The sequence below is a fragment of the Periplaneta americana genome, chromosome 8 (genome assembly GCF_040183065.1).
Source record: "Periplaneta americana isolate PAMFEO1 chromosome 8, P.americana_PAMFEO1_priV1, whole genome shotgun sequence".
NCBI classification, from domain to species: Eukaryota; Metazoa; Arthropoda; class Insecta; order Blattodea; family Blattidae; genus Periplaneta; species Periplaneta americana.
In genome coordinates, this window is record NC_091124.1 from 20919329 (window position 1) to 21039989 (window position 120661).

The 120661-nt window shown below is 35.9% G+C and overlaps 5 protein-coding genes across 9 annotated transcripts; 2 read left to right on the forward strand and 3 right to left on the reverse strand.

The window, feature by feature from the left end:
* The first annotated feature begins 2211 nt into the window (after positions 1 to 2211).
* On the forward strand, positions 2212 to 24452 carry LOC138704553 (1,5-anhydro-D-fructose reductase-like). The gene is made up of 7 exons (XM_069832579.1): positions 2212 to 2568; positions 5380 to 5547; positions 7579 to 7779; positions 10392 to 10654; positions 14269 to 14428; positions 19946 to 20034; positions 24276 to 24452. Exons 1-7 carry the CDS (start codon positions 2494 to 2496, stop codon positions 24310 to 24312), a joined length of 993 nt encoding a protein of 330 aa, XP_069688680.1. The 5' UTR covers positions 2212 to 2493; the 3' UTR covers positions 24313 to 24452.
* Positions 24453 to 27548: 3096 nt separating this feature from the next.
* LOC138704554 (1,5-anhydro-D-fructose reductase-like) lies at positions 27549 to 38926 on the forward strand. 3 transcript variants are annotated; one of them, XM_069832580.1, is made up of 8 exons: positions 27549 to 27900; positions 29365 to 29532; positions 30655 to 30855; positions 32290 to 32549; positions 34395 to 34551; positions 36131 to 36228; positions 37662 to 37876; positions 38367 to 38926. In XM_069832580.1, exons 1-7 carry the CDS (start codon positions 27826 to 27828, stop codon positions 37702 to 37704), a joined length of 1002 nt encoding a protein of 333 aa, XP_069688681.1. In that variant the 5' UTR covers positions 27549 to 27825; the 3' UTR covers positions 37705 to 37876; positions 38367 to 38926. The 3 variants fall into 3 exon arrangements, with proteins under 3 accessions (XP_069688681.1, XP_069688683.1, XP_069688682.1); XM_069832582.1 differs by lacking the exon at positions 27549 to 27900 and adding an exon at positions 28250 to 28267; XM_069832581.1 differs by lacking the exon at positions 27549 to 27900 and adding an exon at positions 28721 to 28951.
* Positions 38927 to 41166: 2240 nt separating this feature from the next.
* LOC138704555 (1,5-anhydro-D-fructose reductase-like) lies at positions 41167 to 55332 on the reverse strand. The gene is made up of 7 exons (XM_069832583.1): positions 55167 to 55332; positions 52693 to 52860; positions 52251 to 52451; positions 50415 to 50668; positions 46687 to 46843; positions 42739 to 42836; positions 41167 to 41681 (listed from the first exon to the last, which is right to left on the reverse strand). The coding sequence occupies exons 1-7, from the start codon at positions 55239 to 55241 to the stop codon at positions 41639 to 41641; spliced, it is 996 nt and encodes a 331-aa protein (XP_069688684.1). The 5' UTR covers positions 55242 to 55332; the 3' UTR covers positions 41167 to 41638.
* Positions 55333 to 63693: 8361 nt separating this feature from the next.
* On the reverse strand, positions 63694 to 86496 carry LOC138704556 (aldo-keto reductase family 1 member A1-like). 2 transcript variants are annotated; one of them, XM_069832584.1, is made up of 8 exons: positions 86384 to 86450; positions 82690 to 82869; positions 78450 to 78617; positions 78051 to 78251; positions 76178 to 76431; positions 70806 to 70962; positions 68237 to 68334; positions 63694 to 64826 (listed from the first exon to the last, which is right to left on the reverse strand). In XM_069832584.1, the coding sequence occupies exons 2-8, from the start codon at positions 82762 to 82764 to the stop codon at positions 64784 to 64786; spliced, it is 996 nt and encodes a 331-aa protein (XP_069688685.1). In that variant the 5' UTR covers positions 82765 to 82869; positions 86384 to 86450; the 3' UTR covers positions 63694 to 64783. The 2 variants fall into 2 exon arrangements, with proteins under 2 accessions (XP_069688685.1, XP_069688686.1); XM_069832585.1 differs by lacking the exon at positions 82690 to 82869 and having other exon boundaries at positions 86384 to 86496.
* An 8580-nt stretch (positions 86497 to 95076) lies between these two features.
* On the reverse strand, positions 95077 to 113829 carry LOC138704558 (1,5-anhydro-D-fructose reductase-like). Of its 2 annotated transcripts, none has more exons than XM_069832587.1 (8): positions 113802 to 113829; positions 108197 to 108360; positions 105133 to 105300; positions 104698 to 104898; positions 102677 to 102930; positions 100582 to 100738; positions 97287 to 97384; positions 95077 to 95609 (listed from the first exon to the last, which is right to left on the reverse strand). In XM_069832587.1, exons 2-8 carry the CDS (start codon positions 108266 to 108268, stop codon positions 95567 to 95569), a joined length of 993 nt encoding a protein of 330 aa, XP_069688688.1. In that variant the 5' UTR covers positions 108269 to 108360; positions 113802 to 113829; the 3' UTR covers positions 95077 to 95566. The 2 variants fall into 2 exon arrangements, with proteins under 2 accessions (XP_069688688.1, XP_069688687.1); XM_069832586.1 differs by lacking the exon at positions 113802 to 113829 and adding an exon at positions 113730 to 113799.
* Between the last annotated feature and the right edge of the window lie 6832 nt (positions 113830 to 120661).

The following is a 120661-nucleotide window of genomic DNA, read 5'->3' on the forward strand; positions in this document are numbered from 1 at the left end:
TCGGATAATCCGACAATCGGTTAATAGGATAACGGATAATCAGGGTTCTACTGTACTTGTATTTTTCGACTGGAGTCAAGAACCGGTACAGTGTGGAGGATCGCAAAACGAAGTCTTTTCTGAAGGAGGGCCACTAGAGGATAATATAGCTATATTATTTTTTGCTGAAAGTTCGAAAGCTGTAATAGATGGGCCTTAGCAAGTAAAGCACTTTGTAATATACTTAATGTATACCTACTATATATAATACAATGTATAAATAGACTAATAAGCCTATTAAGTCACTAACATACACAGATGGACTTCAGTTATGAAAACTCAAAATGTCCAATAAAAAGATTGCATTTAAAGAAAGATAAGAGTATTGGCTAGTGATATAGTACCTGTAGTATTCATTATCTTATAAATTAAAGATACTGTCAATTGTGATGATAAAGCAAATAGTACCGCACTATTAACAGTATGTACAAGATTGCACAATAAGTAGAAATAATAAAAGCATAGAGGATATTTTACTGTTACAGATTTTTAGTTTCTTAATATTATTGTGATATTCCTAACGACTTAAGAATACTAATACCGTGGTAACTATGCACTGTTACTCATGATATTGTTTAAAACTCTTGATTACAAGATTTTATGAACCTATGGTTAGAATACTGACGGAGAATGAGACAAGCTAAGGCGAACTTAGGCCATACGTGTTTCCTCCAGAATTGAATTCTAACAAGTAATGGCCAGTAAATTTTGCCTCTAGTCCTCTCTTTTAGGGACACGTAAGTCGCATGTTTTTGAATTATCATCATTCTCCTGTTCCTTCTTTTTCTCACCAGTAGAGAACGTAATGCTCAGCACATTCTTGCACTGGATTTTCTTCTAGTTGATGGACAGTATACTCATCTTTTTTTATTTTGTAGGTCCTACTGTATAGAAACGAGGTTAAATGGGGATTTTTCAGATCATTTTGGTTCACAATAAAATACTAATTTTGTCCACCACTGTGGAGTAATGGTCACAGCATCTTACAGTGAAATGAGCGGGCCCGGGTTCGAATCCTGGTTGGTACAAGTTACCTGGTTGGGGTTTTTTTTCTGGGGTTTTCCCTCAACCAATTGAAGCAGAATTGCTGGGTAACTTTCGGTGTTGGACCTCGGACTCATTTCGTCGTAATTAATTCCCATATCATCATCATCATCATCATCATCATCATCATCATCATCATCCATATCATAGGATGATGGGTTCAGTTCATGGTGCGGTGTGTTGTACTTGTACAAGAGCACAGCCATTCGGCTACCCAATCATTCACACAATAGGAGTGATAAAATAAGTGTTAGGCTGCAGCGTAAGCCTTTGGGTCCCGCCTCCATACAACAGAGGGGAGGGAAATTGACTCCATTTATATTGTATTTTTTGGTCCAAAATATTCGTATTTTATTCACAGATTTATAGTACAATTTTTTTGTTGAGGGAAAATACTTGTCTTTTGGCGACATAGACATATTAGCTGTGTAGTGTGTAGATAAACGGCATCAGCCAGTCAGTGACAGTGTTTTTCAGTCTCTTTGATGCAAGGTCCCCTTTTTTCCTCGCATAACTTAAGTGCGGCCCCATGGCCTAAGGTGTAGAATATAATAGTACTGTACCGGTAATGTGAAATCTGGTTTATTTTAAAAATATTACAACCATCCAGCTAGACAACAATCGAACATTCAGGGAGAGATCGGATGTGTGTAGGCCTATGTTTATGTTACTGTACTGAGCCCGGTAGCAGTTCTTTGATCCCAACAGTGAACTAAAAGCAGGCAAATTAATAAATCCTCTCATTCTGTTCTAACGAAAACAACATGTTGTTTTTGTTACGCAAAGGGAGAAGAGAAACTTCGTAGATAATTTCAATTTAAAAAGAACAAAATGTACTCTAATTATAAGCTCTTTACATATAACACAAAGTTGTCGGATATTTAAATTTTCATAGAACAACTTTTAAAAATTATGGTCTGAAGAATTGACACACACACACACACACACAGCGAGGGAGAGGGGGAGGGGAGGGGAGGATAGGGTAGGGAAGGGAAGGGAAGGGAAGGGAAGAGAGAGAGAGAGAGAGAGAGAGAGAGAGAGAGAGAGTGTGTGTGTGTGTGTGTGTGTGTGTGTGTGTGTGTCCCGAAGCTTGAGTTTTGAGGTGCTAGAAACAATACACTGTGACGGTTCTATTTTGCATTGCCTGTAATGAGGCGATATTAGCGATCCTAGTGGTGAGCAACTACCTAATGTTTGCATATTTACTACGTATTGAGCTTCGCGACTGTATATACTAAACTGTGATAACATTAATAACAACCTTGAGTTAACGGTATCAACGAATATAAAGTACGTACGGTATCTTATCTACAGAGTACAGTACCACATGGCAACAGTTGCTTCTTGCCTATAAATACATCTGCGGCTATAATATGTAACGTCAGTTCTAAGCAGTTCTGAATCTTCACAATGTCGAAACTTCTTAAGGAGGTTATCTTTCACAATGGGCTGAAGATGCCCATTGTGGGACTCGGGACATGGCAGGTAAGTTAATTGTACTGTATATCTTAGCCCTAGGGTACCGGTTTCATTATGAAGCAGGTTATGTAACACTATGCGGAGAAGTACTCCTTTGATAAAATTCTGTTTGTGTACCGGTACCTATATACCAAAGTAGTGTCCTATATTTCCAGTAAAATATCACCGTGAAGTGAACTAGACACTCCGCCAGAGTGAAGACAGTAGGGCTATTTTTACGCTCTCCTAATTTCCGAAGTGATGATTTTTTCATTTTAGGCATTTCAGAAATATTCCAGATAATATATCTTTAGAAAATTTGAATTTTGATAGGAAAAGTGGGTCTCTTTGAGTATTATACCGGTACTTCTGTAGGCATACTTAAAATAGAATGTAAAGTCTGTAATATCGGTACCATATGTAACGATTAGAATATAATAATTACAACGTAGAATTTTGAATCTATACTCATAGTAACCGATATATTGAGAAAATAACGAAACAATAAGATGTGTTGTAGGCAGGCCTGCTAAGAATGAGTATAAACCGGCCTAGATCATATCTAGGATACCGGTATACATACCACTGCCCTCGAACATACCTTCTTATACTGTGGCCCTCGTCTAATCGAGAAGGCAAGGTACGTTGCACTAAAATGACAGATGATTTAAAATAGTACCGGTATATTATGTGGTGTTTTTACTTGAATCTTTAATTATTTTAAGTCAACCTTTATTTTTCCTCTTGCCATTTCCAACGGACTCCTAATGAATATTCACACGTTTATCACAGGGATTGTGGCACTGGAAATGAATTTTGGCGAATCTTCGATCCTTACACGCACAACACATGCAAGGAAAAAATGTACTTAAATCATTGAAAATAACCTCAAAATTGTAGCACACCACTCTAAAGACAAGATGTGCCCACTGCGAAAGTTATAAACCCACCAAATCCGCCCCAAATACCTTTGTTTCTTATATACCAGTACCCTCCCGATGATTTTCTCAGACACTTTCACATGAAATCATGACATAACCCAGTGATAGCACCATTACCATTATGTATCACTATGTGGGGAAGTACTCCTTTCTTCGGTCCAGAATAAATCTATTTGCGTACCTATAGGCTATACCAAAAAGCAAGGCATGCCAAAAGCCTGAACAAACCAAACCTAACGTGTCGCCTATTCTTGACCTTAAGAAAACTCGCTTATTTATTTTTCCAGATAACATTTGTAAGGTAGGCTGCTGAGTTAACTCTGTGGTAGCGCGTCTGTCTCCAGACTAACCGGCCCAGGTTCGATTCCTGGCGGAGTTAGAAATTTTCTACCTTTGGACTCGGAGAGATGGCAGTGCACAATTTCTAATCACTAAACTGTGCACCAATATGCCTGGGTGAAATCCCAAATCTCTCTGCAATGCATGTGAAGAGAAGACATACTGGTATGTCACTGTTGATAGTGACTTGAGAGAGAGGGGGATATATATATATATATATATATATATATATATATATATATATGTGTGTGAGTGCCATTTCAGAGCATATACTAGCACATGAAAGCACAATGTAAGGAAAAAATTAATCTTGCACTATTGAAGCTGTTACATTACTATTAGTTCAACTCTATTAAAACAAAGAAGGAACATTAATGATACAGATTGGGAAGGGGTATTTGAAAAGGTTCTCTTATACAAATTAGTAAATCATGTTCCAGTTTTCTAAATGCAACACGTCTTTGTTTCGTGCATATTAGAAACATTTTTTTAAAAACATTTGTCTCGTCTTCACACGTAATACAATTCAACAACAATATTACTGTACCAATAATCATGCACAGGTATTACTTGGGAATAAAATTACTTTTAACTAAACAAAAGAAAAGAACCAAAGGAGAAAGATTCGATCCGGTGTGGTGGATAGAACTTCGGCATAGCTCACTGGTTAGGGCACCCAATACGTAGAACTGGGGATTCCAAATTCGATCCTCGGCGCTGGAGCGAATTTTTCTCCATTAATAACAAATGATAACCATTACAGATAATTCTGTAGTTCCAAAAATTAATCTTTACATAAACAAAAGAAGCTAGAAGTTGAAATTTTGCTTCGTTGTCACATTTATAAAGATGTTGATATTAATAAAAAAAAGGAACTGTTTCTATCATAATTTTACAACATTATATCGCTACAAGCAGAGGAAAAGAATAAAATAAAATAAAAAAACTGTTGGCGTCTATGACATAATGTCCATAAATACGGGATTTATACTGTTCCACATGGATTTCATATGGGACAAGTTATTCATACCTCAAATATGAGACATCAGGGGACATTCTGTACAATACGGGGCACCTGGTAACCCTATGGCCCATGCTTGACTTGGTTCTGGTCCCTACTGTATGCCAGCAATGGAGCTTAGAGAACCATTGTAATATGTTTCCTTAAGACCTAACAGTTTACTCTAAACTGCTAATTCATATAAGTAGTTATATATTGTTGCGTAACTTCTTCAACTCTAATAATAAGCATGGTAATAGCACAGTCTAGTATATACAGTCACGAAGCTTGAGTTTATGAGGGTACTAGGAACAATAGACTGTGCAAGTACTATTTCGCATTGTCTGTAATGAGGCGATAGTGGCGATCCTAGTGGTTAGCAACTATCTATGGATGCATATTTACTACGTATTGAGCTTCGTGACTGTATATACTAGATAGTGGTAATAGTGAGAATACCCTGGAGGACAGTACAGTGTAAGGGAGGTTATATTGTAGCCTATACAATTTCTTTAAAGTAATGACAATATTGCAAAATTGTGTATTTTTTTTGTGTAGTCACCACCAGAACAAGTAATTGCTGCAGTAGACACCGCCCTGGAAATGGGATACAGGCACATAGACACGGCCTTCCTGTATCGGAATGAGGCAGAAATTGGAAAAACTTTGAAGAAATGGTTTGACTCTGGAAAACTCAAGAGAGAAGATGTTTTCATTGTGACGAAAGTAAATAATGTACTTTTTTATTAATTTTTCGTAACTTGTGTAAGAAATATACATGTAACATTTTAGTGGTTAAAGTTTTGAGTTCCATATGAATTGAATATTATGCATATAACTAATATATTATGAGAATTATGCATGCAATATAAATTTTATTAACACTTATTAAGACTAGTACAAAGACTAACCAATACCAGTACAAATATCTACATTCTTAAAAAATGAATCTTAAAGAATTAGCAAATTCTTTGTAGTAATATGATTTGCAAAATAATTGTGACATAGGACAGACATAAACAATATTAAGTACATGCTGAGAGATGTGATTTGAGATATCAATGCAAATCTTGTATGTTCAAACACTTCGCAGTCAAACAAAAGTTTGTAATGTTTCTTCACATACACACTGATGTCTTTGCTCTGTTACAATATGAAACCTTTGAAAATAGCTTCCGAACATCCCATGCCCCAATAAAACTGTGTTATTATGAAATCTTTTCGAGTACAACATGGATTCATTGTGTTGAAATTTGTGTTCTTATTATGAACAAACAAATAGCATGACATACTAAATGAAAATTGTATTAAGGAGAATCCTACAACTTTCTATATCATTGCTCAAAATGCTAAGGACTAATTACACTCTAATTTCAGGTAGTCATAAATAATTGTAGCATATAATTTTTATTCACTATGTGTTATAAACCTTACTAATTAACAAAACTCAACAACATTAATATAGAACGTTATTTAAACAATAAGTTACATAAACAACAACAAAATGAGCATATACAAGGTGAAACAATACAATATTCAGATTTACAGAAGTATTTAATAAATTTTAAAGAAGGAAAAGTTCGTCTAAAGGGCTGGATTCGGGAAGAGTACCTAAATCGCTCATTTCATTTCTGCGTTGAATAGCTATACTTAAGTGTTGACGCAAATAATTAGTGCATTGGAGATCACCGGTAATGGAGATCAAAATTCGGCCGATTTGAGATACCAAATCTTTAGCATCATGACTCCAAGGACCAAAGGTCTCCACAGCAAAGGGGATAAAAATATGTGTCTGAAGTTAATTATTTTGGGAATATAATTCTGAAGATGGTTCCCAAGCTGAAACTGTGAACTAGTTAGTTATAAACTTAGTTCACTATTAACACGTGAAAGTAATCACCATATATTATATTCCTAAGTGATATACAGACGTGGACAAATTATTAACAAAATTGACGATTTTTATGATAATTCTGTTTACAAAATTTGACTTTTCAATTTAGACTACAGTTGACAATTTTGCATATTTCTATCATTACAATAGATAGAAATATGCAAAAATGTCGACTGTAGTTTAAATTGAAGAGTCAAATTTTGTAAACATTTATAATAAAAATCTTCATATTTTGCTAATAATTTGTAAATATGCAAAAGTGTCAACTGCAGTTTAAATTGAAGAGTCAAATTTTGTAAAAAATATAAATTAAAAATCTTCAGTTTTGCTAATAATTTGGAAATATCCAAAATGTAAACTGTATTCCAAATTGAAGAGTCAAATTTTGTAAAAATATATAATAAAAATCTTCAGTTTTGCTAATAATTTGTAAATATGCAAAAATATCAAATGTAGTCCAAATTGAAGAGTCAAATTTTGTAAAAAAATATACAATACAAATCTTCAATTTTGCTAATAATTTCGAAATACGCAAAAATGTCAACTGTAGTCTAAGCTGAAGAATCATATTTTGTAAAAATATGTAATGAAAATCTTCACTTTTGCTAATAATTTGTCCACGTCTGTAGTGTTAAAAGTTGTGTAATCAAAATGTATTTTAATTAACGTGAATAAACAGGTATGTTAATCGTACTCAAATTACAGTTAGAAGTTTTTTATTTCTAATTTAATTACATATAATTTTAAATTCGTTTTTGATACGGTACAGATATTTCTATTACTGCTTCCTACTTAGTGATTAATATTATTCTTAAATATTGAGGGCACTTGTTACAAATAATTCTATTTTGTTTGTTATTTAGCTTCCACACAAAGGAAATCGTGCAGAAAGTGTTGAGAAGTATTTGAAGAAGTCCCTAGAAGCTCTGCAGTTGAGTTATGTCGATCTATATTTAATCCACAATCCTGTTGGGGTACAAGACAGTGATACCGAACTATTTCCAAAAGATGAATCTGGAAACTTCTTGTTGGACTTAAACACTGATCACGTCAGCTTGTGGAAGGTACTGTACATTCTCAGTTAACGTATAAACATACTGTAACTAACGTAACTGTCTGGACCTGAAGACAAAAGGAAAGATCTCTGAATAGATGTAAGAGATTTTTATAAATTAAAGAGAAATAACTGAAAGGAATTTAATCTTTTAATATGAAACGTTTGTACATTGAAATTCGAGAAATCTGGTCACATTTTCTGTTAATACAGTGACGTTATTAATTGCAGCAGACTTTGAAAAGGCGGAGAAAAAATGAATGTGACATTCTAACGAATTCATTATTGTTCGTATACAAATGAAGGTCGTTAATAAATGCGGGGAGTATAAAAACAAAAATAGTTTATATAAACATAGTCTAATTCTAAAGGACTTAACCTTAAATTCCCAAATAAATCCAATTCTCTGTAATGGCATTATTCATTATAATTTCATACAATTGAAGACATTATTACAAAAACAGCCCTAGTCATTTTTAATGAAATTGAGTTAAGGACACATTTGCTACTATTTCAAATGTTTATAGACTCCAAAAATGACACATGTCAGGTGCAATAACCACAAGGATAAACACCAGTTATATGGAAACAGCTGACATGTGTTGTTCTATTTATTTTTATTGTTCTCCTGTAAAATAGCAATTTTGAAAAGGGTTGTTTTTGTAATAATGTCTTCAATTCATTCACATGGTTATATTGGTGTCTGAATTGTTTCGACTGTCAATTGCATTGTTGTCTCAAGACTAGACCTCATGGAATGAGGAAACAATTGAAACCTTCTCTGGAACAAGAACTTAACTACAAAATCTTTAATAAATTTGAGATTAGAGGATCGAACATGATAGATCTAGAATAATTCTTCTTAGGTTTTCAGCCAGGTCTCCTACATTTTAGATCTGATATAACAGCATTGCTTAGAACGACATTCAAATGTTTCTAGAGGATGCTGTGTGTTATAGGGAAATAATAGGAGGGAGATGTGTTATGATACGTGCTGAATACAGAAAGACGACATAACTACTGGTACATTAAGTTGTTGTTCCAGGGAACACCTCAATTATTAAGCAATTAGGTCTACTTGTTAAATTTAAATATGGTGTGTATAAGGACAAATGAAAAGAGATAGGCCTATCAAAATTTTATTTTAAATCCAAACAACCTTACAATTAGAGTTACCAACTCTCCCATATTTTGCTGGATCCCCTGTAATTGGCCCTAATGTTAAGTCTCCCGGCTCTCGTATTTTTCTTCTCTTCAAGCATTTTTCTCCCCTATTTTTGCATAATGTAAAAATTTTCATTCGAAACATTTGATTTTACCGTGAATGATGATGATTTATATGATGAATTTTGAGATGCACTAAAATGTGCAGTCTTTGTAGAACGTAATGCTTGCCAGAAATGAATTTTAGTGCTCACTCGTTTAAAATCAAATCATTTTAATGTTATAAATTTGGAAAAACTGGCAAGTTTTATTCTAAACATACTAAGTAGTTAGTAATGCTCATACAAAGAGAGTATTTCATCTCATGAACAATAATTGGACAGATGTTCGATACAGGAACATGATGCATCTAATCAAATCAGAACTGCAAACTGCAGTCAGCTTAAACTATTACGCAAGAAAAAATCTGTCTCAAAACTCTGAGTAGGCTCTGAAGATGGTGTGAAGAAGCACCGAAACAGCTGTAAGCTGCACATGCTTACACAATTAACACGAGTAAGATCGGCATTTAATCAGTTATTTATATTCAAGTGTTAAAAGTAGTGTACGAAAGATTCAACATGGAAAACTCTTAATTTAAGTCTAGCTGCCAACGTGTAGAATAAAGTTGTTTTTTTTTAGTAAAATCTGTCCATTTTCTATCTAAAATTTTTGTCGATTCCTTAATCTCCCATATTTTCTTCAAAAAATGGTGGCAACCCTACTTACAATCCCAGCACTGCTGACAATAAAAATCACTAACAGCATAAATGTTTCACGCAATTATAGGGATGAATTCCTTGTCACTTTTATTTGTAATTGTAAATAACTAACTCCACGGTGCTACAACCCACATATTACATGCACAGTACCCAAAATTTATTCTTCTTCCATGTGTTAGAAAAAAAATAGAACCAATCAGTAAATAATTTCCTATTAAGTAAATTGGCTGAATATTTTGTAATAGGAATATAACTGCCAATGTGGTGTAGCACTGAGTACATTAGGAGGATCGTCCTCTCTGATCTAGTCCTTACCATGCTAGCTATTGGATTCGAGATGTGTGGGTTCGAACTTGGCAGACGGTAATGAATTTTTAAAGCCATTAAAATTCTTAGCATTGCTTCCCGAAGAAGGAAGTAAATTAGTGGGTCTCATATACGATAGTTATAAGGCACAAGAAAAGAAGTTGGCCTTGTCCCTGATAGAGAGTTCCAGGCAAAATTTGTTGCCCATTTCTTGCCACACTGATTAATTTCTTCAGTTCGAGTATAGAAGTTTCATGCACTCATTGGAATTTCCTTAAATCCCCTGTAATTTTTAAAGTTATATCCGTTATTATTAAGACATATATTTTGTACCGTAAGTCTTTTTAAAAAACTAATTTACCTTATACCATGTTAATAAATTAATTTTTAGGCTATGGAGAAGCAAGTGGATCTGGGAAGAACACGCTCTATTGGTCTGTCGAACTTCAATTCACGTCAGATTGCGCGCATTGTGAAAGCAGCACGCATCAAACCAGCAAATTTGCAGGTTGAACTTCACGTATATTTCCAACAGAGGGAATTGGTTGCATTCTGTAAAGCTCTGGACATCACGGTATGTGCGTACGGTCCTTTAGGATCTCCAGGACTGGCAGATTTTATCAAGAACTCTGGAAATGGAGCTGGTATGGGAGAGTAAGTATCACATTTGCATTACAAAGAAACATAAGCACAACTTTGTTTTTGGATTACTTATCATAAAATTATATTTTTAATATACTATACAGGGTGTCCACAGAAAACCTCTGTGATTATAAACGGGTATAGCATTGCAGTTGGTGGTTGTATGTACAGATACAGAATTAAAATTTGGAGTGAGTCTTGATGGGAGTCCACCTGGCAACAATTTCACACGACTGTCCACAAGTAGGATATATACGGGGGGGCTCTTGTTTACTGCACATGCGAAGTGTGTTGTAAGCGAAACTTAACAATAAGGGAGTTCCAAATTTTATTTCCGTATGTGTACGTGAAAATGATGACACAAGAAAGAGCATATCAAAAATGTTATAGCGCATCCTCCCAGACACTCAATGTGTGCCCCGTATGCCACACAGCAGTCATCAAGGCCATATTCCCATTCACGTCATAGGTGCTCTAACATATCTACTAGAATGGACTCATTGACATTGGAGATACGATGTCACAGCTCCTGCAGTTTCTAAGGCAGTGAAGGTACAAAGATGAGTCTTTTACATAACTTCATAAGAAGGTATAGACATTTAAGTCGGGGGACTTTGGTGGCCATTGCAAGAAACGTGCACAGAATCCACCTTCCTACCAGAGGCTTGTTTTACAAAAGTACAAGTTAAAAGTTATAGGTGAATATATCGATGATTTGTAAAACTTGTAATTTACAGGTGTATTACGAAACTACACTTATGTACTTGTAAGTGAAAGAGAGAAAGTAGAGATTACAGGTGAATTTCATATATAGGCTTATTTGTCGGTGGTCACCAATGTTTTTTTTACAGTTGTGCTACCAGTGTAGTGAAAATATTGTACAAGTCCTGGCCATATCTGTTAAGGTAAGCGTTCACTACATCGTATCGGACGAATCGCATGCAACGGATATTTTAAGTGCAGTACGTTCACTGTAACGGCTCCACCTCGTCGCCTCATCGGATTCCCCTATCAGCTGATTAAACATGACATCGTACGATATTGACATTGCTGAAAACAGAGGAGTTGAGGTTAGGTCTATTAATTACGTCTGTTAGCGAATAAGAATTTGTAATTGCTTCATGCGTCTTAATTGAAGAGGAGGAAACGAAAGAAATATTGGTTACATAATATATTTGCAAGAAACGACTTGATTACTGTAATGGGAAGCCTCAAATTATATAATTCTTCGCAATTTTCTACACACGAAATAAGTTTTCCGTCTGCCATTTTGGCGCGACACTGAACATGGCACAACATAATAGTAACAGTTGACCAATTAAAATTGATTGATTAAAGAAGGCCATGATCGCACGGATCGGAAAAGTTGCCCATCCGAGAAACGTGGACGGATTTGCTGAGAGGCGATGCGTCCGATACGATGTAGTGAACGCGGTTACATAACAATTACAGCAAAGATAGTCTTTTTCCGATCTGTGCGATTCATCCGATGTGTACAATACAATGTAGTGAACGCTTATCTTTAGTGAGTGGAATACACTTTGTAGTAATTAATTTGCCTTGTTTTGTAAGCTTTTCAGAGAAAGCCTCAAACAAAATATTAATTTTCTTCAGAATTTTCTTTACGATAACCAATTTCGAATCCATTTCTATGTTACAATTTACAACAGCAATTGTTCATAATAATAATAATAATAATAATAATAATAATAATAATAATAGTAATAATAATAATAGTAATAATAATAATAATAATAATAATAATAATAATTACCACTGCGCAGTTAAGATAACCCAGAAGGTGGTGGTGGTGTGAAAAAAGAAACATCTCCATGACCTACATTGTAGAAGCCATAACTTTCTTAAATAACTTCTTTTCCTTTAAAGTAAAAAATGTTGTGTACTAAATTAAGGAACGCCTGTAGCTTATAACTTGCACTTACCAGTGCAGTTTCCTGTACACTTGCAGACCTTTAACCTGTATTTTTGTAAAAACAGGCCCCAGTTCATTAAAATGATTACGAACATTTGCTACAATGCAACAGTGCAAAAATAACTAAAGATTGCAAACCCGAACGAAACCAATATCAACAGCTTCTATTCACTTCTGCTGTCATCTGTTATTTTCGCCAGCAATTAGACATACAGCAATATAATGCTTTATGTAGCGCCTGCTTGGGGATCTGCAGCAAAGACATATCTTCAAAGACTACAAGTTCTTCAAAAGTTGGCAGAATAATTTCCGGAGCAGAGTACGACATTCGCATTTTTCAATTACACGAAATTCTTGGTTTTAAGTATATCACACAAGAGATTCAACAGACAGCCAGCACTTTCTACCTTCAAACTAGTGAAAACATCAATCCAATTATCTCAAAGTTAGGACACTATGATCCTCGAAATTTCAAGTACAAAATGGCTAAACAAATTTTAATAACTCGTGAATAAAGAAAAACTTCTGGTACCATGATCACTTCATCGGATTACGATGAAATGTTATCATCCTGTGATCATAATCATCTGATGTGTTCTTGCGTCTCATTTTCAAAATTTATCCACCCATTATAACCTAGACACACGATCACAGCTCGAAACTGTTCTACCATCATTGAAGAGAGTGACTGACTCAAAACAGCAGGAATGCTTACAGCTGTTCTTTCTTATGGTGCTAGTATAAAGTTACACAGTTACGAAATTGTACCTGTTTATAATATTGGAGGGTTTCTGTGGACATGCTGTATAAAAACCATCCCTCGAAATGTTGTCCCGGCTCCGTCTAGAAGATCGTAGAATCCACTGTCTTTCCCTTCTCTTTCACATATTGCATTTCTCCACTCCTGTCTATCTTGCGTCTCATTTTCAAAATTTATCCACCCATTATAACCTAGACACACGATCACAGCACTCCTCAATATTATCCATTCCCTCCCACCGAACATCCTCATATTCATCTTCTTTCACTGTGGCTGTTCCTCGGCTTTGGAATTCCCTACCGAGTAATGTCAGGGACTGTCAGACATCAAACCAATTTAGGAATAGACTAACGAAATATTTTTCTAACAATTCTTGTTAACAATAATAGCTGTTTCAGGTTTCTCAATGTTTAATGGTTATATATATATATATATATATATATATATATATATATATATCACAGAATAAATATTTAAATTATCTCATTATTATTATTATTATTATTATTATTATTATTATTATTATTATTATTATTATTATTATTATTATTATAACTATTGCTTACCAATGTTTATTATTGTCACACTAACATTACTTATCCAACTTTCATTATTTACTTTCATGTTGTTTTATGGTCTAGATATTAATGTAATAACTATGTAACCAATTGTATTCTATTAGAATTAGAGTCTGGCTGGGCGGACGAGAAGGCCTACTGGCCTTAGCTCTGCCAGATTAAGTAAATAAATAAATAAATAATAATAATAATAATAATAATAATAATAATTATTATTATTATTATTATTATTATTATTGTTATTATTTTATTATCATACTTGCAGAGAAGTAGGTACAAGTACATTCTGTGAAAGATGAATGACGAAAGAATAGTACTGGTTGATCTGAGTTATTGAAATTGTTTATTTCCTTAGTTTTCCATCTGAAGATCCATTGAAAGATCCTGTAGTGAATCGTATTGCCGAAAAGCACAACAAAACTGCAGCACAAGTACTGTTACGACATATCATGCAGAGGGAGATAGTTGTGATACCCAAGAGCGTCACTCCATCTCGAATCAAGGAGAACTTCCAGGTAACAAAAGCATGTTGAATGTTTGGTGCATCTGTAACCACCACCACTACTGCACCACTCAATCACCATCACTGCCACCACTCACCACTATGATCATTACTCAGCTGTATCACAGTGACCATCGTCATCCCTCATCACTATCATTAGGCCTATCTTCATCTTCATCTTCACAGTTTTTGTTTCTTGATCTGTGTTATACATATACCAGTTTCCATTATTGTACAAGATACAGTAATGGAGGAATAAAATATTGAATATTTCCAAATATTTTACTGCTGTAAGCTGTACCTAACCCCTTAATGCACACCATACACCGACCTTAGGATCATGTAATGAATAAGGAGCGGATTCTTATGTAAGTAAATATTCTTTTTGCATGTGATAAAACACAATTAACAAACTTAAAAAATTCCGAACATGAAGTTTCAAGTTTAAAACCCGAATTTTATTTCACATAAAAACACGTATTTTCACAAAAAAATTATGTAAATACATATTTTCAGGAAATCTGTTATAAACACATAAATCTTGGAGTTTTTTACTTAAATAATTTTTTTACAAGAACTTTTAAATATTTTAAAACTAAATCAATTATGTCACTCAGAAGTACGTTATCTTTTTAAGAATTCTTGGTTGCTTCGTGTTTCTAAGCGCTGTGTGGTGTATCCGTCATCCATTTTTGTAATAGTATCGCCTCAAGTTCTGAGAACTGCTAGGCAGCATATCAGTGTTATTATTAGAGAATAAATTAACATGGACAAGGAGGAGAGATCTTGCAACACATAATTAGAAATGTTTATTGTTGCTGAAGGTATTTTCATTCCACTCTTTGTTTGTGAAACACAACAGATAAGAGCTCGGGTATGAACATTATTTAATTTAAACAAATCTCTCGCCTCTCGCTCATGTCTATCAAGTAAGGCAATATATTTTGTTGTGATTCCCTGTTATCGGGTTTCGTTAATTGGTATCCTTCAAGATATACTGAAAGATGGTTGTTTAAAAAACGATTTGGCTTTCCTATTAGCAAATCTAAGCTTTTTGTGTGACACCATAAAAAACTCGAAACATCCAAAAACCTGTTGTCTGAAACAGGGAGATGCGTGCCGTGGAAATTAAACTAGACTCTCTACCAGGTTCAGAAGTACAAGTACTAAGGGACAAATTCCAGAATGTGTTTGGGAAAAACATTGGATATAAAAAAATGTGTAAAGTTGCTCAAGTATTGGAGGGTGTGCCTGTAGGTGAAATTGACGGTGTTTGTGTTTGTGACATTCCTCTCTTTAAATATGCACGTCTGACGTCCTGTGATTTGGAAGGCTCTTTTCACAGTATAAGTCGTTATTCAGAGATAATTGGCATGTATTTGTGATGGATAATTTAGAGATGACCTTTGTTGTTCACTGCAATTCTCGGCCAAATACTAGCACTCAAGTGTTGCTGGTGAGTACCTAGTAACATTTTTTTTCAAGCTAAGTAAGGTGTTTTTGTCATAAAAGAAATATATATTTTTTTTTATTTGTAGCAAATATTTTCGTACTTTTTAGCACATAAAAAATAAATATATTTAAATTTTTTAGCACATAAAAATCCACTCCCTAGTAATGAACTTTCATGAATAAGTCGTGGACCAGTACTGATTATTTTGAGTGTTAACTCGTCCATGCAAGTAAAACAACGCCTTCTCACTAAAAATCACAAATTGTGAGTTTAAATGACCGTCATGTACAGATTGAATAAACCAGTTACAAAAATTGATTCGCATATGTGGGTCCTCATGCTCTAGAGTGTGCACTTCTGTAACTTTGTATGGGTGAAATTTGAGTAATTTTATGGTTTTATATGCTGTTGTACAGCTGATCCCAGCTAGTCGTGTTGACTTCGTGAGGGATTTTTGCTCTATCCGACACTGAACAGGTGATTCATATTTTTAAAAGTTACAACAAATGAAAATTCCGCTAAACTGGAGAATTCCCACAGTATCTTTGAACCGTGCCGTTATGTTTAGCACCAAATTTAAGTAAATACACAATCTCGCCAACATAACACGACGTTGGTGTGTGGCGTCATTGAAAGGAAAAATTTGTTTCTTTTGTCTCTCTGCCTCCTTCATTCTGAACATTACTGAGAGATAGCACCACTGTTAGCTACAAGGTATATTTGCGCAAATATATTGAAGTAGATTACGTGACCTATTACGTGACTTAGATGAGAGTCTCGAGACAAAACAGTTTTGTTATATTTCTTTTTTTTATTAAATGTTAAGCACAGGAACGCCATTTCGTAATTTTATTTAAGAAACAAGCCAAACAAATTATCTTTGCATCAAAAACGGATGCTCCCTGGACCAAATTACCGTATTTTATAATTGTTTGAATGCAACAGAAGCCAGAAGTCTTGCACTTGACTAATGCAGTGAATTATTTAAGAATATAGTCGCGAATTTTACTACTACCTTTTCGATTGTGTTTTGTTTGGCACGGCTCGGTACGGCCTGGTGACTAGTGGCCAGCGAGTAACGTCGACTATCGACATTGCTCTGCTGTGGGTATTATCCAGTTGTTCCGAAAATTCTTTGTTCTGTATTAAGGGTCGTATTCATAGACGATACTTTGGACCAAAGTTGACTTTGGAAAGTGCAAAGTCTCCATTTTCCTATTCACAGTCGACACTTTGACGAAAGTAAACTTCGATCGTGACTTTACTTCGAAGTCGCCAAAAATCTAGACTTTGACTTTGACTTTCGTTCGTGGACATAAGAAAAATGGCTGATATTTGGGAAATTGTTATATTTGCCGAGAAGTTATTGAAGCTCCTCATGTTTCTCGGCGTATTATTAGACATGTGCAAAACTCTATTGAATTTTATAGAGATAATGAATTCAAATCAAGATACAGATTTGAAAAATGGACTGTATTAAATAATATTGGAGTGTAGGCTTTCACGGCCGGTGTCAATAGTAGAAAAGTTTTCCGGGCTATGAGGCCGTGGTCTGTTGGTTGTGAGACGAAACGTTTCGTTCACTGCTGCGGTGAACATCTTCAGTGGTGTCTATTGCTGGTGCGGCTGGTTCTACTGCGTGTGCCGATTACAGTCTGCGCTGGCTGCATCGTTGTATATATAGTGCGGGAGGGGGGGGGACTTGCTGTTGTCGCCTCGGTCCGCGCTCGAATGTGCTTCGCGGGCGGGTTTGCTGTTTTCCACGCGCTCCGCGTTAGAGGTTGTGTTGTTTAATTGTGCTACGCGGGCGGGTTTCACGTTGGTTTTCCTTAATGCCGGATACCAGGCCTTGTTAACCTTGAGGCCTTCTTCTTTTCGATTGAAATTGTTCTTATGTTTATATATTTCAATCGCCTCTCGGTGTAGCCTCGCGTAGAAATGTGGTGTGTCGCTGAGTGTATTGGTGTCTTCGAACCTAATTTTATGTTCGCCTTCCAGATAAGCATGCTCAGCTACAGCCGACTTATCTACGTAGCCAAGGCGGCAGTTTCTTCTATGTTCGGAGATCCGAGTCTTGAAGCTCCGCTGCGTCGTCCCTATGTAAACTGCTCCACATGAACACGGGATCCTGTAGACCCCCGTAGAAGACAATCTGTCGCGTTTGTCCTTGGCTGAGCGTAGGCTGTTGCATATCTGCTTGATGGGCAGGAAAATAGTGTCCACCTTGTGCCGGTTGAGGATCATCCCCGGCAGAAGCGTGCAATGATTAAAACCCTCTTCGACCGAGCCATACAGGTTTCTGACCCCCAACATATAGACCAAGAAATCGACCACCTACAATCAGCCCTAACTGCTAATGGCTACGCCAGGACAGAGTTAAAAAGGGCCTTGAAACCAAGGAAGAAGACGACACCGGAGTCAGGTCAAGACCATACGAAGAGAGGCACGGTGTTCTTGCCCTATTACAAGCAAGTTACGGACCGGATAAGCAAGATCCTCAACCGGCACAAGGTGGACACTATTTTCCTGCCCACCAAGCAGATACGCAACAGCCTACGCTCAGCCAAGGACAAACGCGACAGATTGTCTTCTACGGGGGTCTACAGATTCCCGTGTTCATGTGGAGCAGTTTACATAGGGACGACGCAGCGGAGCTTCAAGACTCGGATCTCCGAACATAGAAGAAACTGCCGCCTTGGCTACGTAGATAAGTCGGCTGTAGCTGAACATGCTTATTTGGAAGGCGAACATAAAATTAGGTTCGAAGACACCGATACACTCAGCGACACACCACATTTCTACGCGAGGCTACACCGAGAGGCGATTGAAATATATAAACATAAGAACAATTTCAATCGAAAAGAAGAAGGCCTCAAGGTTAACAAGGCCTGGTATCCGGCATTAAGGAAAACCAACATGAAACCCGCCCGCGTAGCACAATTAAACAACACAACCTCTGACGCAGAGCGCGTGGAAAACAGCAAACCCGCCCGCGAAGCACATTCGAGCGTGGACCGAGGCGACAACAGCAAGTCCCCCCCCCCTCCCGCACTATATATACAACGATGCAGCCAGCGCAGACTGTAATCGGCACACGCAGTAGAACCAGCCGCACCAGCAATAGACACCACTGAAGATGTTCACCGCAGCAGTGAACGAAACGTTTGGTCTCACAACCAACAGACCACGGCCTCATTGCCCGGAAAACTTTTCTACCGTATTAAATAATATCCACGATTCAACATGGACCGATGAATAATAGAATAATAAAAAAGGATTACCTCTTCTGTTAAGAATATTCTTATTCCACTTCGATATTGCTCTATGAGTATAAGGATTAATGGTTTACTATTGATTTTGTATATTTAATTGTATTCTTTATACGTCTTCACCAGTTCTAGTAGCATGTCTCTTTCATAATCTGTCATTGGTAGCATCTTATCTTTCACGTCTTCACAATTTTATTATTTTACATTGAAATAATATTATATAATGCTGCAACAATCGCTTAACGTATGCCGATGTTCAATTGTTTCACTGATTTGAAACTCAAAAGATGGCTTTTATTGTGGCAATGCCTACTCTACTTCAGGTATTCATTAATTTAATTCGTTTAGAAGGCTATGATTGTGATTGCCAACATTAGAACAAGATCGTCAAATCTCGACTTACCAAAGTGAAAGTCAAATTCTCAGAAGTAGTGTCTATGAATAGGACTTTTAACAAAGTTAAACTTTACTACGAAAGTCGATTTTGGGAAGTCTTCAGCCAAAGTCTCGTTTATGAATACGACCCTTAGTCTCTGAACCATGACTCAAACAACAGACACAAACAGAGAAATGAAAGTCAACTCTGCACACAACACATTTACTGCACTGAAACTCAACTCAGTACTGCACACAATAACAAGACAACCGTCTATCAGCGGTTATGTGTGTACTTGAACGGTGCATGTGGTACTAGGCATTGCTGTGATATAGGTCCCATAAGCGAGTGAAAAAAGATAAAATATATGCATTGTAAAGTGACATTTACTTTTTAATGTGCAAATATGCAGCAATTCTCTTAATTTTACAGGTATTTGATTTCGAGTTGACTAAGGAAGAAATGGAGGAGTTGGATTCCTTGGATAGAAGAAACAAAGGTCGAAAATTTAACCGACAATTGTAAGTTTCTAAATACTGTATCTATTAAATTATTTAAAACCAAATAGAGCTAGTCATTTTTTTATATAGAGGTACATTCGTATCGAGAAATAAGTGATAATTTCAAGTGTACATAATAGTATCTTAACCGATGGCTGTTGATTGGTTTAGATATCAATGCCAATAAATCCCTAATATTATTTTTCTCGCGGTATATGGCATTCAAATCATTCTAACCTATCTGATGATATTTTTTTTCCCTCTTTCTTAACTGTAAATGAGCACAAACGCTACTTAGATGTAAATTTTTCTGACATTTTGTATATTTGATTCCCTAACAGTTTCAAATGTATATCATTTTACCTTTTAGGTGTGTTTCCAAATTATATGTAATACGCTTGGTCAAATCTGGCAACCTTTTCATAAGGGAAGCTAAATTTATATTTATATAACAGAACTTTTTACATAACTTGATGTAAAAACTCTCCGAGTTTCGGAGAATGATCAATGCAACTCGATATGTGTGCCTCGAGTACCCTGCAGATATCTAAATGCTACTCAACATCCTGCCGAGTGTTCTGTAACATTTGTGGATTGACTAGCTCAGCTGAATTTGTAATGCGTTGTTTCAATTCTTCCAAAGTGTCAACTCTACCACGTTGGTACACAACACCCTTCACAAAGTCCCAGAAAAAAAAAGTCAAAGGAGGGTCAGATCGGGTGAACTAGGTAGCCAGGCAAGGGGTCCTCCTCTTCCGATCAACCTATCAGGAAAGTTTGCATCCAAGAAGTCATGCACTGCTCCATAGCAATGGGGTGGAGCCACATGTTGCTGAAAAACCGATCCTGGTGGGAATGGTCAACAACGAAAGTTCTGCAAAATGTCCAGATACATTGTGTCAGCCGCCCTGATGAAGAAGAATGATGCGTTCAGGTGTGGGTTCGATTCCCCTGTGGGCTGATTATCGGTTGGGTTTTTCCGAAGCTTTCCCCAAATGTAAAGCGAATATCAGGTAATTATGTCGAATCCTCGGCCTCATCTCGCCATCACAAATCCCATTAACGCTAAATGACCGAACAGTTGATATAGCGGTATTAAATAACCAATTAAAAAATGAATGACGGAATGCTCTACTGAATGGCACCAGGCTTGTTTCCGTGTTAAACATTGGTGCGCATGCATGGACACTTTTGCATCTTGTCAGATGTAAATCACAACAATATCTTCATCTGAGGGAGTGGTGTACAGACAGTTATAGGAAGCTACCACATTTATCTTTCCCAAGGAAAACTACAAAAATAATTGGTTGGGTCACTGGCTGAGAAAAAACTGTCTACTGAAGGATTCACTGGAAGGAATGATGAATGGGTGAAGAGTTAGGGGTAGATATCAGATGATAGACGACATTAAGATATATAGATCATATATGGAGACAAAGAGAAAGGCAGAAAATAGGAAAGGTTGGAGAATGAAAGTAACCAAAATTTTATTTTAAATCCGAAATAGCCATAACATTTCAACGATGCTCACAGTAACAATCATGATTAGCACAAACGTTTTATGCAATTGTAGGAATTCGATGATTTCTCTGCCACTTATTTATACGAAGATATGCAATTATTTTGTAAGTACAACACTCATAATTGTATCTGAAATGCAAAAGGCAGCTGTGTGCATGACTTGTTAGATGTGTTTCCTAAGTTGTGCAGCCAATAATAGTAATGTTGTGGGCTGGAATCTCACACCACACATAGTGTTTTAATGCACACATATTTTTACTGTGGAAACCACAGTATACGTGGTACAGTCATTAAGTTCTGACACTGACGCCTGAAGGGTAGGCACCCACAAGAATCTGGATGTCTCAGAAGATGCCGCGTGATACGGCGTACACTTAAACAGATCGACATCCTCCCTCAATATAGTCGCTGTTGGCCGCTATGCACGTCTGCCAACATTAGTGTAGCTGATGGAAGCACCGCTGAAAGATGTTGGCAGGAAGATGCCGTACGGCTTCTCTTGTGACAGTCATGACCTTTTCGGCCGCATAAAAATTACGCCCTCGTAGGATTGATTTCATGAGGGGAAAGAGAAAAAAAATCGCATGGTGCGAGATCAGGTGAGTACGGAGGGTGTGGCAAAACAGCGACCTGTTGCCTTGCAAGTTCCTCTTGGACAAGGATGGAGCGATGTGCAGGGGCGTTGTCGTGTAGCAACAGCCAATTCTTCCTATGCCAAAGCTCAGGACGCTTACGACGAATTGAATTGCTTAAACGGCCAAGAATCTCTTTGTAGAGGATCTTGTCTACAGTTGCACCTTGTGGGATGAATTCTATGTGAACAATTCCATTTGAATAAAAAAAAAAAAAAATTTAAAGCATCACTTTGCCTTTTGACCTGTCTTGTTGCGGATTTTTCTGTCGTGGAAATAATGGCGTTTTCCAGGTGGCGGATTGTCGCTTCAGTTGCGGATCGTAAAGGAAACACCATGTTTCGTCTCCAGTTATGATCGGTTATAGCAGTTTCGCCTAATTTCTGACAGAACGTGACGTTTGCCCGTTGCTCAAACTGCAACATACTCGAGTTCCGACGCGCGCATTCAAATCACCGTCACAACAAAGACCGTAGTTCTGCTTATAGTGCATGCACTCAACTGTCTCTTGTTGGGTCGAGAGACTAACTGACAAGGTATCATACCATGGCGCCACCTATGCGCTATAGTGCACCACAACGCCACTATGCGCTCATTATTAGAACTTAATGACTGTACCACTTATTACTGTACAATAGTGGAAAAAAAAAAAACTGGACCGACTCTTGTAGCTGATTTCAGAGCCTTGTTCACTCCAGAGCGTTGGTGCATATTCCTTGGACATATAAATATAGATAGCTATGCTAATAACGATTTTTGGTGTGCAACAGTATTGTTATTAAAACATCAGGGAGTTTTGATTATGCCAGCATAAATTATCCTCACTAGTGGGATTACAAATGATTTTAATACAGTGTATTGGAAAGAGATAACATGCAGCCTTTAGTATAACAAACCAGCTGCGAGGCTGTTGTTCAACTGCACAGGTGGTTTCGGGTCCAAGAAATATGCACCGACGCTCTGGAGTGAACAAGGCTCTGAAATCAGCTACTAGGGTTGGTCCAGTTTTTTTTTGCCACTATTGTACACAAATGTTATTATTGTGTAGTGTTCTAGAAACTTAAGATCTCCAATGTATATCAGTGTTGATTGGAATAGGATTTATTAAGTTGAAACAGCAGACTTTACTCATAAACGAAAGATACGCGAACTTGAACTTGATTTGTGAGGAGACGTGATGAAATGCAAGTGAGGTATGGAGAAGGATCACAATGAAATTCCAGAAAGGATAACCTCGTCATTGAATATGTTTAGACATATTGTGCACCATCTTGCAACACTATCACCTTAAATACTTATAAGTTCTTTTTATTTGGTTATTTTACGACGCTTTATCAACTACTATAGTTATCTAGTGTGTGAGTAAGATGAAGGTGGTAATGCTAGTGGAGTCCATCGCCGAAAGTTACCCAGTATTTGCTCTTAATGCGTTGAGAGAAAACCTCAACTAGGTAACTTGTCCCAACCAGGATTTGAGCCTGGGCCCGCTAGTTCCATGGCCAGACGTGCTAACTGTTACTTCAAAGGAGTGGACTAAATACTGAGAAATAAATAAACATAATATTCATTACAATATATCAGTATAATCTCATCTATTGTAGGTGCTTCTTTTATTAGAATCTTCTAAAACAAAGAAGAAAGCAATCTCTATTTACTGGTGCTAATGTCTCTTGGTCACCCAATTAAATGTAATTTTCTATTTTCTCTGTATAGAATTTCATTCATAACTTTGCGTTGAATTTTAAGGACATGCTACAAAATACAGAGTTGTATAAAACTGAAAAGGGCCAAGTGAATTACTTTGTATGCTTAATTTCAAGTGTGGTGCTGAATGTTTCTAGAACAGCTAGTAGTGTCTTTATCTCATGATATCACGCTCACTTGACATTCTTTCTTGAGTTTCACTCCTGTCTGGTGGACAGTATTCAGTAAGTGGGTTGATTATAATAAAGATATGTAAGATATAATGATTGGAAAGGTGATGCAGAGTTTTCAATGCATAACATTGAAAATCCATTATATTTTCAGTTTAATTGGGTTTCTAAAAACACAGAACAAAATCATGTAACATATTACTTGATTACTCTAATTTCGTTTATTTCTTTACAGAAACCATCCAGAGTATCCATTTGCTGAACCATACTAGATTCTACTGTTAACTAAAATGTGGATCATTTTAAGCGGAGTATGTCCTTTATTTTATTGAAATGTAAATTTTGACTATAGCTTTGTACAATTAAACTTTAATATATTTTTAAAGAGAAAATAATAATAATTTATAAGCTATATCATCTTATCAGTTTATTCTTCCTTTCCTTTTTCCCAGTCTGTGTTTGAGTTTAATTCTGTTTCGTGCTGGTCTGTGATCAGCATTGAATCAGACATTTCTCTACAGGGGAAAAACATAATCCCCTGAAACAACATACTATGGCTCATAAAATAAAATGACTCGTGAAAAATAAAGTAGTTAACTCAAAAGAACAATACTTCTATTGTCGATTGTGAGAACTAACTTCGACCCCAGTTCCATCTCCCTCTTTTTCTTTAACCACCACATCGTATCTTCAGGCAAGTCTAACACTCCTACTCAGGCACTCCCGGTAACCCTGTCTCTCTCTCACAAATTCTACCTCACTATCGTAACTCTTCCCACATCAATGTCTCAGGACGAATTTCTAAATTACCAATTTCTATCGTGACTCCTTGTTTCTCCTGCCCTAGAACTAGGGAAAAACATGTAATATGTATTTTTTTTGTTATTTTCAATAAACAAATATTGTTAAAACAGTCTTCCTTTTCTTCACCATAATATCACATCGTCACCCCTTAAGCTTCAGCCATTTTGTCCCATCACTCCCATTTCTCCTCTCCTCCATCTTGATGACACACTAGAAGGACACAGCGGAGACTGGAGCACGACAAACTTAAGGGGATCCTGAAGAAAACTGGTGAGATTGGAGAGAGAGAGAAGGCTAGTATGATACAGTGAGTTAAGGTAGGCACACACTTACTGGAACGGATTTGTATGGAGTATTCGGATTTTTATTCTTTGCATTATTTTATGGATTTCTGTATGGTCCAAGATCAAAATAGAGAATGTCATGGCAATTATATCAATTGCAAGTCTTCCAGTCTCGGTAATATTGAAGGTGTAATGAAATGGATGATGTGAAGCTTATTATTGTAAATTTATTTCAACAATAATAGGATTTTTATTCTTCCAACAATAATTCCTTTCTACAATTCACCTTAAACGCTCTTGTCAACAATAGGATTTTCACTCAGCACAGTATTCGGTATAGCACTCTACTGACGGCAATGACAATTTACTTGGACTATTACGAACAACAATGAACTGTTAATCTTAACTAATATTTACAAAGCGCTATTTACAAATCAGAACTGTCAGTTCTCAGTTCACAGTTCTTCTAGCTCAGTCACTCGAGTTCACAGTATCTCGAACCACAGACCTTCAGAGACAGTTCACTGTACTCGAACTCAGGTCCCTCCAACTGCGGTCTACTGCACTCGAACTCAGGCCTTCGGGTGCTGAAACAGTTGCGGACGCACACTCGAGCCAAACTCCGGTACACAAGACTGGCTTGCTTGCTCTGGCTTACTCACTGACTGAATAAATTGAAAACTGCTCGCGTTCACTTGCGCGCGTAATTTATACTCGCACCACAGTTTCTGGAAAGTACGACTTCTCGAATTATCTGGCTATCTCCACTTCGGACGGACTTCTCTAGAAGATTCGGGAAGGTCCGTCCCCCTTTACTCCGTAAGTAGCAGCTGTGCGCGCACTCTCCCCTCGTCGCGTTGACGTAATACACCCCCCTCTCTTTTCTCCGCCGCGCTCCGTCCCTCAGTGCTCCGCGCGATCTGCTCTCTTGCGGGACGCTGGTCGTGAGTTCGAATCTCACGTCGCTGTCACATTATTATTAAGTCCAAAAGTATGAAGAGTTTTAAAATTAATGAAATTAGGTTTATAGCAATGTAATATGGAGAAAAAACATATGGGATGAGATTGGGAAAATACCAACTTAACAGGGTATGTCCTTCATAGTTTAAGTTACAGAGCTATTCCTTTTATTTCCAGATTTGGTTCAGAACACTACAATGAAATAATGCGCTCTAGCGGTAAATTACAACACTATTTTGATGATTAATTCGGAAATGCGGACAAGTGAACAATACTCTAATAAAAATCTGAATGCAATGAACGAATTTTTTCCGATGAGTGCTCACTTTTAGAGTTGGGATAGGAGAAGAAATGTCAGAGAGAAGTTGAAGAGGGAGATAAGTACGACAAGGATTCCCTTTATCACCTACCCTGTTCAACATCTATTTGGAGGATTTAGTGAAGAACTGTTTCCAGAACATGTGAGGAGTGATAGTAGAAGGAAGAAGAATAAAGTGCATAAGATTTGCTGATGATATAGTGTGGGAATGTTATTAAGGGATATGCTACTAGAGCTAAATGACAGCTGCGAGCAATATGGGATGAGGATAAATGCAAACAAGAAGAAGAAGGAAGGAAAATAAAGGTAAACATGCGAATTCGAAATGAGTCAGTAGAGCAAGTGAACAGTTACAAATTCTTGGGGTATACTGTGAGCAGTAATTTGAACTGCTGCCAGGAAGTGAAAGGGAAGGTAGCAATGATAAAGGAAGCTTTTAATAGAAAAAGGAGCGTCTTCTGTGGACTTCTGGAAAAATAACAAAGGAAGAGACTAGCGAAGTGCTTTGTGTGAAGTGTGAAAAAAATTGTAAATTATGTTTTATTTAATGACTCTCGCAACTGCCTAGGTTATATCAGCATCGCCGGTGTGCCGGATGTATGATATATTAATATTATCTGATGAAGGAAATCGTCATTACTCATTAAGAAGATAAGATCCAGTAGAGTCGACTTTTTTCAATCTCAAATAGTAATTGTGATCACATAATATCTAGAAGATTGGTCATCCCCATGTTAAAAACTGTAACATATGGAAGAGGACAACCATCAGGATCGCCACCATCGATTGGGAACTGCTGCTAGGTGGAAGTACAGTTGCTCCATGCAATTCAAATGAGAGTATAACGTGACTTCTTATGCAGTAGCTAGATGGCAGAATAGTGAAATTGATAAACGTTGTTGCCGTTAAAGTCTATAAGGCTGAGCAATCTGTTATATGTGATCTGGGTTAATAGTAATCTTATCTGATAAAGGAAATACGTTATTAGGAAGATAAAATGCGGAATAGGTATATTAAAAACTTATGGATGAAAGTTAGCTTGAAATAGAGCAGAAAAACTTATTCAGGGCTCCCATATAGCGGATTATTTGAATATGGACTTGGCAACACTGCTAGAGAGTAGATTCGTCATTCGCAGTGGCAGAGCTTGCCGGACAGCTGTTCGATGTATGTAGTTAACCCTGCTGTCTTGGCTGAACTAGCTGAACCGAACAGAAGGGAACTGGCCACTGGGAGTGGGAAGCCAAGCCAGCGCTGGAGGAAACCGACGAATTCTTGTTATAAGCGGATGTGGTTGCAAAGAAACGTATATAAGCGGCGTGTTGTAACTTCGCGTAAGCTTTTATATATACGAAAAGAAGAATTCGTACGGTATATAAGTTTTCCTAAAAAAGTCCGTGTTAATAAGAGTAAAGATAATGTTGACTGAGAAGTCATGTGTCTCATTTTTCAATGGACAGATGATGCCGATTTTGGGGTTAGGGACATGGCAAGTAAGTTACAATATAATTTGTTCATGGAATTTTGTTTAGAATTAAATCACGATTGGGTCATTTGCTAGGAGACGTCGTTACATATACCCTACAGTAGATCACTCTTACATTAACTCTGTTGTAGTTAAGCAATAAATTAATTATTAATCAGTCTCGCATATGCCTACTTCTTGAATTGAAGAAGATCTATAATTTAGAGTTTAGACCTAACACCAAATTGAGGACCTCTCAGCGAGAAGAGGGCAGCTTCATTTTCGTTTCGAATTCCAGTTATATGCCGTACCGGTATGTATTGAATTAAAAAAAGAAAGAAGGCATTTGTGCAACAAAAAGGCAGATCCGAGAACAAGTGGGAAAGTTATAACAGGTAATTGCGCTTGCCCCCACCAACTCCAAAATTGTAATGGGTCTACTCACCCATCATTTAGGTGGATAACGTTACTAAAGGGACTCCCCCTCCAGCAAAGATACTACGGGATTGCATGAGGAGATAGGAGTTTGGGTAGGATAGTAACATTTTTAGACAATTGCGAGTATATGCAAGACATACCAGAAGCCGAAACTAAGCTAACCTAAACTAAACTATCACTGATTCGACCTTACGAATATTCGCCTTTCTGTGTGACAGTAAGGAAACATGGAAATGAGATGTGCTGCCCCTCCCTCCCACCTACTCCTTCCACCTCGACAGCGATCCCGCCTGCCTACACCTCTCCACCGATCTCCACTTTTACAGTAACTCTCCACCCTTATTTCTGTGCGAAATTGATGTAGCAGTCACTTTTTCTTTTGTTTTCGGGAAATTTCTGTACAGTTGCATTACCACGTTAAGGTATAAATGTATTTATGTACGAGTCATATGTATTGTATACAAAAGGAAAATCGAGTGGCGACGCTAATTTCATAGCAAAAATAAGAATGGGAAGTAGCTGTGAAAGTGGTCACCGGCAGAAAGGTGCGAGTGGGGAGGATAACACTGTCGATGTGGAAGGGGTAGCTGCAGGACATAAGTCTCATGTCCATGTGTTTCCTTAATAATCACAGAGAAAAGGCGAGTTATCATAATGTTGACTTGGTGGCAGGTTAGGTTAAGTTAGGTTAGACTTTTGGTATGTCTTGCATATTCTCACAATGTCTGTCACTACCCCATTCAAACTCCTCTCTATCATGTTATCCTGTAGTGTCTTTAATGGGAGAGTCCTTGCTAGCCACTTCTTTTAGTAACGCTTGTAAAGATTTATACTGTTTACAGTGCATATGACTCGACTGGAAGTCGTAAATACATTTGTACCTTAACATAGTACATAACGCAATTGTAAAGAAATATCTTCAAGTCAATAATTATCAGTTAACTGAATGACTACTATAGGCTATCATATTATTTTCATATTTTAGTGTACTTAAATTTACACATGTGCTCATTGTAATTGAGAAATATAATAATTACTTTTCTAACTCAAATAGGCATCAGCTGATGAGGTAACAGTTGCTGTGGATGCAGCATTGGAGGTTGGATACAGACATATAGACACGGCCTTCATGTATCAGAATGAGGAAGCCATTGGAAAAACTCTGAAGAAGTGGTTTGACTCTGGCAGGATCAAGAGAGAAGATGTCTTTATTGTGACAAAGGTATAGTTATTCAAGGTTAGAAATAGAATAGAAATAGAATTTAAATTATTTCAAAAGAAAGGTAGATTTATCTTCACCTAACCCAACCCAACCCAACCGAACCGAACCCCACCTAACCTAACCTAATCTAACCTAACCTAACCTAACCTAACGTAACCTAATCTAATCTAATCTAATCTAATCTAATCTAATCTAACCTAATCTAATCTCCCTTCACCCCTGCCCGAGAATGATATCCATGCCCATGTCAATATCGGAGTTACTCTCTGATCACGTGTTCTGTAGCAAACGAAAGCAAAGACAGTATTGCACATGTGCAGTTCACTGTGCCAGACTCCACAAAAACAGTTCCTGGCTGTGCCCTGAAGAACGAAATAAAATCTGAAAGATTTATTCAAATTCGAATTTAAAAAAAGTTCATGCATCTTTTGAAATCATTTGTATTTTGCTGAAAATACAATTTATCGCGGTAATATCCATTTGTAGGCTAATATTAATTCGTAATGATGAAATTGGCCTCAAAATGTTGGAGTTATAAAATGTAAAGGAAACCGGGGGGGAAAAAAAGAGAGAAAAAACATGCTTCTTATCTTCATCATATTTATGATAATTACGTTATTTTTGTGCCTATAGTTATAAACTATAAAAAAATTACTGACCATGTATGCCCACATGTTGGTGGGAAGTTAAGGTTCCCACCTGTATAGACAGTGGGCATTAATTGCAGTTGGAATGTCAGTCCTACATACCTGCTGCCTTTACTCCCAAGGAAATACATTTGGTACTTATTTCTGTTAGAGTTAATCCCATATTTAATAGGCACATATAAACTCTTTCTTTTAGGTTAAACTTTCAAGGAAATTGTGTACTGCATGAAATATCATCCCTGCCTGATTTGATCCTGAAAATTGTGAAGTTTTGTGAATCTCTGGACTATAATCCCAAGAATATAGCAGTTCTCTATAGAACTGCATTTTAATGCCCATTTGTTTTCATTTGCATCAAAGTAATTGTTATACCTAGATTATTAGATTTGTAGCAAATTAACATGTTATAACAGCTTATTTTTCTTTGTTTTACTCGTAGATATTGTCAGGTTTTATGAAAATGGTTTTCTTTCAGCTTCCACCGAAGGGAAACCGTGCAGCATCTGTAGAGAAGTACTTGACGAAGTCTCTGGAAGCTTTGCAGCTGTCTTACGTTGACTTGTACCTTGTCCATGCTCCAGTCGGACTTCAGGAGGAAGGAGAGGAATTGTGGCCTGTTGATGAAACTGGAACACTTCGTATCGACCCTGAGACAGATCTCATTAGTTTGTGGAAGGTAAGATAATCAATACCCTGTTAGAAATAAATATAAAGTAATTACATAATTAAAATAGGACGTTTGATCCAGGGAACAACTTTTATAACAGCGCAAGATAATCTGCATCGCTCATTACCCAATTTTTTTTGCATTGCATTTATTGCATATATATTTTATGTATTTTAACACGATTCAATTGGGCATAGTTAAAATTTGAATTATAAAATAATGGATTGCTAAGCTAATGTACTATTACTGCATACTAAATCAATACACTCTCGTTGTTCGTTAATTCTCTGAGATTAAAATGAGTGTACATAAATATTATTTTAAGAAATACAGAAAACGAATGTACAAAATAGCCTATCAAATTTTCTGTGCATAAGAAGCTATTTTAATCTTACCTGTCCTCGATTTACTCAGATGTTACTGTAATAACATTATAGCATTATGTCTATCTAGAGAAACTACACTTTCCAATGGTGAAATAATAATTAATTATACAAATCGATTAATTTAGCTTCTGATATTACTTCATATAAACACAGAAACATTCTCTGTAGGCTATGTTTAATAGTTCGATTGTTGATGTCCAAGGCCCTTATAGACGAAGTCATTTGTTCTTAATTCATTGCACCGTCTTAGATGGCGTTATTTTAATTTTAAAACTCATTTATCTCATTAAATATCAGTCCTATCAAAATTTTGTAAAGAATAAAACTTATCGGAAATCATTTTTAAAGAAACTTTTGTTATGTAACATTTTTCACAAAAGTCAATAATAAGCGAGTTATTTCGATTTATTTAATTCAGGCCCTCTTATAACCTCCCTTTTAAATAAAGTATTTTGAATGCCATATAGCCTAAAATCTAAGTTACAACGAACTTAATTTATATTCCAATTTTCATCGAAATCCGTTCAGCCATTATCGCGTGAAAAGGTAACAAACATCCAGACAGACAGACAGACAGACAAACAAAAATTTCAAAAAAGCGGTTTTCGGTTTCAGGATGGTTAATTATACATGTTAACACCAATTATTTTTGGAAAATCAAAAATTACCAGAAAAATTTTGGCTACAGATTTATTATTAGTATAGATTTATTTATTCATTTATTTATTCATTCATTCATTCATGTATTTATTTATTCATTTATTTATTTATTCATTTATTTTATATTTATATATATATTTATTTTTATTTTATTATTATTTTTTTTATTTAACTTATTAATTTTTTTATTTATTAATTTTTTTATTTATTTAATCTGGCGGAGTTAAGGCCATCAGTCCTTCTCTACTACACCATCAAAGTACAAATAGGCATATACAAAAAAAAGAAATGCAGATAGAAGAAGTAAATAATAAATGTGTATACATTGTACAATAAGAAAGTAACAAGATCATGAAGTTGGCGTAGATGTCTGAATACTCCATCTGGTTTCTGGCAGGGGATGGAGGCTCAGGTAGACGCAGGAAGAACTCGAGCTATAGGCCTCTCCAACTTCAATGCCAGTCAGATTTCCCGCATTGTGAAATCTGCTCGAATTCATCCAGCAAATCTGCAAGTAGAGCTGAATGTGTTCTTCCAGCAAAGAGAGTTGGTAGCATTTTGTAAGGCTCTGAACATTACTGTGTGTGCTTATGCCCCTATGGGTTCCCCTGGCCTGATCAATACATTGAAAGCAAGAGGTCTGGATGTACCAGAATGGTAAGCAACTATTTCTTTTTAATACAGAGTCTGGGTATTTCATTCACCATCATTTATAGTATATGCCTAATGACCTTTTGTCGCATTCAGTGGTCCAGTGATTACATTACTTGTCAGAAATGTGGTTTTGCAGTTCAAATCTGGCCAAGGGCTATGTATTTTAAGGTTGTTACAAATTTTTAACATGATTTTCTTCAGTAAGGAAGTGAAGTTTGAGAGGTCTTATTTTTAAGATATGATCAATCAATCAATCTTAATGTATCCAGCTGTTTGCTGACAACATAAAGTCCACTATAGTTTACTGCAGTCTATTCATTTGTTGTTTTTCACGAGAAATGAGGGGTATTTTGATCGGTGTTCGTTATAGATGCCTGTTGCTAGTAGCCAGAGTTGGGGTGTAGTCAATATATACTGCAGGGCTGTGTCTTCTGCAACTTTTAAGATATGATGTACAAAATAAATGTCCCTGAGTGAGAGGAATACAGAAAATAAAATGCTATTTGACGAATTTGGAAGCAAGAATATACTTTATAAGACTGGTTTGAAGTCCTGGAACTAACAAGAAACAAAATTGAGAACAGTGTTAAAAATTCAGAATTATTAAAAAAAATTGTGTTTTCATTCATAGTTTCTGTCCAATGGCAGGTATTTCCCTGCAAACCCAGCAATCTTTCCTCTTTTCCTCCTTACTTTTTGTCTCTGCATATGATCCATATATCTTAATGTCGTCTATCATCTGATATCTTCTTCTCCCATTCGCCATTCCTTCCAGTCCATCCTTCAGTAGGCAGTTTCTTCTCAGCCAGTGACCCAACCAATTCCTTTTTCTCTTCCTGATCAGTTTCAGCATCATTCTTTCTTCACTCATTCTTTCCAACACAGCTTCATTTCTTATTCTGTCTGTCCACTTCACATGTTCCATTCTTCTCCACATCTTCATTTCTATTCGCTTCTCTTCACTTAGTCGTAATGTTCATGTTTCTGTCCCATACAATGCCACAATCCATACAAAGCACTCCACTAGTCTCTTCCTTAGTTCTTTTTCCAGATGTCCGCAGAAGAAGCTTCCTTGGTCATTGCTATCCTTTTGACTTTCTGGCAGCAACTCATGTTACTGCTTGTAGTAGACACCAAGTACTTGAAGCTGTCCACTTGCTCTACTGCCTCATTTAGAATTCGCAAGTTAATATTCTTTATTTTTCTTCCTATGACCATGGTCTTCGTCTTCATCCGATACTGCTCACAGCTGTCATTTAGCTCCAGTAGCATATCCCTTAGTATCGTCACTTTTTCTGCTAACTATACTATATCATCAACAAATCTTATGCACTTTATTTCTCACATGTTCTGAAAACAGTTCTTCACTAAATCCTCCAAGTAGATAGTGAATAGAGTAGGTGATAAAGGAGATCCTTGTTGTACTCCTCTCCCCATTCCTCCTCTGTGATATTTATGTATATTGTATATGATACTTTAAAACCTTTTATATCCAGTAATAATCTAATTGTAAATCTAACCTATCTCTTTAATAAATCAGTAACCTTCGGGTAAAGTTATCTATATTACAGGCTATGGAGGCCCACAAAACCATTAAAACATGCATTTAAACTGAATATAATGTATTATATGCATTATTAAGCTAAAAATCGCTTAAATGTGCATTATGCATGTTTTTATTCTCAAAAAGACAAAAACATGCAAATATTCACAGAAAAAGTACACATATTTGGAACCGGAAAGTAATGAAATGGATAAGTACTAAGTTTGAGCTGTGTCCTGTGTCCCTATAAAAACATGCATTTGCATGGAGTTCTCGTCTCTATTAATGACCTTTTTTGTTTTCAGTGTCAGATGTGAACCGTTGAAAGATCCTGTAGTATGTCGAATAGCTGAAAGTCATCACAAGACTGCAGCGCAGGTTTTACTTCGTCATTGTATGCAGAGAGGCATTATTGTCATTCCAAAGAGTGTAAATCCTGATCGCATTAAGGAGAACTTTCAGGTAATGTGAGAAGTATTGTCATGCAGAATAAGAACCAACTCCTCAGAGATATTGTTCTGTTGTCACAGTCAGTTCTTAAGTGATATGTGACACAAATCATCCCAACTTTTTTCAAAGTGTTTTCTGCAGAATTCCAGTTCTATGGGTCCGAAATAGTTATTAACCTGGCAGAACTCGCACATATTTTTCTGGCATATATGCTTGTTCTGGGTCTGTCAGATCCAATTTAGGTACTTAAAAAAAATTACTTACTTACAAATGGCTTTTAAGGAACCCGAAGGTTCATTGCCGCCCTCACATAAGCCCGCCATCGATCCCTATCCTGTGCAAGATTAATCCAGTCTCTATCATCATACCCCACCTCCCTCAAATCCATTTTAATATTATCCTCCCATCTACGTCTCGGCCTCCCTAAAGGTCTTTTTCCCTCCGGTCTCCCAACTAACACTCTATATGCATTTCTGGATTCGCCCATACGTGCTACATGCCCTGCCCATCTCAAACGTCTGGATTTTAAGTTCCTAATTATGTCAGGTGAAGAATACAATGCGTGCAGTTCTGTGTTGTGTAACTTTCTCCATTCTCCTGTAACTTCATCCCGCTTAGCCCCAAATATTTTCCTAAGCACCTTATTCTCAAACACCCTTAACCTATGTTCGTCTCTCAGAGTGAGAATGATCTTAAAGTTATTATACAGCTTTTTTTTTTTTTTTTTTTTTTTTTTTTTTGTAAATGAGAGTTCAACTATTGTTTTTACATAGTAATGTAGAACTTGTAAGCTATTTGCTCTGGGCCTCACCAGAGACCCAGCGCAAGCTCAGCTGGGTTAAATAATTTATTTGATGCTTAAGAGTTCTTGGTACCATATTCCTGTACTAATTGGTGTGAAGATTTCCTCGGACTGGTTTCAATCCTTGCTTGAATATCTGGAAGCATCTCCTTTGTTAGCACCCTCTTCTGTTGTTCTCTCTTTTTGTTTAAAACAGACCCTGTTTCTCGCCATTTTCTGAATAACTTGGTTATGTATTGTCTCGAAGGTATTGCAGCATCATGACATAGAAACTTGCAAACGGTACTATCATACAATTTCTTCTTTAGGAAAAATGTCTCGACTAGAAATATTTGTTGTGCAATACTATATGTTACCATACTGATAGTGAACACAAATAACACAAATAATGTTCAATAACAAGTGTAGTAATGCAACACTACGTAATAACTCAGTATGTTTACTGCTGTCCACGCACTCCATCCCCACCACTTGGGAATTTTAGGCCTACCATAATGAAACTGAACGCCCACTCATGCTGCTGCAGCTTACCGGTGAGTCGAGCAATGGTTTGCGGGCAGTCTTCCCAAACATCCCCTGCATAGTGCGGTAACTTTTCACTGCCTCTCTCTGTATATATTAGTATATATTGTGCAATAATTTTATTGACATTGGTTTACTAAGTATTTTGATGTTATTCAGTTGTAATGTGCGTGAGTTGTGCAGTCTAACCTCTTTGATATGATTTGGACATCCAGATGTGACTAATTTTTATCATTTCATAAAATTAAAATTTTACTTCTAATACAGGTTTTTGATTTTGAATTGAGTAAGGACGATGTTGAAGCCCTTGATGCTCTGGATAAACGATCAAAGGGGCGCAGATTTACAATGGGCGCTTTTAAAGGGTGAGTTGTAAGAATTTAAAACTTAAGTACAATAGTTTGTTGTTGATTGGGACTACTGATGTTTCATTGAATTTTTATGTATGGAGTGACATTTCGCAACATTGTGATAAAATACTATTTCAGTTTATCTTGAAATTATTTATATAAATTGCCACTTATATAACACATTAAAGCAGAGACTTTTTTTTTTTGTTATCTTCATTGAGTGATAAATCATTTACTTATCTGCGGAATTTGATATTGTTTTGTTTTCACGAAGATAATAATGCAGGCATACCTTTGATTGAGGTTCTGGCTGTTATGTATATCTGTTATCAGGCAGTTGACGATGTGTGGCAGAGGAAGAACTTTTGTTTGTATACATATAAAATCTGATTAGTGTAATATGTATCTAGTCAGCGATGTATGCAATGGAGGAGAAAAGGAACTGGCCATCCTACCTTATTATCTCCTAGCTTAGTTGCCTCATGAGTGATGTCTTATTGGTTTGACTTGTGAGGTTGAAACCTGTTTTCAGAGAGTTGACTAAACAAAAACAATTGACAGAGTTAAATTTCAGTTCTAATATGAACATGCACTACGTATTTATTAATATACCTATATTTTTAAGTTGATTTTATGGCCTTTTATTCAGAGGGAAAACTTTATGGCAAACACACTAAACTAACCAATGGCAACTCTTCTTCTAAGAACCCTGATCTCCCTTTCTCACCACTGTATAATTATACTCTAGTTGTGTTTACTTGGTGTCCACTTCTAGAAAATAGCTCTTGGTAACTGATACAACAGGCAGGTTTTCCTGTTCCCCCTTTCCTTTCTTTCTTTCTTTCTTTCTTTCTTTCTTTCTTTCTTTCTTTCTTTTCCTTTCGTTCTTTCTTTCATTCTTTCTTTTCATTCTTTCCTTTTAATTCTTTCTTTTCTTTCTTACCTTTTCATTCTTTCTTTTCTTTATTTCTTTTTCATTCTTTCTGTCTTTTTCATTCCTTCATCCTTTCTTTGTTTCTTTTTCATTCATTCTTTCTTTCTTTCTTTCTCATTCTTTCTTTTTCATTATTTCTTTCATTCTTTCTTTTTCTTTCTTTCTTTCTTTCTCATTCTTTCTTTTTCATTATTTCTTTCATTCTTTCATTTTTCTTTCATTCTCTCTTTTTCTTTCTTTCTTTTTTTCCCTATCTCTCTCTTTCTTTCTTTTTCATTCTTTCTCTCTTTAGGAGCTGAGATGTAGCCCCAAAACTTTGTATCTCTCTAGAGCTAGAACACTGTGCAAATATCCAAAATCCTCGCACCATATTTGTTGTAGCATTTCACAGACAATGTGAAGAATATGACTTGAGGTTAAATCGTCTGTATTGTCCAATGTGTTATGTTAATATTGTAAAATTGTCATTTATAACTTGAAAATGAAATACTGTGCGTCTTCATTTTTTTTTCAGCTTTGACAAGCACCATGAGTATCCATATGCCGACCCTTACTAGGAGCCAGTTGAGATCGGCTTAGTTCACGTTCAGAGATGTGGACACTGGTGCTACATTACACATCTGTGCTTCTCTAAAATAAAATTTCAATGGCTGTGTAAATATTAAGTTTTGTACGTATTCTATTAATACGAAAAAATATATAAAGAAGTATATTTACTGTATATTTTTGGTAAGTATACAACGTAAAAATGCATATTATAGTAAACTCTCGATTATCCGCAGACAGATAAAGTATGTAATGACAGGGGTAATGACCTTGAACCTGCCTACCGCTTGCGGATCTCATCTGTGGATAGATTTTATATTCCAGTTGAGTTTTGTACACATTAGACCTATGTACAGTATTTTTTTTTGACATCTAATGAGTAGTGCAGCATTCATCGTATAAATTAAAATAATTTTTAAGTCCATAGTAATGAATTTTAATGCTTTTATTGTTCAAATATTTTCTTGAACATCCATATCACCTTAGTTGTGATTATCCACAGTTTTCGATTATCTGCAGGTTTTGTACCCCCAATTACCGTGGATAATTGAGAGTCTACTGTACTTGAAAGAAGTAGGCCTAACCCATTGTTCTGTCATGTAATAATTGTATGATTTGAGTCATAAAATTTAACATATTGTGTAATGTCTAACTTCATCTGTTTGCTTTTCAGCATATTGTAAATAAGTAAGCTGAAAAAACTCAATGGAAGTGATTCAAGATGGAAGTAAAAAGAGATGGAATTCAGAGTTTAATCAATATTCAAACTCTGCGTTAGAACTTCCAAAGAATGCAGAATTCGGTTTGTTACGCTATTGGTACTTGTTTATATGGTATTTAATACATTATGTAACTTCATTAAAGTTATTTGTAATTGGCCTTTTTTAGGATTTTTATGTCATTTTTTTCTTCAGAGATGTTGACGTAATCAGTTAATATCTGCGCCATTTCTCGTGTGCAGAATTTGAAGTGATAATAGATGATTAAATGTCATGTTCTCTAAAATGAGTGTAAATAAAGCTACAACATCGCTGTATCTACTCATATACAAGCAAATAATTATGACATTTACAGGGATTTAAATGATACTTTAGAATATGTGCTAAATTTGTGTAATAAAAATTGTTTGTACTTCTGATGGCATTGACTGCTTGACACAGGAATATGTACTACATAAACTGTACCTCATCATGAAACGTAATAGAAGAAATACAGATTTTTTATGAGCATGTACAGCTGTATTTTCATTTGTTTACATATCACCATATCTTCCTTGTTATCCTGAATTGTCGGGTTATTACCATGTTTGCTATTAAGTCAGAGATTCTTGGCTTTTGCTTTATTAGTAGCATTCAGATTTTTAGAAACTTTGAAAAATCCGTGGTATAGTTTTCTTCACGAAAGAAATAAAGTTGGGAGAATCGTGTCATGTAGTTACCTCAAAAGAGCCCTATCCCTGAATGAGTTGGCTATAGGCAACTGGCCATTTCTTGCACATGTCAGAATTCATTGCTGCTAGTTATAAATTATTGCCATTCTCGTCTGTTATGCCACCATTCAAGGTAATTAATTCGTCTTACATTTGTCCCTTCTTTAGAAATGATATTCTTCATATTCTTATAAATTCAGGTAGATTTTTGCTGAACACATGTTTTTGTATTAGCAGCCAACTAACTTAGTGTTCTCAATATATTTGTAAAATTGCATCTTCGTTATTAAAGAAGTTCCCTTGAAGATTGTTGGATAGAAAATGAAAAAGGTGGAGGAAATACCAGGACGCAAGATATGGAGGCTATGAAGTCATCTCCCAACCAAGCTGCTGTAGTCATGTTAGCAGAATGCAGACACCCATTATCGTGTTGCAGCAGCACTTGATGCAATCTTCCTGGTCGTTTTTCTTCAATTGTTGACAATAAATGTCGGCAGTTATAGTTACATTCCAGGGAAGCAATTCATAGAACATGTACATGATACTTTCTTTATCTCACTAGACACATCATCTTCTGTGGATGAACACTAACTTTTGTATGGGGTGTTGTGTGTTGAAACGACAGAACCAATTTCTTGCAGTGCTTTCTCCTATGGCATTCTCCCCATGAATTGCACAAATGTTTCGAGCCGCTTCTGCTGCCTTTGCACCTCTATTAAACTCAAAGAGAAGAATATGTCGAAAGTTCATTTTTTACACTTGACGTTTCATAATCTTTAACCCACAAATAACACAAATTTTCTTGAAATGCGCAAAATTCAAGGCGGATTTACAAGCACAACACTCCTCCAAATAACAAATGACAAACGATAAACAATCTCCTAACAACAAACAAAAATGCAATGAACTTAAGCTACGGTTTGGCTACGACGATCTTCGTTGAATGAACATCGCTGACGATTCAAATCGCCAGCAGTCATCGTCAGAGAGTAGTTTCTTTACCGGCGAACTTCGTAGGTGGATAGTAAATTGTTTTATATAGTTGACCATGTCTGATCAGCTGATAACTGGATGACAATATAACGTTATAATATAAGTTTTACCTTGGAAAAACAAGTACGGATCTTTAAAGTAGTTAATGTCATGTTTAGAAATAGATATACAGAGGGGTCTTTTAATTCATTGATATTAAGACATCTTGAAAATTGAACCCACCAATTTTAAGGAATATTTCAGACTTTCTCCCGAACAATTTCATTTTGTTTCAAGTTCAATTGAAAATGGTATTGTAAAATTACCCACAAAATTTATTCACAAACCAATAAACCCAGCTGAAAGATAAGCATAACTTTAAGGTAAAAACCAATAATATAAACACTTTATTTTTACTTTTTACAATGTTATTTTTTTTTTATTTAGGAGTATTCATTTAGGAAATAATGTTACAAATAAAATAATAATGTGAGAAGGAGGTTGTTGTGCTTCTCTCCTTTGCTCGGAATTCCACTTCACTTACTATTTCACACTGAAATTTTTACTTCAGTAGCCAAATCTGCAGCATCGTGTGTGCCCTTCAATTATGAATCACTTTACTCAATTGTATTAACAGTTCTGTTGTTGCAAAATATCGATTTGTTATTGTTTATGTTGGTTCTTCTTTTGGCTCATGTTGAACAGAGATTTGTGTTTAATCGATTAATATCTCGTCTTTATTAGTGGAGAAATTGCAGAAAGATTTCTATTTTACTGCCGTTATGGTATGTATGATGTATAAATCACATGTTATTAAATGATTTAATTCATGACCTACTGTAATTTTACAATTGGTTTCTCGATGATGATCGCCAGGTTTTTGCCTCCAAGACAAATGCTGACGATGTTCATCAAGCCCAGCGATGTTCGTTGACGTTCATCGCCATAAAGAAACCATGCATATTCAAATCAACGGGACAGAATCCCAGTGATGATCATCGGCGAAGATCGCTGTAGCCAAACCGTAGCTTTATGCACCAACGTAGATGTAACATGATGAAAAAGAGAAAGATCTGGTAAATACTGTTTATTTAACAGCTTCGTATTATAATGTCTGTGAAGAACAAGCATAAGGTATTTCTTGCTAAGTAACTGTACATATCAGTCTTTCACATAAGATTGGTATACATATGGTATGTATAATTATTATTAAAATAAACTACAAAATACGTAAAAACATTTTTTTCTAGAACACAGGAACTGAAATGGAACATTTTACACTAAAATATAATATAATACAGTATTTTCATTATTTTATAAGTGATAAGAATTTTAATTTATTTCCTAACAAAATATGGTAAAATAAAATAATGGCATTCAATTAATTTTCAGTGGCAAAGTGTGTTATAAGTAGATAAAGTATAATAATTTATTAAACAGAATAAATTATAGTTCTGAAATTTCAAGATACGGAATTCGAGTTTATTTTATGTAGCAATAAACAGATACAGTATAAATGATACCACAATTTTCATTTATATTATTTAGTAAGGTTCGTTGAAAGGAAATTCTGGATGAGAATAGTACCTGTAAAAGAAAACAAAAGAACAGGTTAGATGAAATCTTTATTATGATTTCCTTACGAAAGTAATGTCAAATTAAAATACATGTAATTGACATTGATGATAAATTTATTTTAAATGCTCAATCAATATGATTTATCTATTTGCAATTTTTATTATTTGCTATTACATCTTAAATAGATATGAACGTTTTCGCCTGTACGGCATCATCAGATATTTGAAAATTGACGAAATCTAAACTTTATCCATTAAATTGTACAAAGTAATATGCATAACAAAGTTGATTGATTTTATCATTAGTTTTATGTAGTAGAAAGCTTACTGGTAGAAATGTTCAGTTTTGAATTTGTGTAATTTGTTTTGCCGAAAAATAAAGTACATTCTACAGCATCATACTTTCCGAAATAAACCATATTGAAATTGGAGTAGTAATTTAAAAAAAAAAGAAAAAAAAAGAAAAAGAAGCAATGTACTGTATTAGGCCGTGTCTCAAAGCTCAAGTCCATACTACACACTAGTGACTAGCAACTAGGTGACTTGTGAACTACACACTAGGGAGCTTTGGACATGTATGCTTGATACATGGCCTTCTTCATTGACTATTTTTCTAAAAACCATGACATCATGGTGCAGCACTGAATTAAGAAGGCAGTGGTGTCCTAATGCAGTTTCGTTACGAATTATGTGGAAAAGATAAGGGCCTAATATATTACAATAATGTTTAAAACATTGTGCAGAAGGTACTAACAATGTCAGTGTTCAAAGTTAACGTGTTATTCTACACTATATTTACAGTATTTCACATCCAAAGCATTTTAAAATTTCATAACCCCAATTGCTGATGAGGTATCCATGTTTGTTTAGTGAACAAGTCAACAATCGAGCAAGCATTTTCGTTTACTAGCTACTACGGACTTGATTGCTATGCACTATGTAGCTTTGGATCATAACTTCTGACGTCACATCCGGCTATTTAGTCAACAATCTAGTTCACTTCAGCTGAAAATGTAGCTTTGAGACACGGCCTTAAGTAATTAAAATTTTCTATAGCAAAAACTCACCAAGGTACTTTATCCATTTTAAACCTGCGCCCTGCTTGTCTTCTATCCAGTGAATCTAGCTCGTCCATCTGCTCTTTTGTCAGCTCAAAATCAAATACCTGAAATAGAGAGATATTTCTATGACTATGCAGTTTTGAATATAAAAAAAAATACCTGAACCATTAACATTGTATCCAATAATAATAATAATAATAATAATAATAATAATAATAATAATAATAATTCGAGGCATGACAGCCCCCCAGGAAGGACCATGACTGACCAGCCAGCTGATGGCCTCACGTCCATATGCCGAAGCAGAGGTGGACGATCATCCAACCAGAATAGAGGTGTCGTGTGGTTAGCACGATGATCCCCCATCCAACAATGTATTAACAATGTATTCAAACCAACCTCTTGCACGACCAGTTCTAGTTTATGACAATGAGGCATGAATGCTAAGGAATGACAGACAGACAGACAGATATTTGTCATCAACATTTATATTAGTTATGGTGTACCACAACTTATGTATACGGGTTTCACCATAACTTTCTATTACATATACCTACAATTAGCATGCAATCCCGACAGCCTATTAAACTAATAACTCATCTACTCCCGCTATTAACTTAACCCCAGTCAATTTCTTCTTATTGATCTTAAATGTACACCATCTGTTCGTTCCACATTACGTTCCTTTCAGCATTCTAATCTTGGTAACTAAATTTATATATCATTCCGTCTTTCTACATTACGTCTAACTCGTAACACTTCACACGGTTATACTCATTGGGATCTTTTTTCTACCTAATACACATCATTATACGAGTACTAATCTTATTATATTATCTTGACATGAATATCTATTCTAGTGCACTTTAATTTGATCATTCAGTTCTTAACCACAATCAACACTCAGAGAAAGCTATAGAAAATTGGAAATACTATCACTAAGATCATCTTTCATAAACTTCACTACATCACTTTCTAAGATTTACTTCTTTACAATAAACTTCAATCGGTAACTATATTATTAACTAGCCACTTTTTATATATTATTATAATGTACCGAAGTACATATGATATTTCCATGCAGATATTCTGCGTCATCATACGATGAAAGAGTAATGGAATCCGGTGTGGATTAGTGGATAAAGCGTCAGCACGTAGAGCTGAAAACCCGGGTTCAAATCCCGGCGCCGGAGAGAATTTTTCTCCGTTCCATTACTCTTTCATCGTATAGCCACTTTTTAATTTTCCAACGTATTTTTTCTTATTTTATAACTTCCTAACCTATCTCTATATCTATGATCCCCTAAACACATTTTCATCACACTAAAACACGATTTACGACATTAAATAACCAAACTTCCTGTTGTAATTCCATTCAGACCTTTTATTTATTTCTTACCGCTCATGCACCAACGTCTAAGATTGTAACTTTTTTGGTCCTTAAATGTACCCGTCAACGATAAAATACTGCCTTGTGGTGACGAAATCACTATCTCTTCACCCATCGTGCTTTTCGCATCCTGACGTCTTCTCTGAACGCTAACCGCACCTTCTCTTGATCTCCCGTAAAGCACACCTGATTCAGCTTCTTGTCTTCTTCTCGCTGACTCACGTAGGCTAGACCATATGTTACGTAGTACACATGAAGGGAAGGCATATGTCACTGTTAATAGCGTTTCGTCCGTCGGACTGGGACGTAAAGCCTGGCGGCCCCCGTTGTGCTATTCGATAGGAGTAGACTATGTGCCGGCACTGGGTTTTCCCTTCTTCATCATCACCACCACCACCACTACCACCCATTCCCTATAGTACACTTACACATACACTCTCCTAATACAGGACATAACTCTCCACATATATACATTATGCATAGAGTGGCCCGCCGAAGTGGTGTCCAAATTGAAAATGGGTTACAGACTCACAGTTCTGCCATCTATCCTCAATATGCGGAACCCGAATCACGCAAGTGAAGTGGGTAGGTATTGGATACACACATTAAATAATAGTAGACCTGTGCAAAAGATGCAATCTATATATTTCCGAACTGCACTTGTATTTATTGTACCGTTAAACATTATCACTGGAGATCATTGCTTCCATGCCTGTTGAGTCAGTCTAATCAAACTGCGTCAGTTTGTCTTTAGGAACCGAGCTTCTACACGTGATTTTGTACAGACATGTCACGAGTCTTTTACGATTTTTCTGGAATCTCTCCATGTAAGCTTTATGGCCAGTCTTCTCTCCCTTTCAGGTGGTGCATTTAGTATAGATTCCAGGCGTTTCCCTGTTCTAAGTAACTTAACAGTTTTCCATGTCCTGTGTGTTGCATAAATTCAGGGCAGTTCGGAATCATAGAGAACTGGGATGTAGTTATATTTACAGAAACGTTTCATATATGTAGTTTCACTGATTGGGCAGAAGTGGACAAGTCATCGAAATAGTTTACAGCGATAATTTAGAATACCACAGACTTCAATTTAAAGTTCAATCTGTGTTAGGTTCGCTTCAAGGGAAAATATTGCACAGGTAGAGAATCTTGAGTTTTAATTTCACTGAACAGGAATTACTCGTATCATTTTGATATAACTTTGTTAAAATGATATAAAGTTTGTGGATTTACGAAAACATCTGTTAGAATAACGTGTATAACGAAACATTCTGTGCCATTTACATTTAGGCGACACTGATTTTTTCTTCTGATAATGATGGTTTTCTCTTGTTTTTAATGATTGCCATTTTTGCCACTTGCTCAGGAATTCAAATCCAACCAAAAGAGGTAGACTTTTAGGAGGTGCCGGTAATAGAAATCCTTAGTAAGACTTCTTTCACAAGGAAAATAACCCAGAGATGTGTTGTCGATATACACTACAGAACGCGAAAGAGTCCCGAACTAGGAAAAATTTATCGACTGTCAGTTTTTGACTCCCGAGTTTCCTGCTTTACATGCAGATGTCTCTTTCGGCCAATATTTGGATTTGACACTTCGTGTCTGTGCAGGACGAATATTACTATGGCATATTACTTATGGAGAGGAAAGAAAACAGAGTAAAAAATTGAACGAATAAGCTATTGAAAGGCCACTCCTTTAAGGGAGCTATAATAGTAATATACGTTACAAGAGCGGTATGTTGACGTTTTCATGGTCGAGGAAAAGATTGAAAAAGCGAAACGTAGTTGAGCTTTTTTAATTTCCGAGAACATGAAAATAAACATACCGCTCGTGTATCGTACATTATTTTGTGCGAAGATCGTTTATTACATACCTGAAAGACGAAATTCTAATTAGTTGCAATGAAATCATATGTTGGTTTCTGTTTAATGACGGAAACTTCGGAACACCAAAATATCTTTCTTCAACATTGTTGCTATAAAATGTTTTCTGTGTTTACTATACTCCAGCAGGCCGTGATATACGTCTGTCTTCCCCCCCCCCCCCCAGTCTATAAATGCGAACTTAAAACAAACGGTAAGGTTATGTAATGATTTATTTTTCATTTTAATATTTTAACAATATTATTTATATAACGTATTGCAGTAATAACATCGGCATCTGGAATCTTGTTGATTTTTTCACGGCTTCCTTAATGTTACTTGTATCAGGAATGCAATAAGTTTCGTGGAGTAGTAGACTTTACTTACTTTTTGCAAATATTTAAAAACAATAATTAACATTGCAATTTAGGTGAAATTGCAGTGGTAAGTTTCCAATTTATAATTATTACTATGTTAAACGTCTCTAAAAGTAATATGTTAAAAGCCTAAAGCAGTAAAATGAATGTCGCGCTTAAGCGGTAAGAAGAGGGAAATTGTTATGTGTGTTACGTTGGGAATACTGACTGTGGTATTTCACACTTACCGCGTATTGGTTCTGTGCGGAAAACAAGCAAATACGCACGATCTCGCACAAAAGAGATTAATATTTGACATGGATAATAGTTTCCTATGTTCATTCACCTGAAAATTCTCCTTGATACGATCTGGTTTCACACTCTTCGGAATGACAACAATATCCCTCTGCATGCAGTGCCTCAGAAGAACCTGAGCTGGTGTCTTGTTGTGCTGTTTAGCTATCTTGCACACCACGGGGTCTTTCATGAGGTCGGGATTTTCACTGAAACAGAAATGATTTATTAAATTCGAAGTAAATAAAATGCAGTTTGTATTGAACACATTATTTAAGATATGTTCATTTGAAATAATAGAGTATGTACAGTTTTAATATCATATTATTTTTTTCATATTACATTATCTTTAAAAGTACTATCATAGGCGGAGGTACTGGGGTTCATAGGAAGAAATTGCAAACCCATGTTAAAGTGATATATTTTTTGTATCTATATAAAATACAAATTCTATATGAACTGGAGGAAAGGAAGAAAGCTGCAAGAAATTACAGGGCAATTACAAATGATTCATCAGGTTTTAAGTCAAATATTTGCGAAAACTATGGATGCAATATGTTTGTGTTAATCATGAATCGAAAGAAAAACTCTGAGGGTGCTGTTCATAGACATTTTGCTAGCCCGCGCTACGATCGTGCTAAACTAGCCCCGGCTATCGACTGATTACTTGTACAGGATTCATATCATATTGTGACAGCGACGTGAGAATCGAACTCACGACCAGCGTCCCGCAAGAAAGCAGATCGCACAGGCTCCACGGAACATTGAGTGACGTCGCGCGGTGGATAGAAGAGAGAGGGTGTATTACGTCACGCGACGAGTCCGCGCGCGCAGCTGCTTACGGAGGGAAGGGGGAACGGACCTTCCCGGCCCTTCCAGAAATGTCGATGTAGAGATATTGAGATAATTCTCTACACACCTGTAGAAGGTTCTCGCAACTATGATTTTGCTATAAAAGAGCAGGCGCCAGCGAACTAGAGAGTTGTTGTAGAGTTTTCCAGTTTTCAGTTGATTAGTCAGCCAGTCAGTGAGAAAGCAAGCCAGTCTTGTGTACCGGAGTTCGACTCGAGTGTGCGTCCGCATCTGCGTCAGCATCCGAAGGCCTGAGTTCGAGTGCAGTGGACCGCAGTTGGAGGGACCTGAGTTCGAGTGCAGTGGACCGCAGTTGGAGGGACCCGAGTTCGAGTACAGTGAACTGTCTCTGAAGGTCTGTGGTTCGAGATACTGTGAACTCGAGTGACTGAGATAGAAGAACTGTGAACTGAGAACTGGTAGTTCTGATTTGTAAATAGTGCTTTGTAAATATTAGTTAAGATTAACACAGTTCATTGTTGTGCGTAATAGTCCAAGTAAATTGTCATTGTCGTCGGTGGAGTGCTATAACGAATACTGTGTTGAGTGAAGATCCAATTGTTGACGAGAGCGTTTAAGGTGAATTGTAGAAAGGAATTATTGTTGTGACGAATAAATCTCATTGTTGTTACTAATAAAATTCACAATATCATATCATATCATATCATATCATATCATATCATATCATATCATATCATATCATATCATATCATATCATATCATATCATATCATATCATGTCATATCATATCGCTAACACTGGTTTATGGATACGAAAAACGTTAGTTCGCTGATCATCCACCGGAAGCCCGCGCTAAGAATGTCTATGAATATGGCCCTGAAAGTTTAAGTTTCCATTGTTGTAACTCTGGCACGTGTAGACAGACGGCAGCACAATCATAGTTTTCAAAATGGTGTCTATGCAGCAGAAAGCATGCACAGAGTATTGATTGGTATCTACTGAACTATCAATATTAATGTCGTCAGATTATATCTAAATATGCGGTGTATAGATTTCATCTTTCCATGCTCGCATATATGCAGCTGCGATGTGCACTGCCGCGTCCGATTTACATCAGCGAACGTAGAAAGATAAAATGTATGCATTATATTTGGCGGGTATTATTATTAGATTACATTAAGAATTAGTGATCATGATAAAGAAAAATACGGCAAAATTAGGAGATCAATACTAGTTCAAATACGAGAGTTCCCGGAAAATACGAGTGAGTTATTTATCCTACTAACAATGGCGGCATTGTTGACACATTTTCAATGCCGACTATGTGTCAAGGCCACGAACTTTTCAAACGCACCTCGTGATATTAATGTTGGACATTTCTGAGCTTGGGATTGATAAAAAAAATGTTTCTATGCTGATTCAACAGTTGAATAAATTCACCACGCAAAATAAAGCAGCTAATCCAATACAATTCACCTACTCAGAACAGCTGTTCACAGTATTCAGTATTGAAGTGAGGATGTTGTTGGTACTGTAGAAAATGGAGAACACGTACACCACTTAAAATTAATTAACTATTTTAATGAACTGCACTTTTTATGTAAAACAAGTGTTTTTAAATAACTTAATAATTAATTGAACTATCAGTGCCTGTCTATTTAAAAATTATTTCTTACTGTTCAGAAACTCTGTAAATTGAATAATGATTTCAGAGAATCATACGCTATGCTTAAACTACTCATTCATTCTAGAGATTTTGATTTAATTCAAAATATGAGTACAATAGCTAACAGCTAATAGCCAAAGGAATCTGTAAAATACAGGGCTATTCAAAAAGAAGGAGCAGATTTCAAATATTTATTTCTTCCAAACTACAAAAGATAGAAACACAATTCCAACGTTCCTGGACAGACGAAAGTTTAAATTTTGAACAATCCGGTAGAAGTTCCAATCACGGCCGCATTGACGCTGTTACTTGTCATACGCGGCAGCATTGGCGCTGTTGATTACAGTGTTAAGGCCAATGTCAGGCATAGGAGGGATAAAAACACGGTCTTTTACGTAACCCCACAGATAAAAATCACAAGGAGTGAGGTCTGGAGACCTGGGAGGCCACCGACGATGAAGTTCATTTCCTCCTCCTCTTCCAATCCAACGTCCTGGAATGGTGTCATTCAGGTAACGTCGGACGTGGTTAGAGAAATGAGGCGGGACACTATCTTGCATGAAGATGAAGTCATCTGAACCATCTTCAAGTTGAGGAAATAACCAGTTTTTAAGCATGTCTAGATAGGTTATTCCTGTCACAGTTTTCTCCATGAAGAAGAAAGGTCCATAAACTTTGTTTACAGATATGGCACAGAAGACGTTAATCTTCGGTGAATCTCTTTCATGTTCAATAACTGACTGTACGAATACGCTCGACAGTTCCATTCGATGTGCGTGGACCTCCCGTGCTTTTCTGTTTGCAGATGCGACCATCTTCTACGAATTTTCGATGCCACTGGTAAATCAGCTTATGACTAGGCGGTTGTTTATTAAACTGACGGCGAAAAGCACGTTGAACTTCAATAATGGACTCTAGTTTTGCTAATTGCAGCACACAAAATGCTTTTTCCTGTTATGTCACCATTTTACTACAGACAATCAACAGCGCCAATGCGGCCATGATTGGAACTTCTACCCGGACTGTTCAAAATTTAAACTTTCGTCTGTCCAGGAACGTTGAAATTGTGTTTCTATCTTTTGTAGTTTGGAAGAAATGAATATTTGAAATCTGCTCCTTCTTTTTGAATAGCCCTGTATGTGTTAACACTTGAGTTATGTGTGAAGAAGACGATTATGGTAATCATTTGTTGTAGGTACAGATGTCTTATATAATCCAAACAAGAAATCGTGAATTGTAACTTCATTTCTGCTTGTAATTGGACTTGTTATGAAAAAAATAAACAGTGAAGCAATACTCACGTCACGGGAACTCCTAGAGACTTCAACCTTTCGTTCATTCCAGGAGATCCAATAGCACCATACGCACAGACTGTAATTTCTAAAGCCTTGCAGAATGCTACCAACTCCCTCTGTTGAAAATATACGTTGAGTTCCACTTGAAGATTTGCTGGTCGGATTCGAGCTGCTTTCACTATTCTGGCAATCTGACGTGAATTGAAATTTGACAGCCCAATAGATCGGGCCCTTCCAGCATCAACTTGAGCTTCCATAGCCTGCATAAATTAATATTCTTGTGTAGAAAAGTGAAAAGACCAAGTTCATTAAGTAGCTTTATGAATTGAAATATAGAAAAAAATGCAGCAATCTTAATGGCAGTTAATATCCCAATTAAAGGTTTTAAATATAGTATGTACATTTGAAGAACAGTTTGTATTTACAAATGCATTTTCTTTTTCATCCATTCATCCATCTTCTACAATATGCGGGTTATTACTGTAGATTAAAGTCTGGGGAACGTGAGGGCCATAATTCTAGTAGTGATCGTGTCATCTGTGTATTTTGTATCTGTTTTAAAGTGTGCATAATTGTAGCATGAATGACCGAACAGGCTCTTACGAAGGATCATGTGTACATGTATCTGTATCCACTGTGTACAAATAAATGCACTCCATTCATTCAAAAACCTCTCTTATTAATTTAAAAGACTACCAGGTGGTGTGTAATGCGGCAGAACTTTGTTGAAAATATACATATTATCTCTTAATATCTGACAACTGTTTGAAAAAAACGGCGCATGTGTTTATGTGTTGTAGGTACCTCTCTGCATTTGTAGTATCTTAAAACTATATGGGTTCTATTGTTCTTGTTGCTGTACAGTGCATCATAGGCCAATTTTTCATCATGCAGTGAAACCAGCGTATATGGAATTTTCACCAGCGTATAGGGAATTACAAGTATGGACACTAATACACTACATACGTACATACATACATACGTGTTCTGCCCATAGGCAGGTCTTTCACTGCAAACCCAGCGTTATCCAATCTTTCCTATTTTCTGTCTTCCTCATAGTCTCCGCATATGATCCATGTATCTTAATGTCGTCTATCATCTGATATCTTCTTTTGTTCCGAACTCTTCTCCCGTTCACCATTCCTTCCAGTGAATCCTTTAGAAGGCAGTTTCTTCTCAGCCAGTGACCCAACCAATTCCTTTTTCTCTTCCCGATCAGTTTCAGCATCATTCTTTCTTCAACCACTCTTTCCAACACAGCTTCATTTCTTATTCTGTCTGTCTACTTCACCATTCTTCTCCATATCCACATTTCAAATGCTTCTATTCGTTTCTCTTCATTTCGTCGTAATGTCCTTGTTTCCTTCCCATACAGTGTCACACTCCACACAAAGCACTTCGTTAGCCTCTTCCTTAGTTCTTTTTCCAGAGGTCCGCAGAAAATGTTCCTTTTTCTATTAAAAGCTTCCTTTGCCATTGCTATTCTCCTTTTGACTTTCTGGCTGCAGCTCATGTTACTGCTTATAGTAGGCCTACACCCCAAGTATTTGAAGCTGTCCACTTGCTCTCCTGTCTCATTTAGAATTCGCAAGTTTACCTTCTTTATGTATATATCTATGTGTGTGTGTATGTGCGTGCGTGTGTGTGAACATACTATGATTTGTCCTATGGTGTGGGACTTTTCGGAGACTCTGTAGTATAAATGTCGTTTTAAAGAAGTTTATCGTATAATTTATAATGTACAGTAATCTTTGTATAATATAGAATTGTACAATTTACACACATCGTACATTATAGCTATTGTTCGCTTTGTTTGCGAGGGGTTTAATATTTTACACGTACCTTCCATATGCTGACGTGATCGGTTGATGTATCAGTAGCCCACTCTCCTTTTTCATCCTTCGGTAAGAGACTTTCCCCAATGTCTTTAAATCCACAAGGAACATGAATCAAATATAAGTCCACATAGTCCAACTGGAGGGCTTGCAAGGACCTCTTCAAATATTTCTCTACAGATTCTGCATGATTTCCTTTTATTGGAAGCTGGAAAAGAAAAGCGTTTTCATCGGTATCAGAAAACATGAAGTCAAAATCAAAAAGAAAACAACTATGCAAAAAAACTATGGCATTGAATGAATCAATCATTGAGAATTATAAAAAAAACTGGCGAGAAATAAAACCAAGAGTAAGGTTTATCAAGATCATATTATAAGACTGCAAGTCTTCCTTAATCTTTGTAAAAAACAGAATGAAGATAAAAGATAGAGAATGTAGGTATCCCTACCTTTGTGACAATAAATATGTCTTCTCTCTTGAGCTTGCCGGAGTCAAACCATTTCTTCAGAACTTTCCCGATTGCTGCCTCATTCTCGTACATGTAGGCCGTGTCGATGTGTCTGTATCCCAGTTCCAACGCAGCGTCAAGAGCGGTAGCTATTTCTTCAGGTTTTGACTGGAAATTAAGAAAACGTAATGTGCAACAGAAATAAATAATTTTGATTATCTTTTTCTTTTATAAATGTCGAATGCTGAAATATTAATTAGCAATACAACGTAATTAAGAGAATATAATGATTATTTAGCCTACATTGAATGTTTTTCACTCCTTTTTTTTAGAACATAATGTACTTTTTAACAAATTTGTCTTCCTTTAAACATTAATAGTCTGTGAGCTTCCTATTTGTAATGTATCAACGTTGTGAGAAATGTGTTTTTAAATTCTGTAAACAAAGTTTCTTTCAATTTATAAATGGTAAGAAACAGAAAATTAATTATAGAAATTTTGAAAAGAAAATATGTAAAAAATATTGACAGAAGTACACAATATTTCCTCTCATACCGAAAAAAAAAGTCTGTAGCATGTTGCCTTTAGTTATTTCCAAAATAATTAATTCGGAAAGTAAAAGCAAAGCGGTAAAATGTAATAGTTATTTACTACATGACTCTCGTAACGTTTCATATTACAATACGAGATTGCAAAGTTGTCAAACGAGGCTGCAGGCCGCGTTTGATAACCAGTCGAGTAATATGAAGTTGCTATAAGTACAGCGTACAACGTTTTATCTACTTCGATAAAAATATATATTTTTTATAAAAGTAATTGTATTTTTTTGTTAGTTTTGAACGTGTCTTTTGTGGAGAGGCGATTGTATTATTACCGACATTAGTTTCTTCCTGAAAGAGACGATTCGTTTATGTTTGTTTTATTAGTTTAAAATAGTTTTTGTTCATAACATAAGAACAGCGTTACTAGGAGAAATAAACAAAGATAGTTAAAATTTGTTCAAACGAGGATTCAGATATTGAAAATGCTGCAAATTCTGCAATTGAATGATTAGTACCATCGAAATCCCGCGTAAGATATGAAGTGGAATATAAATTTGAAGATTGATGTTCCAAGAAAAATGTAGAAATGTTTAGAATTAATGTTTATATAAAAATAAAATCAACCAGTTAGGTAATAGCAATATTATTACCTACCTAGTTCCGTAATAGAAGTATCATTACCTAACTAGTTTCGTAATTAATATTTGAGGAGAAAAATTCGCTCCGGCGTCGGGGATCGAACCCGGGTCCTTGGTTATATGTACCAAGCGCTCTGACCACTGAGCTACGCCGAATTCAATCCACAGCACCGGATCGAACCCTCCTCCTTCAATGTTTCCCTTTGTGGCCTGACTCCAAGTTGGGCATATACGTTGACGTTTTATGTCCAAGTCAACTGCCATTATACAGGGGGCGCACTCAGCTGAGTGACTTATTTGGCCGGGATTCCGCAGTTAAGTGCACAGCATCTGTACAGAATACGCGCTGCTAGCTATGAGAATATTAAAGATTTATTAATTTGTCCTACAGAATAATATTTGTAATATTGACAATTAATATTTGATGAGAAAAATTCGCTCCGACGCCGGGGATCGAACCCGGGTCCTTGGTTCTACGTACCAAGCGCTCTGACCACTGAACTACGTCGAATTTATTCCACAGCACCGGACCGAACCCTTGGAGTCAGGCCAAAAGGGAAACGTTGAAGGAGGAGGGTTCGATCCGGTGCTGTGGATTGAATTAGGCGTAGCTCAGTGGTCAGAGCGCTTGGTACGTAGAACCAAGGACCGGATTCGATCCGCGGCGCCGGAGCGAATGTTTCTCCTCAAATATTAATTGTCAATATTACATATATTATTCTGTGGGGCAAATTAATAAATCTTTAATAGTTTCGTAATGAATGTGTTTACAATATTTTTATTACTGTTCATATTACATGATCAAAGTGGATAAAAATTCTAACACAATAATTATTATCTTTATATAATATGTAAAGAAGATACCGGTAATAATGTGTTTGGTGGATATAAATGCAGGGATTAAACATTGCCTTAAGAAATCTATATAAACAATGACGAAATAATTTAGTGGGTCATGTTTAAAAATTAGCTGGCTTTGACAATTTGTAAACAAAAAAAAAAAAAAAATTACTAAGTCAAAGTCTGATTTTCTCTTATTTTATAGATTATTAAATCTTGATCATTTTTAACTATGGCCCACTGATTAGGTTATTTCTTTTGCTTTTATTCATAGCTAGATTTCTTATGGTAATGTAACATTTCTATGTCCTGTACCCAGAAAAAAAAACACGGTATTGATATTTACACTATATAAATACTGTCCATACATAGAAGTAGAAAATGCTAAGAATTATGTTATACAATCTCAGTACTGTTTGCGAGTGAATTGTCCGTATTTTCTGTGGCTACTTACCTGCCAGGTACCCAGGCCTACAATGGGCATCTTCATTCCATTGTGAAATGTTACGCTTTTTCCTTGTGTTGGCATTTTTGAAACTAACGAAGAATCAGATTATTCTTGTTGGAAAATCTGTTCGTGACTACAAGATTCTCGGATAGAATTACTGTAGTGTGTGTAGTTACACAGTCCTTTTATACTATAGACTGCAGTAACATTATCAGTCTCAGATAAGAGCTTAAAATTACGTGTTTGCGCAACGTTATGAAATAATTGTTACAAAGTGCAAGGACAGTTCAGTAAAAGTCTTACTTACTTACAAATGGCTGTTTAGAGAAACCGAAGGTTCACTGCCGCCCTCACATAAGCCCACCATCGGTCCCTATTCTGTGCAAGATTAATCCAGTCCCTACCATCATATCCCACCTCCTTCAAATCCATTTTAATGTTATACCCCATCTACGTCTCGGCCTCCCCAAAAGTCTTTTTCCTTCAGTTCCTCCAACTAATACTTTATAATATGAATTTCCGGATTCACCCCTACGTGCTACATGCCCTGCCCATCTCAAATATCTGGATTTAATGTTCCTAATTATGTTAGGTGAAGAATGCAATGCGTGCAGTTCTGTGTTGTGTAACTTTCTTCATTATCCTGTAAATTAATTCCTCTTAGCCCCAAATATTTTCCTAAGCACTTTATTCTCAAACACCCTTAACCTCTGTACCTCTCTCAAAGTGAGTTCAAGTTTTAGACCCATAAAGAACAACCGGTAATATAACTGTTTTATAAATTCTAACTTTCAGATTTTTTGACAGCAGACTGGATGACAAATGCTTCTCAACCGAATAATAGCAGGTATTTCCCATATTTATTCAGCGTTTAATTTCCTCTCGAGTGAAAGAGGTCTACGATATTTTTTTGAGAAAGGAGATGACTCGAAGTGAGTCTTCGTTCTATAGATGCTGAATGTTGTTTCCAGTCTAATTTAAAACATTTAATTTGTTCATAAGAATTTTTTCTTCATCAAAATGTTTTTAAAATAATTGACAGAATGTTGTTAATACTGTATATGCTGCAGAGAATTGGATCTTCTCATAGAGCTGTACAGAATTTTATTGCGGATGAAGTATCAAATAAATTGCGTTCAAGAGAATTGGTACTTTGATAAAAATTCTATCATTCAATTACTTAAACAATTTTTTTTAGTTCAAGGGATGGGCGAAGAATGAATAAATACAAAGAACAATGGTTACTTTGTGTCGATAATTACATACAGAGTGTTTAAAAAGTAACGCATAATTGAAATTTTAAAATTGAATGAGGGAATTTTGTACAAAAAGCTCAGGAACGCCAAACCACGTATTTAAAAAATAGATTTTTATTGAAATTTTTTTGTGGCTATTGTGGGAGTTGTGATGTCATTGAGAAAAATTATAAATTTTACCTATAGTTTTCAATATCAACTGAAAGAGTATTTTGTGCGAGATCGTGCGTATTTGCTTGTTTTCCGCACAGAACCAATACGCGGTAAGTGTGAAATAACACATTCAGTATTCCCAACGTAACACACATAACAATTTCCCTCTTCTTACCGCTTAAGCGCGACATTCATTTTACTACTTTAGGCTTTTAACATATTATTTTTAGAGACGTTTAACATAGTAATAATTATAAATTGGAAACTTACCACTGCAATTTCACCTAAATTGCAATGTTAATTATTGTTTTTAAATATTTGCAAAAATTAAGTAAAGTCTACTACTCCACGAAACTTATTGCATTCTGATACAAGTAACATTATGGAAGCCGTGAAAAAATCAACAAGATTCCAGATGCCGATGTTATTACTGCAATATGTTATATAAATAATATTGTTAAAATATTAAAATTAAAAATAAATCATTACATAACCTTACCGTGTGTTTTAAGTTCGCATTTATAGACTGGGGGAAAAAAAAGACAGACGTATATCACGGCCTGCTGGAGTATAGAAAACATTTTATAGCAACAATGTTGAAGAAAGATATTTTGGTTTTCCGAAGTTGCCGTCATTAAACAGAAACCAACATGGAGATTTCATTGCAACTAATTAGAAATTCGTCTTTCAGGTATGTAATAAACAATCTTCGCACAAAATAATGTACGATACACGAGCGGTATGTTTGTTTTCATGTTCTCGGAAATTAAAAAAGCTCAACTACGTTTCGCTTTTTCAATCTTTTCCTCGACCATGAAAACTTCAACATACCGCTCTCGTAACGTATATTACTATTTAATGCAACATCTCATTTGTTTTATACAGAAGCAATGTGGTTATGGTTACTATGGTAATAGTTTTATTGTTGATATATTTTGTTAGTCCGTGTATTATTGAAGCAGCTTTATTGACGAAATAAAAATAAAACAAGATGTTACGATCTGAGTGCAAACTCCGAAATCTGCCTTGTCATTAAAACCAGCATGAAATCCTGAAGATAATGTAAAAAGCCTTGGCGAGGTGGAAGAATGTATACTCGCAGTAATGTATTTGCTTTTCTGAAAGGAGCAGAGGAAAACCAATCTGCTTAAAACGGCAGAGAGGTGGCAGCACCTTGGCAGAGGCTCGCTCTAATCTTGAAATGGATACAGTGACGTCAGCAACATCGATGAGTGGATAAATGAATAAACGAGCGGATGAATCTTTTGATGTCTGGAGACCAACTACACAGAAGTCGTGGATTTCGTAGAAAAAATTGATTGAAGTTGTAAGAAATAAGATAGAATTAATAGAAAAAAATATTTCAGTTGTCCGCTGTCTTCGCTATAACGTATGCGCTTCATATTCAAATGTTTCGTGGTTCGATTTCAGTCGTGGGCAATGGTTGAGATTATTTCCGTCCATGGGACGCTGGTGGTGTGGAAGAGAAGGCTTGATGGCCTTAACTACACCAGAATAAATAAATAAATAAATAAATAAATAAATAAATAAATAAATAAATAAATAAATAAATAAATAGACAGATAAATAAATAAATAGACAGATAAATAAATAAATAGACAGATAATTAAATAAATAGACAGACAAATAAATAAATAGATAGACAAATAAATAAATAGATAGACATATAAATAAATAAATAAATAGACAGATAAATAAATAAATAGACAGATAAATAAATAGACAGATAATTAAATAAATAGACAGATAAATAGATAAATAGACAGACAAATAAATAAATAGATAGGCAAATAAATAAATAGATAGACATATAAATAAATAAATAAATAGACAGATAAATAAATAGACAGATAAATAAATAAATAGACAGATAATTAAATAAATAGACAGATAAATAAATAAATAGACAGACAAATAAATAAATAGATAGACAAATAAATAAATAGATAGACATATAAATAAATAAATAAATAAATAGACAGATAAATAAATAAATAGACAGATAAATAAATAAATAGACAGATAATTAAATAAATAGACAGATAAATAAATAAATAGACATATAAATAAATAGACAGATAAATAAATAAATAGACAGATAAATAAATAAATAGACAGATAAATAAATAAATAGGCAGATAATTAAATAAATAGACAGATAAATAAATAATTAGACAGACAAATAAATAAATAGATAGACAAATAAATAAATAGATAGACATATAAATAAATAAATAAATAAATAAATAAATAAATAAATAAATAAATAAATGGAAAGACAGGCAGACAGACAGACAGACAGACAGACGAACCGGTATACCGGCAAAATATTAATACAGTAGTGTTATTCAATGTATCAAATTCAATATATGGGTAGATGACTATACAGTTTAGATTTAGAAGAAAGATAACAAATGTTCGATAACGCAATTTTTTTCCTTTTAATCCCAATGACGTTCATTGGATAATATGATTCTTTCATGCATCTCAGTAGATTGCTGATAAATTGGATTCTATCCTATTGCGTCGTTCTATTGCACTGCATCGCAGCAGATGGTCTGTGTTCATGGTGGAGGTAGGGTCTTTATAGAGGGTGCATGTTGGCGAGTCCTTGATATTAATTTTGTGCAGATGGCCCGTCAAATAATCATGGTGTGTGTGTTAAGTGTAAACATTGCTACTGTGTCTTTTCTTGCTGCTTGTATTTGTCCCAGGTGCTCCTTATCTGTTTCCATGGTTTTGTTATTTGATATGGTCCGATAACATTATAATATAGCGCGAGATAAGATTCATTATATCAGACTTGGAAGAGTGGGCTGCAAAGTCACACGATATAGGCCCTAACTTATATCAGTGCACGTATTCTAGATCTGTTTACTTGGATTTCAAGATAAGATACAGCCTATTTTGATTTAATATTTTTTAAATTTATATTTATGCGAAGTACCTATAGATGTTATGAAGAGGAAATACCGTATTCTGATGCCAGAAAAATATATTTCAACATTTTTGTAGAAATAGGCGTTTTATTACCCTTGACATCGATACAGAAAAATTGATTTTAGGGTTGCCATCTTTCTGTCTGGCAGTTTGTATACAGTACGTACAACGATTTGCTTTAAAATAGTGGACGAATTTTGTTTGTAATCATACGATCGTATTCCGCATGTGCGAGTCAATTCGTCAGGTAATATAATAATTATGAGTAAAATACAGAGTGTCTATAAATTCACCATCTATTTTCGGATAGAAACTGAAAATGAAACAAAATACTAGCTTACTTTCTTAAAGAGGTATTTTATAGTAAACCTAAAGCAACCACTTCTTCTCATAACCATAAAGAAGTACAGAACTCAATTAATGAGTTTCCACTTGAACACCATCTGTATCTCTGCAAAGCTCAAACCGCAAGGCTGCTTCACGGAAAACGTTTTCCAGTATCTATGGAGTAATTTGTGCAACTGTTTGCCGAATATGACCTCTCAACACTACCAAAATTATCGACTTTGTATTTTACAAAGCCCCAGGCAAAGAAGTCCAACATAGTTACATCTGGTGATCTTGGTGGCCATTGTTTGTCACCACCCCGCCCAATCCAGCGATTTGGAAACTGATCATTGAGGTGGTTCTGGACAATGGCTGCATAGTGACATGGTGCTCCATCTTGCTGAAACACGGCATGATGAATGATATCATCTTGAAGTAGATGCGGCTCTAGATCGCGGAGTTTTGGCGGTGAGAAAGTTGGCGGATTAGAAGTATAAATAAAGTCTTGGAATTTTTTCTCGAAAATCACCTTGTGTTCGGGATAAATTGCTGAAACACACCAAGGTACAGTAAACAGTCCCAGCTACTGTTGTTTTCCATAAAGAAAAGAGAGCCATACACTTGTAACTTTGTCATTCCAAGCCACACGTTAGCTTTGGCGAACAGTGGTGTAGCATGAAATTTTGAGCAGGGGAAGCTAACTCAAGTTGTCTTTCATGTACGAGGAAACGTATTGCGTCTTAAAATAAATAGTAGTCGATGTCAAGTCAGCAGTCCGAAGATTGGTTGGAACCTCATAAGTAACACCAATAAGGCATCACCTCAAATGGTACATAGTAAAATATAATTTGATGGTTTACACATATCTCTATAGACACATACAATACGTATAATTTAACATTAGCTCACTCCCTGTTATATTTAGAAAAACCACAATATTAACGGTCAATAGATACAGTGTTAGTAAAATTACATCAATCAACGTTAAAAGCCACCGGCGTAGCTCTGTTGGCTAAGGCGCTTGCCTGCCGATGCGGAGTTGCGTTCGGGCGCGGGTTCGATTCCCGCTTGGGCTGATTACCTGGTTGGGTTTCTTTCGAGGTTTTCCCCAACGTAAGGCAAATGCCAGGTAATCTATGGCGAATCCTCGGGCCTCAGCTCGCCAAATACCATCTTGCTATCACCAATCCTATCGACGCTAAATAACCTCGTAGTTGATACAGCGTCGTTAAATTACCAAGTAAAAAAATCAACGTTAAACTCTTTATGAGAAGATTATTTTTGACTACATAAATTAGTGTCAGAAATTGTTATTTCACTCATTATTATATCAGCTACAGTGCACACTAACACTTCATCTGAACACAACTCACGAAAGGGATAACTCGGAAGCTAATTCTTTCCAATGCTAAAGCTAGCTTCTTGCGAGCCTTGCGACCAGGGTAGTTTAGTTAGAAAGGGATGGAAAATCTGCGGGGTGCGTTACGTAGAAGAATGTGTGAAAGAAACCAGTCTGCTTGGAAGCTGGTGTGTGCAGGCTTTATGTTTACTGCTGTATCACAAATCATCCTGAACTGCCGCATCACAACATTTAAGACGTACTTATAAATTGTATTAAAATTAATAAATAATTTTGTTCATAAACTGCAGGTTTATTATGGAGTTATTAGCTGGGGAAGCTGAGCTTTTTAGCTTACATTGACGCTACGCCACTGTTGGCGAATCTCTCTTCCATGTAACAAATTCCTATGGTTTTTAAGTGGCCCAAATGCGACAATTATGTCGGTGATCTTCCCACAAGTGTGGAAGGTACCTTCATCACTCATCACTAAACAGACTGTGCTCCTTGAAGCGTTCATCTCAAACCTGGGCAACTAATTCTGCATTCTTGCTGGGTAATCTTCTGAATAATAATAATAATAATAATAATAATAATAATAATAATAATAATAATAATAATAATAATAATAATAATTTATTTATTTATTTATATTTGATATTTATGTGCTGGACAACATCTGTTTGCCAATAAAAGTACAGAATAGTGATACAAATTAATACAATATTAGATTGAACAATAATGTTACAAATTAATTATATAACCGTGACATAATAAACAAAAAATAGAAAAACAAAGGTTTTCAATGGTTAATTTATACAACAAACAAAAACTAACAAATTCTAATCAGTAATATAGTAAGGAATGAAATATTACAGAAAATAATACAAATATAGTTATAAATTGTTTGCACATAATATAAAAGAATATGATTGTCGTGAACTAATACTTCTATACATTGAATGGATCGAAATCACATCCATGCAAGTTAGCATTTTAATACATCTGGAGAATGGAGAGAGGGATTTCGAATTTCTAATATAGAAAAGTTCGTGTAGTTTCATGTCCTTCATTGGAATACGAAAGCTGACACTGCGTAAGAAAGATTCACAATTACCGTCACCTTTAAGGACCTTACATAAGGATAAGTAATCGAGTTCTTGCTGTTTAGAATAAAAGCTTCTACATCTAAAGCACTCACATTTAAGCTCATAGCTATACCCGGAATTATTAGACAGAAATCTGAACGAATATAACGATATAAATTTCCTTTCAGTATTTTCTAATTTTGCGGAATCAGTATTTGTAATAAACTTAGAATTCCAGACCGCAGATGCATATTCAAGTTTCGATCTCACTAATGTATAGTAGCCTACAACATTCTTTAGAAAAAGAATAAGTAATTGACCGTATTATTCCTACATTCTTATTGAATGGTTATAATATGTTTTATGCATTCAGTGTAATTGGGAAAATGTAATTTATTATCGATTAATGTACCAAGATCTCTAATGCAATCTTTGCTGATAATATATTGTTTAGATAATAGTTACATCTTAATGTAGAAGTTTTTCATGAAAATGATATTAGGCTACGTAAGTTTTGAATTCATTAATCTTCATCCCGTTATCAACTGACCATTTATCAATTGAATTGATGTCATCTTCAAGAAACTGACAGTCAGCGTTACTTTTGATTATATGAAACATTTTAAGATCATCAGCGGATAACAGACAGCCAGAGCTTATCCTTTCGCGCATATCATCAATGAAGATTAAAAATAGGAGAGATCCCAAAGCTGAGCCCTGGGGCACGCCACATAGCCTATAATATTAAATGGAAATAATAATAATAATAATAATAATAATAATAATAATAATAATAATAACTTAATTAACAATTAACAGGTATATTTTATAAACATATTGCAATATACCTTTTTATAGATCTGTATATTAGCAATGCCAATCTTATATTAACTGTCTAAAGTTCAGCATGTATTGTGCACACATGTTTCACGTCCATGTCAAAGCACAACTGAATGCTATTATTTTTAAGAATGTATTGCAACCTTTTCCCATGGATTATGTTAAACTCTTCCATGTAAGTTACGTATGAATACGTCATAATATGCAGACTCCCCTGTGTATAGGATTGGACTCGCTCACGTTGTTGAGTTTATCGGATATGACGTAAGCATTTCCATGGTAACCGAAGTTATGTAGGTTATGTATGCATACCTTGTGTATAGAAATAGACACGTTCACATTGTTGAGTTTATTGGATATGACGTAAGCATTTCCATGGCAATCGATGTTGAATAACAACAGTGCAACTTTCGTCCCACAAAATTCTTTCACTCGTTTCTATTAATGTAGGTCGAATATATAGCCTACATTACATTAAACATAAACTGTGCATATGCATGAATTTCGCAAAAACCATGCTTTTAAAATCGGAATCGCATGTAGGTCTAATAATGATGAAAACAAAAATATAGAAAAACCACGTATAATATTTATCTACAGCTTCATGTTATATTTCATCGTTGTGCCTGCAGTAACTCCTATGTGCAAAATATAAACTTTTTCAGTATGAAGAAAAAACACATTTATTCATCCTATGGCAGAGGTACATAGGAGACTGTGAATTCTTACATTTTCGAAACAAAGAAATATAATTACATATAGAGATTTTATTATTTGCTGTATCACTATTTAAGTTATTTAATAGAGCAAAATCTGAAAATCGATAAATACGTCACATAGGAGTTATTGCAGGAACAACGACGATTTTCTTTGAAGGACAAACATAAAGTATTTGTTGCTACTTTGAGTGTATATATATATATATATATATATATATATATATATATATATATATCACTTTAATATACGGTATTTGACATTGAAAAACCACATACAATTATCACAGTCTAGTATATACAGTCACGAAGCTCAGTACACAGGGAATACGTATCCATAGATAGTTGCTAACCACTAGAATCGCTACTATCGCCTCATCACAGACAATGCGAAATAGTACCGGCACAGTCTATTGTTTCTAGTACCCTCATCACCTCAAGCTTCGTGACTGTAATATACTAGACTGTGCACATATTGTAAGAAACTTTACAAAATTTAACAAAGCCACATATTTCGTGATAAAAACACAGAAAATATAATATTGTACAATATAATATTTTAAACTGAAATTTAATATTATAGTACTAAATTTTGTATATACTTTATCGGAAAGTCCAAGTTATTGCTTAATACAGAATCTTCCGTTAGGAACGCGACGGGACTCCGCAGCCTACACGGCCTTTGCATGTTACAGCGTGGCTCCCTTTCACCGTAACTAGAGCCCAGTTGGCGTTCCTAACAGAAGACTCTGTATTAAGAGTAGTAAGAGACGCACTTACATTGGCTACCATGGAGTCAGAGCTTCATTAGCAGATAAAAATATCATTACTTGTAACAAGACTTTTAGTTCTGAAATTTTAAAATAATTCGAGTTATATCTTTTGTGTCGTAGTAACTAGAAAAAAGTAAAAATAACGACTAGTTTTCACATACATTCTTCTTTCAGTAAGGGTCGCTGAAAGGATATTCCGGATGTGATACGACCCTGGAAAATAACAGATGAAAATTAATAAACATAAAATTACTTAGTCACACGTTAAAAAGTGTTAAAATTAAAAAAAAAAGTATATACCTTCGACAGACGGCCCGTTTCGATGTGATGGTACGTCTTCATCAGTGTCTCTTGAGCTTGAGTAATTCAAGGGACACTGATGAAGACGTAACATCACGTCGAAACGGGCCGTCTGTCGAAGATATATAACTTTTTAAAATTTTAACACTTTTTAACGTTGACTAAGTAATTTTATGTTTTTAACAAAGTGTTAACGTGAACTTTAATCAATGAAAATTAATACATGGAATCTCAATTACATTTTCCTCATTAAAACATTACCAAATTAAGTACATGTAAATATCATTGCTTAGGAACTTAATACAATCTTAAGGACATAACTGATCATTAGTTTGTGATCTATTCGGGGGCCATAATTAGTTCCCAGCCTATGTAAACAGTCTGTAGTGAAAAACATAAACGATATGAGACTATTTTTGGAATACCCATGTTCGCCCTCGTATTTTCACAAACTGTCATCATTTTTATTATTACCATATCACGAGAATAGTTTTTTTAGTGACGAGAACATTCATACCACATGGACTGAATAACTGAGCACAGATTAAGTGGAAGAGATCAGAGAACTCATCACAGACTGTATACAGTATACTTAATATTCTGTGCTATGGCTTAGTGGACTGAGGTTGGATTTCAAGCAGAGAAGTGGAGATTTGTGTTTCTTCCATAAAGGCAGGCTCTTTGTTTTGTATTGTCTCAAGTAAAGTCTTGTGCCATGGTGGACACATGACTAGGAAACCCAGTTGCTGTATTTTCCGTCATTGAGGAGAAAATGGATGGAGATACAAAATACGTCGTTACCAGAAGAAAAAGAGAAAGCAGACTATACATTCGCTCCACAAGCTTCAGCAGTACATTGCAGCACTCTGGCAATGTTATACATGAATAGCACACTGTCTCCTTTGACTTAAGCGATAAATATACGGAGTCATTAAAATATATAGCTGCCGCATAAATAGCATATGCGTCCTGGGGAAATGATACTGCACTGGCCTGTACTCGAGTTACACATTATTCCTAGTCTACCTCCCTTGAGTTGTTTTTACTATTTTTCTTTCTTTCTTTCTTTCTTTCTTTCTTTCTTTCTTTCTTTCTTTCTTTCTTTCCTTCCCCATATCTTCATTCCTCTATTTCTTTTATTTTTTTAATTTTTCCTTTCTTGCTCCATATCCTGATGTTTTATTTCTTCTTTTCTCTTTTGGTGTTCCATTTTTTTTTGTAGATTTGACTGCTCTATTTCTTCTCTTCTCTTTTAATTTTTCTTTCTCCATTTTTAATTCTCTAGTTCTTCTTTTCTTTTTCGGTCCTGCCTTTCTTTCTCCATTTCCTGATTGCTCTATTTATTCTTTTCTATTTTCATTTTTCTTTCTTTCTCCATTTCTTCATTTTTCTATTTCTTCTTTTCTTTTTCGGCACTTTCTTTCTTTCTTTCTTTCTTTCTTTCTTTCTTTCTTTCTTTCTTTCTTTCTTTCTTCATTTCTTCATTTCTCTATTTCGTCTTTTCTTTTTTGGTGCTTCCTTTCTTTCTCCATTTCTTGATTGCTCTATTTATTCTTTTCTATTTTCATTTTTCTTTCTTTCTTCCTTCCTTTCTTTCTTTCTTTCTTTCTTCATTTCTTCATTTCTCTATTTCGTCTTTTCTTTTTTGGTGCTTCCTTTCTTTCTCCATTTCTTGATTGCTCTATTTATTCTTTTCTATTTTCATTTTTGCTTTCTTTCTATATTCCCTGATTTTTCTATTTTTTCTTTTCTTGTTTTCATTTCTTTTATTTCTGAAATATCAGTCCAAGTAGTTCACAGTTTACTCTCAATTGTGGGTTCTCTTTAATAATTCTCAACGCAACATTAGGTTTAATTAGCTTTGAATAACAGTAACTACATTAGAAAAAAAAAGGCTGCAAAAGGGTATCTGTCGGATACAGGGGGGAGAGCCATTAATCCTTCCCATTGAAGGCTTTAAGGAACCAACCTGGACAAATGCCCAATGTCCCATCCCTACCTTCCCGTGGTGCAGCTGTTAGTAAGCGTAATTTTACGAGCTGAACTAAAGGGAGGGGTTACTCATCAATTAGCACTGGTCAGTTTGATGAGTTAATGACTGAATTTGGTATAATTTTCCTCTATCCAATACCTAATTCCCTCTTTACCCTTTCCTATCCAGTTCTCTGACTGAACTCTTACTTTCTTCGACCCCGACGGCATTAGAGAATTCGAGGCCTAGAGGTTCATTTCCCTTTCCTTCCTCCTCTTTCTACTTTTCTGTTCCTAGTGCTGACCTGCTATGGCACTAAAATCGTCCTCCAGTGGCTTAAGGAGGGAAAGCTGGTGATCAACAAGATCTCCCAGCTAGGTCCAATGGACCCGTCGACCAACAGCAGGTGTGGTCCTCCAGACATTCTGGGAGTTGTGTGTGAATGAAGTAGCCACCACAACGTTAAAATACGGTGTTCACTTAAATCGGCTACAACTTGCCATTTAACCTCTCCAATAATCTGTGCTTCATTGGCTGGTCATGATAATATCTTTGAAAAATATTGGAGTGCAAGAGGTCAAATGACTTTATTGTCAAACGCCTGGCATTTGTCCCGCAGTTCTTTCACATGCCAGTAAATCTACTGACATGAGTCTGTCGCATTTAAGCACACTTAAATGCCATCGACCTGGGCCGGGAACTACCGGTACTTTAGGCTATTCACACAATATTCTTTATGTTTTTATATAAATTCGTGAAAGTAAAAATTGTTCCGAAATGTAATCCCCTTTTGGATAACAACATCAGTGCTCTTATGAGCCGTATGGCGTATGGGAACCTACAATTTTTTAATTAATCGTATAGGGAAGAGAGAATTTTACCCATATGGAGCCATCCGACATATGGATGCCGAAGTATTTTACACTATCTGTACTGATCTTAGATAATCTCTTGCCTTTTTAGTAATATCTTCTTTGATGTTCATACAGCGCTGGAATGCACAACCATGTAATATAAAAGAATGGATGAAAAACACCGAAATGCTGCAGATACAGGCTCCAGGATTCATCAAGACAAGTGTGCTTCTAGTGTGAGAGCTCCATGGAATCTTCTTTAAATCAAGCTTGTTTTACAATAAAATTAAACAGTAAAGTAAAACAATTTATTTACTTATAAAAAAATCCATTTAATGGCGGTCGAAGGGATAGAGGAGAGTAAAATATATTTCAAGAAAGAAAAGTAAGGGGTAGTTAAAAAAGAATTATCATGACAGCACTGAACAACTGATTATATGCTAATTTATACTAAATGAAATAATGATAATTTTTTTTTGGATCTAATAAAAACTTACCAAGATATTGTATCCAAATGAAACCTACGACCTGCTTGTCTTTTGTCGAGGGAATTTAGTTCTTCCACTTCCTCTTTCGTCAGCTCAAAATCAAATATCTGAAGCAGCAAAAGAATATTTACATGACTATTAATTTTTGAATACCAAAACATGAACTGTATTTGCCCTGCGTCAAGCTACTTATGGGTCTTAACATGCTGTAATTTCCCATGAACACATTGCTTTTTGGAATGGGAAAGGGATCGCTTTCAGAAACAATAGATTTATTGGTTTTGTGTTCTGATGAATGTAATTATACTTTCTAGTTATGAATGGTCTCCGGTGTTCTATTGGTTACTGGGATCGTATCTGGTCCTATTATCTTAGGTTAAAATTCGTTTAAAGGTGACCCGAACCTGGCAGGTATTTGAATTTACCGGATGAAAATTAAATGTATTATAAACAGTCGCAATACACTATTTTGACGATTCATCCAGTGCTTCTTCACTTCCGCTTAATTCAGAAAAATAATAGTCTATATTGAATGTTTGTATAAATATATGACTGTCTGTTTTCTAAAATTCTTCATAATGGAGTCAGTCATTATGAACCATGCGGTTCGGATATTATCCATTCAAACTTCCCAGAAATGTTTTTGCCATCCTTTATGGATCCGACCTTTCTTTGTTTTATAGGTCTTTAGTTATTTACAATTTTAGAAGTTCTTGACTCTTCCATATATTCAACATGTTCTTTTATTATTTATTAATCATGAAGAATAATTCGCTCCGGCACAGGGGATCAAACCCAGCACCCTAAGTTATACGTACTGAGTTCTCTATTACACAGCGTAAGCGAATGAAATGTATTTATTCTTAGCTAATTCACTTACTTACAAATGAATTTTAAGGAACCCGCAGGTTCATTGCCGCCCTCACATAAGACCGCCATCGGTCCCTATCCTGTGCAAGATTAATCCAGTCTCTGTCATTATAACCTCAAATCCATTTTAATATTATCCTTCCATCTACGTCTCGGCCTCCCCAAAGGTCTTTTTCCCTCCGGTCTCCTAACTAACACTCTCTATGCATTTCTGGATTCGCCCATACGTGCTACATGCCCTGCCCATCTCAAACGTCTGGATTTAATGTTCCTAATTATGTCAGGTGAAGAATACAATGCATGGAGTTCTGCGTTTTGTAACTTTCTCCATTCTCCTGTAACTTCATCCCTCTTAGCCCCAAATATTTTCCTAAGAACCTTATTCTCAAACACCCTTAATTTCTTAGCTAACTCACTGTGTAGTATTATTTTTCTACACGGAATTAGGCGGCCATGAAATTTATTTCTAAAGTGTGACTAATGAAGTACTTTGTGTGGAGTGTAGTACTGTATGGGGCAGAAACATGAACCATTACGACGGAGTGAACAGAAACGACTGGAAGCATTTGAAATATGGGTAGGGAGAAGAATGGAGCCTGTGAAATGGACAGGCAGAATAAGAAATGAAGTTGTGCTAGAAAAAGTGGGCAAAGAAAAATAATGCTGAAACTGATCAGGAAGAGAAAAAGGAATTGGCTGAATTAGTGACTAAGAAGAAACGGCCTACTGAAGGATGCACTGGAAGGAATGGTGAACGGAGAAAAAGTTCGGGGCAGAAGAAATCAGATGATAGACGACATTAAGATACGAGTATATGGATCATGTGCGGAAACTATACTTGTTTTTTTGAAAGATGGGACATGACAGTTAAGCGGCCGAACTTGGAACTATAGTGCTATGTTGCCAATATGAACTACCACGCTGCCAGCTGATGGAAGGTATCAATTGACGTTAAGATGGCTGACGTTAAAACATTCATTGACAATTGACGCAAAGGTAAGAAAACAATACAAAAATCGACACAGAATCAAAGACGAAACGTACCAATGCTAACATTGTGTGCACAATAAATGTCGCCAAGAGAGCTATTAAGCACTCGCCAAGTGGGAACGGTAAATTTGGCAACTCAACCGTTGTTACCATAGCAACAGGTCTACCACGCTATGTGACATTCAGTTGTTTTTCCGATCGCAACGCTCCTGTCATGTCCCATATTAAAAAAAAAAAACAAGTATAAGAAGAAGGTGGAAAATAGGGAAGATTGTAGAATGCTAGTTTTGTAGTGAAAGACCTGTCCTTGGGCGGAGGACTATGAATGAATGAAATGTGTTCCCTTGTCTGCTACACGATTTCTTTTTTTCCGGTATGTACGTTTTCAAAATGTGTACATGTTCACGCACTAAATATTTAACCACTGCAAAACACAACACAACGTAAGAGAGTAACTGCACTTTTTGTTAGCTGACTCACTGCATAGCTACACGTGGAGCGATCGGCCTGCCAGTCTGTAGCGAGCCCCAGCGAAAGCAGTTTTTTTTTTTTTTTTTACGAAGGCTCGCTTCGTAGCCTAAGGCATATTGTGCTTACCACTCCTGTTCTGCGAACGACATTTGTCGCCGAATGGTCGCGCTCTTCTACGGGAGGGACCTGTCGACAGAAACATGGGAACGTTCACTATGACTCAGTGCAGTATACCATGTTCAGTCACCTGTAAATTCTCCTTGATACGATCTGGTTTTACACTCTTCGGAATGACAATAATATCCCTCTGTATGCAGTGCCTTAAGAGGATCTGTGCTGGTGTCTTGTTGTGCTGTTTGGCTACCTTGCACACCACGGGGTCTTTCATGAGGTCGGGATTTTCACTGAAACAGAAATGGTATGGTTTCTGCTTTATAGTATAAGCACAGTCTAGTATATACAGTCACGAAGCTCAATACATAGTAAATATGCATCCATAGATAGTTGCTAACCACTAGGATCGCTACTATCGCCTCATTACAGACAATGCGAAGTAGTACCTGCACAGTCTATTGTTTATAATACTTACTTACAAATGGCTTTTAAGGAACCCGAAGGTTCATCGCCGCCCTCACATAAGCCCGCCATCGGTCCCTATCCTGTGCAAGATTAATCCAGTCTCTATCATCATATCCCACCTCCCTCAAATCCATTTTAATATTATCCTCCCATCTACGTCTCGGCCTCCCTAAATGTCTTTTTCCCTCCGGTCTCCCAACTAACACTCCATATGCATTTCTGGATTCGCCCATACGTGCTACATGCCCTGCCCATCTCAAACGTCTGGATTTAATGTTCCTAATTATGTCAGGTGAAGAATACAATGCGTGCAGTTCTGCGTTGTGTAACTTTCTCCATTCTCCTGTAACTTCATCCCGCTTAGCCCCAAATATTTTCCTAAGCACCTTATTCTCAAACACCTTAACCTATGTTCCTCTCTCAGAGTGAGAGTCCAAGTTTCACAACCATACAGAAGAACCGGTAACATAACTGTTTTATAAATTCTAACTTTCAGATTTTTGGACAGCAGACTGGATGATAATACCCTCATAAACTCAAGCTTCGTGACTGTATATACTACATTGTGGTATAAATACATATAAAATACGAGTACATTTTCATTTACTTTTAAATATATAAAAAAAATATTATTTCAGAGGCGTTTATATGAAGTACTAAGGGTATGTAGTCCTTAATATCACATTGCTCTTGTCATTATGTGTTACCCTTTGAAAAGTATAATAATAATTTGCAGTTTCTTTTCAGAATTATTATTGAAAACATGGTTGTTAGAATGAAAGAATAATTTTTGATTCGAAACAGGTATAATATATGAGCTGTAAGCACCTGAGAGTACTCCACAAATACTTATTCTTATTAATTATCGATCTGTATAAGAGTAATGCCAAGCTTGTATTTTTTATTTGGTTTATTTTACAACGCTTTATCAACTGCTATGATTATCTAATGTCCACACCTGTGGAGTAACAGTTAGCGCGTCTGGCCGCGAAACCAGGTGGTCAGGGTTCGATTCCCGGTCGGGGCAAGTTACCTGGTTGAGGTTTTTTCCGGGGTTTTCCCTCAACCCAATATGAGCAAATGCTGGGTAACTTTCGGTGCTGGACCCCGGACTCATTTCACCGGCATTATCACCTTCATCTCATTGAGACGCTAAATAACCTAAGCTGTTGATAAAGCGTCGTAAAATAACCTACTAAAAATTATCTAGTTTCTGAATGAGATGAAAGTGATAGTGTTAGCGAAATGAGTCCAGAGTCCAGCGCCAAAAGCTACCTAGCATTTGCTCTCAACAAGTTGAGGAAAAATCCTTGAAAAGCCTCAACCTGGTAACTTGTCCCAATCAGGATTTGAACCTGGACCTGCTCGTTTCATGTCAGACGTACTAACCGTTGCTACACAGCGGTGGAATTACGCTTGTATTAACTTTCTATAGTTACACATGTGTTGTGCATGCGTCCGTTTCAGGTCCATATCAAAGCACAACTGAATAACATTATTTAAAAAAATTCAGCGGAGCTCTCTTCTAGGTCCACGAGATTTCAGGCGTAGAATTACATCCATGCGGTGTACCCACCTCCTTCCTATTTCGAACCTTATATAGTATTCGCAGTTTCAATTCATTCAGTGACGATGTTTTAAGTGAAATTAAACATATCCAGTCATTTCAAAATAAAGTCCTACGAATTTCACTCAATTCTCCTTGGTTTGTCCGTAACAGCCAACTACACAGAGAAACTGGTATTGACACAATCAAACAGTTTATTCATTCACAAGCTAAGAAGTTCTATGACAACCTAGAAAATGTTCCAGGCGCCATCCACAACTCTCTCGGAAGGAAGTCCACATTTCCCATCAGAATAAAGAGCCGACTTCCAATGGACCTCATATTATAATCAAAATTTATCATCACACCAACCTATGTAAATAATTAGGGGAGAGTCGGGTAGTATCGGACATCGGGTAATATCAGACAGTGAGTTTCTTTCATCTACCACAAGATGATAGTACCTGATTGACAAGGTTACGTTTCTGTGATGTCGCATAGAGAAACATAACCATGTCATTCAGGTACTACCATATCGTGGTAGATGAAAGAAAGACACCGTCCATACTATCCGATGTCCGATACTACCCGACTCTCCCCTATTTATTATTTATTTATTAACAATTATTTTTGTTCATTGAGGAGCCCAATCTAGGCTGCCCTCACTACAGTGTCATGTACTATATTTTATTTAGAAATGATCTGTATAGCGCTAAATGCGCTGATCGATCAATAAATTATAAAAAAAAAAGTGACGATGTTTTTGGGTTATGCATTTTTCGTTATATCCAACTCCGAAATATCATCCCTGAGAAACGACAGATTGACTTAATTGTAGTACAAACGATTCTCTGTTGAACGACACTTACCCGATCCATCTACGGCGCATACTTCTCGACTTATGAGCGTGCGTAGCCGCGCGAGTATGATTTTGGTACCCAAAACTGCACCCGTCACCACTTCCGCGAGAGCAGCGCGCTATCGGAGCTTTCAAACAGTACACTGCGGTCGCATTTTTCACTTCGTGCGATGCGGTGATATAATAACTATGTTTCTGCTTTTTAGATTATTCTTATACTCAACTCCGAAATGTCACTTCTGAGGAACGATTGGATAGATGTATTTATTTATTTATTTTATTGGGTTATTTTACGACACTGTATCAACATCTAGGTTATTTAGCGTCTGAATGATATGAAGGTGATAATGCCGGTGAAATGAGTCCGGGGTCCAGCACCGAAAGTTACCCAGCATTTGCTCGTATTGGGTTGAGGGAAAACCCCGGAAAAAACCTCAACCAGGTAACTTGCCCCGACCGGGAATCGAACCCGGGCCACCTGGTTCCTCGGCCACAGGTGTGGACGGATAGATGTAATTCTACGTCAACATATATTGGAGAACCTTACCCCTCTTCATGGATTATAATAATTCTTCCAAGTAGGTTGTTATACATGTACTGTGTATAAAAATATACTCGTTCAGATTGTTGTTGTTTGTTGTTTTCTAATGCCAGGCGTTTGACAATAAAGTCATTTGACCTCTTGCACTCCAATATTTTTCAAAGATATTATCATGGTCAGCCACTGAAGCACAGATTGTTGAGTTTATCGGATATGACCTAAGCATTTCCATGGCAACGGAAATCCAATATTGCTAGTGTAATTTCCATTCTAGAAAATTCTTTCATTTTTCTTTTATTATTGTAGGCCCAATATACTCGTTCAGATTGTTGAGTTTATCGGATATGATCTAAGCATTTCCATGGCAACGGAAATCGAATATTGCTAGTGTACTTTCCGTTCTAGAAAATTCTTTCATTTTTCTTTTATTATTGTAGGCCCAATATACCCGTTCAGATTGTTGAGTTTATAGGATATGACCTAAGCATTTCCATGGCAACGGAAATCGAATATTGCTAGTGTAATTTCCGTTCTATAAAATTCTTTCATTTTTCTTTTATTTTTGTAGGCCCAATATACCCGTTCAGATTGTTGAGTTTATAGGATATGACCTAAGCATTTCCATGACAACGGAAATCGAATATTGCTAGTGTAATTTCCGTTCTATAAAATTCTTTCATTTTTCTTTTATTATTGTAGGCCCAATATACCCGTTCAGATTGTTGAGTTTATAGGATATGACCTAAGCATTTCCATGGCAACGGAAATCCAATATTGCTAGTGTAATTTCCGTTCTAGAAAATTCTTTCATTTTTATTTTATTATTGTAGGCCCAATATAGTCGTTCAGATTGTTGAGTTTATCGGATATGATCTAAGCATTTCCATGGCAACGGAAATCCAATATTGCTAGTGTAATTTCCGTTCTAGAAAATTCTTTCATTTTTATTTTATTATTGTAGGCCCAATATAGTCGTTCGGATATGATCTAAGCATTTCCATGGCAACGGAAATCCAATATTGCTAGTGTACTTTCCGTTGTAGAAAATTCTTTCATTTTTCTTTTATTATTGTAGGCCCAATATACCCATTCAGATTGTTGAGTTTATCGGATATGACCTAAGCATTTCCATGGCAACGGAAATCCAATATTGCTAGTGTACTTTCCGTTGTAGAAAATTCTTTCATGTTTCTTTTATTATTGTAGGCCCAATATACCCGTTCAGATTGTTGAGTTTATAGGATATGACCTAAGCATTTCCATGGCAACGGAAATCCAATATTGCTAGTGTAATTTCCGTTCTAGAAAATTCTTCCATTTTTCTTTTATTATTGTAGGCCCAATATACTCGTTCAGATTGTTGAGTTTATCGGATATGATCTAAGCATTTCCATGGCAACGGAAATCCAATATTGCTAGTGTAATTTCCGTTGTAGAAAATTCTTCCATTTTTCTTTTATTATTGTAGGCCCAATATACTCGTTCAGATTGTTGAGTTTATCGGATATGATCTAAGCATTTCCATTGCAACGGAAATCGAATATTGCTAGTGTAATTTCCATTCTAGAAAATTCTTTCATTTTTCTTTTATTATTGTAGGCCCAATGTACTCGTTCAGGTTGTTTAGTTTATCGGATATGATCTAAGCTTTTCCATGGCAACGGAAATCGAATATTGCTAGTGTAATTTCCGTTCTATAAAATTCTTTCATTTTTCTTTTATTATTGTAGGCCCAATATACTCGTTCAGATTGTTGAGTTTATCGGATATGATCTAAGCATTTCCATGGCAACGGAAATCGAATATTGCTAGTGTAATTTCCGTTCTATAAAATCCTTTCATTTTTCTTTTATTATTGTAGGCCCAATAGGCCTTTATACTGAACATTTCCCAGAGCAAGGAACTAGGCCTACTGTCAGGAATCTGTAGAGTAGACTTCCACACTTGAGTCATGAATAGCACTGAGAAGAATCTATTACATAAATACTTTGATATCTTACTTATCTAAACGAGACATTATGCTTCGGTTTAATGTTTCTTTGTCTGTAACTGAACTTTTGAAATAACAGCCTACCGTAGTTGAACAATACTCACGTCACAGGAACGTCAAGGGATTTCAACTTCACGTTCATTCCAGGAGACCCCAAAGGAGCATAAGCACAGACGGCTATGTCCAGAGCCTTGCAGAATGCTACCAACTCCCTCTGTTGAAAATATACGTTAAGTTCCAATTGGAGATATACTGGACGAATTCGAGCTGCTTTCACTATTTTGGCAATCTGACGTGAATTGAAATTTGACAGTCCAATAGATCGAGCCCTTCCAGCATCTACTTGAGCTTCCATTGCCTGCAGAAATTAATATTTTATGTAGAGAAGTGTGAAGCCTGAGAGTATATAATAGTAATATGCGTTACAAGAGCGGTATGTTGAAGTTTTCATGTTCGAGGAAAAGTTTGAAAAAGCGAAACGTAGTTGAGCTTTTTTAATTTCCGAGAATTGAAAGAAAACATACTGCTCGTGTATCGTACATTATTTTGTGCGAAGATCGTTTATTATATACCTGAAAGAGGAATTTCTAATTAGTTGCAATGAAATCTCCATCTTGGTTTCTGTTCAATGACGGCAAATTTGCAAAACAAAAACATCTATTTTCAACATTGTTGCTTTAAAATGTTTTCTGTGTTTACTATATTCCAGCAGGCCGTGATATACGTCTGTCTTTTTTTTCCCCCAGTCTATAAATGCGAACTTAAAACAAACGGTAAGGTTATGTAATGATTTATTTTTCATTTTAATGTTTTAACAATATTATTTATATAACATATTGCAGTAATAACATCGGCATCTGGAATCTTGTTGATTTTTTTCACGGCTTCCTTAATTTACTTGCATCACGAATGCAGTAACTTTAGTGGAGTTGTAGAGTTTACTTAATTTTTGCAAATATTTAAAAACAATAATTAACATTGCAATTTAGGTGAAATTGCAGTGGTAAGTTTCCAATTTATAATTATTACTATATTGAACGTCTCTAAAAATAATATGTTAAAAGCCTAAAGCAGTAAAATCAATATGTCATTTAAGCGGTAAGAAGAGGGAAATTATTATGTGTGTTAGGTTGGGAATACTGAATTTGGAATTTTAGACTTTCCGCGGATTGGTTTTGTGCGGAAACCAAGCAAATACCCACGATCTCGCACAAAAGTATCTTGAATTATCCAAGAACTTTTTAAAATTGAAATGTAATAAACATACTGTACTTTTATTATTTATTAAAGCAAGCAAACAGTCATTGAACATATACTCGTGCATTCAATATGGAACACAATATACGGAATGATACACAACAATGTCAACAATCATGACTCACTCTGATTCATCAATAAACATTACAGAAACTTTAGCTGTTGGTGTCACAATAATGCATATTATGAAATACAAGATGAGTCATAAAAACTAGACACATTTCAAAGACATATATTTTTACATTATTATTAAATTAAATTGCAGCAATTAAATATACATATTCTGTAGGTCTAAACTAAAGCATTTACTAAACGCCCATTTCTGTTCACTTCTTGACATCAGCGCCACCATAAATTACGCACTCGTGTACCCTGTCTCGCACGGCATCCTTAATTGAGGGGTTGGGTGCAAGAAAGGCATTTCTCTCAAATGCAAGTTTTGAGAAAATTGATTTTGAAAATTCAAACCGTAATAATGTGATCTATGCACGCTCACACTCCTGTGAAGATACGGCTTGCTGTTCCTACTGAAAAGACTGAGGACTCCCACTTGATATGGTTATTCTTTTCAATTATGTTGTCTAGCTAATTTTCGCTGGAATAATTATAATTTACATCCAGTCTATTACCTGACCCACCCACTGTAACTACATGATTTCTATTAGAGGAGTTAAAATGGGCGTATATGAAATTGCAAGAGGATTTCTTTTTTAAGTATACCTTCCATATGCCGACGAGGTCGGTTGAATAGTCAACGACCCATTGTCCTTTTTCATTCTTCGGTAAGAATTCTTCCCCAATATCTTCAAGTCCTATAGGTCCTTGAATCAGATACAAGTCCACATAATCCAACTGGAAGGCTTCCAAGGATCTCTTCAAATACTTCTCTACAGATTCTGCGTGATTTCCTTTTCCTGGAAGCTGGAAGATCAATATGTTTTCATAGGTATCAGGAAGACAGTGGAATAAAAATTAAAAGGACGAATGTTGTGCAGAAAACTTCAGTCCTGAATGAGACAAGAAATGACAATTTTATAAACTGGCAATGAACAAATCGAGATCAGATTATATGATCTTGGTAGTGGACAAATAAAGACAAAACGTAGAGTGTTTCCATACCTTTGTGACAATAAAGATATCCTCTCTCTTGAGCTTGCCAGAGTCGAACCACTTCTTCAGAGTTTTTCCAATTGCTTCCTCATTCTGATACATGTGGGCCGTGTCTATGTACCTGTACCCTAGCTCCAACGCAGCATCAAGGGCGGTACTTATTTCTTCAGGTTTTATCTGGAAATTGGGGGGAGAAAGAACATTACGTGTAAAAAAGTTTGGTCACCTGACCTTACACCATTAGATTATTGTTGTTTGTGGGGTTGGCTAAAGAGCGAAGTCTACAAGCTCAAAGTGAAAACAAGAGAGCAATTGCTTGCCCGTGTTTTAAATGTTTGTGATTTCATTAATAAATGTCGGGACCAGCTCAATATTAGCAACACGATATCTGGTTACACGACCTGCAAAGTACATCGAGATTGACGATGGAATTTTTGAATATGTTGTTGTATCAAGAGAAATGGACAATTAAACACAACACGCAGGTAAACGAGTTCCTAATTTACTGTCACCTGCACTGTTCCCGTTGCTCATGGTTGTGATTGTTTTTTTTTTTTTTCATAACCGTTGAAAATAAAATATGTTTATATAGGGTCCGGCAAAAAGATCGGACGTTTTCTGAAGTGAGACAATACAGTTGTATTTTAATGTTTGTTGGTTTTTATTCTTTCATAGAAAGGAGGCATTTTTTTTTCATTTACCGATGCAAAAGAACAAAATTAGGTTTTGAAAATTGCACCCTCCAAATGATGTCCATTTTTTCTAATGCACTCCTGGAGCCTGACTCTGAAGGTCAACAATGCCCTGCCTACCATGTCTCTGGCGTACGGTCGGACTTTGGTCTTCCTGTTTCAGAAATCTTTCTGAAATTGTTTATCCACAATAAAATTGTGTTACGGCTGGGAACTCCTCATGTCGACCCACATTGAAATGTTGTCGGAACCTACGCTGCGTAAGAACTGCTGACTAATTTGTTTTGGAAACAAAAAATCATCACGTCAAACGCTCGACGCGATGCATTTCACGGATCCATTGCTACTGAATAGAGATGGGAATGATATATCGGTTTTTATGAAATACCGATATTTTCGTTTCGGTATAGCCATATATCAATATCGAAATTTTGATTCAATAAATCGTATAATATATCGGTTTTCTCATAAATTTATCGATTTTTTTGTGGAATTATTGTCATTAACAACAACAACAAAATGCACACTAGACAACTCCGATAATTCCCGAGAGATGGAGCCACTGAAGGTGGACAGTTACAATACCTTGTTCTAATTGGCTGGACTGGAATTCGAATTCAAACTGTTTAATATACAGCAAAAAATTCAAAATGCAGCGTGTGCGAACGTGAGACGGACGGAAGGTTTATCTACTACTGTTTTAATATTGTTATTAATGTTCTCTAGTGATGGGCGAAGTTGTTCTTTTCCCGGAACAGTTCCGACGGTTCCGGTTCCGAAAAAATACTATGTTCCAAATAACAGTTCCGAAATAACAGTCACCAGTGGTGATGAGTCGGAGTCGTTGAGTCGTTCAAACGAACGGTACAGTACCCTCCCTCTTCACCATAGACAAATAACACCATGCAGCTCACACTGGAGCACTCATAGGCATGACATAGTACACATTCTTATCTATAGATGGCACTGCAATGCACATTCGAATCGATTTTGGAAAATTGCTGTGCATGCGGACAGAACTCAAAAGCTTAATGTTAGTAATTACACAGCTGTTGACTACAAGGACAGAATACAACACTTTGTTTTCGTACATAAAGTTATAAAGACATGGTAGCCAACTAAAAAAAAATAACATAACATTTAAAACATATGGTATGTAATTTCTGTTCTCTCTATTACATAATAAAAAAACCAAATCATTAATTTTTAATTTTACTTTTCTTAATGCACAGTTATTATAATAATACTAATAATAATAATAATAATAATAATAATAATAATAATAAATATTACAATTTCATAAATAAAAAAGATATATATTGGCAGTACTGAAACCTGGAAACCCCGCAGTGGGTTAGTAAAATGTTGGAATCGCATCTTTACCAAAGTGTAATTTAAACTTCGCATTAAACCTCGCTCTCCAAATCAGTACTTATATGGGTAGTTTCCAACAAATAATGCTACAACATTTTTGTCGTTCTTTGATAACAGAGAAGATAGCACAAAAACTTGTGCTTGTCAGACTTAACCTCAACAAACGACATACAGACATTGTAACTAAACCACTCATTATCATTTACGACTTTAACCTTTGTATAGAATCAGCTGATCAATGAATTAATAATAGTATGCGTACTTTATGACTTTGTAGAATGTTTATAAAACAGAATTAGTCAACTAATGGTGAAATAAACCATAAAGCGGGAATCAATATTACAGATTATTGAATACTTACTATAACATTACAGATGATTGGCCAGTCTTACAAATGTTGATATTAAAGTTCGCGCCACCGCAAGGATTTCAATGTCCATGCGCCCCCCTCCAACCACGTGAGAGTTTCAAGTACAGTGTAACTGCAGCTGTCGTTGGTTCATCGGAACAAGCTCCGACGTTCCGACTGTTATCTCGGAGTCGGAACATACCTTGTGCAACGCGGTACTGCGAGCCCGCAACAGCTGGGCAAGTGAGCAGCTCGGAGTCGGAACACTGTTATTTCGGAACAGGAGGTTCCGACCTACTGTTCATTTTTGCAACAGTTCCGAGGGAGTCGGAACATACCTTGTGCCACGCGGTACTGCGAGCCCGCAACAGTTGGCAAGTGAGCAGCTCGGAGTCGGAACACTGTTATTTCGGAACAGGAGGTTCCGACCTACTGTTCATTTTTGCAACAGTTCCGAGACCGGAACAGTTCCAAAATAACTGTTGTGTTATTTTTTACCCATCTCTAATGTTCTCCAAGGCAGGAGAGCAACTCCCACCATGAAAGGGAACAGTCTGACCTCTATCAAAAGTTTTATTTCTATATTTTGAAATGGAAAGAGAAACAAGGATTTAATATCGATGTGACATTTATTTACGTCTATGATTTCTATGCACAACCTAATGCTGACTTTCTATTTTCTTATTAAATCTTTTAGTGCATACAAATTCTATCCCTACAATAATCGCCATTGTCCAAATCTAATCTTTCAGGTAAGGCTCCCTGTAAAGCAGATTTGAATAATTTCAAGGGAAAAATTGTTTCGGGGCCGGGTATCGATCCCGGGACCTCTGGTTGAACGTACCAGCGCTCTGCCAACTGAGCTACCCCGTTCAACCAGAGGTCCCGGGATCGATACCCGGCCCCGGAACAATTTTTCCCTTGAAATTATTCATCACCATTGTTGTTTGGAATGTTGGAGTGTAACAGTAACTTGCAATGGGAACTTACTATAGAAGGATTGTATCAAATCAACTGTGAAGTTTGCTAAAACTTTTAACATTCTAAGTACGGTTCACTTACATTTAAAAATAATTAGAAGTTGTTTACTTACATTTAAAAATGATTACATTGTTAGGTAGAAAAGAGCATTATATCTGTGTCCTGGATTGAATCCTATATAAAATTAGAATAATTGAATCCTGTTCCAATATCATATATTCAACCATGTAGAGTTCACTTAACTCTTTCCCACTATATCATTTAAACTCACTTTACCTCCACCATAATTTTGATTTATGTTAGGACCTACATCATATGGTATTGAAAATGTATTGTTTATTGTTACAATTTTACATTTATGCTTTGACTGTTATGATGTTAATTTCAATGGTAAAAAGGAATATTAATATTTAAGTAGTTTTATTGTAATGCAGTAAATGTACGCCTGAAAATGCAATTTGCTTACGGAATAGCGATATATCGATAATCGTTCGATATATCGATATATTTTCTGCGATTTATATTGTTTCTCGAAATTAGGTTTGAAATATATTGCACTATCAATATATCAGTATTTAATTTATTTCCTCCGTCATTACTACTGAAATGTCATAAATAATGGCGTTCATTCCCTATCCTCCCACCGCTGCGCGACTGTCTTAGCCACAGTTACTGCCAACCTAAAAGCGTCAGATCTTTTTGCCGGTCTCTATAATTTATTGTTTCCTTTAGAGTTTAGAATCATTCATACTATCACCCCTCAAAGTAAGGCCTTTTCCTCCTGAATTACTCTGTATAAAATGTTAGGAATTATAGTGGAGAATCATAATAATGGTTAAATTGTGCCACTTACCTGCCAGGTACCGAGGCCTATAATGGGCATCTTCATTCCATTGTAAAATGTTATCTTTCTTGGTAGTGTTGACATTTTGAAGACTGACAAATTATTCTTGATGGAAGTGTGGTTGTGTTTCGAGATGCTCTGGCAGAATTGTAATATGTTATGGCACCAGTACTCGACTGCTAAGCAGCGCTATCAGGTTCAGATAAGAACTCAAAGATTAGGGGCATTTGCGTAACATTTTTAACTACGAGTATTTACATATTATTGTAATATTGGTATGCACATTTCCAAGGACACGTCGGTAAATATTTATGAAACTGAAGACTGGAACTCAACCTTCGTCCTGTTGATACCGTATTGAATATTTCTTGCCAGTCTGTTTTAAATCATTTAATTAATTAGTTCAGACAAATTATTTGCCAGCAAAATGCTTCTTTGTTAGCATAATTCATACAGGGCAAGTCAAAATGATGGACCCGATTTCAGTAATTTATTGTGTGAAATCTACTGAACGTATTATATTGTGAGACGCGTGCTTTGAAAGGTAAATTTTTAAAGTTAAGTTTTCCCGCATTGTTTTCATTTTCACCCGCAGGTAGTCCGCAGCAAAACAATGAAAGAAAATGGCATTGACTGGAGAACAACTCTGTGCTTTCCAATTAAATGTCTTCTGTGCCATTTCCCGTGAAGAAAATTATGGACTCTATTTTTTCAATGAACGCACTGTGACAGGACATGCTTTCCTTGATATCGTGCAACGATGGCTCCTTCCGCAGCTTGAAGAAAATAGTGCAGATTTCATTCTTCAACTGGATGGCTCCCCTCCGCATTACCATGGCAGCGTTCGGAATCATCTCAATGGGCATTGCAACAACGATGGATAGGCCGTGCATGTGTGAGGGATGGACATCTGCTTCGTTGGCCACCTTGTTCTCCCGATTTGACTCATGTGATTTCTTCATGTGGGTTTTGTAAAGGATCATGTTTACATACTACCACTTGCAACTACACTGGACGACCTGCGCCCCGCATCACAGCAGCTATTACTGAGATTGATCGTGACCGGCTACAAAGGGTTTGGCAGGGGACTGACTATCGGCTTGATGTGTGTCATGTTACGCAAGGTGCTCACATAGAACACTTATGATGTATCCGAATAAAACTTTGAAATTTTACCTTTCGAAGCTCACGTCTCATAATATGATATGTTGATTACATTAGTGAAATCGGATCCATCATTTTGACTTGCTCTGTATAGGTATAAGCTACAGAGATGTCAACTATTACAGATTATACCCCATTGTTATGTAATTACGGTCAAAGGGATTTTTTTTTTACGAAAAAGCAATATTGTCACGGGACAAATAATATTTTAATTTATTCCGCAGATAGAAAACGAGATAAAAATATGCCAACAATGCTTGCTTCTACTTCTGTGTGCAACGTTTGGTAGTACGAGGGGGGGAGATAGTCAGCGCTACAGTCACTGGTGTAAATCAGCGTTGCCAACCCTACGGCTTGAATGGATCGCACAATTGGCTGCAAATTATCGTACTTTTCATTGGAGGATCGTACACTACATATAAAAATGGGCTTCTTCTGGATTATTTTACCTAAATCCCCTCCACAGTGTTTTATTTAAAGATTTTTTTTTTCAGTTATTATAAGAAAATTATTGTTAAAAATTTAATATGGGCGTATAAAATTATCTTTTACTACTTTGTTGTCTGCTTACTTTGGGAGAAGGCTTAAAAATGGAAAAAAATTGTCATCTTTCCCTTCAGGAGGAACAGAAGAACCTGCTGCTACATGTAACCCTTCTACAGTTTGTTTCATCAGTGCACAGAAAGATTTAAATTTAGAGTTAGTTTACCATAATTTCTGTAATTTTTTTCGTATTTCATATTTAAGTGTACCCAATGTAGTTTTTTTTTTATAGAGGTAGGACCTAATAGGAATGTTATCGCTAACTTGAGAATCCATTGCCACTATTTCACGTCAGAGCTTACTCCTACAGAACACGACCGATATAATTCTTTAAAAATTCAATTACTTACACCAGCGTTTCTAAAACTGTGATCCGCGGATCACCTGTGGTCCTCGAGGTCTGCCCTTGTGGTCCTTCAAAAAATGCAGAAGAAAAAATAAAATTCAAACGAATTGCGTATCACTCTATAGCTGAAAATCTCAGAGTTTGGAAATGACACATGGCAATCGCCTTTCACTTTTTCTCCCAGTACTGACATTTTATGAAATTTATTAGACCTACCCGTCTACCGACTTCCCACTCTACTCTCAACAACAAAAGAGGGATTTAAAGCACTATGAATGTGGTATTTCCCTGCATATTTGGCGCCGCGCCTGTAACCCAGCCAGGAACTACCCAAATTCATAACAGAGGACCGAACCTTTTCTTGTATTGATGACTTTCTTAGTAGTTTTGCCGACACCCAGTCTGCACATTGAAATGGTCACTTACTGTACGTCGTACACCAATAATACAACTCTGAGGTCACACTTTGAAACTTATTTTCCAAGTAAATATGACGAATTTTCATGGGTTCGTGATCACTTTCATTGCGATATTGAAACTAACAAACTTTCATTGAGTGAAAGAGAGCAGTTAATTGAACTCTCGAATGAGACCAGACTTAAATGAAATTCCAAGCGGAAGTTAATGGTTAATTTCTGAACTTCATCACAAGTGAAAAAAGAATACAGTGAACTGTACAATGGTACTTTAGAGATTATAATTCAATTTGCTTCTACGTATCTGTGCGAGAAAGAGTTTTCATCACTAACTCTAATAAAAACAAAGTAGGCTACCGAAATCGACTCGATGTATGTGACGATCTCCGACTTAAGCTTACCAGCATACATCCAAATACAGAACAACTGTGCAAGAATCGGCAGGCTCATTCATCTCATTAATGTGAGAACCAATATTTATTTCTTTTTTAGTTAATAAGTTAAATATTATCCAAACTCTAATAGCCTTGAATTATTAAAGAAACAAAATGAATTTTTTCTATTAACATTAGCTTAATTAGTTAATACTACTATAAAATTAATTTAATTTAATTAATTTAAATTAATTAATTCTATTTTAAAATATAAGTATACTGGTATTAAAATATGCTACAAAAATTATAAATTTGCTTTCGAAGGGAACAAGTGTGAATGTGGTCTGCGGAACTGTTCCGACTTAAAAAGGTGGTCCCGTATTCAAAAAAGTTTAAGAAACGCTGCCTTACACTATTTTTGAAGAAATGCAAAAAAATCACCTCAAGCTTCATGTATGTACTAGACTATTTTTTTATTTCATTGGGTTATTTTACGACGCAGTATCAACATCTAGGTTATTTAGCGTCTGAATTAAATGAAGGTGATAATGCCGGTGAAATGAGTCCGGGGCCCAGCACCGAAAGTTACCCAGCATTTGCTCGTATTGGGTTGAGGGAAAACCCCGGAAAAAAACCTCAACCAGGTAACTTGCCCCGACCGGGATTCGAACCCGGGCCACCTGGTTTCGCCGCCAGACGCGCTAACCGTTACTCCACAGGTGTGGACTGTACTAGACTATGCTAATACTGTACTAAAATATAAATATATCTATTATAAGCTAATTATTAAGATTCTACACACACAAACGGATGCCGATAGCGTAGCAAAGTGCCGCTTAGTAATAACTTCTACACTTCACTGTTTCAGACAGAATGGATTCCACACCGCGACACGACGCGAGACAAGAGCTGACGGACTGATTAGTGAATACTGCGCACTCAGTCGGCGCAGCACGCTACCTTCTCTCTACTGACAACAAAACCCAGGATGTTACGGAAATATCTATTTTTAATACCTCTATAACTTTCAGCCGTTGCCATCTTTTGTAGTTTTGCTACTGTTGGAATTCTTTCGATATTTCTTCTTTTGCTACCGACTGGATTGTTTTTAATGTGTTTGCTATTTTAGTATAGAATAAATTCAATCAATACATAATAATAGTGGAAACACTAGTAATGTCCCACTTCGATTATTGTGATTTTCTACTGACTGACCTCAATGTCAACCAGTCGCAAAGATTACAACGTGTTCATAATTCTTGTGTTCGCTTCGTCTGCGATGTCCGTCGCGCTGACCACATTACCCCATCCTTCCAAACTCTGAACTGGCTACGACTTAACGAACGTAGACATTTTCATTCTCTTGTTCTCCTTTTCCAAGTCCTTCACACCTCTACACCTACCTACCTTGCCTCCCGTTTCAGTTACCTGTCATAATATCATAATCTCTTCACACGCACGCAAAATAGCCGCACACTAGCCATACCAACACATAAGACATCATCGTATTCATCATCATACACAATCTCGCTCTCGCGCTTGTGGAATACCTTACCCAGTGACATCAGAAACTGTCGGAATTTTGTATCGTTCAAAAGCAAACTTATTAAGCGTTTTCTTGCTGCGTAGAGTAGGTTTAATTTTTACTTAATTAGTAAAAAAGTTTTCTCTTTCCTAACTTTTACAATAAACTGTCTAGCCTTTAGTAATCAGTTAATCTTTTAGTACTTTGATTTTTATTATATTTGTAAATTTAATATTAATTGTAATTATAATTGTAATTGTATTCTTAATATTGTAGTTGTAATCCCTTGGTAGAGGGGAAGAGAAGGCCTGATGGCCTTATTTCTACCAAGTTAAATAAATAAATAAATAAATAAATAAATAAATAAATAAATAAATAAATAAATAAATAAATAAATAAATAAATAAATACTTCATTTTTCTATATACACTTTTAATACATAAGGTAATTCGGGGGAAGACGCCACAACTAAGGTATTTCTTGGCTATACAACTCAAACCTGAAGTGGTAAGGCAATACAAACAAATTTATCGTATTTTTCAATTATAATTGGCTCTGTATAATGATTGGTTCCTTTCCAAGTACGTGTATTATTAATAATTTTTCATGTTCAAAGAACTCGTGTCAGGGTGGCATCTTCCCCCATATATACGGGGAAGACGCCAATTGGTATGGAGTAAGATGCAACAACACAGTAAATGACATACATAAAATAAACATTGGAATATTACATATGTATTTTATTACAACTAGGCTGTAGAGAAACATCTGTGAAATTGATTATAATCTTGTTTCATGATTATTTTGCAAACATACAGTGCAAATTATCACCACTGCAATCTTCGTGCAACCATTTCTTGCAAGCGATGCACTGAATCCAGTCAGATTTGGGATCTTTCTTAGCGCAAAAGTGTCCAGTACAAACAATACAAAAATCATCATCATCCTCATCAAAACTATTGCCACTGTCATCGTGAATAATTTCGTCACCAGAAAAAGAAGATGAACTTGCACATCTCCTTTTCTTCCTTGGTTGGGAAGGTTTCTTTTTATTTCTGGCATTTTCCCGCATAGTTTCTTTCTCTTCTCTGTGCTGTAGTTAAGACCTCCGCTGTTTGTTTTTTTACGCCCAGAGGGTTTAGGTTTTCTTACTCGAAGAATAGGGCTGATTGTTTCCAGAGTTGAAATCCCGTTATCCGTTCTGATGGAAGCAACTGTTGATATAGGTCTATTGCCACATGCTCCGCTAGTGGAAGGACCTGGTGAACCTTTAGTAAGGTTTGAAGATTCCATTCGCCATTTCAGAGTTCTGTATGGAATGCAACACATCCTCGCTGCAGCCCGTAATTTTTTTGTCCATACTTTACATCTTCAGCAGCTCGAATTAAATTTTATTCTGACCAAGATAACCGATCTTTTATTTTGTGGTCTCGAGTCATCGTCTGTATAGAAATGAAATCCTTGATACCTTTTATAAAGAATCAGAGAATATGACTATTATTATTATTATTATTATTATTATTATTACTATTATTATTATTATTATTATTATTATTATTATTATTATTTTCTCGCGGTATATTGATTCAAATCATTCTAACCTAGCTGATGATATTCCCCCCCCCTTTCTTAAGTGTAAATGAGCACAAACGCTAATTAGGTGTACATTTTTCTGACATTTTGTATATTCGATTCCCTAACCGTTTCAAATGTATAAAATTTTACCTTTTAGGTGTGTTTCCAAATTATATGTAATACGCTTTGTCAAATCTGGCAACCTTTTCATAAGGGAAGCTAAATTTATATATTATATAATCATTATATTGAAATAGGGCCTTGAATACAGGTTTTCCTAGAGCCTCGCAAATCCTAGAGCCGCCACTGCCGGTACCCAACCGGCGACTTCTATTTGAATACAGCAAGCGAACAGCAGATTAACCTTCTGTGTGTCAGCGACAAACAGCTGGGGAGTTGTGACTGTTCTTACGTAATTGTGACCTTCAGTTCGTTGCATGCTTCATTCATTGTTTGAAACTATGTTAACTTCTTTTTTGTAACTGCAACGTCGGATCGACATAATATGAATCTTCTAGATTCAAAACCCCCTAAAGACCATTTTGTTCAGAATTCAGTTATGTTCACATATTACTTGTTAAGAATGACTTCTAATGATTTATATAGGTTTAATACAAAAAAACACTAAATTTAAAGCAAAAAGTTTGTTAAAAGTCACTGTTAGGTTGAAAATTCCCTCTATTTGCCACCAATCACTGTCAAAATCCTTTCATTTGTGAAAATGGATATATAGGATTTCGAATTTATAGGATTCATACACTAGAAAAATCGCAACGAGGATGCGAATGTTCTTTAATCTAGGTCACATTTGGCGATTTTTTCGTTGGTAGTTAATAGTTCCAAGTTCCCGCTGATAGTAAAATTGCTGAGATAATCCTTGTCACATTGCGAGTTCCCGGGTAGTAAAGAAACTGACATAATAATTCTTGTCACATTGCGAGTTCCCGGGTAGTAAACAAACTAACATAATAATTCTTGTCACATTGCGAGTTCCCGGGTAGTAAACAAACTAACATAATAATTCTTGTCACATTCCGAGTTCCCGGGTAGTAAACAAACTAACATAATAATTCTTGTCACATTCCGAGTTCCCGGGTAGTAAACAAACTAACATAATAATTCTCGTCACATTGCGAGTTCCCGGGTAGTAAACAAACTAACATAATAATTGTTGTCACATTCCGAGTTCCCGGGTAGTAAACAAACTTACTTACTTACAAATGGCTTTTAAGGAACCCGAAGGTTCATTGCCGCCCTCACATAAGCCCGCCAGCGGTCCCTATCCTGTGCAAGATTAATCCAGTCTCTATCATCACACCCCACCTCCCTCAAATCCATTTTAATATTATCCTCCCATCTACGTCTCGGCCTCCCTAAAGGTCTTTTTCCCTCCGGTCTCCCAACTAACACTCTATATGCATTTCTGGATTCGCCCATACGTGCTACATGCCCTGCCCATCTCAAACGTCTGGATTTAATGTTCCTAATTATGTCAGGTGAAGAATACAATGCGTGCAGTTCTGTGTTGTGTAAATTTTTCCATTCTCCTGTAACTTCATCCCGCTTAGCCCCAAATATTTTCCTTAGCACCTTATTCTCAAACACCCTGAACCTATGTTCCTCTCTCAGAGTGAGAGTCCAAGTTTCACAACCATAAAGAACAACCGGTAATATAACTGTTTTATAAATTCTAACTTTCAGGTTTTTCGACAGCAGACTGGATGATAAGAGCTTCTCAACCGAATAATAACACGCATTTCCCATATTTATTCTGCGTTTAATTTCCTCCCGAGTGTCATTTATATTTGTTACTGTTGCTCCAAGATATTTGAATTTTTCCACCTCTTCGAAGGATAAATCTCCAATTTTTATATTTCCATTTCGTACAATATTCTGGTCACGAGACATAATCATATACTTTGTCTTTTCGGGATTTACTTCCAAACCGATCGCTCTACTTGCTTCAAGTAAAATTTCCGTGTTTTCCCTAATCGTTTGTGTATTTTCTCCTAACATATTCACGTCATCCGCATAGACAAGAAGCTGATGTAACCCGTTCAATTCCAAACCCTGCCTGTTATCCTGAACTTTCCTAATGGCATATTCTAGAGCGAAGTTAAAAAGTAAAGGCGATAGTGCATCTCCCTGCTTTAGCCCGCAGTGAATTGGAAAAGCATCAGATAGAAAATGACCTATACGGACTCTGCTGTATGTTTCACTGAGACACATTTTAATTAATCGAACTAGTTTCTTGGGAATACCAAATTCAATAAGAATATCATATAATGCTTCCCTCTTAACAGAGTCATAAGCCTTTTTGAAATCTATGAATAACTGATGTACTGTACCCTTATACTCCCATTTTTTCTCCATTATCTGTCGAATACAAAAAATCTGATCAATAGTCGATCTATTACGCCGAAAACCGCACTGATGATCCCCAATAATTTCATCTACGTACGGAGTTAATCTTCTCAAAAGAATATTGGACAAAATTTTGTACGACGTCAACAAAAGTGATATTCCTCGAAAGTTACCACAGTTGGTTTTGTCCCCCTTTTTAAAAATAGGTACAATTATGGACTCCTTCCATTGTTCTGGTACAATTTCCTTTTCCCAAATAGCAAGTACAAGTTTATAAATTTCGTTATATAATGCACTCCCACCCTCTTGTATTAATTCTGCTGGAATTTGATCGATACCTGGAGACTTGTACTTTTTCAGATTTTCTATCGCAATTTCGACTTCTGAAAGCGTGGGTTCGGGTATAAATGGCTCAGCAGTTTGTATTTCAATTTCGTCCCGATCATTTCTATTTGGCCTATGTACATTTAGTAGTTGCGTAAAATAGTTTTTCCATCTGTTTAGGATTGATGGAGAGTCTGCAAGCAAGTCACCATTCTCATCCTTGATCACGTTTACCCTTGGCTGATATCCGTTCTTAAATTCCTTTATACCCTTATATAAATCTCGAATGTTTTTATTCTTACTATTTGTTTCTACCTCATTCAGTTTTTCCTTCAAGTAACCTCTCTTTTTATTCCTAAGTGTACGACTTGCTTCCCGTCTTTCATTGAAATAATTATCTCTCTTCTCCTCAACTGGATCCTGTAAGAATTTCAATTTTGCCTGTTTCCTTCTTTCTACTACCATGCAACAATCTTCATCAAACCACGGTTTCTTTTTCCTAGTTTCATAATAACCTATGCTCTGCTCAGCTGCAATTTTGATACTATCTCTGATATTTTCCCACACGCTATTAACATCTAATTCTTTCTCAACTTCGTCGGAACTTTCTAAAGTGGCAAACCTATTCGAAATTTCGACCTGATAATTTTGCTTAGCTTCCTCGTCCTTTAATTTCAAAATATTGAATTTAGTAATATTAACTTGTTGCTCTACTCGCTTGAGTAAACAAACTAACATAATAATTCTTGTCACATTGCGAGTTCCCGGGTAGTAAACAAACTAACATAATAATTCTTGTCACATTCCGAGTTCCCGGGTAGTAAACAAACTAACATAATAATTCTTGTCACATTGCGAGTTCCCGGGTAGTAAACAAACTAACATAATAATTCTTGTCACATTCCGAGTTCCCGGGTAGTAAACAAACTAACATAATAATTCTTGTCACATTGCGAGTTCCCGGGTAGTAAACAAACTAACATAATAATTCTTGTCACATTCCGAGTTCCCGGGTAGTAAACAAACTAACATAATAATTCTTGTCACATTGCGAGTTCCCGGGTAGTAAACAAACTAACATAATAATTCTTGTCACATTGCGAGTTCCCGGGTAGTAAACAAACTAACATAATAATCCTTGTCACATTGCGAGTTCCCGGGTAGTTAACAAACTGACATAATAATTCTTGTCACATTGCGAGTTCCCGGGTAGTAAACAAACTAACGTAATAATTCTTGTCACATTGCGAGTTCCCGGGTAGTAAACAAATTAACATAATAATTCTTGTCACATTGCGAGTTCCCGGATACTAAACAAACTAACATAATAATTCTTGTCACATTGCGAGTTCCCGGGTAGTAAACAAACTAACATAATAATTCTTGTCACATTGCGAGTTCCCGCTGTTAGCAAACAAACTAAGATAATCCTTGTCACATTGCGAGTTCCCGGGTAGTAAACAAACTAACATAATAATTCTTGTCACATTGCGAGTTCCCGCTGTTAGCAAACAAACTAAGATAATCCTTGTCACATTGCGAGTTCCCGGGTAGTAAACAAACTAACATAATAATTCTTGTCACATTGCGAGTTCCCGCTGTTAGCAAACAAACTAAGATAATCCTTGTCACATTGCGAGTTCCCGGGTAGTAAACAAACTAACATAACAATTCTTGTCACATTGCGAGTTCCCGGGTAGTAAACAAACTAACATAATAATTCTTGTCACATTGCGAGTTCCCGCTGTTAGCAAACAAACTAAGATAATCCTTGTCACATTGCGAGTTCCCGGGTAGTAAACAAACTAACATAATAATTCTTGTCACATTGCGAGTTCCTGGGTAGTAAATAAACTGACATAATAATTCTTGTCACATTGCGAGTGCCCGCTGTTAGCAATCAAACTAAGATAATCCTTGTCACATTGCGAGTTCCCGGGTAGTAAACAAACTAACATAATAATTCTTGTCACATTGCGAGTTCCCGCTGTTAGCAAACAAACTAAGATAATCCTGGTCACATTGCGAGTTCCCGGGTAGTAAACAAACTAACATAATAATTCTTGTCACATTGCGAGTTCCCGCTGTTAGCAAACAAACTAAGACAATCCTTGTCACATTGCGAGTTCCCGCTGATAGCAAAGTAGCTGAGATAATCCTTGTCACATTGCGAGTTCCCGGGTAGTAAATAAACTAAGATAATCCTTGTCACATTGCGAGTTCCCGGGTAGTAAATAAACTAAGATAATCCTTGTCACATTGCGAGTTCCCGGGTAGTAAATAAACTAAGATGATCCTTGTCACATTGCGAGTTCCCGGGTAGTAAATAAACTAAGATAATCCTTGTCACATTGCGAGTTCCCGGGTATGAAATAAACTAAGATAATCCTTGTCACATTGCGAGTTCCCGGGTATGAAATAAACTAAGATAATCCTTGTCACATTGAGAGTTCCCGGGTAGTAAATAAACTAAGATAATCCTTGTCACATTGTGAGTTCCCGGGTAGTAAATAAACTAAGATAATCCTTGTCACATTGCGAGTTCCCGGGTAGTAAATAAACTAAGTTAATCCTTGTCACATTGCGAGTTCCCGCTGATAGTAAAATTGTTAAGGTATTCCTTGTCACATTGCGAGTTCCCGGGTAGTAAATAAACTAAGATAATCCTTGTCACATTGCGAGTTTCCGGGTAGTAAATAAACTAAGTTAATCCTTGTCAAATTGCGAGTTCCCGCTGATAGTAAAATTGTTAAGGTAATCCTTGTCACATTGCGAGTTCCCGGGTAGTAAATAAACTAAGTTAATCCTTGTCACATTGCGAGTTCCCGGGTAGTAAATAAACTAAGTTAATCCTTGTCACATTGCGAGTTCCCGCTGACAGTAAAATTGCTAAGGTAATCCTTGTCACATTGCGATTTCCTGCTGATAGTAAAATAGCTAAGGTAATTCTTGTCACATTGCGAGTTCCCGCTGATAGTAAAATAGCTAAGGTAATCCTTGTCACATTGCGAGTTCCCGCTGATAGTAAAATAGCTAAGGTAATCCTTGTCACATTGCGAGTTTCCGCTGATAGTAAAATTGCTAAGGTAGTCCTTGTCACATTGCGAGTTCCCGCTGATAGTAAAATAGCTAAAGTAATCCTTGTCACAATGCGAGTTCCCGCTGATAGTAAAATAGCTAAGGTAATCCTTGTCACATTGCGAGTTCCCGCTGATAGTAAAATAGCTAAAGTAATCCTTGTCACAATGCGAGTTCCCGCTGATAGTAAAATAGCTAAAGTAATCCTTGTCACAATGCGAGTTCCCGCTGATAGTAAAATAGCTGAGATAATACTTGTCACATTGCGAGTTCCCGCTGATAGTAAAATAGCTGAGATAATCCTTGTCACACTGCGAGTTCCCGCTGATAGTAAAATTGCTAAGGCAATCCTTGTCACATTGCGAGTTCCCGCTGATAGTAAAATTGTTAAGATAATACTTGTCACATTGCGAGTTCCCGCTGATAGTAAAATTGAAGGGCCCCCTGCAAAAAGGAAGTGACTCCACTTTTTTTCAAATTAATGTTTTTCTTGTTTCATACGTTAAAAAATATGCTCGATCTTTTAGTGCAAGAGCGGTGTGATTCCGAGCATTTGGTAGTTAGTAAGTTACAGTGGAATTGGAGCTGAGCTTTCAATCTTTCCGTTGCAAAAGGAGGCAGTTTCTGGTGCTATATATAGGATGGAAGTGAAATAGCCTTGCAGACACAAAAAGAAAGAGATAAATATCATGGAAATCATAAAGTGTTTATTTGTGAGTTATATTACAAAACTCTAATTTAAAACATCTATTAAATACACGTTGCTTTTACAAAAGTAGTGTGTATGTAAATAGGCCTACTGTAATTGTATTTACATTAAGATTCGGACACAATACATTGTTATATAACTTTATAGAACTTATTTAAAAATATTATTTTTGAAATATTGAAAATCGATAATGTATAACACACTAATCTTCAAATTAAGTTACAGTGTTTTTAGTCTTTTGTAAATAAAAAGATCCACGATGGTGAAATACTGCGAGTATATTATACATACTATGTAATTGAATCGCTAAAAGAGTCATTGTACTGTATTATGGTATAAAGAGAAAATAGAAAATGAATTATTTAGATTTCATCCTGTTTGACACCGATATTTAGTTCCAGCGGAATGTAACACGTAGTAAATGTGGCAAGGAAGTAAATTCTTCATTGTAATGCATTCTTGAATCAATTAATAATGCTCTCCGTAAGGAAATTCTGGATGTTTGAGTAATCTGCAAGAACAAAAGAAAATCATTGTGTTTTCTCGCAAAATTAATGTGAACACACAAGAAAAACACTATTGTTGAGGAACTAGAGTTGCTATTATCTAACCGAGCCAAGGACTATAGGCTTACTAATGTATCACTACGCCGTGATAATCAGAAAATCAAGTACGCATTAATGTAGAGGTATATTAGGTTTCTTTTAATCTAGCATAATGGTTAATTACATTGCAGTGATTTGAATTGACATAACATTTGTAAAAACGTTAGTTATAATGAAATATTTACGGGACTATATTTTGTAACGTATATTGGCTTTGGCTTTCAACGAATTTAAGATCAGTCAGTGACGCCATATTGTTTTGGTTTAGTATGGTTCTTGGCTTGGATAGATATTAGAAAAATGTGCTCAATGAATACAAACTTCATCATGTATAATACTGAACACCTTTCGTTCCTGCAATGCTGAATAATTTATTTCTTAAATATAACTTTATTTGTTTTCTAATATTATATATTTAAATATTGTGAAGAATTTTTCTTAAAGTTAATAAGTTGTTGTTTCTTATAATTTAGAATATTTTTTTAAAAAATAAACATTCATCAGTAATATAAAAATAATTAACTTTGAAGTGATTATAATATCATTAAATGTAGCATCAGTGTTACTTTGCGAGATTTTATAATTCTCTTTTATTGAAATGTTTATTTAAACGGTTTCTAATTCAATTTTTTAAGGATTACTCATATTCGCGAGTTGCTTCGATACTCTTTTGTGAACCGATTTAAGATAACAGAAACCTAAGTTATTTTCTCACGATATCATTATCTTTGAACTTGATGTCAACAATGACGTTTTCATATGAATTAAGTCTGTTTGGTTGAAATAGGCTGATGAGAGCAATCTTTAAGTTAGAATGACTGATTATTCCTTTATGCTCGACCATGCCGAAATGTAGTAATTATACACCTGGTAGCAGACCTTTAATGCATGTCATTAAAGTACACCTACTCATTAAAGGTCAGGTCTTTCAGCCAATGACGACTCAGGTTACAACTGTTCAGCCAATGACAGGTCAGCTTTCTACCGTTATAAAATCGCAAGTATCGATTATTCTCGGATATGCAATCGAAAGAGAATTAGCGAAAAGTCACGGAGGCTGGAAATCCAATACTGTCGCAGAAGGTTATGTTCTGTTACTATAATAATTAGCGTTAATTGTAAATATTATTCAAATAAATTCAATTTGTCATCTCGTTTTTCAATGTCTAATTTAATTTCAATGTTATCTCTGTAGGTTCTTATGGCCTAGCAAGGTCAATGTGAACATCTGTTCCTCGGAAAAAAAAAATCAATACTTTCGCGTCTGCGCACATCTCACAACATACGGGACATCAGCCAAGGTCAGATACAAAGAAAATTAATAATATCAAGTTAGAAATATGGTCGAGCATAAAAAGTCGTATGAAACTCGCCTGTAATGGTAATTAAGAAGCTCGTATGAAATTTATGAAACTCGCTTGCGCTCGTTTCATAAATATCCATACTCGCTTCTTAATTACCTTCATTATAGGCTCGTTGCATAATGTACTATTATTTTCCTGATTTTGTGAATTCTTTTGCACCTTCCACTCTGATCGTATACACCAAAACGTTAAAGTGTAATAATTGTAATGAGAACTCACTCTTCGAAAACATCCATTTTAAATCTGCGTCCTGCTTGTCTTTTATCTAACGAATCCAGTTCTTGCATATCCTCTTTTGTCAGCTCAAAGTCAAATACCTGTAACAAAGATTTACATGACATAAATTGTAACGTATAGAAGTACCTATAGAAGCCAAAGAATCTTAAAAGCTACTACCAGCTCCAAACAAACTGGGAGCCTTAACTACATTATCAACGAAATAATTTTTTTAACACATGCCACATTTACAATCTGTCTACAAGAGACAATAAGTAAATATTATAAAAGAATATGACATGAGTGGAGATATTATCCCATGACAACACTCCAAAAGAAAAATAACAATGTTTCAAATAGCTGTACTAAAATGAATGGAAGGTCAAGAGCATTGGTCCTTTTAAGTCTTCTTATTGTTTGACTATTATCCAGCAAATTTAATGCATGATGATTCGGATGTTGATTTAATCGGTGCAGGTATTTTTTGCTGAACTTAGAGATTTCTTCTTTTACAGTTGAAATGTTGAGGTCACGATGAATGACATCATTTCGTACATACCATGGTGCAGTGACAATGGAACGTAAAGTTTTAGACTGATACCTCTGCAGTATTTCAATGTTTGAGTTGCTAGCAGTTCCCCACAGCTGGATGCCGTATGTCCAGATTGGTTTTAGTATGAGTTTATAAACAAGAAGATTATTTTCTAATGACAGTTTTGATTTAGGTCCCAATAACCAATAGATTTTTGATGTTTCAAATTTAATTCTTTACGTTTAGTTTCTAAGGGTGCTATTCATAGACATTTCGCTAGCCCGCGCTACGAGCGTGCTAAACAGGATTCATATCATATCATATCGCTGACACTGGTTTATGAATACGAAAAACGCTAGTTTGCTGATCATCCACCGAAAGCCCGCGCTAAGAATGTCTATGAATACGGCCCAATATGTTTACGCCATGTTAATCGGCGATCTAAATGCATACTAAATATTTAACATCCTCTGCTTCGGGAAGTTCTTCCTTGTAAAGTGTTACAGGAGGACAGTTTTCAATTCTGGTTCCGAAAGTAACATGAACTGAGTTTCTGTGCACTCACTGTTGGATGCCTGATTGTTTGTCAACCCACTTTGAGGTATGTGAAGATAAAGGGAAAAATTGAGTCGGTGTCGGGCAGAGTTCCTGGGTAGCTCAGTCGGGAGAGCATTGGTGCGTTTAATCAAAGGTCCCGGGTTTGATACCCGGCCCCGAAACAATTTCTCCCTTGAAATTATTCAAAAACACTATATTTATTGTATTGTATTCATCTGCTATAGACAGTGTTTCTCAACCTTTTTGATGCTGAGGCCCCTCGGTAATTTAATGCGCCCCCTGGTCTAAAAATCTGGTTTTGGGTTAGAAGAGAATGTGACATTCAATGAGAGATAGGGCTTGTGTATGTATAGATAAGGAATTAAAATTTGGAGCGAGTCTTGATGGGAGTTCATCTGTATGTAGGCAACAATTTCACACGACTGTCCACAAGTAGCATAATATATATAGTGGCTCTTATTTACTGCACACATGCAGTATGTTGTAAGCGAAGCTTTTACAATATGGGAGCTCCAGAATTTAAGGCTCATTCACAATGAAAATTAAACATAACGTAAGCGATAACTTAAGAATATAAACGTTGCGATAAAATCAAGAAGTCATACCATCATTCACGTTGGGAACATAAACATAACAGCAAATATACTTGGTAACCATGGAAACATAACAACGACGCCATTTCCTCATATTCTGTCGTATACTTCAGCGCTCCACGATTGTGTTCTGTTTGCAAATTACGTAAGCCTAAGCATGAAAGTTTGGAGTTTGCAAACTTTCATGTTAACGTCTTACGGTAATGTTTATGTCAGTGGTTATGTGAATCATTGTGAATGATCCCTTTTGGTAGCCTGGGCGCAAACTTCTGTGTTTATGTTAGGGTTATGTTTAATTTTCATTGTGAATGGGCCGTTATTTCCGTATTTGTACATGTCTACAGTTCGATACAGCAGTTCTAATATTTATCGCAACAACGAACGAAAAGCAGACAAATTAATTCTACATCTCTCTATCATTCTGCTCTAACGAAAACATGTTGCCTTCGTTAGACAGGAGGGGGAGGGGAAACTTCGTAGATAATATCAATTTAAAAACAAAATAATTTAATTATGTTTTTATACAATGCAAAACAGCCGGGCGTTTAAATATTCACAGAACAAATTTAAAACTATTACTAAATATTACTTTGTTGGGTGCCCCGTTAAGTACTCTTTGGCCGCCCCTCGGTTGAGAATCACTTATAGAAATTTAAATTAAATTATGGTTTATTTAACGACGCTCGCAACTGCCGAGGTTATATCAGCGTCGCCGGTGTGCCGGAATTTTGTCCCGTAGGAGTTTTTTTACATGTCAGTAAATCTACTGACATGAGCCTGTCACATTTAAGCATAATTAAATGCCATCGACACTTGGGCCGGGGTCGAACCCGCAACCTTGAGCACAGAAGGCTAGCGTTATACCGATTACGCTACGATTAGAAATTTAAATTAAATTATGGTTTATTTAACGACGCTCGCAACTGCCGAGGTTATATCAGCGTCGCCGGTGTGCCGGAATTTTGTCCCGTAGGAGTTTTTTTACATGTCAGTAAATCTACTGATATGAGCCTGTCGCATTTAAGCACACTTAAATGCCATCGACTTGGGTAGGGATCGAACCCGCAACCTTGAGCACAGAAGGCTAGCCTTATAGGCCTACCGATTACTCTACGATTAGAAATTTAAATTAAATTATGGTTTATTTAACGACTCTTGCAACTGCCGAGGTTATATCAGCGTCCCCGGTGTGCCGGAATTTTTTCCGCAGGAGTTCTTTTACATGTCAGTAAATCTACTGATATGAGCCTGTCGTATTTAAGCACACTAAAATGCCATCGACTTGGGCCGGGATCGAATCCGCAACCTTGAGCACAGAAGGCTAGCGTTATACCGATTACGCTACGATTAGAAATTTAAATTAAATTATGGTTTATTTAACGACGCTCGCAACTGTCGAGGTTATATCAGCGTCGCCGGTGTGCCGGAATTTTTTCCGCAGGAGTTCTTTTACATGTCAGTAAATCTACTGATATGAGCCTGTCGCATTTAAGCACACTTAAATGCCATCGACTTGAGCTGGGATCGAACCCGCAACCTTGAGCACAGAAGGCTAGCATTATACCTGTTACGCTACCCAGGCCGACACTTTTATAGACAATAGCAGTTCATTCACCTGGAAGTTCTCCTTGATACGATCTGGTTTCACACTCTTGGGGATGACGACAATATCCCTCTGCATGCAGTGCCTTAGAAGAACCTGAGCTGAAGTCTTGTTGTGCTGTTTAGCTATCTTGCATACTACGGGGTCATTGATAAGATCCGGGACTACACTGAAACATAATTGAGAAGTTTGTTTTTATAGTTCAAAGATAGGATATAAATGGGGCCAATTAAGATATCTGATGAGGGGGGGATTGAATCCTAGATTGGTACGTAACTCATTTACAATCAGTTTTATTGTAATCATATTGCTATAGTTAAAAAAAGAGGTTTCTGTTTCTCAGAAACATTCACTTGAAGTTCACACAACTGCCTTCATATTATCAAAGTTTAAATTAATATTCACTAGCCATGATTCGTTAAGAAATTGCGGGTAAATTTCGTGTAAAACCACAGCGCGCTACGACCGGTTTTATTCATTAGAAAGTAGACACTGAAACTTAACATATTAGCCTACTTTATCCCGTTTTTTCCTTGGAAAAAATATGGTAGGCTTATAGGTAACTAAATTACAATATTATAGATACCGTATTTTCTATAATACCCCGCGCGCTCTTTTTTTCCCGAAATATACAAGTAAAAATACGGGTGCGCGGTTTATTCGAAATTAAGTTAGCAACATTGCTGATTTTCCTCCTGCGCAACTCCTAACCTATACGCTGCCTCCGTGGTCTGTTGGTCGGCATGCTGGCTTCTAGATCAGGAGGTCCCGGGCTCGCTTCCCGGGCTCAGCTCTCAGTGAATTTTTCTTGAAGAAGAAGAATTCCCTGGGTGTCTAGAGTCTGGAAATTTGTATGAATGTGAGTGTGATTGTGAGTGTGCCGGGTTAATATTAATTAACCAATCATCACAAATATAAAAATATATCAGGACTGTCGCTGGGCAGTAACCTGAACACATGTTTCAGCGTCGCATTGTTGACAAGTAACTCCATCTGTTAGCACAACCATAAAGCAGCTAATAGATGCTATAGAGTTACCAACAACGAAAAAAAAAAAACTCCTAACCTTAGATCATGTATACCCAGATTGCTCGGGGTTATAGTCTTTGGCGGTAACAACTTTTGTCATGTTTACTATGCTGCCATCTAGTTGTTACATAAGGAGTCATGTCATAACTCCCATTTTTTTTTAATTGTCATGATGTTGATTTTTACGTAAGATTCAGCCTTATATATAAAAAAGGCGCTTACTTTAAAGTAATATAAGGAGATATTAAAATTATTTTTGGTTCCAACTTAGTTATCCTTTTCTTGAAGACATTTAATTAATCAAATTTCGCTTGAGGTAGCCAGAGCTCGAATGAGAGGGTTAGGATGATACAGCAACTTTCGAGAAAATTCTTTTGATGAAATCATAAAATGATTCAATTTGTAACATATCTTGGAGCTGTGTATTTGATGTGGTATAGTCAGCACCAGTGACTTAACTCCCATTTGAATTGCATTAGCGACTGTACTGCCATCTCGTATTCGTTTACGGTGGACGGGTAGCGATCCTGGCGGTTGTTCTGTTCAAAGTGCAACCGATTTTAACATAGGAATGAGCAATCTATATGTGATCTGTGTCCTAACATGGTAGCACATGCTATTTTCTTCCCACGCGGGTATTTCAATTTTTAACATTATTAATTACATTTAGATTAGCAGTACATGTGTCAGAATGTCAGTGTGATGTATTTATAGTTCGTGCGTCTTATATTTTCAATTCTGAAAATGAGTAGGCCTACCATTAAAGTTATGGGATTGCGATCCTTTACTTGCAGCGAAAAACTTAAAATTAACTGAATTGAATTTGTGTTTAATTGTTTTTAATATTTGTCGTGGATATATTTGTTGGATGTTTTATATATATATATATATATATATATATATATATATATATATATATATATATATATATATATATATCTTTGCCTTTCGAAAGTGGGGTGCGCGGGTTATTCGAGGGCGCGGGTACTCGAGAAAATACGGTCTATTTACGTTATTTATGCGAAGCTCTTCACAAATTCTTGTGTTATTCATTTGAAATTACTGAAATGATATTTACGCCTCTGGTAATCCTCGATCTTTCATCCATTGATTCATTCCAGGAGATCCAATCGGGGCGTATGCACAGACTGTTATGTCGAGGGCCTTGCAGAAAGCCACCAACTCCCTCTGTTGGAAATACACGTTAAGTTCCACTTGAAGATTTGCTGGACGGATTCGAGCAGCTTTCACTATTCTGGCAATCTGACGTGAATTGAAATTTGACAGTCCAATAGATCGAGCCCTTCCAGCATCGACTTGAGCTTCCATTGCCTGCAGAAATCAACAGTTATGCAGAAAAATGAACGTATTAGGTTGACATAAAGAAATCATGGATTGAAGAATTCAAAAAATAATTTTAAGGAAACAAAATTGTGGTTATTTTCAAAGCTAGAAAACGGTACATCCTATGAGAAATCTAGACTGTAAGAATTTTATGTATTCCTGAAAACAATCTTTGTTGCTTTACAAAAAACACATCACCAACTTGATGTAAATTTGGATTTTATGTTTTATATTTCGTTTGCCAACTTTTAAACTAACCACTTCCTGATCGCTAATCTTGTTTTTTTATAATAGTGGCATAGTCTGACCAGATTTTATTGTCACCAATTACTTGAAAACATCGTGGTGTTAATTTTTTGTGATCATTAATTTTTGGGCTGTTCAGAAAGTAATATACCACACATTCTTAATTTCTCTAACGGTTGGTAATGGATGTAGGTTAGCGGCATATTTGAAAAAGTAGTTGTGCAACTCCGATCTGTCAGAAAACTGCAACAACTGAATTTTTATGCAATGAGTCACCATCATTTTCTTTTGAAATTCTGAACAGACTTCGTTTATATTAACTATTTATTAGGACGCTTATCTTGAAGATGTAGTGCTAAAACATTTAGCTTCACATTTTGAATAGCAACTTTTAGTAAAATATATTTTTTGCATAATAATAAATAATTTATTATAGAATATTATATACATCAGAATTCTTTCCACCAATCTTAGTATATAAGAAAATCTAGTACAGGATTTATCACGTAAGACGCAGCCGCCTGCCTACATCCCCCACGGCACGTCTACCGCAAATGCCTAGCACAGTTGCCGCGTCGCGATCCGGCTTGTCTCCCCTGAGTTTTGTGTAAGCTAAGAAGTAATGACTAGATTAAACTTGCAGTGGAGCGTCTCGTTTAGGCACAGTGAAAACGTAAACAAAGTGCAGGTAACGTGTGGGGGGAGGACGAGCCGTACGATAAACACGTGGGATGCACAAGGTTTTAGTTACAACATTTATGGCGAAACATTAATTGAAATTATATTTTCCAAAAACACACAAAACTAAAGAACATTTGAGAATAAGGTTTTTAGGAAAATATTTGGGGCTAAGAGGGATGAAGTTACAGGAGAATGGAGAAAATTACACAACGCAGAACTGCACACATTGTTTTCTTCACCTGACATAATTAAGAACATTAAATCCAGACGTTTGAGATGGGCAGGACATGTTGCACGTATGGGTGAATCCAGAAATGCATATAGAGTGTTAGTTGGGAGACCGGAGGGAAAAAGACTTTTGGGGAGGCCGAGACGTAAATGAGAGGATAATATTAAAATGGATTTGAGGGAGATGGGATATGATGATAGAGACTGGATTAATCTTGCACAGGATAGGGACTGATGGCAGGCTTATGTGAGGGCGGCAATGAACCTGGGGGTTTCTTAAACGCCATTTTGTAAGTAAGTAAGTAAGTAAGTAAGTAAGTAAGTAAGTAAGTAAGGCATTATAAAAATGTAGATATTATTGAATACGTATATGATGTATTAATAATAATAATGATGATGATAATAATAATAATAATAATAATAATAATAATAATAATAATAATAATAACTTTATTTTAGGCCGTAGGGCCTTCTCTTACACTCAACCAGTTTTTAATCCAGAGTTATGAAAAAAAATTATTTAATACTATAGTTGGTTTATACATTTTATGATATGGAAATATTTTTTTTATGTCATAGTTTATTTTAAATTTACTGTACCTTCCATAAGCTGATGATATCCGTTGCATTATCGATAGCGAGAGCTCCCGTCGCATCTCTCGGCCAAGCTTCGTCTCCCATATCTTTGAATCCAATAGGACTATGAATCAAATACAAATCAACGTAGTTCAGCTGGAGAGCTTGTAAGGACTTTTTTATGTACTTCTCTACTGATTCTGCATGGTTTCCGTTTGGTGGGAGCTAAGAAGAAGAAAATTAACATTTTTTTTTTTGTAGCGAGTACCAATAAAATCAAAATGAAAAGGAATGTTAGATGAAAACTTTCAGCTAATGAGTTTATTGATCAACGAGAATCGTTAAGAAAAATAATGAACACTAAATTATTGCAACAATACAAGAGGCTTGAAATTGTAATTGAAGCGTACTTTAATATAACACATCAAAATTAAGAAGGTACTGAAAATTTATGCTTACCTTTGTAACAACGAAGATATCTTCTCTTTTGAGCTTCCCAGAATCAAACCATTTCTTCAGAGCTTTCCCAATTTCAGCTTCATTATTATACCTGAAGGCCGTGTCTATGTGTCTGTAGCCCAGCTCTAAAGCAGCATCAACAGCTGTAATCACTTCTTCAGGCTTTGACTGTTGAGAGAGAATGTTATAATAACATAGTATTAAGATTCGTTTTCGCTTTTAAAGTTTCCAGATTCAGTTGCTCAAATACTGCATTAATATCGCAATAAACAGTAGGGTAAAGGTGCCTAATTCCGTGATGCCCCTAATCCCGTGATAAAATTTCAATTGACTGCCATGGAGTTTTGATCTCTGGCTTTCAAGTTTTTGAAATACCTAAGAGATGCCAGGAGATGTCTTCTTTTCAATTCTATTGACTACCCGCCTTTTGAATAGAAGCAGTCGACTGCAGAAGCTTTTGTTCAGTGAAAGGTGGTTGACCAGTAAGTTCTTCTTTCTCTTGTGACCGCTCCTGAAGAAACATTTTATATTTGAGGTAGGAATTAATATAGCATTATAAAAATGATATATTACTGTAGATTATAGTCAGTTGAATCAATGTGTATGATTATTTAAACATTGTGAGACAATAACAATGCTACAGGAGCTTTCCCATTTTCGGATTTATTTTCATATTTCTCCTTCCTAGCTCACTCGACCAGTGATGCCAACGCTAAATTGTAAAATTAATGTCTATGAAAGAAAATAGTTCGTGAAAATAATAATAGAAATGTTATAGAAAACATCAAATTATAATTATAATTATCATAAAATAATAGGTCATGTATTTAGCTTAATTACTGCTGTTGTTAGGAATATAAATAATGAGAAATAATTGTGTTATAATTCAATTTATTCAAATTTAATTTTGTATTGAATTTAACTTTCAGTTTATTTTATTCATAATATATTAATATGTAATATGTATTCTTATAGTTACACAAGTATTTTCTATTAAATTTGTCACTTAGGCCCTTTTTCTATGTTGTAATTTCTTGCTTAATCCATATTAAAACAATATACCATGAATTGAAAGTGTTTTTCCAAATACACGTTTGTTTTCTGAGTAGTTAATGAGGATTATTTTTAGTATCACGGAATTAGGATATCACTCACTCAAGTAGGAAACCACTATCACGGAATTTGGAGCCACTGTATAACAATGAAGAGTCATATAATATAATTATATCAAACTTGTGAAACTGTTAACACTGAATGTTGTAAAACTGTAGCTAAAGGTCCAAAGAACATCATTTTGGTGTTATTTGAAATTTTTTATTACAATTTTGGCATAAATATAGACTTTATTAAATATGTCACGGAATTAGGCAACCTTACCCTACAATGAAATATTGTAAGAATGTCTAACTTACTAATTCTTGCAATTCTCTGTTTTTATAAAGAGTGTATCGCAATTAATCATTATTGAGTTTACTAGAAATAATGTTAAATTTGGACCACATTTTATTCGAGCTTGTGGCTATTAATACATGCTTCTCTTTCTTTCAACATTTTCCATTTTCAGACTGATTTTGATTTTTAATACATAAATTATTTATTGATAATGTATCTTGAAATGGTGAAAACTGAATTTTGCTTTCTCATTTGCACAGAGATTGAAGAAACTATTGTGATGCGTAAAGCAGTATCTATGGATTTGTACATAGCCTACACAATGCGCGGCATCTTAGACATCATACCGGCATTATAATCGGTCGTAGCACGCGTGTTTAGTGGGGAGATCCGACCGCTCTCTCGCACGGAAGGAAAATGAATCGGCGGTGAATGGCGGTGATTTTGGCCTATAGTCCCATACAAAAAAATGCTCCGATAAGAGTTAATAGGAAAACTATATTTTGATCATACTTTTTACTAAAGCATATGTTGATAATCATGTCCACCTTTCTGTAGACTATACAATAATTACATCAGTGTAGAAAAATCTGAAACATCTGCTGCAACTGTCTCTGATTTTACTAGATATTCGAGAATAGATTATTCGATTCTGCCCGTCACTAGTTTAAATGTTTGTGATATTTATCTATGGGAGAATTTAAAACAGGAAGTCCATACCTGTGGAGTAACGGTCAGCGCGTCTGGCCGCGAAACCAGGTGGCGCGGGTTCGAATCTCGGTCGGGGCAAGTTACCTGGTTGAGGTGTTTTCCGGGGTTTTCCCTCAACCCAATACGAGCAAATGCTTGGTAACTTTAGGTGCTGGACCCCGGACTCATTTCACCGGCATTATCACCTTCATTCCATTCAGACGCTAAATAACCTAGATGTTGATACAGCGTCGTAAAATAACCCAATAAAAATTAAAAGGGGAAGCCTATGTGAACAGTTCACACTCTCTTGAGGAGCTAGGGAATGAAATCGGACGAGTACTGAGTGGAATAATAGAGAGTTGAAGAAGATGTTTCAGAATTTTCTACACTGTCATTCTTGTATCTATAAAGGTGAACATCATTTTCAACATATCTTTTGGTACGGTATAAGGTAAGATTTTCTGATTACCTCTTTACAGACACATCTCGCTAAAAAAAATTGTAAAAAATTGAAATTGTAAAAATTGTAATTGTAATTTTGACTTGTTCCACATCTTAAAGCTTCATTGCTAATGTAAGATCTATGGAATTTACAGTAATAAAGGGAAAAAATGAAAAAAAAGGGACTATAGGCTTACATCACCGCCATTCATTGCCGATTTGTTTCCCTCCTGTGCGAGAGAGTGGTAGGATCTCCCCACTAAACACGCTCTCTACGACAGGTCGTAATACCTATAGTCGCTCATGCCGCGCACTCTATTTCCAAAATCGCTGATACATAAAAAGTTACGTTTGTCATTATATTTAATATTAGAAGTTAAAACATACAGAACTAACACGTTATTTCAATATAATCTACAGAAGAATAAGAGATTACCTGCAGAAGATACCGATAACATGAAGTCTTTTTTTTTTTTAATCTGACTGAATAGCAAAAGTGATTCAACATTAAAAATGATCTTCTTGTTGATTCACTAACCTGCCAAGTACCCAAGCCCACAATGGGCATCTTCTGCCCATTGTAAAACGTCACGCTGGGTTGTGTTGTCATTTTGAAGATCTGACTGTAATATCTTGGTGGAGGATTCTGGTTGTGAGTGCAAGATTATTATTTCTCCACTCCTTTTATAGTACTCGTTGACTCTGCAATAAAGTGTTATGAGTTTCAGATAAGAGGTTAAAGATTAGAAGTTTGCGAAACATTGTGAAAGTATTAAATACATTTCTGATGAACAGTGTGTCCAACTGTAGCGGAATTACGCTATGTGTAGCGAAATTTGAGGCTTCGGGAGACATAGCGACGATGATCGACATCCTCTCGAAATGTAGCGGAATTTAAAAAAAAAACATCCATTTTGGAAGCCAAACTTCCCAAATAAATTTTATTAATTTTTCTATTAAATTTTGCGTTAACTATAATGTTCCCTGAGAGTTGGCTCTGTCTTGTGATCACAGGTAGAAATAAAAACATCAGTGCTTTCCCAATAGTAGCACAGAAATAGACTGTCATCTGCCAATGTACTAGAATATAGGCCTAATTGTGCTAATAATATACAAATAAGAATTTCATGTGCATTGTGTATTACAGGGACTGTAAGTAAAGAAATTCATTAGAATATTCTTATTAGGCCTACATGTATTCCAACGTTACATTTAAATGTTGTAGTGTGTTATTACAAGGAGAAAAATAAATTAATCAACTTACTTTCATACTTGTCTTTAGGCCTATAAAATAAATATGTTTTAATGAAATACAAGTACCGATAATATCATTAGGTCCTATTTATAACGTATTTCTGTTTACAAAGTAGCCTACGTCTTTATTAAAGTTTTAGCATTTCTGAACAAATATGAAATAAATGAACATAATTCATAGGTCACCGGACGTTCTCTTTTGTCCGGACATGTCCTTTTTTTTTGGGCCTTTTCCCTGGGTCCGGGCAGATTTTGAAAAATCAAGAAATATCCTCCTTTTCGTAACTTGTATGCTTGATATTTTGAAATTATTTGATTTGACACCTTTTTCAAGTAATTTGCCTGTAGATGGCAGCGGCATCGACGGAATATACTTTTTGCCAGCGATCATAACTCTCTTTGCTTACAAAGTAATATCACAGTCTACTATATACAGTCACGAAGCTTGAGTTTTGAGGGTGCTAGAAACAATAGACTGTGACGGTACTATTTTGCATTGCCTGTAATGAGGCGATATTAGCGATCCTAATGGTGAGTAACTATCTAATGTTTACATATTTACTACGTATTGAGCTTCGCGACTATATATACTAGACTGTGGTAATATTAAATTCACATTTCTTGCGGTCTTTTTTTATGTATTTTGATAATTATTATAGTTCCCTTGGCTTTCATGTATAATTAACTGTAAAATCATTTTATATTATTAAGTTTTATTATAAGTATACTGTAATAAAATAGGTATTGACATAATTTTAAGTATAATTAGGCCTGAGTCTAAATGTAAATAGATATTTTCTGTCCTCTTTAATAATTATAGTTCCCTTGACTTTATAGGTAGCTAACTTAAAATCATTATTATCAAGTTTTATCATAATTATTTAGTAATATTAACGTACTTTTAAGTATGATATAAGCCTAAATCTGTACTGTAGGCCTAAATATTTTGTAATAAAATAGATATTGACGTAATTTATAGTATAATGTAGGCCTAAGTCTAAATCTAAGTATATATTTTCTGTCGTCTTTTTCCGAACAATTTCCTCCTTTTTTAAGCTTTGTGTCCTCTTTTTTATCGATGTGAATCTGGCCACCCTAATAATTCACAGCTTTGATTTTCAAACAATACAAATTATGCCAGGAAACAAATGTAAATAGATATTTTCTGTCCTCTTTAATAATTATAGTTCCCTTGACTTTATAGGTAGCTAACTGTAAAATCATTATTATCAAGTTTTATCATAATTATTTAGTAATATTAACGTACTTTTAAGTATGATATAAGCCTAAATCTGTACTGTAGGCCTAAATATTTTGTAATAAAATAGATATTGACGTAATTTATAGTATAATATAGGCCTAAGTCTAAATCTAAGTATATATTTTCTGTCGTCTTTTTCCGAACAATTTCCTCCTTTTTTAAGCTTTGTGTCCTCTTTTTTTATCGATGTGAATCTGGTCACCCTAATAATTCACAGCTTTGATTTTCAAACAATACAAATTATGCCAGGAAACACAATACAACTATTTCTGTAATGCCTGAAACATATTTATGATTGGTTTATATTTATTCAGTGCCCACAATCGTAGCGGAATGTAGCGGAAATTTGACAGCTCCTTAGCGGATTTCGTGTTTGTAGAGTTGAGCACACTGCTGATGAATCACCTATTACAGCGTCAGAAAATTCGATGTAGCGTATTTCAAGGATAGACAAGACTAAAATTTGAGTCTTTGCCTATTTTCTGTCAAATCGATATAGAGTAAATTCATTTCATTCTGTGGATTGTACATAATGATGATGATAGTAATAATAATAATAATAATAATAATAATAATAATAATAATAATAATAATAATAATAATAACATTTTTGTTACAGGTTTTAGTTTAAGTTATTGCTAATAACGGAGAAAAATGTGCTTCAGGCATTGAGATAGTCTCATTTAAGCGAATCCCAGGGCTCATTATTTCAGAGTTAGAGATGAAGAGAATACAGGGTGGAAGTGAGATAGCCTTGCAGATATTCAGAGCGAATAGCTCATGTTATATGTAATAAAAAAGTGTAATATATTGGCGAAAAGTTCAGTTTTCTCACAAAAAGTTTTTTCCCAAATGTTTAACACCCTCTTACTCGGTAATTATTCGAGTAGGATCGGAATTTTTGTCCACATCGATGAGGAACCTAATAAAGTATAATTTATCTTTTTGACGTATTTTAATAGCGTGGACGGTTTTCGTGAAAATTTGTAAATTTAATAAAAGAACACTAATATGAAGCCACTAGCGATGCGATCAGTTTGCAACATTGTAGCCAGAAAGGAATATGGAAGGTAGTTCACTGAGACAGACAGACCTGAGTTCGTTGACATCTTACATCTGTATTACGAGGAAAAAGAGGGGTGTATTAGCGGCGATGTTGCCAGTCTGCTGAAACTTCCAACTCAATTTTCTTATATGTATTATACAGGGTGGTTCAGTGACTATATCATGAACTCTTAGGGATAATAGAGGAGACAATATGAATAACTTTCATATAGGAATCTATGTCCGGAAACATTCTGTTTTGTTCTTACGAGCCTAAATATGTTAGTACAACCAGCTAGAATTGAACTCAAGGTCATCCTTTTGAAGTTTGGTTGCAGACGAACTGTTCCTGCAAACGTTGGTGATTTCTCATAAACATGGTATAAACTAGTTGGCATCGCAAATGATATTTTCACTGATTAAACCTTGCAACTTTCCTTATAATAATCTAAATTGGAATTTTCAAGTTAAAGAAACGATAAAAAAAAATCTGTTCCTCCATTCACTGTTTGAGTCACTTAAGAAACTTCTTGCCCCAGCAACTAAAACTTACCCTAGTACAAACCCTAGTAATGCCGCACTTCGATTATTGTGACGTTTTGTTAAGTGACCTAAGTTCTGAACTATCAGTCAAGTTACAGCGAGTTGAGAATATGTGCGTCAGATACGTATGCAACATCCGACGATATGATCACATATCACCGTCCTTCGCAAGTATTTCGTGTCTCCGACTTAAAGAACGTAGAACTTTACACTCTTTGTCATTATTCTTTCGAATTCTGCACACTTCAACACCAATTTACCTTTCGTCTCGTTTCTCTTATCTATACTGTAACCACGACGTAAATACCAGATCACTTATCTGTGGCACGCTAAGTATATCTCTTCATATAACATCTCGTTATTCATAATCTTTTACAGTATCCACCTCGCGACAATGGAATTCCCTGTCACAAAGTATTAGGGGCTGCAAGACAATAAACACTTTTAAAAACAGCTTAAAAGATAACCTTCTTAGCATTTCACTCTAATCATACTGACTTAAACTATCACTGTCTACATTGTTACTCCTTCCTTTAGACATGCATCCTGATAGTGCTGTATTTTCAAAATTGTCTCATAATAATCTCCTTCTATTATCTAACATTATTTGAAATATATTAACATTCCATGTATTTTAGCTTAATTCTGCTACATAGGCCTAGTTTGTATTTCAGTGTTTAATTAATAGTTCATAGTATTTTGTTGTTTAATTCGTAAATAACTCTTGTACACATGTAGCTCTTATCTAAATCAAATTGTTGAATTCTTTGTAAGTTGATACATATGTATGTATACTTTTTGCTGGTTGGGTGGAAGAGAAGGCCTTACGGCCATAACTCTGCCGGCTAAAATAAATTATTATTATTATTATTATTATTATTATTATTATTATTATTATTATTATTGTATTGTTTTTTGCTCTTCCATAAATGACATGCATATCAGCAAGTTGCGAAGAAATTTGTAAGATTTAATCAGTTAAAATATAATTTACGATGCCAACTAGCTTATACCATGTTTATGAGAAATCATCAACGTTTGCAGGAACGGGTTGCTTGCAACAAAATTTGAAAAGGATGTCCTTGAGTTCGATTCTAGCTGCTTACACTGACTAACATATCTAGGTTTGTAATTACCAAACAGAACGTTTCCGGACATAGGTTCCCATATGAAAGTTGTACATACTTGTCTCCTCTATCATCCTTAAGAGTTCGTAATATAGTCACTGAATCACCCTGTATTATATCGTTGACTTATTTTTATAACCTAGTGACTGTATATTTTGAGAAAATTGCCCAAAAGAGCAAAATAACTTCTATTCTTTTTATACCCCAGCTAACAACTGTTATGCATTTGTTATTTATAAAATATAGAAACATTTGCATACTTACGGGCTGTTCTCAGCAGACACGTTTTAAAAATATATACACAGATTTCAAAATTCCGGAAAAATTGGACTTACGCAGTTTTTTAAGTTAGCCGACAATGTGTACGACCTCTGATTGAGGTTCTGGCTGATATGTACATCTATTATATTATCTGTCAGTGCATCTTAGTTGACGATATGTGTCAGAGGAAGAATACATCTGAAGTCTGATTAGTGAAATATGATTTGGAATGTATGCAATGGAGGGAAAAAGGTACTGGCCACACTACCCATTATCTCCTGACTTAGTTGCATCATTAGGTGTCACTTCTGAGATTCCATCTAGTCTTCGGACTATTGACGTGCATACATAGGCCTATGTAATAAGCTGCGCATGCGTAAAAAGTATATTTCGAACTTTTTTCTTCCATGTTATATAATCAAAACGTATTTGTAACGTCTACAAAGAACTAAAAATGTTCTGTGTTCTTAGCATCCTATGACGTATGCATTTGTCGAAGTTACTATCCTATAGTTAGTTGATAATTGATATAATGCCCCCTGTTAGAAAGAACAGTAAAAATGATCGTAAAAACATCAAACCTTAATTTGACCTTGTAAGACCAACACCAACACCACCTTTAGGAAGACAGCTAAAGCTGCACGTTTACTTACACGAGACAAATGCTGTTTTCACGCGCTATGACATAATTGGCTGCAGACGCTGCAGTGCTGGGCATATCGGCAGAATTGCCAACACGTCAAATCAAATGTCACCAAATAATAATACAAAAATCACCAGAAAATCACCAAAATATGAATTTTATTAATTTTACTTATGTCAGATTGATTGATATTTGGCATAAAATTGGTGTTGAATCAAGAAAAATAAACTTACGGAAAAATGGACTTGAAAGTAAAATGAATATTTATATAAATTAAAATTCTTCTCCACTACATTCATCTAGTAACTTCAAGAAACCAACTTCATAACAAAAAGTTACTAGATTTTTAATAAGAAATTTGTAAAAAAGAAAAAAATAACTCTTTGATGAAAAAATAATTTTGACAGCTTTTTAAATGCCACGCCCCCTTACAGATTTATTAAAAGAGAAAATAAACATTTTTTGTAATCAGAATTGAACTAAATTCATTTGAGGCATGAAAATATACTTTGTGCGAGATCGTGCGTATTTGCTTGCTTTCCGCACAGAACCAATACGCGGTAAGTGTGAAATACCACATTCAGTATTCCCAACGTAACACACATAACAATTTCCCTCTTCTTACCGCTTAAGCGCGACATTCATTTTACTGCTTTAGGCTTTTAACATATTATTTTTAGAGACGTTTAACATAGTAATAATTATAAATTGGAAACTTACCACTGCAATTTCACCTAAATTGCAATGTTAATTATTGTTTTTAAATTTTTGCAAAAATTAAGTAAAGTCTACTACTCCACGAAACTTATTGCATTCCTGATACAAGTAACATTAAGGAAGCCGTGAAAAAATCAACAAGATTCCAGATGCCGATGTTATTACTGCAATATGTTATACAAATAATATTGTTAAAATATTAAAATGAAAAATAAATCATTACATAACCTTACCGTTTGTTTTAAGTTCGCATTTATAGACCGGGGGAAAAAAGACAGACGTATATCACGGCCTGCTGGAGTATAGTAAACACAGAAAACATTTTATAGCAACAATGTTGAAGAAAGATATTTTGGTTTTCCGAAGTTGCCGTCATTAAACAGAAACCAACATGGAGATTTCATTGCAACTAATTAGAAATTCATCTTTCAGGTATGTAATAAACGATCTTCGCACAAAATAATGTACGATACACGAGCGGTATGTTTGTTTTCATGTTCTTGGAAATTAAAAAAGCTCAACTACGTTTCGCTTTTTCAATCTTTTCCTCGAACATGAAAACTTCAACATACCGCTCTTGTAACGTATATTACTATTCTAAGAAGTGAATTAGCTAATTAATTTTTTTTGGGGTCTACCCTTAAATCTTCTGTCAATTTTGCTTGCAGAATTTCGTTATGTGAAGCGATGTGTTATACGTGATTGATTACATAATTTGAAAGTAGAATGAAAGAAACAAATAACATGTTAAATATAGCTAAGCAGATTTGTGACACTATGTGAGATAGCGCTGATATACCGGTATTACTTCAGTCGACTGCACTGCGATGTGTCATGCATTACATAACATTTATCAGTGCAATTTTTTCGATATGTTTATTTGAATTACAAGATAAAGAGAAAGTTCTTTATTGTTGAGTCACATCGGAAAAAAAATTGAGTTATGTATCATAATGCTAACGGCTGGCACAAACGAAATAGTAATATACGTTACAAGAGCGGTATGTTGACGTTTTCATGGTCGAGGAAAAGATTGAAAAAGCGAAACGTAGTTGAGCTTTTTTAATTTCCGAGAACATGAAAACAAACATACCGCTCGTGTATCGTACATTATTTTGTGCGAAGATCGTTTATTACATACCTGAAAGACGAATTTCTAATTAGTTGCAATGAAATCTCCATGTTGGTTTCTGTTTAATGACGCCAACTTCGGAACATCAAAATATCTTTTTCTACATTGTTGCTGTAAAATGTTTTCTGTGTTTACTATACTCCAGCAGGCCGTGATATACGTCTGTCTTTTTTTTTTCCCAGTCTATAAATGCGAACTTAAAACAAACGGTAAGGTTATGTAATGATTTATTTTTCATTTTAATATTTTAACAATATTATTTGTATAACATATTGCAGTAATAACATCGGCATCTGGAATCTTGTTGATTTTTTCACGGCTTCCTTAATGTTACTTGTATCAGGAATGCAATAAGTTTCGTGGAGTAGTAGACTTTACTTAATTTTTGTAAATATTTAAAAACAATAATTAACATTGCAATTTAGGTGAAATTGCAGTGGTAAGTTTCCAATTTATAATTATTACTATGTTAAACGTCTCTAAAAATAATATGTTAAAAGCCTAAAGCAGTAAAATGAATGTGGCGCTTAAGCGGTAAGAAGAGGGAAATTGTTATGTGTGTTACGTTGGGAATACTGAATGTGGTATTTCACACTTACCGCGTATTGGTTCTGTGCGGAAAACAAGCAAATACGCACGATCTCGCACAAAATTTATTAAAAACAATCAGTGTGATACGAAACGTAATGTTTCGCATGTTAAAAAAAGGTTGAAAAGTGTGATACGAGGTAAATTGTCACATCTCTGTAGTCTAGGGTTGCCAACTCTCCCGTATTTGTCCCTAATTTTTAGCAGACTCCCGGCTCGCGTATTCTTCTTCGCTTCGAGCATTTTTCTCCCTTATTTTTATATAATATAAAAAAAAATTTATTCTAAACACTTGATTTGTCGTGGATGATGATGATTTATAGGTCTGATGAAGTTTGTTGTTCAAGACAGACATTAAAACGTGCAGCCTTTTTAGAAGGCAATGCTTGCCAGAAATGGGTTTTAGTGATCACCCGTTTAAAATTAAACCATGTTAATGTTATAAATTTGGAAAAATTGGCGACTTTTGTTCTAAGCTTACCAAGTAATAATGCTAATACAAAGAGGGTGTTTTATTTAATGAACAATATTTGGACAGATGTATGACTTGGACAGATGTATGACCTTGTGAGTGTGTGAAATGCTACATCGGGCAGACGGGACGCACCATTATGGAACGCTGCAAGGAACATCAACGCAGCATAAGACTATATTACCCCGATAAGCCTGCAGTAGCCCAACACAGCCTAGAAACTGGTCACAAGATAGATGTCTTGGACAAGACATCAGGTTACTGGGACTTCGTTATCAAGGAAGCCATCGAAATCCAGCTAGATAGCAATAATTTCAAAAGAGACGGGGGTCTACAGCTGAGTACAGGATGGAAACCTGCCATCAACACGCTTAGACCACCAGCACACGGCAGACAGTCGGGACCAGCAACTAGCTCCTGATTGGCTACCGCTTCCACCAACCAGAATGCGCCTGGCAGTCGGGACTAGGAACTAGCTCCTGATTGGCCCGCAGCGGGAAGCCCTACTATTGTATATATACCGACTAGACATGGTCCCACATCAGGAACTATCATAAGCCAATTGGCTAGTATATATCCATCGATTCATAGAGTCATTCAACCTAAGAGCCAACTGGCTAGTCTCTGATATTGAGACAACTCATCCTGCCTAAGGTTTTTCCGTGGTTTTCCTAAGGCGCTAAGACAAATGTCGGGATGAGCCCTAAAAGAAATGGGCCACGGACCTGCACTCATATCCCCATGAATCTCCCTAATTAACTCTAAATTAATTAACAATTACATCTCTCCCCCCTCTTCGTAATTGAGCCATCATATAGCCAAATGGCTGATCTCGAAATTGAGACGATTCAGCAAGGCTCATGACAACAATCACCTCCTACATAATAGCCAAATTGGCTAGTCTCTTATATGAGACAACTCATCCTGCCCAAGGTATTCCGTGGTTTTCCTCAGGCGTAAGACAAATGTCGGGATGAGCCCTATAAGAAATGGGCCACGGAACTATATGCCCTTTCCCATATATATTCCCCTTTATTATAAACGATGTGTGCCCTAGTTCAGAACCTATAAATTGTCTATTAAATATACGAGGTCACTCAATTAGTCGCAATTTGAAAGGACAGGGACCTCTCAAATTGCAGATTTAGATTTCACGGCGCTTCTTCCGACGGCCTTCACATGCTTTGTCATCGAACAACAGATGACAGCGTCTTGCCATCCTAACGGCAAACACCAGCCATCTCCTCCTCGCCCCGTTCCGTGATCACTTGATCAAATCTCAGTCCCCCTCGCGTATGTGATACCTAAGAGGTTACGTCCAATTTCGGCTTCCCATTCAAAATTTTATAGAGCTCCTTCAGTGGAGCAGCGTAACCCGGAGTGAGACTAGTGGCCAACAGGCTTGGAGCTCACATATTTAGTTTTGTACAGCCCCCAACCCCTTGCAAGGACGCGTTTTGCGTACCTTTTAAATATGTCCTCCCAATTCTCTTTCGATTTTCGATTTTTTCGTCCCCACATCACTTCATTCCTTGAAGAAGATGGCAGAGCTAGCCGTCGAAAGCTTGGAAGCTAATCTCCAACTCACCTGGCTGAGAACTCGAGAAGAGTTATTCTACAATTGGACAGATGTTCGGAACAGGAGCAGAATATATGCAAACTGTAGTCTAATTCAACTATTACGTGAAATAAAATCTGTCTGAAAATACTCTTAATTTAAGCTTAGCTGTTAAAGTGTAGAAAAAAGTTGTTTTTTTTAGTAACTGAACCCAATAATTGATTAATTTTTTATGTGAAATTTTGTCTACTCCTTAATCTCCAGTATTTTCTTAAAATAAGTTGGCAACCCTACTGTAGTCCCTTATGGACCGAACTGTGGCATGTCTTACTCACCCAATGACAGGGCTTTGTTAGACAACATGGCCGCTCAAACCCTGCTAAAGCGAGGTAAATTCTTAGAACAAGTCACAATGGTGGAAGAAATAGATATTTTAGTATCATCCGTGCATTGTGTAAAAAGAAGGAAGAAAATAATACGGATCAAAAGGGAATTAGAAACAGTATTCTTGACATTGCAGTTTCATTTGTACACTTACACTAAATGCAAGTGATGGACTATTGTTTCGATTCTGTACTAATTTCGGAATGTGGTAGCCTATAATCTTTTCGCTGTAAGAAAAATCCTAATATAAACAATAGCACGTGACTGAAGTGAGGCTTCATTGGCCGCTGTTTGGCGCCATAGATTCTCAGCCTACTGTTGTACATTCTGTTTCATGTTAAACAATTCCCGTTACTCGTCAAGTAGGCCTAACCTCACTACTATGCATTCATTTGCTTAGGAAATATTTACTTTATAATTACTCTAATTAAAACTCACATAACTTATTATATACATTTAAGACTATTTGTTTTCCTCCGCTTTTGAGAGGGTTTCCACTCTTATGTTTAATAACCACACACACCGAGGATGCAGAAGCCATACTTCAGAACCACGTGCTTACGTGAACAACTACGAGCTCAAGTGACGCCAGCTTGTTACAAGAACAGACTACTTCGGTATTACTGTTTGTATTCATCCGCGTTCGTAGTACATAACAAAATATAAAAGTATATTTTTTTTACATATCGTTTTACATATGAGCGAAGTTATATTTTCATTGTATTTAACAACTAGAATTCAATTTTTTATTTTCAAATAATACAAGATGATAGTTTCCAAATACGAACTATATTTTCCTGCGTCGTGTGAGTGTTTCGACTGGGAGCCAATCACGGATATGACAACCATGTGCTTATGTTTACATTAGGATTTTTCTTACAGCGAAAACAGTATATACCACTGCAATGTTTCCAATGCCTATGCACGCATACTAAAAAGACTTATCAGTATGCATCACTAGGCCAAAGTACAAAAAAATCTGTGAATATTATTTTCATTATTTATTAGCTGAATGCTGAATATAAAACATTTTGTACGGCCACTATGCACATGATTCATCTACATCCTGGTAGTAACATCCTCCTCACAAGAGACTCTATTTCCGTGGGAGCTAGCGATACTAGCGACATAGTTGAATTCAATGAGAACTACACCTTCCTGAGCTGGATTTTAGTACCAACAACATCAAAGGTTCCGATAAGAGCTGTCCCTACTGTATCTTCCTTATACTGTGAACAGACATGGCCTACATCATTTATTTATGTCTTGAGGAATAAATTCATTCCGTGATGATGCCCTCATGGATACACAGAAACAAGTGCTATACTTGTTTTTTTGAAAGATGGGACATGACAGTTAAGCGGCCGAGCTTGGAACTACAGTGCCATGTTGCCAATATGGAATACCACGCTGCCAGCTGATGGAAGGTAGCAATTGTCGTTAAGATGGCTGACGTTAAAACATTCATTGACGATTAACGTAAAGGTAAGAAAACAATACAAAAATCGACAGAGAATCAAAGACGAAACGTACCAATGCTAACATTGTGTGCACAATAAATGTCGCCAAGAGAGCTATTAAGCACTCGCCACGTGCGAACTGTAAGTTTGGCAACTCAACCGTTGTTACCATAGCAACAGGCCTACCACGCTATGTGACATTCAGTTGTTTTTCCGATCGCAACGCTCCTGTCATGTCCCATCTTAAAAAAAAACAAGTATAGGAGCTCCCATTCAAAATTGAACGTGGGGTAGTGTTAGTGTTGTCTCAGGAAGACGTTTTCTATACCGTCAGAAGTGAATTGTAGAGTTTGGTCACAAATATGTGAAGTGTGTGCACGTTAGTGGAACAGAGTTAAGGCACAAAGAAACAGTCATAAGTAGGGGGCGGATGTTGATCACATAAAAATCTACTTAAAATATGATTAAAATGCCCTTAAACTAATGGAAAATGATATTAAATTAACAGAAAATGACATTTAAATATTATTCACCATACTTGCACCACAACTTCTAAAAA

Bases quoted from the DNA above. Each gene is read 5' to 3' on its own strand.
- LOC138704554 (XM_069832580.1), top strand. From the start codon at position 27,826: ATGTTGACTGAGAAGTCATGTGTCTCATTTTTCAATGGACAGATGATG. The intron at 27,901-29,364 runs GTAAGTTACAAT...TAACTCAAATAG, and splicing joins TGGGGTTAGGGACATGGCAA to GCATCAGCTGATGAGGTAAC. The intron at 36,229-37,661 runs GTGAGTTGTAAG...TTTTTTTTTCAG, and splicing joins ACAATGGGCGCTTTTAAAGG to CTTTGACAAGCACCATGAGT.
- LOC138704553 (XM_069832579.1), top strand. From the start codon at position 2,494: ATGTCGAAACTTCTTAAGGAGGTTATCTTTCACAATGGGCTGAAGATG. The intron at 5,548-7,578 runs GTAAATAATGTA...TTTGTTATTTAG, and splicing joins ATGTTTTCATTGTGACGAAA to CTTCCACACAAAGGAAATCG. The intron at 20,035-24,275 runs GTAAGTTTCTAA...ATTTCTTTACAG, and splicing joins CGAAAATTTAACCGACAATT to AAACCATCCAGAGTATCCAT.
- LOC138704558 (XM_069832587.1), bottom strand. From the start codon at position 108,268: ATGACAACACAACCCAGCGTGACGTTTTACAATGGGCAGAAGATGCCC. The intron at 104,899-105,132 runs GTAAGCATAAAT...TCTTCTTCTTAG, and splicing joins ATATCTTCGTTGTTACAAAG to CTCCCACCAAACGGAAACCA. The intron at 97,385-100,581 runs GTGAATGAACTG...TCTTTGTTACAG, and splicing joins GTATCAAGGAGAACTTCCAG to GTATTTGACTTTGAGCTGAC.
- LOC138704555 (XM_069832583.1), bottom strand. From the start codon at position 55,241: ATGCCAACACAAGGAAAAAGCGTAACATTTCACAATGGAATGAAGATG. The intron at 50,669-52,250 runs GTACGTGTAAAA...TAATTTATGCAG, and splicing joins ATCACGTCAGCATATGGAAG to GCTATGGAAGCTCAAGTTGA. The intron at 41,682-42,738 runs GTGAGTTTTTGC...TTTCTTTTACAG, and splicing joins AAAATGGATAAAGTACCTTG to GTACTATTCTCATCCAGAAT.
- LOC138704556 (XM_069832584.1), bottom strand. From the start codon at position 82,764: ATGTCAACACTACCAAGAAAGATAACATTTTACAATGGAATGAAGATG. The intron at 78,252-78,449 runs GTATGGAAACAC...TTGATCTTCCAG, and splicing joins ATATCTTTATTGTCACAAAG to CTTCCAGGAAAAGGAAATCA. The intron at 76,432-78,050 runs GTATACTTAAAA...TAATTTCTGCAG, and splicing joins ACCTCGTCGGCATATGGAAG to GCAATGGAAGCTCAAGTAGA.